Below are 137,292 nucleotides of genomic sequence, written 5' to 3'. Positions count from 1 at the left end.
TGTGACTCGTGTCCTGGGCTGGCATCCTGGCCCCCAGTCTGCTCAAGAATCAGAAGGTCAGACTGGGCTAGCCAGAGGGTCAGGGCAGGCAGGTAGGGTCCCTGACATCTCTCCTGTGGGGCCTCTGCAGCTTGGCTGAGCTGCCGGCTCCCATCTGCAGAAGGGCGGCCCAGCTCTCTGCAAGTTGGCTGGGAGACCTCAGAATGAGGAGCGCATGTTCTCCAAACATCTTGCTCACAGCAGATGGCAGCCACAACTGCCTTTCTCTCTGCAGTTCCGGTGCACTTCCCTTTCCTTTGCTCACCCCCCTGCTAACTTTGCTTTCTGCTTTTGGAGATGGGGAGGCAGCCTGCAAGCCTCCAGAGCCACTTCTGATTGTGGGTGAAGCTTGGTGCATGTAGCAGGGACAGTTTCCAAAGGAAAGGAAACCTCGTACCCACCTGCTTCCCCGGGGCAGCTCACTCTTGCCCTGCTTCCCACATGCCATCTCTGAGTCTCTTTGGCCAAATGTGCTGGCAGCATGATCTGAGAGGAGCAAGGGAGCTGGGCCGGGGGCCTTGTCTGACATTTCTTGAGCAGCTGCTAGGCACCAGGCAGGGTGCTGGGTGCCAAGGACACAGAGATGCAGAGTGTAGCCCTACCCTCCTGGAGCTCCTAGCCCAGCCGGGAGCCCGGAATGGAGGGGACACTGATTAGGTCTGCACTTGGGGGTTGGTGGGCCCTGGCAGCTTCACAGAGGAGGTTGTGTTTAGGCTGAGCTTTGGAACACTGAGGAGTTCCCAGGGGAGCAAGATTGGAAAGGCCTTTTGGGCAAGCAGAATAGACTGTGCAAGGGCACAGAGACCTGCGGACTGCCTGCAGGCTCAACTGTGGTGTGCAGCAGAGCAGAGAAAGTGGGACATGCTGTGCACCCTCGGAAAGACAGGACCTCCTCTGGCTGCCTATGGGTGGAGGCCAATCTGAAGCCGAAGCCCTGGATGGGAGACACTGGGGGTACAGCCCTTTCTCAGCTGGGGGGAATTCTGCCCTGAATTTGGGGCTAGCAGATGCAGCAGCCCCTGCTGGTAGAATAGAACTGGACCGTCCTTCCCTCCTGGCTGGCCCTGCAGCCACTGGCCAGAAGTCTGATGTTGGCCTTACTGCCGTAGGGCTAAGGCCAGGGGGTGACAGATCAGCCAGGTGAGCATGGCTTGGGAGAGTGTGTGGGCCAGAGCGCCATGGCACTGCCTCTCCTGCTGCGACCCGCCCTGGCTCTACCCCACACCCACAGGTGGCACTAAGCTGAGCACCCACGTATCCAGACCCTCTTCTGTGCCAAATCCTCTCTCAGTGGTCCCACGTGCGCCTCATCCCATTTAACCTTCACAAAGGCCATGCGCAGTGGGCATTCCTGGCCCTGAGGTCCTTTGACTTGCTCCAAGTCACCCAGCCAAGGTGTGGCCCAGCAGCGACTCCAGGCCCAGGTCCGTCTCACCCTCTGAAGACTCATGCCTTGCCTGTTCTTCCCTGCGGCTGCCTCTGTCACCTCACAGTCAGGCCCCTCCGGGGAGTACAGTGGAGGGAATGCCGAAGCACTCATCCTGGAAGACCCTCCAAATACTGTGGGCAAAGTGCTGGGGACACCAGTGGCAGCTGTGGGCAGGGCCACCCGAATGCCACCCCATAGGGCAGCGGGCCTGCAGCATGGAGGCCCTCCGTGTTTGCTTTTCCCAGCCCTGCATTTGCTGTGCTGCTCACACCTGGCTGACTGTTTGCCCAAGGATTTCTCCCCTGGAAGGTGGGTGGGGCTGGGGAGGGTGGCAGGCAGGTGGCCAGCTGCCTCTGGGCACCCAGCTTTTCTGCAGACCCACAGTGCCTGCGAATGCCACGCCACCCTGCATCCCCAAGGCTGCCCCAGCAGTGCCTGGCCTCGCCTGCGCAGAGCATGTGACTTGGCAGCACCCGGGCCTGGCATGCCTGGCGTGCCAGGGCAGCAGCAGCAGCAGCTGGACTGTCAGTAAGGAGCTGGAGAGGGCCCCAGAGCCCTCCTGTTGGGGCACTGGTCCTGGGTCGTGGGGGTGAGGGGATGCATCAATGAGACTTTTGTATGACAGGAGGCAGAGGAGCACGTGATTGAATCGAGGAGTATTTATGGACACATCTGCGCCTTTCTTTTCTGCAGCAGCCTGTCTGCAGGCCCTCACCCTTCTTCCTAGCAAGGAGAGCCTGTCTTGATTCAACCAGTCCCTGCCCTGACCTTCTCTTCACCCTCTTTCTGATGAGTCGGCCCCAGGAACTTGAACTTGGACTTCTCTAGCCTCTGGGCCGGCCCTGGAGGCAGAAACCCTGGACCTGCCTCCCCAACACCTGCCCTCCTGAGGGTGTGGCCTCCAAGCGTCCTCTCCTGTCAGACTCAGCTCATGGTCAGTGACTCCTTGAGGCTGTAGTCGTGGTCCTTAGGCCAAGGAGAACAGATTAGATAATAAGCTGCTGATGGATCTGGCATCCTAGGGAAGAGGGAGCCCTTTCTGTCCCACAACTGGGACCCCAAAGAGGGGCTTGCATTAGCTAGGCAAGGAGCCCGGTGCCTCCCTCCCTGGAGTGCTGCACAACCCCTTCCTTCTGTTGCTGCTGTGGGGATCTGCCTAGGGAGAGCTGGCCCAGTATACCCACCTGGGACACACCCAGAGAGTGCCAGCCTGAACAGCACTGCCAATAGTCCGATCCTCAGGCCTTTCACTCTGCACCTCCCTGCTCCTCCAGCAGTAATAATGAGACCCCCTGCATGTCAGTCACATGCGGCCCCAGGCCAGGCACTTGGCCTCCTCACAGTGAGCGATGCTGGGAGGCTGGTGTTCTTGCAATCCTACTGGCAGGTGAGGAAATCTGATTTGTGTCACGCTTTCTCCAACATCGCTCAGATGTTGTTCATCCCCTTTTTCCAGGAATTGGGGCTCAAAGAGGTTGTGACTTGCCCACACCTCTTGAGTGGCCGGACCCCAGTTCCAGCCTGGATTCTCTGACACCAAGCCCCATGTGTTTCCCACTGTGCCCTGCAGTAAACAGAAGTGCTAATACAGAAGCATGTTAATACATCATTAATCCCACCTCCATCCCTCGGGCCTTTCCTCTCCCAGATGCCCTGAGCACTGCCCAGATGTGATGTCATGTGTCCCACCAAGGCCCCAGAAGAGTGGAGAGGAGGCTGGGCTCCAAGGGGCCATGGGGACTAGGAGCCAGCCGCTCCGCTGGCTGGCTTGCCCTCTGCTCTGGGTAGGGAAGCTGCTGAGGCTTGGGCACGTCTCAGGTACTTGCTGTCTTCCTCTGGTCTCCTGGATTATACGAACCTGGAGGAGGAAAGAAGCCGGGCTTCGATGAGACCCCATGTGGTGGGGATGTGTGCATGCAGGAGCCCAAGGCTCTGCTTAAAGGAAAGGAGTATTGCTGAGGCTTTTTCTGGTGCTTTCCTCTAAGGAGCCCGCAGTATATCTTGTTTGTTCTCACATTCGAGGGAAGCTGGCAAAGGGCAGTTCTGTGTCACAGGGAAGGGGGCAGATGAGGACCCTGAGAACCTGCCCTTTACCAAGTCTCATCCCCGAGCCTGCTGAGGTCACACAGCAGCAGTCAGTGGGGAGTTAGGTTTTCTTGTTTTGTTTTTAGAGACAGAGTTTTGCTCTGTCACCCAGGCTTCAATGTAGTTGTGCGATCACAGCTCACTGCAGCCTGGAACTCCCCAGCTCAGATGATCCTCCTGCCTCAGCCTCTGAGTAGCTAGGACTACAGGCATGTGCCACCATGCCCAGATAGGTTTTTTTTTTTTTTAAATACAGGTTCCCTGTATGTTGCCCAAACTAGTCTCAAACTCCTGACCTCAAGTAATCCTCCTGCCTCAGCCTCCTGAGTAGCTGGGACTATAAGCATGCACCACCACATCTGGCTGAACTTAAAAAAAATTTTTTTGTGTGTTGAAATGGGTTCTTACTAGTTGCCCAGGCTGGTTTCAAACTCCTGGCCTCAGTGATCCTCTAGCCTCGGCCTTCCAAAACATTGGGATTATAGGTGTGAGTCACCATACCTAGCCCATGTTAGGTTCTCTCTCAGTCTGATAATTACAAGCTGGACATGTTAGGTTTTGAACTTAGTTCTGACAGATTTCAAAAGTGGGGATCGCCAAAGCGCTTGGGCCATGGTGTAGAAATTCCTGGCCTCTCTACCTCCCGGGCATTGTCAGGGTCCAGAAGAAAGTGGGTGAGAAAGATGATAGCACCTTAAGGCTCTGAGTCTTCTGTGGGATTATATTCCTGAGTCAGAGGCTGCAGACCCTTATAAATTGAGCATTGTGGGGTGGAGAGAAAAGTGGATCCTAGGGAAATTAGAGATCATCTGGTCAACCCCCTCATCTTCCAGATGAAGACACAGAGTCTCTTAGAAGAGAAGTTATTTCCCCAGGTCCTTCCCCTTCTCACTTACAGCCAGGCCATGGCTGAGGTGCCCTCCGGGCCCCCGGTTGGAAGAGGGCTTGAGTCTCCTGGCTGCATCCTGAGAACGTAGCTTTCTGTGCTCTTTCCTGGAGGTGCCCTCTCCCTCCCACAGGATGCTGTGCAGAGGTGGATGCAAGTCACACTTGCCCGGATGCACAGGGAGGTGGAGGGGAGCCAGGCTTGTCAACGCTGGGGAGCCCTCCAGTAGCAGGACCACTCACTGCATTACCACAGGCAAATCACCCCACAGCCCCTTCCTACCACAGTGGCCTCATCAGTAAAATGAAGATGCCACATTTCCTCCCTGCCTCGCCCACAGCGTGGTCGTTGGTAGCCAGTGAAGTCGCATATGTGGGCAGTTCAGGATAGGGCTTTGGATCCCAGGCATGGCCAGCAGATGGTGTGGAAAGAGGCCAGGGCTGGGAGTCAGGAGCCCTGGGTTCTGGGTGCAGCTCTGCCTTGGCTCCCATAATCTCCTATTTCTGTCCTTCTCAGGCCGTGCTCAGAAATGGTTTCTGTTTCAGGCAGCAGGGACGTGATGAGCTCCCCCAACCCGCCAAACCTTTACTCAGTGCAGGGAACCTGGCAAGGAAGAAAACAGGCGAGACCCCTCCCATGAGAAGCCACACTCTGGTGAAGGGAGCCAGACAGTAAACACATTAACCAGAATTTTAGATGGTGAGAAGTGCTGATAGGAAAACAGAGTCCTATGATGGGGGCGCTTGGGGTACCTGAGATTTGGCAGGCAGGTCCCAGGAGGGGATGTTTGAGCTAGGAGCTGAATGACAGGAGGGAGCCAGCCACGCAGAGCTCTGGGGGTGGGGGTGGGAGTGGGGTTCTGTCCAGGCTAGAGGAGGAGTGAGGACAAAGGCGTTCAGCACGCCTGGCCTTTTGTAAGAACAGAGAGAAGGCCAGGGTGCCTGGGAGGTGGGTGAGGGCAGGCAGAGGCCAGGCCACAGGGCTGGCAGGCCAGCGTGAGAGGTAGAGGGCTTTCTAAGCATGATGAATAGCGTAGAATGACTGGAAATGGTGGGTGGGTGGATGGAGGATGGAGGAATGGATGGATGGATGATGGATGGATGGATTGTAGGCGCAGCTATAGGGTGATCCCTTTTCTCCCCATCATGAGCGTCGTAGCCAACACTCCTATAACAAAAGACAGATTAACAAGAGGAAAGCATAACAAATGTGTTTATTCAAAGTTTTACGTGACATGGGAGCCTTCAGAATGAAGACCCAAAGATCCAGGGAAAACTCCATTTTTTTTTTCTTTTATTTATTTTTTATTATACTTTAAGTTCTAGGGTACATGTGCATAACGTGCAGGTTTGTTACATATGTATACTTGTGCCCTGTTGGTGTGCTGCACCCATCAACTCGTCAGCACCCATCAATTCGTCATTTATATCAGGTATAACTCCCAGTGCAATCCCTCCCCCCTCCCCCCTCCCCATGATAGGCCCGGATGTGTGATGTTCCCCTTCCGGAGTCCAAGTGATGTCATTGTTCAGTTCCCACCTATGAGTGAGAACATGCGGTGTTTGGTTTTCTGTTCTTGTGATGAAAACTCCATTTTTATGCTTAAGTTTGAGGCAGAATGGACAACCATGAAGAACTGTGATGGGACGAAAAGAGTAAGACAACATGGGAGCAGACTGAGTGGGGAAACCCAGCAAGGCCTGCTCTCAGATTCTTCTTGGCCTCTGTGTGCTGCATTCCTTCCTTCAGGGTATGGGGCAGGATTCTGAATGGGGGTCTTATGATCTCCTATCAAACAAAGTAGGTCAGAGAATTTCTTTTTTTTTTTTTTTTTTTGAGTTGGAGTCTCACTCTGTCACCCAGGCTAGAGTGCAGTGGTGCGATCTCAGCTCACAGCAACCTCCGCCTCCCGGGTTCAAGTGATTCTCCTGCCTCAGCCTCCCAAGTAGCTGGGATTACAGGCGCGTACCACCATGCCCAGCTAATTTTTTATATTTTTGTTAGAGACGGGGTTTCACCATGTTGGCCAGGCTGGTCTTGAACTCCTGACCTCAGGTGATCTGCCTGCCTCGGCCTCTCAAAGTGCTGGGATTACAGGCGTGAGCCACTGTGCCCAGCCGGAGAATTTCTTTATGGCCAAGTCTTACACAGAAAGGCAGGGAAAGGCTAATACTTTCAGGTTTTGTGGGTGGCTTTAGGGGAAAGGAGTTCTGGTTTCTATGAGCTGCTTTGGAAAGAGGAATTTTAGTTTCTATGGCTTGCCTCTGGGAAGAGTGAGGGGTGGGGAAGAGAATTCTAGTTTCTATGGTTTGTGTCAGGAGAGTGAGGGATAGAGACAGGAAGGCAGGAGAAGGTCAGAGGAAAGCTTTGCTTCTGAGGCTGTTTGTGAGTCCTTCACTTTGGGGTACCATTTTCTGAGCCCCAACACATGGTTGGAAGAGTGGGTGACTGGCATGCAGAGACCCTCCCTCCATTCCCCTCCTGTAGTAGGTTGAATTAGCTCTGAAAGCCCCTCTGCGGAGTCCTATTCATGGTCGGGGCCGGATGGCAGGAAGAGCGGGGAGCTGAATGTTCAGAAGAATGCCTCACATCCCCTCAAGCACATGTCTGGGGACCCTCAGCGGTGGGGGCCGAGCCCACTGACTGCCCCTGAGTGGGACTCCTGGACTGGTGTCCTGACCTGCTGTGCCCAGGCTCGCCTGAGCTCGGGTCTGGGCTGAGCTGAGACTGCAGGGAGGGAGGACACAGACTTCACCTGTGTTCACAGAGCCCAGGGCCGACTCCTGGAGCTGTTGCTCTGAGGTTGGGGTGGGCAGCCCCAGGCCTCCGTTCTCAAGGCGTTCTTCTGGGATCGGGTGCCCCCTCTGCCTGCCCAATTGCACGGGCCAGACAACTGTGCCAGTGTTACAGCGGGCAGTAAACATCCTTAGTACCCGCCCTGTCTGTCCCCATTTTGTCTGCTGAATCTCCATCTGGGCCACCCGCTTCTCTTCACCCTCGCACCCACCTTGGCTTGTTCCCAGGCTCAGAACCCAGGGCCTGGCCCTGCCAGCCTGCCGGCCTTGGCCTCCTCTCTGCTGGCCTGGCCCTGGCCTTGGCTCCATCCTCCAGGCCTCCACTGTCCTCACATCTGGGCCCTGCTGCCAAGGGTATCGTCCAGTGCATGTTCCCCGCCGCCCTCTCCTGTGGTCACTTCCCTCTTCTAGTCCTTCCCAAACAGCTCCAGCTCCGAGCTCTGCAGCCGCCTCCCCGTCTGAGCATGCATCAGAGGATTTTTCTTTGTTGTATGTGAAGGTTCGCTTGAAGTTTCTTTCCTCCTGGACTGCAGGCTCCATAAGGGCTGGCACCGTGTCGGCTTTTGTTTGTCACCATCCACCCAGTCCCTGACACGTACTAGGCACTCTGGTGATTTGTGGATGGATGGAGAATGACTGCATGCACTAATTTGACTTTAATCAGATTTCACGTGTTCACACCACCCAGGGCCCACCCCCAGAGCTGTTTCCAGCCTTTTCTACTCTGAGAGCCTGCCCCTGCCCTAAGCCAGGGAGCCTGGAACCAAACCCTGGCCATCTGTGGGTGTTGGTGTCCTCACACCTGCCAGGGCCAGTACCACCTCCTGTCCTTGCTCCTGGGCCAGCCCAGCCTGGGGTTTGAGGCCTGGGCCTGGCTGGGACCTCTAGAGGAGAGAAGGGCTCACTCAGAAGCGTGCTACCAAATGGAAGAATGAAATTGTCAAGGACTCATCCGAGCAACTGTAGAACAGTCTCACAGGGCCCCTTTCGAAGTAGAGTACACCCCAGGGAGGCTGCCAGGGTGGTGACAAGTTTGGAAACCAGGCTGAATCAAGAATCGAGGACAACCATAGGACTGAGAAGTTGGGGGCGGGGAAGGGACTTGGGATCAAATGGCTTTGGAGCCTTCACCCTTGACCTGGGCTCCAGAGGGGGGTGGGCATGGAGGAGAATGAATAGCAGCAGGTCTCAGGCTGAACCAGTGGCCCTGGGTGCCATGTCTCTTTTGGGTCTTTTGGGCTGGCCAGGGCTCTGCTCCCAGGGACCTGGTATCTGCACCCTGCCCACGAACATGTCGAGGTGTAAGTTGGAGGAAGCTCTAGGTTTGGAAGCCATCTCCCCTCCGTGTTGGGGTTTTATCTCCTGGCCGAGGGCCCTGCTTGTCGTTGGGGGTGGGCTCTAACCTACAAGGATTTTCTGGTCAGGCAGGCTCTGTCTAAAACAGGCGGGGGGTGCACCTAGGAGGCCTCAGAGCCCATGATTCTAGGTCACCTCCTGCAACATCCAGAGACAGGAGTGATATTTATAGCAGCCGGCGGCCACTGAAGGTGGAGGAGTCAGCATGAGCTGTGACGCAGGCTGACCCCGCTGAGGTCCCCTAGCTCTCGCTGACTTGCTTACCACCACCCCCATCCCAGAGTCTTCCTAGGATTGGGCCTGCTGCGGAAGCAGGCATTGTCACATTGCCTCCCCAAACCCTGGAGGAGACGAGGTGCCACTTTCTGCCTGGCAGGAGCCTTGGCCTCTGCCGATCTCACCAGGACCTTGTCTGGCTTGACAACCCCAGCTGGGCGTCCCATTAGCACTGCTGGTCTCTCTCGGATGTTGCCTTCAGCTCCTTCTTAGAAAGGTTCATCCCTTGGAGTTACAGCAGCTTCACTGACCTCCCCTGAGCCAGTAGGCATTAGCAGGAGCCTGCCTCCTCCTCACTGCGGATGGTTAAGGGGGCCAAGGGCACCAGCCCCTGGTTGACTGGGAAGAAGCCCTGCACTCCCGCCACCTCTCTGCCATGTCCTCGTTAAGTGGGAGTGGAGTGCCACTGGGGCCAGAGGGGCTGTGCCGAGCATGTGGCCCCAGCTCCCACCACACCCTGGGCAGGTCAGGAAGCAGAGGCCACAGAAGTGACAGTGTGACAAGGCTGGGGCCCCAAGCTCCTGAGGGTGAGTCCCTTGGGAAGGAAAGTGATGCCAAACTCCGGGGTTAGAGGTTGAGCAGATGGGCCCTTACCTACCCAGTACAGAGTGGGTCCATGGCCCTGCTCAGGCATGGGCAGGCAGAGGCTGGCACTTTTCAGGGGTCTGATGGGGTTGCCCTCATCGCGGAGGCCTGTGCTCCCCTCCCCTTTCGAGTCTCCTTGTTGCCCGGAGCCTCCTGGCCTACTCCCCCACAGGCCGGGAGAGAGGCAGGTGGAGGCCCAGGGTCTTCTTGGGACCTACAGTGTAACGGAGGAGGCGAGGCAGGCACAACAGAAACATGCAGGAAAGTGGGTCACGGGCTTACCTGGTCATTTGTGGGCTGGTTTGCCAGGGCTGGGGCTGAAGGCCAGCTGGGACAGACACCCAAGCAGGCCTCGGAGGCTGTGGAGGCCATGTCGGGGAGGAGTGCCCAAAGCAAACGGGGCTATCTAGAGAGGAGGAAATGCCCGGGCACGGGGTGCACTCAGTGGCTGGAAAGACAGGAGCTGAGAGTGGGCATGCCTGGCTGGCAGGGACAGAGTCAGACGAGGTGGATGGTGTGGGTGCTTACAGCACAGCTGGGCAGGGCAGGGTAGGGGTGCGGTTGGTGTAGAACTTTATAGCTAATGGTTGGGAGTTTTAATTTTATTTAAAGGGCATTTAGGAGTCATAATATGCTCTTGAGAAGGGAATTTATGTATGTATGTATTTATTTATTTTATCATTTTGAGGCTGAGTCTTGCTCTGTTGCCCAGGCTAGAGTGCAGTGATGCGATCTCTGCTCACTGCAACCTCTGCCTCCCTGGTTCAAGCGATTCTCCTGCTTTAGCCTCCCAAGTAGCTAGGACTACAGGTGCTCCCCACCATACCTGGCTAGGTTTTGTGTTTTTAGTAGAGATGCAGTTTCGCCATGTTGGCCAGGCTGGTCTCGATCTCCTGGCCTCAAGTCGTCTGCCTGCTTAGGCCTCACAAAATGTTAGGATTACAGGCATGAGCCACTGCGCCCGGCTTGGGGGTTGATTTAATTAAAGCTGTATGTCACCAATCGCCTCCTCTGAGCTGGAGCCTGCTCTCAACACTTTACAACTTTTATTTATTTATTTGTTTGTTTGTTTGTTTGTTTGTTTGAGACGGAGTCTTGCTCTGTTGCCCAGGCTCCAGTGCAGTGGTGTGATCTCGGCTCACTGCAAGCTCCGCCTCCTGGGTTTACGCCATTCTCCTGCCTCAGCATCCCGAGTAGCTGAGACTACAAGTGCCCACCACCGTGCTTGGCTAATTTTTTTTTGTATTTTTAGTAGTTGGGGTTTCACCGTATTAGCCAGGATGGTCTTGATCTCCTGACCTCATGATCCACCCACCTCGGCCTCCCAAAGTGCTGGGATTACAGGTGTGAGCCACCGCGCCTGGTGTAACACTTTACAACTTTTAACTTGCTTTGTCCTCCCAGCCACCCCAAGAGGGAGGCACTGTCATCATCCTCATCCTATTTTATAGACAAGGAGAGGGCTGCATTGTATATCAAAGGTCACAACTCTGTCGCTGTTTGAGTAAATCAAGGCACTGAGATCAAAGCTGGGTCCAGTCCTGTCCTCCACCCAGCAGCAGGGGGCCTTCTGAGCCCCTGCCCCTTACTGGAGGCCTTGTGCTTGGGTCCAGTTTTGCCCTGCCTGGGGTGATGGGAGGGAATAGGAAGGACAGAAGTGTCAGCTATAGGCCCAGGTGTCTAAGCTTCTGGGTCAGTGACTTTTTTCTGTGGCCCCTTTTGCCCTCCTGGCTTAGGCGAGGGGAGGAGATGCTGTGATCATTGTGTGAGCTCAGATACCTGTATGGAGCCCCCAGACTCTCTCCTTGGCCATTCTGCAAGTAAAACTCTAAAAGTCAAGGCTAGAATGGACCTGAGAGCACATCCTGTTCAGTGGCTTTCAAACTTTTTTTTTTTTTTTTTTTTGAGACAGAGTCTCAAAAGCTCTGAGCTACTTTGGGAGGCCAAGGTGGGCTGGAGTCCAATGGCACGATCTTCGCTCACTGCAACCTCCGCCTCCCAGGTTCAAGCAATTCTCCTGCCACAGCCTCCCAAGTAGCTGGGATTACAGGCGTGCACCACCATGCCCGGCTAATTTTTTGTAGAGAGGGGGTTTCACCATGTTGACCAGGCTGGTCTCAAACTCCTGACCTCAGGTGATCCACCCACCTTGGCCTCCCAAAGTGCTGGGATTACAGGCGTGAACCACCGTGCCTGGCCTTCAGACATTTTTAAGCACTGAAATTGTTTTGTTCAAACACAATGTTACAAGGAACGCCAATACGTATAGCCGCTGAAAGCTGCTCTGATTGACATTGCCTGCAAGCCTGCTGAAGCCTGCTGAAGCCTGCCCACTATGGCCATCTCCTCTCATCTGGGGTCCCTGAGGGCTTCCGGAAACACACTGAAGAGCTCTGAGATCCCCCTCATTGAGCACAGAAGGAGAGAAGGGTGACAGAGGGAGGGGACGGGGCCAGAGCCTGTGTGCCCTTGATGGCAGCAGATGCCACCTTCCTCTCCAGTCTTCATGGAGGCAGGGGATGTTGGCCCTTCCTGTCACATACTAGAGCTCTGCAGACTTCCTCCCCTGGGGAAAGAGCTCCTGTTACAAAGTCACTTGATCCGTGCTTGCTTCTGAGATACCCGGGGAACAGTCGAAGGGGAACCCAATAGCCAGCCTGTGCCCTAGATGGCGATGCAGCTTAGGGAGGTGACCCACGAAGCCTCCCCACCTTTGAACAGCATGCACCCACTCCAGTCAGACCCCGAGGGCCAACCCACAGCCTGAGGAAAGGAGGCAGCAGGACCAGGGCTCAGGGTAGGCTGGGCAAGGGGGCGGGGGCCCCCAGAGGGGAGGTGTCAGGCTAGGTGTGCCCACTTAGCATATCATTAACAGCTTCGTTAGGGGGCCCCCTAATGAAGTGGAAGGTGCTAATTCTTCACTGAGGCATTGCCAGCACCCAGACGGAGTCTCCTCTCAAGGAAGCTCTGAGAGGAAGCTCAGAAGCCAGACCACTGGGATTCCTGCTGGGAGCTGATGAACTGCCTGGCAGGGCGGCCATCTGGGGAGTGAGCTCCCAGCAAGTGGCTCCTAGGAGAGGGGGTGTCTCTCGGGGGAGGAGCAGAGGGTGGGGCCAGTGGAAAGCTGGAAGGGCAGATGGGCTTAAAAGGAGGGGGGACCTCTACCTCTCGGGCATCCTGTGTTTGAGCTGGGAAGGGGCCTGCAACGAGACACCCTGAAACTCAGACATGCAAGCAGATAGATGCGGGGCATCCTGGCAGGATCTCAGGCTTGGGAGTGTTCTAGAGTCTTGTGGCCTTGGGTGAGAGCTCTGTGGTTCAAGCTGGTCCAGGGGTGTTGAGTCCCCTCTCCCTGGGTGGTTATGGATTAAAGGAGGCAGTGCCAGTACAGCCGTGCTGGGCTCCTAGGAGATGGAGCCCTCCCTGCCCAAGAAGGCAGGTCAGAGGATTACGCAGGCTGGAAGGGGGAGGGCAGGTGTGGGTCAGACTGCTCACCTGTCTGTTTGGGAGGGTTGACTTAGATTGCAGAGAGTTGAGAGTTATTGCCCCTGCCATGCAAGGTGAAGAAAAGGTTCTGCGCACTTTGGGGAGAGATGGTTACTAAATCACAGTGATGGCAGCTCCCGTTTTCTAAGAGCTGAGCACTTTATGTGCATTATTTCATTGACTCCTCATGACTCAGTCCCTGTGAAGTGAGTACCTTCGTTATTCCATCTTACAGATGAGGAGACTGACGCTTAGAGAAGTGACAGTCATAGACAGCTAGAAGTGATGGAAGTAAGATTCAAATCCAGGACTGCCCCGCTCCGAGGCCAGAGGCAGCCCTTGGTCGGCTCGTTGGATGGCCACCCCCTCCGAGTCGATGCCTTTGAGAGTCACATTCCCGGGAGAGTGGGGTAAAGACGTGTTAGGACATGAGGGGACTGAGAAGACCACAGGGGCAGGTAGAAAGGACGCAAACCACAGACACCCTGCCCCACAGACAGGAGAAAACAGCCTGGTGCCACACATTGTGGGGCGGTGTTGGCCTTTGCGTGAGGGCTTGGAGAACCAGGCTGCCCGGCCGCACCCATCACAGAGGCCAGCAGGGCCTGCCTGTCTGGGCCTCTCCAGGGGGGACACGGACGTATGGGGTGTGGGCTTGTTCCGAGTTTCAGAAAAGTGAATAATCTCCAAGGAAGAATCCAGAAGCCAGACCTGGCCTGGCCAGAGCCTGGGGGACTCCTTTCACTATTGGAAAACATCGTCGGAGCCCAGGACTGAGTGGGCTCTGGTAGGAATCCCCCTGGGAGGAGAGGTCAGAGGGAGGCTGGGGGCAGGAGGAGGGCCCAGCCTGGCCACCAGGGAAGGGTCCTGCTGCCCTCCTGGCCCTCACTCCCCGCTCCCCAGCAGCCAGCCATCCTTCCAAAACAACCAGCAGGAAACGAAAGGCCCCAATTGATTCCCAGGGAGTTGGCTGGTGTCAGTAGCAGGGCTGGTGGCAGATGGCAAAATCTGCTCATTGTAGACAAGTAGAAAATAATTAGCGTGAGAATGAGTAGCTGGAGCCTTGGTAATAAATGGAGCCCTGGTGACGCCTTCTGGGGAGAGGCCTGGAGCACAGGCTCTGCAACCTCAGGCCTGGCTCTGCTGCTGAAGAGCTGAGTGGCCTTGGGCAAGTTACTTAGCCTCTCTGGGCCTCCATTTCTTCATCCATAATATAGGGCATAAGAGGTTGTTAACAGGATTACGTTAAAAGAGGTAATCTTTGTGAACTGCTTGTTAAAGTAGCCGGCATATAGTAAATGCTATATAAGAGTTGTTTTTAAATAAACACGATTGAGTAATTGTTGGAACTATTTCTGGGCCCAGCCCAGGATGGCATTGCCCCCAGGTCCTTGGGACTTCTGTTTCCATCCTCCTCCCTGAACTCTGTGTCCAGTTGCCCGACTGCTGTTTTGTAGGGAGGGGTCTCTGGCCAAGAAGCACGGGGAGGGCGCAGAGAGAACACAGCAGGTCGACCTGGCTTCAGAGCCTGACTCGGCCACTCACTCACTAGGTCTTTAAACTCTTGGAGCCTCAGTTTCCCCATCCACGACATGCGAACAGCTAGACCCACCCCTGGAGTTGTAGTGAGGATGGTTATGTGGCTGGCACATGGCGAGGGGTGGAGGAGATGCCTCCCCTGGTCCTTCCAGGCCATCCTGGAGGAGAGTGGGAAAGGCGTTTGTTAGCCTAAGACCCTGGGCGGCGGGTAGGAGGGCACAAATGTTAGTGGCCTCCCACTCCTGCCCCCGGCTGCACCAGGCACGCTGTTTTCATCCCTAGGCCTGGGCGTGTGAGGACCTATATCATGCTGAAATCTGGCCCCAGCCCTGGGCAGGCTCCGCTCTGCCTTCTGCTCCAGCACAGCTGACGTGTGAAAAGCGACAGCTTTCAGGCCCCTAACTTGGGTTGCACACACCCGGGTACAGGCTGGTGGCGCACGCGGCCCCCAGCCCACATGTGCTTTCTCTCCATCATCTCCCTTGTCACCTTCCCCCTCCTGTGCTTTCAGAGGCCAGCCACTCGGCCACTGGGAAGAAGGGGAAGATACTGCAGCCCCGGGAGCCCAGGGTGGGACCTATGGGTCCTTCTGTCTGTGTTTGTGAAAATAAGGAGTCAGACTGACAGGCAGAGAGGGTTTTTTTTTTTTTTCTTGCAAGTAATTCAAGGAGGCTGCTTGAAATCCCAGCTCTGCGATGTCCTCGTGGAGGGATCTTCAGGCAAACCATTTTGCCTCTCTGAGCCTCGGTTTCTTTATCTGTAAAGCTGGGGTAATACCCTGCGGCCTGATGAGGCTGGAGTTGGATGACACATAGTGTTTCTAGTGCCGTGCTCTCGACTCCGCAGCCTGCTCCGTGGAATTCCTCTGGGCTCGGTTTTCCTAATCTGCAGAACAGGTCCCATGCTGTCCCACATGATTGTGAGTCTGAAGCCAGATGAAGACCCAGAGAACTCCTCAGTCTATAAGACGAGGTTTAGAGCCAGCTTTTGAGTTCAGAAACAGGTGCTTAGCTGAATCCTGCTTCTCAGAAGCAGCATGCAGAGGTTAAGACCTGGGTTCTGAGCCTAGGCTGTGTGGCTGTGGGCAAGTCACTTCAGCTCATCTGTCAAATAAGGGGAAGGGTAGTGCCTACCTCACAGAGCTGTTATGAGGACTAGGTGAGTTCATGTTTGTAAAGGGCATAGACGTGCGCCAAGACCTTGTAGGCAATTCATAAATGTTAGGAGAACCGAAGCACCTGACTTATAGGTGGCTGAGATCATTCTGTCCCTGTCACCACCCAGGATCCTGGAGCCTACAGTTTCGCCAGTGCAGAGAGGTTAACTCGCTACCATAGTCCTGCAGCCGCAGAGTGAACAGCTAGGATCTCACCACCGCCAAAGCCTGTGCTAAAGAGAGCAGGACCTGTCTGCCAGCCCAGCGAGGCCAGACAGCGACCTGCTGGTGAGCCTGCCCTAGCTGGGGTAGAGCCTCTGAACACAACGCCTCTGCTGGGGGGCGGGTCACCAGTGTCCTGCGGGGGGCCACCGGGGGACCCAGCCTCACTGTGCTAAGTCCCCCAGACCAGATAAGCTCCTGCCCAACAAGGCACATTCAGAATCAGATGGACCACAAGAGCAGCAGGCATCAGTTCCTCTCAACTATTTTGGACCACCTTCCAATTTCAAAGCCCTTTTACATAGAAATCCCATTCATCATGGAAATGGGAGTCCTGGGCTCTCCCTTCAGGACACCAAGGGTCAAAAAACCCTGCAGAGCGAAAAAGAGCCCTTACAGACTTGCCAGTTTCCGCATTTACTTTGGCCACCAGGAAGTGTGCGTCCAGTGCTAGTTTTACATATAGCAACCGTGGGGGCCGTTATGTCTCACACGTGTGCAATGGACTCATCCTCCTGGCCCTCTATTTTAATTTACTGGGGCCTAGAGGGGTTGGGACTTTCTGTCCTGGGGACACTGCTCTTGGTCCAGCACTAGGCAACTCTAGGATGTGGCTGGATCTGGTCCCCATCACCAGCCCCAGGAGGCAGGAGTAAAATGGAGGCCCAAGGAAGGTGGCTCTCTGGATCTGTCTGAGAGTCTCCTCTCTGTCACCACAGCTGCTGCAGAGCAACAGGGACTCCACCGCTGGAGGCAGTCACAGGTGACTGAAGTAGGCACATGGCTGATGCTCCCTGCAGATGTATTTCCAGTGAGGGAGCGCCTGCAGAGTTTGCTGGCTTCTGGGAGGGTTAGGCATCTCCAAGAGCGTGAAAGAGGATCTCAGCCCAGGCTCCCTGGGGTGACAGGCTGTTAATGCTATTGTCAATGGGGAGTTTGAGTGGGGTATGTAGTGAGGTAGAAAGGAGCAGGCTGGCTTGGGGGCTCAGGCTGTGTGTCCAGCACCCGGCAGTGACGCTGCAGGGATGGATATCATGGGAAGAGCTGGGGCCTCTGTGTTCTTTCTGAACCTTAGGTTCCTCTCCCATTTTAAAAGGGGACAGTGGGACTGTTCTGAGACTCCTGGCTTTGGATGGCAGCAGGAATGACCTGCACCTCCTGCCTGCCTGTCCTCTTGATCCTAGGATGGTGTCGGCAGTCTCTACATCTCAATCTCATTCTTCAGTAGTAATAGTAATGGCAGTGGCAGCATTTGCTGAGCAGTTACCAGATGACAGGCGCTGTTTGAAGTGTTGACTGATTTAACCCTCCTGATAATTCGGAGGTAGGTACTCTTCTTATCCCTGGTTTAGAAGTGAGGAGACTGAAGCACAGAGAGGTTAAGTACCTTGTCCAAGGTCACACAGCCAGTAAGTGGCAGAGCCAAGACTCAGATGCAGCCTGTTTTAGAGTGCAGGGTCTTAACCACCCCTTGCACACTCTGTGGAATGAGAGCGACACTGCCACCCTGTGTTACTGCTGTGAGGACTGAAGGCAGTTAGTCTAGGACTTGGGACACAGAAGGTGCTCAGCTAATGTCAGATGGATCCCTATGGCTGGACCTGGCTGTCTTCCCCTCCTTCAGGCCCGACTTCCATCCCATCCCCAGGCCAATGACCAAAGCCACCTCTGGCCAGGTGGGAAATCTCATGGGCTGGAGGTGGCACTGGCTGGGGTTCCCAAGCTCATTATCCAGTTCCCTGTGGACACTCCAGAGGGCTGAGCCAGCACCTTCTTCCCACCCCCTACCCCCCTGGGAGCTCTTGGAGCCCCATCTGCTGGGAGCCCGGCTGCCAAGGGACTCTGCTCCCTAAAATCTGCTCCCAGAGCCAAGCCCACAGGGTGCCTTAGGACGAGGGGCTGAGGCCCAGCCTGGGGTGCTTTTACCAGCAGCACCGGAGCACTCACGGTGGGGGCAGGCTCTTCCCGCCGGGCTTCTGTTTGCTTACTCCAGCCCTTTCCGACCAGCTGGGCACCAGCTGCACCTTCCAGACCCCAGCACCCAGTCACAGGTCACATCACAGGAGGTCCCCACAAAGCCCTTCAGGTGTCTGCTAATGCAACAGCAGCCATCAGCAGATCCTTGGGGTGTGCACGGCCCGTGCAGTCCTGTAGTGACGTCATCCCAGCCCGTTCTGACCACAGCCTTGAGAGGGGTGTTGTTAGCCCCATTTTACAAGAGAAGAAACTGAGGTCCGAGAACAGCTCATCTAGCTAGAGGAGGGGGAGAGGGTTCTCCCTGAGCTGTCAGGGAAGGCACTGGGGTGGGAGCCCAGCCTGGCAGTCAGGAAGGGAGGGACATTTCCCCAGAAGGGAAGGGTGTGAGCTCAGAGGGGGAAGGAGCCACTGTCTCAGCCCTTGTGACTGGGAGGGGAGCTGTGCTGAGGAGGCCATGGGGTGGGGCTGAGGCGCTGGAGCCAGGCATTGCAGCTGGCACCCGGAGGTGTGGCGATGGATTCTGTGAGACCCTGGCCCCAGAGACTGTTTGTTGAGCTGGGGCGGGGATGGGCAGCAAGGAGTCAGCGGGTTAACGGTAACACAGTGTAACCAGGGCCGCACTGGGGGAAGGGCTCTGGGGTTCCCATAAGGGAGTAGCCATTCCTCCAGGAGGAGTGCATGGGGCCTGTCAGGGAGGGCTTCAAAGAAGAGGTGACTTCTAACTGACCTAGAGAGATGAGTTGGATTTCACCCATCAGAACTGGAGTGAGCAAAGCATGGACCGTTCCAGTGATGTGTTTCTGGGGAGCAGCACGTTTGGGGGGTGTTGAGAAAGAAGGATGTGGCAGTGTAAGAAGGTGCTGGAGAGCCTTCGCAGCCAGAAGGACTTGTCAGCTGAGGGTGGGCTCTGTGCTGGAGTCTGTCTGCACTGGGATCCCTTTCTGCTCAGGGGAGAAGGGAAGGCATGGATTCAGAGAGGGCGAGGCATGTGCCTGAGGTTGCGCTGCCTGTCAGTGGAAGGGTAACAGAAGCCTTTAGCTGTTGCCCCAAGGGCTTGGACTTTGTCCTGCAGGCCATGGGGAGCCAGGAAGGTTTTTAAAGTAGGGGCAGCATGTGCATTTTTAAAAAGAGTTTGCATTTTTAGAAAGAGGAACTCCCAGAATGGTTAATACTTAGTCCAGGGGCCTGAATCACCAGCAGGAAAATTGGGCTGTGTGGGTGGGGGAAGAACGAAGCTTCCTTGGGCTGCTTCAGTCATTCCATCCATGTGAGAGGGTTCCTGGCACCCCGTTCACACTTGCCTGCGCTGGGGGGCCAACCAGAGGCAGGAGGAGCCCCCAGCAATGCCTCTGTGGCCCCTGCTGGAAGGTATGTCGTGCCTACCCTGGAAGCCCCACTGGTGTGGGATAGAAAGGGCAGGCAGCGCCCACCGCGCCCCACTGTGGCTGCTAGAGGGGAGGACCCTGTGCCCCAGGGGAGGAGAGCCAGAAGAGGTGCTTTGTGGCAGCCCCAGACCAGGAAGTAGCCTCTGCCCTCCCCACTCCTGAGACATTTCCTCCAGATGAAATCACATCCCCAGCAGGGGAACAGGCCCTTATTGTGATGGGCTGGGGTCTCTAGAGAAAGGGCACCATTCAGGCCCTTAAAAATAGCAGCCCCAAGAGATGTATGAATTGACTTGGAGATTGGTGCGGCCCACCCCCAAGCTCCATGCAGCACAGGCCCTGCCACCCCCACCCCAGACCTTGACTTGTTGGTGACCAGCTGGAGATTCCACCAGCCCAGGCGGGAGGGGTGGCTGGTCCAGTGAGGGGTTCCCTGCACTCCCTCCGCCTTGCCTGCCCCAGCTCAGACAGTTAGGGCCTCTGCAGACCTTCTGTCATGTGATTCTTACCAGGACTTTTGGAGGTAGGGATAATCAACATTTTACAAATTGACATTTTACAGTTGAGGAAACTGAGGCACAACTAATAAGTCACACAGTGGGTATGTGGTAGAGCCCGGGTTCAAAACCAGCCAGCCTGGCTCTTGCGTCCCAGGCTCTGTGCCTCGGATTCTATGGTGGTGGGCCGGTCACAGGTGCAGACCTGTCACTGGGTACCCAGCAGTGTCGGCCCCATGAGCCCTGCCTCATGCTCTAGGTAGGCACTGGCATTGACCATGGCAATTAGCCTCAGGCTGGTCACCCTGAGGTGGGGGCAGTGGTTACCACTGGTCATATCCCTCCAGCGTCTTGACAGTCCTACAGCCACCTCTGCAGGGCCCAGTGCCAGGTTTGGCTCACTCCTTCCAGCCTGAGAGCTGAGGCGAACGGGCATGGTTCGGGCAGAGGAGAGTAGTGCAGAGTGAGTGTGAGCATGTTGGGTGGATGGTGTGTGATCTCGAGGAGTGTTAGCTGTCCTGGGCTCCATGGAGCCAAGGGTGGGAGTGAGAGGAGGGGCCTCCCAGGGTGACTGAGAGGGGCCATCCATGGGGTGGACCTGAGAAGGAGATATTCTGGGCTGCTGGCAGGGGCAAGCCTAGGGGCAGGCTGGGTAGGGCCAGACCCTAGCCCTCCAGCTAGCCCCTCTGGGACAGTACTGTCCCCTTCTCCCCCAGTCTGGCCAGATCAGAGCAGGATGCGGAGCCACAGCACCTGCAGGGGCGTGCTGCTCCCCCACCTCTAGATTCATTCCATTCCATTCCATTCCATTCCATTCCATTCATGTGAGGGGCTCCTGGCAGCCCCGACAGCCCCCTGAGGCTGACCTGGCACTGCGCCTCACCCTCTGTGAACCACCTGGAGATGGGGAGGAGGCGGCAATGCCAGCTGTTGGCAGCTCTGTTCTGCCCCAGCCCAACTGCCACCCGTGGTGCTCCGGCCCCCTCCTGTCCTATCGTGTCCAACCCTAATCTGAAGCTGGTGCTGTCAGCCACATGTCACAGGCACTGCTGAAGCCCCGGCCCCCTGCAGTCCACAGACCACCCCCCTTCCAAGCCCAGCCACCCCACCACCACGCTGCCTCACTCTCCACCCTTCTCCCCGCTTCCCAGAAGCTGAGCTCCGACTCCTCCTTGGAGAGAGAGTGGGATGATGTCACTTCCTGAGGGTGGGGGGAGGAGTAGGCACGACCCCGGCAGGCTAGCCCGCCAGCCGGAGCCAGGCCACAGCTCGCCAAGTGACTGCACCCGGGATAGGGAGGCGGGCCGGGCGGACATGCGGGCTGGCCACCCGGCCCCACGCCCTCTCGTCCACCCTGAGGGCTATGCCCACTGGCCAAGGGAGACTTGGCTGCTTTCTCCCCGAATGATGCCGGGCTCCTCGGACACACATTTTTCCCGGAGCCGCCACTGGGGAGAGGAGGATCTGCCGCCTGCCCCGGACCAGGTGCCATGTAAGCCTCTGCTGGCGTCGGGGGGGGCAGCTGCCCACTAACTTGGTCCCCAGCCCCCTGCAGCAAGGCTCCCTCTCCACAGTTTAGTGTAAGGCTACCCTGAATTCCTTTATGGGTATCTCTGGGGACCTAACTCCCTGTTGGGTCGCCTCCCACCCATGCTGCTTCCTTTCTCTTAGGGATGCTGAGGAGTGGGGGCCCTGAGTTCCTAGGCACTCTTTCCTGAGCTTGCCGAGGCTGATTTGAATTCAACTACTTCAGAGAGTTGGAAATCCAGCTGTAAAAGCTGCATGGCTCAGGGTGGGCTTGGGAGGTATGGTTGCCGGGAGGGTTGTTACCCCAAAGGGCTCACCCCATCCTTCTAGCAGTGTGGGGTGGAAGGTGTCCCAAGCCCTACTCCTGACCCTGCACCTCAACCGTGCCCTTCCCTCCCTGGAGGCATAGCTGTGGTGGGGACTTCTGTCTGATGGGTTCAAAACCAACACATAGAGCATGCTCTTGGCTTCTAGCAAAGCAGGAAACTGAAGCCCTCATTCAAGAAATACTTACTGAGCACCTGCTCTATGCCAGGCACTCCTCACCCTCCATGTTTGTCAGCCCCAGCTGCCAACCATACAGGGTCCCTTGCTCCCACCTTCCCAAGGCCTTCAGCTTTCCTCCTTCACTGCCAGGCTTTGTGCTACTGGATGGACTTGTTCTTGGTCTGGGAAGCCCTTCCCTTGACTCCAAGGGCAGTGTGCACTGGGCCAGGTCTAAAGATTATAGGGTTTGAGGGCTGGGCTGAGGGTCCCACTGATCCCATGAAGGAGGAAAAAAGGGGTCTTTAATAGAGCTGAACAGTGACTGTTGGGGTAATCCCAGGTAGAAGCCAATCCCTAGGGGCCAATGCCAGTCTCAGGGGACAGGAGAGACCACCCCCCCCCCAGGGGGAAGGCTGAAGTCTGTGTCCTGCTGCTAAGGTCCTTTATGTTGGCTCCCGCCTGGAGATGGGTCAGCACTTCCAGTGGCCAGCTCCAAAAATGCCTGTGCTTCTGGCCACACCAGGGACTGGTCCCGTGGCCCAGGAATGCAGTGGCCCTGGGTGCTTTCACCTCCTCAGGCAGCTACAAGGTCCTCTGCTTTCTTTCAGGAGGTGAGCACCAGGCCCGCTGAGCCTCTGCAGAGCCGCCAGCCATGCCCGGGATCGTGGTGTTCCGGCGGCGTTGGTCTGTGGGCAGCGATGACCTCGTCCTACCGGCCATCTTCCTTTTCCTCCTGCATACCACCTGGTGAGTCCCCAGGCCCAGGGCCACAGGCCTGGGTTTGGGGAGCAAGGCCTGGAAGGAAGCTTTCTGGCTATTTGTTCCTCCCTGCTTGGGCCCAAGTCCTGACCCTGTCATGCCCCCAGCTGCCTGGAGGAGGTGCCTGAACCATCGAGCCCCTTAGGGCAATACCCACATGGAGTTGAGACCCCTGCTACCTTTGCTGGACCTGACCTCAACACTGGGGGGAGTTGCTGCCGCTGTCTCCCCGTGGCTAACCCTGAGTCTTTTATTGGCTGCCCATGCCCTTCTAGGCATTCGATGCCAGGTGGACTATGGTCTTATGGAGGAGGCACCTGCTGCCACCCCTCCTTCCACTGAATCCGGGCTGGGGAAGGGCCTGCCTGCTAGTGGCATCTTGAGGTGCAGGGGCCGCCTGGCCTTGCTCACACGGGCATTCCTGTGACAGGTTTGTGATCCTGTCCGTGGTGCTCTTCGGCCTGGTCTATAACCCGCACGAGGCCTGCTCCCTGAACCTGGTGGACCACGGCCGCGGCTACCTGGGCATCCTGCTGAGCTGCATGATTGCTGAGATGGCCATCATCTGGCTGAGCATGCGCGGGGGCATCCTCTACACGGAGCCCCGCGACTCCATGCAGTACGTGCTCTACGTGCGCCTGGGTAAGGGCCACCCACCCTGGGGTGCTGCCCCAGACAACTCCCACCTCTCCATTCATTCAGCCAGTATTTACTGGACACTTGTTGCAAGCCGGGCCTTGTTTTAGGACTGGGGTACAGCAGTGAACTAAGGCCTTCTATGGCTTACATTCTAGACTAGGGGTCAGCAAACTGCAGCCTGAGAGCCAAATCCAGCCTGCTGTATGTGTTATTAAATAAGGTTTTAGGCCAGGTGCAGTGGCTCATGCCTGTAATCCCAGCACTTTGGGAGGCTGAGGCAGGTGGATCACAAGGTCAGGAGTTCGAGACCAGACTGGCAAACATGGGGAAACCCCGTCTCTACTAAAAATACAAAAATTAGCCAGGTGTGGTGGCACATGCCTGTAATCCCAGCTACTTGGGAGGCTGAGGCAGGAGAATCACTTGAACCTGGGAGGCAGAGGTTGCAGTGAGGCGGAGGCGGAGGCGGAGGTTGCAGCGAGCCAAGATCGTGCCACTGCACTCCAGCCTGGGTGACAGAGCAAGACTCCGTCTCAAAAAAAGAGAAAATAAGGTTTTATTGGAACATATCCTTTCAGTTAGGTATTGTCTCCAGCTGCTTTGCCCCTACAACAGCCGAGTTGAGGAGTCCCAGAGTCCAAGATGTTTACTCTCTGACCTTTTACAGAAAAAGGTGCTGACCCCATCTTAAACCATGTGCATCTCTTCAAAGCACATCTTCCTTGTGATCCTTCTCAAAACAGGCCCCCTGCTTCCTGGGAACCCCCTCAGGGGTCTGGGCCAGCTCGCCAGGGGACCAGCCTGTGTCCTCTTCTTGGGCTCAGGTTGCAGCCTCTTCTGGTCATTTCTAGTGAACACTGCTGTTGTGCTTCTGTGCACTGGGCTAAGCCCTTTTTCCTGTGTTAATTCACAGGGAGCAGGTGTTACTGGTCTCCGTTTGTAGATGAGGAAACTGGGGCCCAGTCTTAGCCCCCCTCAAGGTCACACAACTAGTAAGCATGTAAATGTCAGAGCTGGGATTTGAACCCATGCTGTCTGGCTCCAAAGTCTGGTCTCTGAGCTGCCACACTGCTGCCCATGGAGCTGGGGCTTCCCAGGCTGCCCTCCTGAGGCCAGCAGATCTCCTCAGCCACCACTCCATACCCCTCCCCTCCAGTCTCGGCCCCTGAGGGGCCTGAGCTGGATGCAGACTGGCTGCTGGACCCTTCCCTTCTCCTCCATCAGGTTCCAGAGGCCTCTTGCTGGGAAATAGTTTCCATGAAGTGAACATGCTCTCATCTAATTTTTGCACAGTCCTATGACATAGATGTTGTCACTCCCGTTTTACAGATGAGGAAATGGAGGCTCAGAGAGAATAGGTAACTTGCCTAAGATATGTCTGATTCCAGAGTTCGGACATACGATTCTGAAATCCTGAAAGAATGAGGAAATGGGCCAGGCGCGGTGGCTCACGCCTGTAATCCCAGCACTTTGGGAGGCCGAGGTGGGTGGATCACTTGAGTTCAGGAGTTCAAGACCAGCCTGGCCAACATGGCGAAACTCTGTCTCTACTGAAAATACAAAACTTAGCCAGGCCTGGTGGCAGGTGTGTGTAATCCCAGCTACCCTGGAGGCTGAAGCAGGAGAATCGCTTGAACCCAGGAGGCAGGAGTTGCAGTGAGTCAAGATCACACCATTGCACTCCAGCCTGGGCAACAAGAGCAAAACTCCATCAGGGAGGCCCTGGGGACCTGAGAGCACAGAAGCTTGGAGAGGTGGTGGGCCCATTGCAAGCGGTCGGTCAGGGGCCAGCAGGACCAAATGGTGACAGGACAGGCTTGGGCCTGGGAGGTGGGGGTGGGGGAGTGCTGCTGGCCCGCTGCCTCTGCCTTTGCTACTGAGCTGGCTGAAAGCCTCACAATAGGAAAGGCCAGGCCAGGGTTCTAGGCCCTTCCCTGGCGGGCAAGTGGCAGCCATCCTTCAGCCAGGTCTGCTCTCCTTGCAGCCATCCTGGTGATCGAGTTCATCTACGCCATCGTGGGCATCGTCTGGCTCACTCAGTACTACACCTCCTGCAATGACCTCACTGCCAAGAATGTCACCCTCGGTATGTCTGGGTGAGGCCTGCTGGAGCCTCAGCAGCCCCAGGGGCACAGGAGACAGGATCAGTTTAGAGAGGAAGAAGCTTGGGTATTGCCAGAGGGAAGTGGCTGCTGTGGGGGCACCAGCAGGTTGACTGGGCGAGGCTGCTTCCCCCACCCTTGAGGCCTGCCAACTACCCTTGGGGGACCCTTGTCTGGGGTGGGCTGCAGCAGGCACAGAGCTGCTCAGGTCAAGTCAAGGCTCCTCAGCACCTCCTTGGAAACCCACAAAGCTGCCTGGTCTGAGCCAAGAGTGGCCCTCGGGGTTGTGGGTGGGCAAGAGGGTGGCCACGTATGTGGCCAGAGACTGGAACCAGGGGCTTTGGATCCTGGCTTTTGTCCTCAGCAGCATTTGGAGTTAGGGAGGCTCCAATGTCCCTTTCTTCAGAGCGGGTGAGCCAAAGAGGTATCCCCAGCGCCTCTGCCTATTGCCTCCCACTGCTGCCCGCAGGAATGGTTGTCTGCAACTGGGTAGTCATCCTCAGCGTGTGCATCACTGTCCTGTGCGTCTTTGACCCCACGGGCCGCACCTTTGTCAAGCTGAGAGCCACCAAGAGGAGGCAGCGTAACCTGCGGACCTACAACCTGCGGTCAGTCAGAGGGCTGGGTGGGCAGTCCCAGGGTGGGCTTTGCTGACTGGTGGGCAGAGGTCTCCATTCTCCAGGAGGCGATCCCAGGCCTCCCAGACTGCATGCCAACATCTTGTGAGCCATGGGCATTAGTCAAAGGGCTTAACTGCTGCCTGCCTCAGTTTCCTTGTCTATAAAGTGGGAATAACAATTCTTGTCTCGTGATGTTGTTGTGAGATTTAACTGAGATGATACCTGCAGAGTGACTAATACAGTGCTCACACTGGGTAAGTGCTCGGTTAATAGTAACTGTTGTCATCATTGTCACTGCTGATGATAACAGTGATGATAACAGCGAAACCAAGCATTGCGTGTAGTCAGTTACAAGTCCACCAGGCAGCTGTCATCTTCCCCATCATATGGGTGCAGAAACTGACGTACAGAGAGATGATGGGACTGGCCCGAGGTTGCACAGCTCGAAAATGGTAACGCTGGGAACTAGCCCAGGCTGTCTGGCTTTAAAGTCCTTGCTTAACTAACTGTTAAATTAGGCTAGGCTGCCTGTAGGATTCAGAGATTGAGAAAGGTAAGTCAAGGAAAGCTTCCTAGAGGGCGTGAATTTTGCATGATGTTTTAAAGATGGGGAAAGTGTGCCATGGCAGACAAAATGAGAGAGGGCATCCAGGCAGTGTCACAATAATTTCTGTTTGTTGAAAGAAAAAGACAGGGGCTTCCAGGGTGGGTCCCAGTACCTCCTGTTAATGGGGCTTCTACAGTGCATTACGTAAGAAGCTCCCCATGCCGAGCCCTTCACACAATTCATCCATTTAATCCCTTTGTGAACCCCGGCATGGTTGTGAGATCCATTCCACAGATGAGGAATCCATGTCCCAGAGAGGGCAGGTCGCCTGCCCCAGGTCAAGCTGCTGAGGTGCAGAATTGGCACCACACCTGCAGCCCAGAGCAGCTGGCTCAAGCGCCCTCACCTGGGGAGCCAGCTGCCTGGACGCCCCCCCGCCCGGCAGGAATTCTCCCCATCCCACCCTCCTGCACTGCTGTGTTCGGCTCCCCGTGGACCTTCCACGTCAGCTCAGCACTGCAGCCAGAGCCACACCCATGCCTGCTCTGGCCACGTCCCAGCCCAAAATGTCAGGTCTAGGAGCCAAGGCCCCATAGCCCATTTTCCCTCCCAGCCTAGCTGGCCACCACCACCCATCCCACAGTGCTCTGGGAACCCTGCTTGGCCAGCACACTGTCCCTTCATCAAGCCCTGGAAGATGGGACATTGGTTTTGGATATACAGCTGTCCAAGTCCCTAAGAGCCAGCAGGTCCCCAGAGCAGCAATTCCCTGCACCCTTCCCTACCCACCTTCTTTAGCCCTGGAAGACCCTGTTGTTCTCCTCTTCGTGGCCATCTGCCTTATGGAGCCAGGGTTGGAGAGCAGGAAGCGGTCCTTAGACAGATGGAGGAGCCAAGAGGCTCAAAAAAGGCCTGGCCTGTCACTCCAGATGGATGTTAAGTGCCTTGGGTGCATCTGAGGGCCACCCTTGCCTTCCTCTCCTGACCACCCAGCATCAGGCTTTTTTTTTTTTTTTTTTTTTTTTTTTTTTTTTTTGAGGCGGAGTCTCGCTCTGTCGCCCGGACTGGAGTGCAGTGGCCGGATCTCAGCTCACTGCAAGCTCCGCCTCCCGGGTTCACACCATTCTCCTGCCTCAGCCTCCCGAGTAGCTGGGACTACAGGCGCCTGCCACCTCGCCCGGCTAGATTTTGTATTTTTAGTAGAGACGGGGTTTCACCGTGTTAGCCAGGATGGTCTCGATCTCCTGACCTCGTGATCCGCCCGTCTCGGCCTCCCAAAGTGCTGGGATTACAGGCTTGAGCCACCGCGCCCGGCCTAGCATCAGGCTTTTAAGGGGCCAGCACATGGCACAAAAGCAAGCCAGCCCTTTCTTGCTCGGTTTAGAGGTCTGCACTTTTAATGTTGGATCTGTTATCTTTACGCTCAAAACACACCGACTGCAGACATCCAGCCTAGGAGGAACCTCTGTGAATAACTGGCGCATTGCTCTGCCTTTGGGTACAGACTCCTGGAGACCCTGAATCTCCATCTGAGCAGCCAGACCCACTGGGGGTGGGGTTGGGGGGTGAGAATAGACAAGGGCAACCATGTGGGTGAGGGATGGAGCCCTCTCCCTACCTAGGTATCAGATCCAAGGAATTGGGAAATGCAGAACCTCATTCAGCCCCATAAATTTCCTGTAAGTAGAGCATGTACGTATGTAAGTGTCTGAAATCCTTTCTGGGGAAAAGCAGGTCTTTCTGGAAGGTCTGTTCCAGGCCTTTGAACGAGACGACAGAGAGGCCCAATACCCTGCTGACCTCTCCCAGGGTTTGAGTCTTTGGACACCTGAGCTGCAGGGTAGCTCCCACTTTGGGCTCCCAGCTCTGAAGCCCCAGAGCCTGCCTGTGTTCAGTCTTCCAAAAGCCAGGTAGTCTCTCCAGCACTCCCCACCTCCCTCTTCCACCCACCCACCTTTGGCCAACAGCACACACCATTTTAGGCTAGCAGGAGTCTGTCAGGGAGTGCCGCTGTTGGCCAGCGGCCAGGCCACGGGCCACCAGCTCTGACAGGGCCTGGGCCCTGTTACCCCCAAGAACCCCCTGTGGGAACCCTTTGGTAAGGTCCTGGGAACAGGCTGCCCTGTTTCCAGAATGTCTGGGTCCCAGCTCTTCTGGTCCAGCCCTCTGACCTCACACATACCGCCTCTCCTGCTTTGCAGGCACCGCTTAGAGGAGGGTCAAGCCACCAGCTGGTCGCGCCGGCTCAAAGTGTTCCTCTGCTGCACGCGGACGAAGGACTCCCAGTCAGTAAGTACTGGGAGGTCGCTCCCCTCTGGCTCACATCCTGTGGTCAGGTGATTAAGGGGCTGTTTGCTCCTTTGGCAAAGCAGGATGGGGCAGGGCTGGTGGGAAGGAGCTGGATTTCCAGCAGCAAGTACAGCCTGCTCACACAGGGCCTGTTATTCACTGAGCCACTTGCTCCAGCATGCAAGACTGCGTCCACTTGCTTTGTCAAGGGAACAAGAAAGCTGTGAAGACTGCATAGACTCCCTTGGAACTTATACTGTAGTTTAGGAGAAGAAATACGCAGAGTCAGGGTGACCTAAAGACAAAGAAAAGTAGCATTTCACTAGCAGCAAATTAATCAAGAAGGCCTGGCAAAGCCGATAGGCATTTAGCACAGTCTTAGATGGGGACACATAGCCTTCAGCACCTGGGAGCTCGGAGGAGTGGCCAGAGGGTCAGACTTAATGCCAGGGCACTGCAGAAGGAAGACACGGCCAGCTGGGGGTGGCCCCCAAGGGGAGGGAAGGGAAGCAGGCCCCGGGATCCTCCAGGGGCACCCCGCAGCGAGCAGGGACCTTAGAGATCATCTAGTCCCACCCCTCATTTTACAGATCAGGCAGCTGAGGCCCAGAGAGGTGGAGTGACTTGCTCAGCGTCCCACAGCTAGTTAGTAGCAGAGCCAGTGAGGTCAGGAGACCACTCCTCCCTGAGGCAGACAGCCAAGTGCCTTCCATGGAAGCCACCGGGAAGCCTCGAGTGGCTCCTGCCCACCAGCGTCCCCTGGTGAGCCGTAGAGTGAGTAATCAAGTGTAAGAAAGCCCGCGAGGTTCCCTGGTGGGCGGGGAGCACCCCCTTGGGTCTCTCTGGGGCGGTCTGAGGGGTCTGGGCTGTAGGCAGACCTTGCAGAGGGCAGAGAGCTGGCCCCTGGCGGATGGAGGCTGCTGTGTGGAGGTCACGCCAGCCCCTCCGGGTGCACGGGCAGAGCTGGGGCTGTTGTCAGAGTCTGGGGAAAAGATAGCACATCACAGCGGAGCCCCAGGGCAAAGGTCCTGATAGACACTGATGGCCTCAGGGGCCAGGTCCGGTCCCAAGCACGTTTTGATCAGCCTGTGCTGTGTTGCTTACATTTTAATTGGATGCCAGTATTTAAAAATCAGGGGTGTCTCCATAAACTTCTGTATTTCTGAATCTGGCGAAGTGGGCCCTGGAGGGCCTCTGGTCAGCTGGAGCTGGGCAGTAGCTGGCTCTGTTTGGTCCATTCAGCATTTGAATTTGTAGCCCTTGATTTATTCACTTACGAGTGCCAAACACACAGGAGCGAGACCCATTGAGACAGACTTCATGGCCATGTGGTGGTTCCCACCTCAGCTTCTCCTGACAGGTTAGGGAAGAGGCTCGGGGCTGGGGCTGCAGCGTGGGGCCAGGAAGGGAAGACTAAGAGTGCAGCAGCCAGCAGGGCTCGCCTCCTGCCCTGAGGCCCAGACATGCGCTGTCCTCAGGCCAAGGACCTGGAGAGAAGCCACAGGGGGGCCACTGGACCAGAGAGAACACCCCCCTTCTAGGGCACATTGTGGGGATCACTGAGCCAGCAGCCTGTGGGTAGCTGGGGGAGGGGACCTGAGACCTAGCAGGCTCCACAGAGGCCTTAAGAGGGACTTCCAAGGTCCCAACTGGTGGGGCGAAGGCAGCCAGGAGCTTAGTTTGGTTTCTGTGCTCGAGAGAATGGCTAGAGGAGAAACGAGCCAGAGCCACCCGGCCTTGATCCTAGCATCTGGGAAAGCAGAAAGGAGTGACTCAAGTAGGCACCTGCTTTTGGTAGACAGTGGGCACCGCGCAAATTCCAAGGAGAGGAGAGGGCTGGGAGGCTACTGCCAGGTCTAGGAGCCCAGAGCCCTGGGCAGGGCCCTCAGGGTCACAGGCGCACAGGGCCGCATGGGGTCAGGCTCAGCGGGCGCTGTGGAGGTGCCAGGGAGAACCTGTCCAGGGGATCCCCGAGCAGACACCTGCTTCTGCAGTGTCCCAGTCCTGGGGGATTTACTCCTGGCCTCTCGTCCTCTCTCCTGCTCCCCTTCCACTGCCTCCTGCCTTCCTGGACCTCATAGGATGCCTACTCAGAAATTGCCTACCTCTTTGCGGAGTTCTTCCGGGACCTTGACATTGTGCCGTCCGACATCATTGCTGGCCTGGTGCTGCTCCGGCAGCGGCAGCGGGCCAAGCGCAATGCCGTGCTGGATGAGGTGAGCACTGCCAGCCCCTCTCCAGGTCACCTCTCCACACCACCCTCCTTTCAAGCCCCTTCCCTGCGGCCCCTGCAGCAGAGGACTCAGCTCCCATGCCACTCCCCAGTGACCATGCACCCTCTTGCACCCTGGAGGTCACCTTTTCCTCTGGCTCCCCCTGCCTTCCTGAGCTTGTCCTTCGGCCAGGCTTTCCGTGACTACTATTCGAGGGACTTTCCAGGCCATGCATGGCTGCCTCTGGGGCTGGCTTTCAAAGGACTTCTAACCACAGGCTTAGTGGATGCTGTGAGCTCCCGAGTCGGTCTTCTACATGGCTGCTCTGCCCACCCCACATTCCCACCAGCACACCAACCCCAGTTAGGGTTTCTCAGTGTCTCATACAAAATACCTTCCCCCTGCTGTGGGCCAGGAATGTCCTCAGGGGCTTGATGTTTTGGGTAGAAGGGGAGCATCTGGAAATATGGGGACACCTCAGATTTTGGAAAAGTGGCTAAATCCTGGAAGAACTAGAAGCTGCATGCCCTTTGGGCTTCTCGGCCTTTGGGAAGCAGGCGGACACCAGGGCCTGGGCCCCCTTTCCCAGCCATGCAGCTGGGCCTGGGCCAGCGATTGTCCCTCTTCACCTGCCTGTCTTACAGGCAAACAACGACATCTTGGCCTTCCTGTCTGGGATGCCGGTGACCAGAAACACCAAGTACCTCGACCTCAAGAATTCGGTGAGTCAGAGATCAGCTCTTACCCCACCCCATCCCCATCCCTCGCACTCTGCCACAATGACCTAAGCAAACTCCTCCTAGCTGCCCTCGCAGTGCCAGCCACATTGCCCCTGCCCTGTCCCCCTCCTCCAGGCTCTCCGGAGAGCCTCTCTGCTCAGATCATGCCCCTCACGAGAACCACCCACCTCACACCGGTTCTACAAACAAATCCCCTGAATTCCTTTACCAAGTTCAGAAGTGTTTGGTCCTGGCCTCCTGAGATGACAGAGTGCTTCACCAGGGTGAGCTGCTAGGATTTTTGCTGCTCCTGCTGCTGTTATGAAACACAAGGGGCATAGTACTTGGGTTTCCAAGCTTTTTTGTAGTGGAACCTTTTCTCAATCGTCTTTCGTAGAAATCCAGTGTGTTATAGGGAAAGGTGGTGCCCGTACCATGGTGGGAGGGCCCCAGCCCAGGGCCCAGCACAGCCCAGGGCCTAGTGCAGCCCAGGCTGAAACCACAGCTGGCAGCCGGGAGAAACAGGCCCTGCCTTAGGAAGCAAATGATTGGAGCATGCATCTGCTCTGATGCCTGTCTCTGCGACCTCCAGCAGGCCCCTCATCCCCTCTGAGCCTGATCCTGTATCTGTGAGATGACGCTGGGCACACCTTCTACCAGAGCTGTGCTGAGAGGATGCGAGCCATTCCCATCACAGTGCCAGGAAGCCTCAGTGCCAGCCAGGATGCTAATGGAAAGGATTCCGTCTCTTAGAAGTCTCAGTCCTTTAGGCCACGTGTGCTGTCTTGCACCTGCAATCCCAGCACTTTGGGAGGCCAAAGTGGGAGGATTGCTTGAGGCCAGGAGTTTGAGACCAGCCTGGGCCACATAGTGAGACCTTGTCTCTATAAAAAATAAAAAAATAGGCCGGGCGCGGTGGCTCAAGCCTGTAATCCCAGCACTTTGGGAGGCCGAGACGGGCGGATCACGAGGTCAGGAGATCGAGACCATCCTGGCTAACACGGTGAAACCCCCATCTCTACTAAAAATACAAAAACTAGCCGAGCGAGGTGGCGGGCGCCTGTAGTCCCAGCTACTCGGGAGGCTGAGGCAGGAGAATGGCGTAAACCCGGGAGGCGGAGCTTGCAGTGAGCTGAGATCTGGCCACTGCACTCCAGTCCGGGCGACAGAGCGAGACTCCGCCTCAAAAAAAAATAAAAATAAAAATAAAAAAATAAAAATAAAAAAATAGCCAAGCATGGTGGCACATGCCTGTGACCCCAGCTACTTGGGATACTGAGGTAGGAGGATTGCTTGAGCCCAGAAGATCAGGGCTGCAGTGAGCTATGATTGCCACTGCACTCCAGCTGCACTGTCCCTTAAAAAGAAGAAAAAAAACCCCAACACTCAATCCTCTAGAAAAGCCTCAGTCCTCCCTGCCTGTCCCTACTCCCCACTAAAGCAGGCATTTGTATCCTCTCTGAAAATAGCCATATCCATAGTAGGTGCCCCAAACCAGCCCATTTCTGCTTGCCAGGCTCTGTCCTGGGTGTTCTCACCACCCTCTCCCTCCCACTCCTCACAGGGAGCGGGGAGGGCAGGCAGCTGTGACTCCCATCAAGTGACTCCCATTGAGGTGCCAGGGTCACACCTGCCACCTGGCAGAGGCTGCCAGGGCCCACCCCATCCCCAGGGCTGCAGGGAGCTCCCGACAGGGAGAGGATAATTACCTCCTTCCCACTCTCGTTCCTGAAGAGCAGCTGAGCTGGCCAGGGATGTTTCCACCCCTCCGGGCCCTGATCAAGATGCTACCTATTTCACTTCACAAGGTGACTAATCACCCTCCTTAACTTTTACAAGGTGACTAATTCCCTCTCCCAGTGCCTGGGGCACTCGGGAAAAACTGGAAGCTGGCAGACACTTTGCTGGGACACCCCTGCCTCTTCCTGCCTCCACCCCAGCAGCTAATAACCTCCTCAGTGTCCACAGTGGCCGCTGGGCCTCAGACACACTGACTTGCAAACTGGCGCCTTTCTCCGGAGAGATCCCAATCTCCCACCACCACAGCCCCTGCCCGGAGCCCTGGGAACCTGCAGCTGGCGGAGTCAAGTTGAAGGTTCCAGATATTTGCAGTCAAAGAACAGGAGGGCCAGAGATTTGGTGACTGGTCTCCTGGCCCAGTGTGGCTGCCCTGTTGCTCAAGGCCCACACACCCCGCCCAGCTAGAGGGCCGGGGCCTCTCAGGGCTACCTTTTCCCAGCACTGATTGCTGAGGTGCGGGGATTACTCCTCACGCCCCTCAACTCTTCCCTTCTCTGGAAAACAGGCAAGGAAATGGACCAAGTGATTTTCTGTCCCCAAATCATTCATTCTGAGACTGGAGCAACAGGACAGATCTCTGAGGATTCCTGTTCTGGTTGCATGGAGATAATTAGGGAAATGCAATTATCGCCTGGAGGCGTGGCCTTCCTCCAAGGCCTGGGCCCCACACCTCAGCAGGGGACCAGCAGCGCCTCCCTGCCTGGGGGTGGGTCTGCAGTCTCCCACCCTGGGGAACTGCTGGGCCCTGAGGCTGCAGGCAGGAAGGGCAGGAGGTGACTGCCCTCTGCCTCATCTCTTCTAGCAAGAGATGCTCCGCTACAAAGAGGTCTGCTACTACATGCTCTTTGCCCTGGCTGCCTATGGGTGGCCCATGTACCTGATGCGGAAGCCTGCCTGCGGCCTCTGCCAACTGGCTCGGTCTTGCTCGTGAGTACCCCTGTCCCGTCTCCCAGCGATTGCGCCTCTCCTCCCGGGTGGTATGTGAGGAAGGGCTAAGGGGCTGCGCCCGCTGCTTTGCCCTGAATGGCTTCTTTTCTGCACCTCTGTGGGCCTCAGCCTTTCTAGTTCTTTGTTATCCCTGAGCAGTGAAGTTGTGGGCTTCGGAGTCACACAGTTATGGGTTTGAATCCAGATGTTGTCACTTGCAGCCTTGGGCAAGTGAGTCTACCTCTCTGAGCCTTGGTTTCTTTATCTGCGAAGTGAAGATGTTGATACATACCTCGTGGAATTTTTTGGAGAGGGCTAGATGAGATATTGCATAACACCCATACTGCTGCCTTCCCTCCCCTTCTGGCGTTCTCTCTCTGCCCCCTCAGCCATTCCCTTCTGCCCACATCTTCCCTTCTCTCAGCTCCCCTCATGTGCTCTGCCTTTCTAGAAGAAAGGACTTTCCTGGTAGGGAGGCCCAATCCATAGAGGTCTCTGGAAAGGCACCAAGAAGGCCTGTTACTTAAAGGCTCCAACCTTCTTCGTAGGGGTCTAGGAAAGGCCTTAGTCCCAGACCTGACCTGCAGCCTGGCTCCATCCTCAGCCCACCGCTTGGGGACTGGGTGGACTCTGCTTTCCTAAGTGGGCCAGAGAAGGGCACCTGCTCCAGGAGGAACCCCTCCCTGTCCTGGGTGTCTCCGCCCTCAGCTCATGCCAGGCAGAAGGAGGACAGCTCCCTGGGCTCCCGTTCTGGAAAGACTGGCATTCTGGGCAGCAGTTTCTTTCCTTGACACCTCTGCCCTTGGGACCCGCAGCAGCCACACCTACTCTGCAGTGCCCTCCCTGTCCTCAGAAAGCTGGGTGGCTCTTGGGGCCGAATCTCACCATCCCTCCAGCAACTGATCAGAGAGGACTAGATCACCTCATGCCCACTTCCCATCTTTGTCAGCTGCACGTGCCTGGCATTCTTGCCTGCATCCCTGGGAGTCCTAGCCGTGGCAGAGAACTTCTCAAAATGAGCACCAGGCTCCATTACTCGCGGGCAGTGTGAGGACCTCTTGGAGCCTCAGTTTCCTAAATGGTAACAGGTGGTATCTGTCCTGCCTGCCCATAGGGTGCTTCAGAACCCAGGGCGTCACTGGCAGGCAGGGCTCTTTGGTGCTCTGCAGACAGGATGGATGCTGGTATCTGCATTAGGTGCCTCAGGGCTGCAGAGAGAGCAGAGTCCCTAGACTCATGAGGGCCCAGCCAGGCCCCTGCCTGGAAGAACCAGGTACTTGTGGGGCTGAGAGAGGCAGGCCTGCAGCCCAGGGTGTTGGGAGGAGGCCAGAGTCCAGTGTCCTTCTCAGTGCCCCAGCCTGTCCATAGCAGCCTGGCCAGAGGGAGAAGGGCTGCCCATCTGCCTCACGCCCAGGCCTCTCCCCTGGCAGCAGTTCTCAGCCCATGCAGAGCACAGCAAGCCAGGCCTGCTTCTGGCTTGGCCCCAGCCCTGCCCTGGATGAGCCCCAGGGCCCTGCCTTCCAGGGTGCTGGCCCTGCTCCCCTGACTGGTCCCCCTGGCCTGCAGATCACTGACTCAGAGGCAGCCCTGTCACCAGAGAAGGGAGGAGCCACCCGTTATTAAGAACTTATAATAGGCCAGACCATTTCTGCATCTTGGACCCTTGATCTCACACCAGCCTTGTGAAGTAGCTGTCAGCACCTGCTCTTACAGAAGAGGAAACTGAAGCTTAGAATGGCTGAATGACCTCCAGGCCCTTGCGGTCAGGAAGTGACAGCAAGGGTTCAAACTCAAGCTTCCAGTCTCCAAAGGCCACACTGTAACAGCGTCATGCTCAGCTGAGATTGGAGAGGGAACAGCTGCCGAGCACAGGAGCTCAGCCCCTAGACCCTGGCCCGCCACCACTTGACCTGCAGTAGGGGGGACCATGCTCTCTCATTGTACATTGGGGTTGTCCCCTCCGCAAACACCGTGGATTTCTCAGCGAAGCCTCTCCCCATTGGAAAGTGTGTAATAGTCACTCAGGTGATGTTCCAAGTGAAGACAAACCTCCCAGCATCACCAGAATCCAAGCTTCTTAATAAAATCTCAGCTGTCATCCCGTGACAGCTGGCAGGCCCAGTCACGTGGGCTCCAGCGCCTGGTGCCCTAGCCATTGGGTGCTGGCTCCCTCTGGTGGCCTGAGGCGCAGCTGCACCTAGCTGGGTGCCCAGCTCCCGGGCTGCCTCATCCTTACAGGGGAGGCTACTGTGTGCCTGGCACTGTTTGGGTGCTGGGGATACAGCCGTGGACCTCTCTGTGGTGATCACTGCCCAGCAGGGAGGTGGACAGCACATAGACAAGGCGAATAGGGCACATGGTGGAGCAGATGGGCGCTTTGGACCCACATGAAGCCAGGTGCCTGGGAGCCTGGGGAGCCCTCGCTGTTAGATGAGGTGGCAGGAGAGACCTCACTGTGACAGGATGTTTGAACAGAGGCTCAGAGGAGCAAGGGCCAGGCTGCCACGCTGTCTCAGGTGCTGCTGAACATGCCGGCAGCAGGTCAGAGAGACCAGGGCCAGGTGGGGTAGACAGGGTGTTGCTGTAGGGTCTTAAAAAGAAAATGATGTGGCTCGACTTATCTTAAAAGGGCCACTCTGTTGCTGAGCTGAGAGCAGAGGGGCAAGTGCAAGGAGGCCAGTCAAGGCCACTGTGGCAGTCCCAGGCAGAGCTGCCAGGGCAGGGGTAGGGGAGGTGAGGGAACGCCTGGAGGCCAGCTCTGAGTGTGAAGGGAAGCCGAGCACGTGTACTGACCGAGTAGCATGGCCATGGGGGTGAGTGCTGAGGAGCCACAGACAGCTGCAAGCCAGAGGCCAAGCAACCAAGGGGCTTTGGGAAGACCTCAGGAGGGTTGGGGTACACAAGCAGGGAAGGGATTTGAGAGCTGGCAGGTTGTCAGGCCTCTGAGGGAGGTGTTGGCTAGGCCATTGGATGGAAGCATCTGGGGTTTGGGGCAGGCCTGGGATGGATTCCTGAGCGTGCAGATGGTGTCTAAAACACAAGACTGCATGAGTGCATGGAGGAGCCAGTGCCCCCGGAGGGACCCCAGGACCTCCGTGTTGGGGGCATCGCTGAGTAGGCCCTGCCCAGAGGGGAGATCCCAGAGAGGAGGGGGCCCCAGCCAGGTGTGGAAAGGTAAGGGCCCACAGGGTCAGGTGCTGCCAAGAGCTCAGTTAAGAGGAAGGCTAAGAGTGGCCAGTGGATTTGGTGACGTGGGGGTCACCAGGACTTAGCAAGGGTGATTTGGGAGAGGCAGTGGGGCTGAACGCCCAACTGGAACTGGTTCCAGGGACGGTGGCAGGAGACAGTTGTTCCCTCAGGGACTCCCTGGCCCTGAACTCTCTATCACCCCACCCCAGGTGTTGCCTGTGTCCTGCGAGGCCGCGGTTCGCCCCTGGAGTCACCATCGAGGAAGACAACTGCTGTGGCTGTAACGCCATTGCCATCCGGCGCCACTTCCTGGATGAGAACATGACTGCGGTGGACATCGTCTATACCTCCTGCCACGATGCGGTGAGGCCAGGCAGGGCGGGAGCCTGGTGTCCGGAGCAGGCAGTTGAGGGTCTAGGGTGCTGAGGCTGTCCTTCCAGGCCAGCAGGAGCCCTCGCTTGGCTGGCGCTGGTGCTGGCACTGGCTGGCTGCAGCTTCCAGGCATCCCTAGCTGGGCAGACCAGAGGTGGCCCCCTCCTCCTCCCTGGACCCTGGCCTACCTGCACCACCTCTGGGGCTGGGAAATCTGACGTCAACCCCACACCCAGTGTTTGGGTGGCCGGGCCCTAGCCCTTTGGGGAAAGGAAGTGAGGGCAGAAGCAGGGAGGGGCAGACATCACCTGGACTGAGCGGCAAGTGGTGGCACTCAGGGCTGCCAGAGCCAGCAAGGAGCTGGGAGGGCAGGGCAGGCCTGTGACTGGGGTCGGGAGGAGATCCCCAGTGACCCTGGGAGCCCGTCAGCCTTCCCAGCGGCAGAGGCCCCGCGGCAGGTGGAGCCATAGTTCCTGGCCAGGAAGGATACCTGCCTAGGTCACTTTCCCCGAGTCTGGCCCCACCAGGGCCGCTCAGGCTCACGAGCTGCCCGCCTCCTAGGTCTACGAAACGCCCTTCTACGTGGCGGTGGACCATGACAAGAAGAAGGTGGTGATCAGTATCCGGGGGACCCTGTCCCCCAAGGTACGCTGCCCGTGGCTCCCAGCCCCCGGGGGTGCCTGCCTCCCTCTTCCTATCCTCTTTAGCCCACCCCTCACCTGTCTCCTCTCTCCCCAAGGATGCCCTGACTGACCTGACGGGTGACGCTGAGCGCCTCCCCGTGGAGGGGCACCACGGCACCTGGCTAGGCCACAAGGTACCCCACATCATGGACCCCAGGGCCCCTGGGCTTCTTTCCTCCCCTGCCAGCGTGCAGAGGTGTGTATTGTTGGGGGTTCCTCCCTGCCTCCTGGGCTCACTGGAAGAGATTGGTCAGAGAGGCATGGTTAGTCTGGAAGGCCCATGCGGTCCACTGCTGCGACCCCCACTGCCCTGCCCAGCCCAAAGCCTGTCCATGGAAGAACCTGAGAGGCAGCTGGGAAGTGATCATAGCAGCTTCATTAGCCACACCGCCCCTCTGAGCCTCAGTTCCCACCTGTGAAACGGAAGTGACATGGTCAGCATGTCTGCCAGCCCCCACAGCCGGCTTGTCACGAGGCCCAAAGGGAAAAATGGATGGGGCGGAGTTCCTGAGCTGCAGGTCACTGTGGGTTTGCTGGTCACTGGGAGGCCTCCCACCAACACCTGCTTCTGTTCCTGCCCACCCAGGGAATGGTCCTCTCAGCTGAGTACATCAAGAAGAAACTGGAGCAGGAGATGGTCCTCTCCCAGGCCTTTGGGCGAGACCTGGTGAGGCATTTTCCATGACACCAAGCCCTTGTCACACCTGGGTCCCCCTCCTCCAAGGCAGCAGAGAGAGGAGAGGATGGATGGGTGATGGAGCCTCGCACCTCCCACGCAAGCCAGGCTCCTGCAACCTCTTCGAGCCTGGCTCCCAACCCCTCCTCTTTTGTGCCAGGTCCCGTGGGTGTCCTGCTCCGCCCCACCTACAGTCATTGGGCACCTGATTCATGCCAGACACCAGAGGCACAGAGATGATTCAGGGCAGGCGGCTTTTAAGCTTCATAGCTGCAGAACCATTTGTCAGAAGGAAACATGGAAAGGCTCAAAATACAGAGCAGAGAGAAGGGGGGAGCTGAGGGAGGGGTGGGAACTGAGTCCTGCCCACTGGCCACGGTCAGTGCAGGTAGCTCATGAGGTGCCACCAGCTGCCCTTTCCAAAGCAAAGCAGGCTCTGGCCTCAGGAGACTTCAGTCTAGTAGTGATGGTAGAGAGATGGGGTCAGGTAACCACATGTTTATAGCAGAGTAATCACTGTAGTCATAAAAAACTCCATCCCAGGTACTGATGCAATGACTAGAGGGAGCGAGCCACTCCTGGAAAATCAGGAGAGCTTCCCCAAGGATATAACCTCTGAGCAAGGTTTGGAAGCATAAGTAAGGGTTTATTAGAACAGTCAGCCTAAGCAGTCGCTCTGTGGGGACCTAGCTTGGTTCTCTGTGCCCCAGCATTCACACAGCACAGACATGATCCCAGGACTCTGGGAAGATGGGAAGACCCTCTGCCTTCCTTGGGTTGGCTAAGACAGTCGCTTGGCAGGCAGCGGGGCAGGGCTCTCAGGCTTCTCTCGGTCTCCAGGGCCGCGGAACCAAACACTACGGCCTGATTGTGGTGGGCCACTCCCTGGGTGCGGGCACCGCTGCCATCCTCTCCTTCCTTCTGCGCCCACAGTACCCAACCCTCAAGTGCTTTGCCTACTCCCCGCCAGGGGGCCTGCTGAGGTGAGCCGTCTGGGGCCTCAGAGTGGGCTGGGGCAGTTGGGACCAGTGGAGGCTGCGGGTTGGCTGGTGCTAGGGGCCGGACTGGGAGTCTGACTTCTAGTCCCATGAAGGTCTAGGAGTGGCTTGGAGAGTGGAGGGTGGGGGCTCTGAAATGCCATGCGCTCCCCAGGATCTACCCAGCAAAGCCTTACCAGCGGGAAAGACAGAGTAGGGGGCAGGCAGCCCAGCCTGCCACCAGCCAGCTCCCCGGGAGCCAACCCAGGAGTGCAAGAACAGAGCTTGCTCGTGGCTGGCCCCCGATTCCGGAACACCACCGCCCTCCCCCTTGGCCTTAGCTTCTGCTTCGGCTTCCCTTGCAGTGAGGATGCGATGGAGTATTCCAAGGAGTTCGTGACTGCTGTGGTTCTGGGCAAAGACCTCGTCCCCAGGTGAGTCCTTCCCCCGACTCCACGGTCCCTTGCCAGGCTGTTCCTCTCTCCTCCAGGCCTCTACCCACCCCCCAGCCCGTGTGTCGCTCTCACTCTGATTCCTGTCTCTCAAGGGACTCCATGCCCCTCCCCACCGTTAGTTGCCCAGTGGCGAGAAGCCCAGGTGAACACACGTGCTGGTGCCCTCCCTGCCTGTCCTTCCACTCCTCGGCTCTGCTCTGGGGAGCTGCTCTGTGGATGCCTCTCCACCCCCTGACCCTGGCTGATGTGTCTTCTTGTTCCAGGGGCTAGGAGTGTGCCTGCTCCTCCGCCCCTCATCCCGTACCTCTCATAGCCCCTGACCAGGCCTGGCTGACGGCCCTGTCTCGCTCCCTCCCCAGGATTGGCCTCTCCCAGCTGGAAGGCTTCCGCAGACAGCTCCTGGACGTCCTGCAGCGAAGCACCAAGCCCAAAGTGAGCCCCCGCCTGGGCACCCTGCCTCTGTGCAGCCTCATCTGTCCCTGCCCTTGACCCCCACTGGTTTCTTGGGACAAAGCACAAAAGGCCCTGCCATGGGAGGCCAGCGCAGGGTGTTGCTGGTGTCATGGGAACTTTAGGATGTCAGACCCTCAGCATTCCCTAGGCTCAACCCATACAACACCTGTCATTGTGCAGATAGGGAAACTGAGACCCAGAGTGGGAGGGACTTGCATTTACTCGGATAACAAGTTAGAACAGAATCCGGATGGGAACCGAGAGGCTTCCATCACACAGAACTGGGAGCTGCCCACAGTCAGGAGAAAGCGATCTGGAGACTTTGAGCGGTGAGGAAAGGCCTCTGCCGAAGCCTCTGAGACTCCCCAGGCTCAGAGAGGGCTGGGAATGACCTGTGGAGGGGATTTGGGTACAGTTTGTTCTCATTTTCTGCTGTGGCCGAGAGGAGGGGGTCAGCCCTTCCTAATCCGCATCAGGTCTCTGGAGGACATTGGCGGGCGGGTTGGCCAGGTGGGGGTGGGGACGTGGTGGCCAGGCACACTGAAGCAGGCCAGGCGCAGGAGGAGAGGGTCCTCTGTGTGGTCACCCCTCCTTGGCCCCCGCCCCCCACCCCCTGCCCCGGGCGAGCCCTCCGCCCATTCACCGTCTCAGCCCTGTCTGGACCGTTCCCAGCTTTGGTGCCCTAGACCCTGTGGCAGGCAGGGCCCTGGGCCAGGTACCAGGTGCCAGGCGGTGAGCAGGGCAGCAAAGCTTTGTGGGACTGTGCCTGCCTGGAGGAGCCTGGTTCTGGGGAGGTGGAACTGCTCCCACCAGATTAGTCCTGGGCTTTCGTCAGGCCAGGCCTGGCAGGTCCAGCTGGACTCAACTCCAGGGTGTGTTTTGTCTTGGACTTGCGGAGTGACCCAGAATAAGTCCCTTCCCCTCACTGGGCCTGTCTCCCCATCTACTAGATTAGGGGTTGGCTGGGCTTCCAGCCCCTTGCCAGCCCTGAAATTCAACAATTCCATGTCATCTGTCCTTGGCACCTTATTGGCCGTCTGGCCACCGTGCACCTCAGCCACTGCCTCTTCAGGTGGGCACCGACCTTTAATGCTCCGGCCACTGCCCTTCCCCTGCCCCTTTTGCCATCTCACCACCCACCTCTCACCTCCTGAGCCCTCCTTCTCAGTCCCCCTGCCCCTGCCCCCCAACCAGTGCCACTTAGCTCTGTCCCCATGTCTCCCACTCCACCCCACACAGTGGCGGATCATCGTGGGGGCCACCAAATGCATCCCCAAGTCAGAACTGCCCGAGGAGGTAGAGGTGACCACTCTGGCCAGCACGCGGCTCTGGACCCACCCCAGCGATCTCACTATCGCCCTCTCAGCCAGCACTCCACTCTACCCGCCTGGCCGCATCATCCACGTGGTCCACAACCACCCTGCGGAGCAGTGCTGGTAGGTTCTGCCAGGGTCTGCTGCTGCAGGGGGTAGCGGCCGTGGAGGGCAGGGCCGGCCTTGGCTTAGTCACCACTCGGGGCTGGGGCTGGAGACTGGGAGAAGATGGCCCAGGGCTTCCATGGAGGGATTTCCCCAGCATCGGGCTCTGGAAATGGAACAAAAGGCCAGCCCTGAGCAGGACTCCAGGCATCTCTCTCCATAGTTTGGCTTCGCCCCCAGCATCAGCCCTTCCCTGGTGTCCCCCAGGGCAACTCTCCCCACTCATGGTCCATTTAAAAGTAGGTGCCCTGGGGGGCTCACCCCTCAGGCCCTGGCCAGCTTACACCTCAGTTGTCACTTGGCTTCATCAAGGGGATTCCTCGAAGACAGCTGTGAGCAAGGTGGGGGCCGCGCCAGGAAAGAGAACAGGAGCAGGCAAGTGGGCAGACCTTTCCCACCGCGCTCCTTCAGACAGCTGGGCGCTGGCTCCTCCCTCCAGGGCCAGCTTCCTCGCCTGACACAAAGCTGGTGAGCTGGGCCCTGCAGCAGGTGGAACGGGTGTGACCCAGGCCAAAAGCTGGTCAAAGGCTGTGGAGGGACCATGGCTGAGGCTCAAGGTCAGCCTTTCCCAGGCTGAGGGCAGGGCAGGAGCCAGGCCAGGGAACAGAGCCCTGCTGCCAGGCAGGCCAGGGGCCTCCAAACCATGCCAGCCCTGCTGAGCAGGGCAGAGAGCAGAGCCAGGAGCTGAGGGCCAGGCCACCACCCTATCCTTAACTACCCTCTGCCCACGTCCCTCTCAGCTGCTGTGAGCAGGAGGAGCCCACGTACTTCGCCATCTGGGGCGACAACAAGGCCTTCAATGAGGTGATCATCTCACCAGCCATGCTGCACGAGCACCTGCCCTATGTGGTCATGGAGGGGCTCAACAAGGTGAGGCAGTTCCTGGCAGGGTATCACCAGGGAACAAGGCACTGTCACCCCATCAGAACCCCATAAGCACCGTCGGATCACTGCCCCATTTTACAGACGTGGGTGCTGGGGCTCAGAGAAGTAGGTAGCTGGGCCAGAAAGCCCCACTCAAATACTTCAACCTCACAACCCTGGCTCTCTCCACATCATCACGTTGCCCCATGGTGGGGAGGAGATAAGGAGACTTCCAGGGGCCTGTCCCTTAGGCAGGCTCAGCTCAGAGGCCCTGAAGGCCACCTGGCACTTAACAGATGCATGGGCAAGCAGCGACAGCCACAGCCACTCCCTGTCTGCGGACAGGCTGAAGGCAGGCAGGGCAGGAACACTCGCCGGGCTGTGGGGCAAGCTGTGACCAGATGGGCAAGTCTCAGGCCTTGGGGAGTGGTGCCCTCAGGAAGAGGAGAGTGGGACCCAGGTGACTCCATGAGGCTCTGCTTGGCCTGAGAGGCCTGGGCCCTGGCTCCACATTGGCCCCAGAATGGGGCCTGCTGTCCCTCCACCACCCCCAGCCTCCTCTGTCCTGTCCTCAGGTGCTGGAGAACTACAATAAGGGGAAGACCGCTCTGCTCTCTGCTGCCAAGGTCATGGTGAGCCCTACCGAGGTGGACCTAACTCCTGAGCTCATCTTCCAGCAGCAGCCACTCCCCACGGGGCCACCCATGCCCGCTGGCCTCGCCCTGGAGCTGCCAACTGCAGACCACCGCAACAGCAGCGTCAGGTGAGCCTTGGCTACTCCCAGCCCCATCCCAGGGTGAGTGTGGTTCAGAGCACATAAACTTGTGTGCATGTGCATTTTGTGCATGTACTGGGCTCAGCTCTGCACACGTGCACAGGAGGGGTCAAACCCCCGCTCTGTGCTCCAGCTATCCCCCAGCCTGCTGTCCCTGAATCCCACGTGGGCCAGGGGAGGCACACAGACCCACAAACACTGGGCCACAGAAGCACAGATTCACTCTTTTTTCTTTTTTCTTTTTTTTTTTTTTGAGATGAAGTCTCGCTCTTCTCCCCCAGGCTGGAGTGCAGTGGCGCAATCTTGGCTCACTGCCACCTCTGCTTCCCGGGTTCAAGCGATTCTCCTGCCTCAGCCTCCCACATAGCTGGGATTACAGGCACCTGCCACCATGCCCAGCTAATTTTTGTATTTTTAGTAGAGATGGGGTTTCACCGTGTTGGCCAGGCTGGTCTCAAACTCCTGACCTCAGGTGATCCGCCTGCCTCAGCCTCCCAAAGTGCTGGGATTACGGGTGAACCACCGTGCCTGGCCTGCACAGATTCACTCTTTCACACTTAGACCCAAACAGATGGACACCCAATTACTTCCATATTTGTATCGAAGCTTACACACATACATTATTAGTTATAATTACACGTCACCCCCTGTAGACATGCACATGTACAAGACACACACCAGGACAAAGGTGGAGACACATGTACAAGGACACACGTGGACAGGCAGCCGCTCATGGAAATGCATGAATACACCCGTGCGCAGACCCAGACACACAGGCCAGCTGACATACACAGACATCTGGTCTACACACTCATACACATGAACAGAGGCGTGCACACATACAGGAGTGTGCACACGTGCTCACAGGGGCGTGCACACATACAGGAGTGTGCACACGTGCTCACAGGGGCGTGCACACATACAGGAGTGTGCACACGTGCTCACAGGGGCGTGCACACATACAGGAGTGTGCACATGTGCTCACAGGTGCATGCACACATGCTTACAGAGGTGTGCACAGATGCTCACAGGCGTGCACACACGTGCTCATGGGTGCGTGCACACGTGCTCAGGGGCGTGCACACATGCAGGAGTGTGCACACGTGCTCACAGGGGCGTGCACACATGCTTACAGAGGTGTGCACAGATGCTCACAGGTGTGCACACACGTGCTCTTGGGTGCGTGCACACGTGCTCACAGGGGCGTGCACACATGCAGGAGTGTGCACACGTGCTCACAGGGGCGTGCACACATGCAGGGGCACGCGCATATGCTCACAGGGGCACGCACATGCGGGCCACAGCACCCTTCCTATTCACACACTCTTTGAGGGTTGCAAGGCTCTTAAGTGGTAGTCCTTCCAGGGGAGGATTGTCCTGCCTTTCTAGGACCTTCCCACATAGGCCCTGTGTGCTTGGTCACAGATCTGGTCAAGAGGCTGCTTCCTGGCCCTTGGTAGGGACACCTGGACGTCTCTCCATGCCATTTGTGCATTTCCTGTGGCAGCTGCACAACCAGATGAAGAAGGCAGTGTCCATTTCCGGCTGCAGTGACTGCTGCAAGCCACCCACTTCCTGCCTCATCACCCACTCCCTGCAGGCTGGTCTGCGGAGCCCCAGGCTCCCCACCCAGCAGAGGGCTGCAGCCCATGGGAGAGACCAGGAGGAGACCCGGATGAGAAGGGAAGTGATGAGATCCCTGGGAGTGGCACCCAGGGGTGCTGGCTCTGAGATTGATGTGGAACCAGTCGGGCAGCTCTGGGCAGGGCTCTCTTCCCTTCCCTGTCTCCTCCCTGCTGCCCTCTGTCCTTCCTTCCCTCCTTTCCTCCCTCCCACTGTCTCTCTCATTCCACTGTGGCCTCATGAGTGACCTGGAGCAGCCAGTCTCTTGGAGCCTCATTCTCGCATCGGTACAATGACAGGGGTTCTGGTGCAGAGAACCCCAGTGGCACTCCTGAAGTCCTAGTGCTGCCAGCGGGGCCTTAGCCCCTTAGGGACCCCCCACCATGGCTCAACCCAGCATCAACTATTTTGTCTTCTATCTTGGATTCTTGTGAGTTGTTTTTAAAAAATAATCATTCCGGCCGGGTGCGGTGGCTCACACTTGTAATCCCAGCACTTTGGGAGGCCGAAGCGGGTGGATCACAAGGTCAGGAGATCGAGACCACGGTGAAACCCCGTCTCTACTAAAAATACAAAAAATTAGCCGGGCGCTGTGGCGGGCTCCTGTAGTCCCAGCTACTCGGGAGGCTGAGGCAGGAGAATGGCGTGAACCCAGGAGGCAGAGCTTGCAGTGAGCCAAGATCGCGCCAATGCACTCCAGCCTGGGGGACAGAGCAAGACTTCGTCTCAAAAAAAAAAAAATCATTCCTGGCCAGGTGCGGTGGCTCACGCCTATAATCCCAGCACTTTGGGAGGCCAAGGTGGGTGGATCGCCTGAGGTCAGGAGTTCGAGACCAGCCTAACCAATGTGGTGAAACTCCCATCTCTACTAAAAATATAAAAATTAGCCAGATGTGGTGGCATATGCCTGTGATCCCATCTACTCAGGAGGCTGAGACAGGAGAATCGCTTGAACCTGCCTAGGAGGCGGAGGTTGCAGTGAGCCGAGATTGCACCATTACACTCCAGCCTGAGCGACAGCGAGACTCCGTCTCAAAAATAAAAATAAAAATAAAAATATAAGCATTCCCTGCCCTAAACCATCAACAACTGCTAAATTAACTGTACCCTTTATTCCCTGCAAATTCTTTTTAGCCAGGGAGCTGGGATTCAGTCCCCTCTCCCTTCTGAGTCTCATACCCCCTGCTCTCCCCTCCCTCTGCAGGAGCAAGTCCCAGTCTGAGATGAGCCTGGAGGGCTTCTCGGAGGGACGGCTGCTGTCGCCGGTGGTTGCGGCAGTGGCAGCCCGCCAGGACCCGGTGGAGCTGCTGCTGCTGTCCACCCAGGAGCGGCTGGCAGCAGAGCTCCAGGCCCGGCGGGCACCACTGGCCACCATGGAGAGCCTCTCGGACACTGAGTCCCTGTACAGCTTCGACTCGCGCCGCTCCTCGGGCTTCCGCAGCATCCGCGGCTCGCCCAGCCTCCACGCCGTGCTGGAGCGTGACGAAGGCCACCTGTTCTACATTGACCCTGCCATCCCAGAGGAAAACCCATCCCTGAGCTCGCGCACTGAGCTGCTGGCGGCTGACAGCCTGTCCAAGCACTCGCAGGACACGCAGCCCCTGGAGGCAGCCCTGGGCAGCGGGGGCGTCACTCCTGAGCGGCCCCCCAGTGCCTCAGCCAATGACGAGGAGGAAGAGGTTGGGGGTGGGGGTGGTGTGCTGGCCTCCCGCGGGGAGCTGGCGCTGCACAATGGGCGCCTGGGGGACTCGCCCAGTCCTCAGGTGCTGGAATTCGCCGAGTTTATCGACAGCCTCTTCAACCTGGACAGCAAGAGCAGCTCCTTCCAGGACCTCTACTGCATGGTGGTGCCTGAGAGTCCCACCAGCGACTATGCCGAGGGCCCCAAGTCGCCCAGCCAGCAAGAGATCCTGCTCCGTGCCCAGTTTGAGCCCAACTTGGTGCCCAAGCCCCCACGGCTCTTTGCCGGCTCAGCCGACCCCTCCTCGGGCATCTCGCTCTCGCCCTCCTTCCCGCTCAGCTCCTCGGGCGAGCTCATGGACCTGACGCCCACGGGCCTCAGTAGCCAGGAGTGCCTGGCAGCTGACAAGATCCGGACTTCCACCCCCACTGGCCACGGAGCCAGCTCCGCCAAGCAAGATGAGCTGGTCATCTCAGCACGCTAGCACCCTTGTTGTGTGGCCAGCCGGGCCCAGGCAGGGGCAGGTGGCCCCGTGGGCACCTGGTGCCTGTCCCCTGCCGGGCAGCTTTGAGGACAGACCCCCCAGGGGCAGTTTAGCTTCAGGCACAGGCATTGCTGCTGAGCTGGGGGTCCGTATCCCTACCTCAGCTTAGGACCCCCAGAGCCAAGGTGGCTGGGATCTGGCCCTGCAGATGGGGAAAGATGGGGAAGGATGTGGAGTGGGGAGGAGCCTGGGCAGCCTGCTGGGTGGGCCACACTCAGCCTGACTGGCCTCCATGGGAGCATTCTGGCACCCCCTGCTCCAGGACAGGCCATGGGCAAGCTGCCTCCCATCACTGCCTGATGGCTGCTCTCCCAGGGGCCAGGGGCCGGGGGCCAGGGGGAGAGCAGTGTCCCGCGCACATGTATTCTCATCTGTGGTCCAGGCTGGCATCTGCCCTGGCCACCCCCCAGATCTGGTGCCTGCTGGCCAGCCCCCTGGGGTGCCCCTGCCAAGGTGGCCTGCAGTGCTGTACATGTTTACAGAAGCTGCTGGGCTTGGCCCAGGATGTGTTGTGGGCTTGCAAGCCCCCTGCCCACTCGTGTTCAGTAGCCCTCCTCTGCGCAGGGCCCAAGGCAGCCAGGGGCCTGGAGGGGCCAGAGGAGGGTGGGGTCAGGGCCGCCCCTTCTCTGCCTTGTGCCTCTCATGCTGCCTCCTCTGCTCATGGGCCCTGGGCACCCACGCCTGCCCTGCCTGCTGGCTACTTCCTGGCTTACCTTCTACCCCCAAGGATCCTGGCCACCCAAAGGGTGGTGGGCACTGCTGTGACCACCCCAGCTGCAGCGTCAGTGCCCTGGGCAGAAGGAAGGCACCGAGAGCTCCCTTCCTCTGAGGGCGCCACCTGACCCCTTGGTGTCACCCCCACCATGCCTAGGCAGCTCTGGGCTGGGGATCTAGTCCCCTTCAGCTTTCCCTCCTCGCTGGCCTGGGCACCCTCCTGGGAGCAGGCCTTCCTTCCTCCCACCCTCAATGTCATGTTGTTAGGAGGTGGGGCCAAGAGTGGGGTATGGTGGGCGTTGGCTGGAGACCTCTGTCTACTGCCCAGGGAGGGCCTAGGGCTGGGAGCAGTCCTGGTTTAGCCTGAGGTCCCCATAGGGGTTCCTTCCCTGCTGGGTTTGGGAAGCAGTTAGGGAGGTAGCGACCCGGTGTTTCCCCAGAAGCGGGGTGGGAGGGTGTGCATGCTAGTGTCAGCGCGTGTGCATGTGCATGAGTGTGCACCGTTCCTGAGGAGGGGGCTGCTGGGGCCGCCCACCCTACCTGCCCTGCCTGCCTGCTGTCCCTCCCAGCCTGCCAAGGAAACGGTCAGGGAGCATGATGGGGCCTTCGAGGCAGGGCTACAGGGACAAGCTCAGCTTTAGACACCATCTGTTCCTATCGCGCCTGCTGCTCTGACCCCTGGTTTGGAAGACTGGTGTGTACCGAGGCGCTGACTGCACGGCTGACCGCCTGCTCGCGCCTTCATTCTGCGGTGGCATGGTCCCTCCCACTCTGGCCCCGCCCACAGCCTCCCTGAGTGGCCTAGGCTCCCCTGACGAAGAGCCCCCAATCTCATGATCACTGGTACCTGGGGGCCTGAATCCTGGCCCCCAGCTCCCCACACAGCTGGGACTGGCCCCGATGGCTGTCCTGGGAACCCCTGCCCACCCTGACAGAGGGAGCTGGGTCTCCCCTCATCCTGTGTAACTCCTACCTTCACCAGACTCGAGGACACCCTGGCCCTGCTGAGGCATAGCTTCAGCCCAGCACAGAAACAAGACAAAATCAGTGGCTCTTGAGAGTTTAGCAAACAAGATAGACTCTCAGAGGAAAGATCTGACAAGTACCCCGGCCAGTCACAGGGAGAGACTTGATGTCTGGTCTTTTAATTCCTCCTCTGCCAGGGTGGGTCCTGGGACCTCTAATGTGGGCATGTCGCCCACCCCAGGACTGAGCCATCAGGGACAGACCCCCCACCCCCAAGGCTGCAGCCACAGCATGTTGCAGGCTTGGGGCTGGGGCAGGCTTGGGCTTAGTCCTGGGCACCCAGGGGCAGCCCACCCCTAATCTGCCTCCTACCCACCTTGCCCCTGAAGGATGGGCCTGCTGCACGTCTCCCTCCTCCACCCCATACCACACTGGGGGATCTGAGCCACCCCCCTCAGCCCGGTTCGGCTCAGACCGACCCCCACTCCATCCCCAGACCTGCAGCACAAGTGTGCGGGCCTGTCCACCCAGGGGCCTAGGCGACTCCATATGCAATCAGTAGCGAGCAGCCAGGCCCCACAGACCCTCACGCACTTTACGTGCCATTCTCCCCAGACTTTTTTTGTACTTAATGTATGAAAGATCCAAACTAATATTGCTGTAAAAAGAAGAGAAATTAATATAGCTTATTCTATAAATATATCTGTATATAAAGGTTTCTGTATATTGTATAGAGCTGTGTATAAACCGGATGTAGAAGCACGCTGGCTGCCTCGAATGTCTTTGCTTCAGGTGGGGACTGTGTAGAAACCTGATGTCGAGGTTGCAGCAGAGCAGGGAGTGGGCATGGGGCCGGGGGCCAGGAGGGCCTCTGCCACTGTTCCCTGGATGGAACAGAAAGCCTAAGGGGGAAACAGATTCCTTGGGACCAGAGCCCGTTTCATCCCAAGACGGAAGGTGTGTTTGGGTGGTTCAGGTTCAGCCTTTTGTCTGTACTGGGTAAGAGCTTTGCTTCTCAGTGTTCACGGTGCTCATGACTCACTGGGGCGCTTGCTAAATGCAGGTGCAGGTTCAGTGGTCCGGGGTGGGGCAGGTATAGATTTCTAACCTGCTCCTGCTCAGCCAGTGCCCTGGCCCAGGGCCACACTTTGAGTTGCAGAGAGGGAGTAGAAGACCCTCGAAGCCCGCTGTGAATGAGGGCAGCCACTTGCGGGGTCCTGCCTGTGTGAGAGATGTGCCAGCGGGTGCACGTTCATGCTGCAGCCTGGAAAGATGCAGCTTGCTGGCCACCCCTTCCTCCCTGAGGGGTCTGAGGCTCAGAGAGGATAAGCTGCCCAAGACTGCTGAGCCAGCAATTGGGGGACCAGGCTGGTCTGACCATGCCCACCTCCCTCCTCAACAGTGCGGACAGCTAGGGCAGGCAGGGGTGGAAGATCCCAGTGGGACAGCACTGAAATGCAGGGCCCACCAGACGTCTTTGCTGAGGGCTTTCCTAAGAGGGCACAAAATACCTGGCCAGGGCCAGTGCAGCCCAGGAACCCCAACCCAGCCTGGCTTCGGGGCAGTGAGTGAGGCCTGGGGAGTGGCTGGAAGGCCCAGGTGGTGGGGCCTGCCCCCTCCACACAGCAGGTGGCGCTGTTCATCCAGTCAGTCCTGCCTTGGCCGCAGAGTCAAGTCACAGGCACTGACCAGCCAAGCTGACCGGACCTTTCCCTTCCCCCTACCCTGCCCCCATCTCAGCCCCCAGTGTCCTGTGACCCTACTTGGTGAGGGGCTGGGGAGGGTGATAGAAGAATGCCCTCAGCCTTAGAGCCTGTCTTCACCCACAGCCACTGAACAGAAGAAGAAACGGGCCAAACAAGGGTGAAGACCTGCCCAAGGTCGCCTGGGAGGTGGGGACAGACTGGGGACCAGAATCAGGGCCTCCCCGCCTAGGACTCCGGCCTCCACCACACCTGATGATTTTCAGAGGTTCTTTGCCCTCAGTGGTCTCATTGGTCTGCAAATTATCCTGTCCAGTGAGCACAGCACAGGCAGAAGAAACTGAAGGCCAGGGAGGCTCTGTGGCTTGCCCGGGGCCGCAGCCAGGGTGTGGCATGGGGCGGGTCTTGAGAGGTCAGTGCTGGGAAGGGCTAGAGAGGCACTCTGCCTCGAGCTCCACTCAGTACCTGCGGCAGCCCCCTCCTGTCCTGGTGCCCCTGCAGTCAGGAAGGGGATCTACCCTGCAGGCCCCCACACTCAGGTGCACCCTTGGGCCCTAGTCCAGGGAAGCTGGACCCCCAGCCTCATGGCTTGCTGGATTGACACTCACCCCACTTTCAGCCCTCCTCTTCCTCTGTGAAATGGCCTGATGCCAGTGCTGTGTGAGTCCACGGGAGGGCAGGAGAGTCCCGGGGTGGGGAGGACAGGGCTCTACCTTCTCCTGGGCTGGCCTCTACACCCATTACCCATTAACCCTCAGGTCCCAGCATCCCTCTCCCCAGTGCTGCCTTCTGTCTGCCACCTCCTCCTGGCCCTGCTCCCACTCAAGGCCCAGTGATGGGTGCTGGGAGCTGATTGGAACTGGAGAGGGCACCATTTACTGATCACTGACCTGGCACTTTACCTCCACTGTGAGGCAGGGATACTGAGCATCCTTTATAGATGAGGCCTCTGAGGACAGAGGGCATGCCTTGGGGACTAGGTGGAGCTGGCCACAGGGGACAGCCATGTCTTCTGGGCTAGGGCTGAAACCTCAGCCCCTCACTCACTGTGGCATGGTAGGGAAGCCAGGGGCACAGATGGGGACTCATCTCCATTGATGGGCCCCCTAGGTTCTGGTATGCAAGTCCCCTGGGCCCCTTTCACCGGCCTAGCCACCTTCCTGCCCCAGCGGTACTTGGGCCCCAACTTCATTATGGAGTTGGCAGATGGCAGCCTCGACTCTTGGCTGAGCCCTTGAGTCTGGGACATTTCAGTCACCTCTTTCCTCCAGTCCAGAGATGAAAATCCCTCAGGACAGTTGCTCCTTTGCTCAGTGACCTAGTTGAACAGGGGAGATGGCAGGGCCTGAGCTCCCTTGGCCGGATCAGCTCCTATGGGGTTAACAGAAGGCTCCATTCCACCCCTTCCAACTTCAAGGCTACCCCAGAAAATGAATAATCTATAATCTTAATTGATTATAATTCAATGGAGTTGGAGCGTTAGGGACAAAGTACGAGTCTTCCCTTCTACCTCCAGCCCTTGCTGACCAGGACAGGGACAATGTGTAGCTCAACGGATGGTGGTGAGAACTTAGATGATGGTCAGTTATGTAGCACGTGGGATATGGAGGAAAGATCCATGGGTACGTGGAGGCTTATAGAGAAGCTGGTTCTGTGGCTGGTCCCAGGCAATTCATAATGTAAATCCGTTTTTAAGAATCGCATGGTGTAGGCGGGTGTCTACTTTGTCTGCAGGCAGGCCTGACCCCGGGTGGAGGAGGGGCAGGGTGGAGAATAACAATTGTCTTAAGGGAGTCTGCGGAGGGAGAAAAACCTCTGGGTGTATCAGCTGGAAAAGAATAGGAGTCTCAGTGTGGCCCCTCTCCCCCCTCTCAGCCCAGCCCCTGCGCAGGCGATGGGGGAGCTGCGGTCAGCACACACAGCTGGGGCCTCCAGCAAAATCTCATTCTATATATCTAAGAGCAACAGCTCCGAGAGCGGCCCCCAGAGGGACAAAACCTCATTGTGAGGCACCCGCCGGCCTCAGCACCCCCTCCCCCAACCCCAGAACTGTCGTGGCATTGACCCCCCTCGGCGGGCCACCACGGGCCTGCTGACTGGGCCACATCTGGGACTCAGGCACTGGCTGCCCCTCCCCCACGGCTGGCCACTGAGGACCGACAGGGAGGCTGGGGTGGCAGCGGCTTCCAGGCCTCTCACCCCATCCCCACGGGGTGGCCCAGCTTGTGCCCCGCCCTCCCCAGGGATGCTGCAAGGCAGAGGTGAGAGTCCGAGGCGGGCTGGGTTGGCATCTTGATCTGCCAGGAGTCCCCCACACCTCTGGCCTCTGTTTAGTGGCTTGTCAAGCAGTGATTGGGTGAGGTAGGTTTTTCCAGCTTTTACACGCTGCCTTGAAGGGTCCTAAGAGGCTTCAAGTTGAGCCACTCTGAAGTGGGATGATTCTCTAGGTTGGGGATTCCAGAATTATCTGCTCCCAAGGTTTCAGAGGCCTGGGATTCTGTAGATTTTTGTTTGTTTGTTTGTGTTTGGAGACAGGATTTTGCTCTGTCGCCCAGGCTGGAGTGCAGTGCTGCAAACATGGCTCACTGCAGCCTCAACCTCCTGGGCTCAAGTGATCCTCCTGCCTCAGCCTCCCGAGTAGCTGGATCACAGGCATGTGCCACCATGCCTAGTTAATTTTTAAATTTTTTTTAGAGACAGGATCTTGCCATGTTGCCCAGGCTGGTCTTGAACACCTGAGCTCAAGCGATCCTCCTGCCTCAACCTCCCAAAGTGCTGGGATTACAGGTGTGAGCCACTGGAGCCTGACTGGATTCGGTAGTTTGAAGATGCTACCATCCATTCATTCAACACATTTATTGAGCACCTACTGCTTGCCAGGTCATGTTCTTGGTGTTGAAGTTATAGCAGTGACCGATACAGAAAAATATCTTGCCCTCATAGGGCTTTCGTTCTAGAGCAAGAAGGATAATAACAGAAACTAAATAGGAATCATTTACATGGTGAACAAGAAAGGCCTAGGTAGGGAGAACTGCTTTAGGTAGGGTGGTTGGGGACATGACATTTGAGCTGAGACCAACTGCTACAAAGAACTAGCCATGTGGAGACAAGCATTGTAAACAAATGGAATAGCATGTGCCAAGGCCCTGTGGCAGGTGTGGACCTCGCATGTTTGAGCAATGGCAAGGAGGCCTTAGTAGCTGTTATTCAGTGAGCAATGTAGAGAAGGGAAGAGCTGAGGTCAGTGGTAGAGGTGGGGCCTGAGAAACCAGAGCAAGACATTCAGATGTTGTTTTGAGTGCAAAGGGAAACTTAGTTTTGCAAAGGAATGACATGATTGGATATATGTTTCAGAAAGGGTGATTTGGGAGGACTGAAGGGGAAATCATTGAGACAAGAGGCTGTGCAAGTTGGGCGGGACAGAGATGCGGAGGCAGTCAGTCATAAGGGTGAAGGCAGGGGCACAAGGACAATGGCTTTATCCTGGACTTATATCGAGTTAGAACCTCCAGGTTTCATTATACCAGACAGGGCCATGGTAAAGGAGAGCTTGGATTCCCAGGGCAGCCAGGATTTGACTCTGAACTTTAATGACCTTGAAACTCTTGGCCAGGGCCAGGAGCCGTGGCTCATGCCTGTAATCCCAGCACTTTGGAAGGCCAAGGTGGGCGGATCACCTGAGGTCAGGAGTTCAAGACCAGCCTGGCCAACATGAGGAAACCCCGTCTCTACTAAAAATACAAAAATTAGCCAGGCATGGTGGCAGGTGCCTGTAATCCCAGATACTCAGGAGGCTGAGGCAGGAGAATCGCTTGAACCCAGGAGGCGAAGGTTGCAGTGAGCTGAGATCGAGCCATTGCACTCCAGCCTGGGCGACTGAGAGCAGAACTCCATCTCAAAGAAAAAGAAGCTTTTAGACCTGCATTGTCCAATACCACAGCCACACGTAACTGTTTAATTACAATTAAACAAAATGAAAAAATCAGTTCTTCAGTCTCAATAGGCACATTTCCAGTACTCACTTGTAGCCAGTGACTACCATACTGGACAACACAGGGAACATTTTCGTCATCACAGCCACAGGACAGGACTTCCTGGCAGTCCTTAATGCATTGAGCCTCAGTTTCCCCATCTGTAAAATGCAGGTAACAACAACGTCTCCTTGATAGGGTGCCTGTGAGGACTACATGAGATAACGCCTGTGTGGCCTGGCATATAACACACGTTCCCTAAATGCAGGTTGTTATTGTTGCTGAGCTGGGTGGGTGGCTAATGAGAGGGATGGGGGCTGTCTCTGAGGTTTGGATTCGGAATCGTGACATCTTGTCCTGTGCAAGACGAAGGCGAGGACGGCAAGTGCACACCCTTCCAGTCCCGACCCCACAGAAGCCAGGTGGCCCTTTGCCCCCATCCCGACCTGGGAAGGCCCAACGCCCTGCGAACCTGGGATGACCCCGCTCCCCCGACGCGAGACGGCCTTGCGCCCCGCAAACCTGGGACTGCCCCGCGCCACCCGGATCCGGGAAGGCCCCTAGACCCGCAAGTCTGGGACGGCCCCGCGCCCCCCGACCGGGGACGGTCCCGCGCTGGGACGGCCCCAGGCCCCGCAGGCCTGGGACGGCCCAGCGCTGAGCGCCGCCTGCAGGGGTCGGGAGCGTGGTGCCCGCCACCGGGCTGGGCGCGGCGCGGGCCGGCAGGGGGCGCTGGGCGCGGCGGGCGGGGCGCGTGGGGCGGGCAGGGGCCGGGCCAGGGCTGCGCGGGGGGCGAGCGCGGCTGCGGACCGGGCGGGACCGCAGCCGGAGCCTAGCCGGGACTGTCGCGCGGGCCGCGCCGGCGATGCCGCGCCCCCGGGCCGGGCTGTAGCGGGGCCGCGGCTGGAGTGCGCGCCGGGCAGGCGGGACATGGAGGTGGTGGACGAGACGGAGGCGCTGCAGCGCTTCTTCGAAGGTGAGAGACCGCTGGCTGGCAGCGGCGACCCTCTGGCTCTGGGAACCCCCGGCTGATCTCCCCGGGGGCTGGGGCCCCCCGCTGTGCTTCCGCCTCCTCTGGCTGGGACCCTCCTTCAGGCTGGCACCCGCCCGCCAAGACAGGCTGCCGGGGCTGGAAGTCCCCTGGCCGTTAACACCCACCGCCGCTGAAGTTGGGCTCCCCCTCCCCGCTCTTCAACTCGCAGCTTCCTTGGGACTGTATCCCCTTCCAGGTCCGGACCTCCTTTGAGCCTTCCGGGACCCGGAACTTTCCCTAAATGGTGACACTCCCGCCCCCAGCAAACTTCCCGAGTCTGGGGACCCTCCACTGTTCTTCCCCAGAACCCTAAGCGGGCTAGAACCCCCTTCAAGGCCCAGACCCCCAGCGTGCCTTCTAGGACCTTCCATACCTCTTGAGGCTGGACCCCAGCCTGCTTCCCAGAATCTGTGACCCCCGCCTAGAGACCAAGACCCCCTGTGTGCCCTTCAGGTTGGCGCCATCACCCTTGACTTCTAGGAGAAGCTGGGACCTCCCCACTGTGCTTCCATGAGGGTAGGACCACTTTAGAGACTGGGACCCCTTGGAGACTGCCACCTGCTTTCCACAAGGCTGCCTCTAGGGACTCCTCTGCTGTTTGAGGCTGGGACCCCCCTCCCTAGCATGCTCTCCTAGGGCTGGAACCTTCTTGAAGCTGACGTCCCTGCCACCAGTTACCCCTGCTCTCTGAGACCCTTCTGGTGCTGTGAACTTCATCCCACCAGCCCTCTGAGGCTCCTCAGCACTCTGTCCCCCCAACCGTGGAGCTGTGCCTCTCTGACCTCACCCCCTCAAAGAGTGACCTCACCCCCCCTTGACCCTGAAAGGAGCCCTCTGGGGTGGAATTGACATACACTCCATAATATCTTCTTCTGTCCCCACCCCTACATTGGTTTTGGAGGTCTGCTCCTACATCTAACCAACTCCCTGTCTTTTCCTGGACGGCCCCTGCCCCTCCTGCAGGGCCGCCACTCCTCCTGGTGGTGGGTTCTGGAGGGATGGGACAGCCGTGGGAGGGGGAGGGGAAGTGCAAGCTGACGCCTCCCAGTTCACTGGACTTCTCAGAACCTCCCTGGAACATCTAGCCAGACCCTCTGGCCCCCCTTTTGTGCCCCCGTCTACCAATGTAGCGAGCCCAGCCCCTGCCCCGAGCTCCCCCTAGTCCCTAAGGCCACATCCTGCTCCTTGGTGCACTGAGAACATTCCCTTCATGTGTGAACCTATCAGGGCTACAGGGCAGGGAACCAGGGCCCAAGTTTCAAGCCCCAGATTCCTGTGGAGTCCTGTGGAAGAGAGAAGCAGGTCTTCCAGTGCCTCAGTTTCTCTCCCTCTGTGACTTGGGAGGCGGGAACCCTTATTCACGCCTACTGGCTGAGCAGCCCAGGCAGGGGCACCCCCAAGCCTCAGTCATCCCACTTCAGGATTCTGAACACCCCACAGACCCAGACCCCAGGAATTCAGGCTTGGACTAGATTGAACGGTTGACTCTGTGCCCGCTGGGCCATCTGAGGGTCTTACGCAGCCCCCATCTGTCCCGGGGCTTGGGCTCTCCCCAGACACTGTTGATCCATAGGAGCTCTCAAGGGCCTGACGCGGTTTGAGGCCTTCAGGGAAGAGGGGACCAGACATTCGTGCCTGCTTGGGTTACTGTTTGGGGTGCCTTAGGCCTGCTGGGTACGCAGAGGACCTGTAGGCCAGGCTCCCTTGACTTCCACACTGCCTTCCCCAGGACCCTGGACCTGGACAGAGAGCAGAGGGGTGGGCCTGGCTGGCCTGGACTCCCTGGCTCTCTCCTGACCATGGGTTGGGGGGTGGGGGCTGACGCCACGGCTTAGCCATGCAGCGGCCTGGCAGCCTGGTGGGGGGAGGCTGCGCTGCTCCCTCCAGAGAGATAAGAGGAGACTCAAGAATGTCTGTGGGGAGCAGGGGAGGGGTGTGAGGCTGCCCGCCTAGGAGGGCTGGGCTGGAAACAGCTCCCAGCCTCTGCGATGGGGGAAGGTGTGGGTGGGCCCTGAGGGCTAGGGTCTCTGGGCCACTTGGGAGGGGAAGGCCCATGTGGAGGACCCACTGTAGGTGTGAGAGCGGGCCTGGGAGCGGCAGGGCCTGGTGTGCTTGTGAGTGTGAGTGTAAAGTGCGAGGGAGCGGGAAGTTGTGCTTTTGAGCCGTGGCTGCATCACTCTTGAGTGCTCTCACACTCGGGACTGGGGCTGGGGACACCTGAGCTCTCATCCTGGTCCCCACTTGGCCTTGGTCATCCCTCTGGACAGTTGATAGCGGACCCTGTGCTCCCGGCTCTGGGCTGGGAGACTGGGAAAGGGTTTTACTGAAGGGTCTGCAGCACAGCGCGCCCCCTCACCTGATGTGGTGCCCCTCCCTGGGCACACCAAGCATAGGTGCTGGGTCCTGCCCTGTGCCGGTGGTGGGCTGGGGGCTAAGGCGCTTTGGACCTCGGGTGGGAGGCCGGGACAGGGCGGCCCCCTCGAGGCTGGTACAGCCGGGCCCCCGTGACCGCCCGGCTAATCCTCTAGAGAGAGGCAGGGCAGCCCAGATAGGCGGGCACGGGGCCTGCAGAGAGGGGACCCACCGGGCAGGATGCACTGGCTCCCAGCAGGTAACCGGGCCACAGTGGAAGGGGGCCTTGGACCCCAGAGCCAGGGCAGGCATGGGACAGGGAAGCGTCTGAGAATCTGGCCAGGACCTCAGAGTTCTGGTGCAGACTGCACCACTGAGAGCAGGGTGACCGTCTGTGCCTGGCAGGGAACCCCCAAAGAGCTCTTGCCCTCTCTAGGCCCTTTTTCCTCACCTGCAAGACAGGAGGGGGTGGCAGAGAAGAACCTCAGCTCTGAAGAAGCTCACCACCCAGCCCTGGGGAGGAGGGACATGTTAGAGTATGAATGGCCGACCCTGGAAGGGGTGGCTGCTGGCCCCAGATTGTAGGGGCACATGAGGCTGGAGTGAGCAGCCCAGTGCCCCCCAGAAAGCAGGTGGGTGTGCAGGGAGCCTTGGAGGATGGAGGGAAGTCGCCTTCCAGCAGGTGCTGGAGAGACCACTTGGAGTTTAGTGGGGCCTCTGCCTGGCCTCTGGAGCCTTACTAAGGCTAGAGGAGGGAGGCCTGGGATTTCGCCCCTTCTGAAGCTGATGGGTGGCCTGGACTAGTGACTTTCTTCTCTAGCCTCATTCCCCTCCCAGGGTAAGTAAGTGGGTTGGACCAGAGCAGGGGCTTCCAATGTGATTTTTTAACCATCAAACAAACTCATAGTCTTCTGATAGGGCAGATACAGTGGATAAGGGGGGCTGGGCTCCCCACAGCCCCTGGAGCACCAGGATACTGGTTCAAAAGCCACCCTTCCCAGCTGTGGGATGGGTGAGGGGAGGGGAATGGCGCTGGCTGAGTCTCAGAGAGAAGGGAGTTGGCCAGAGTTAGCCAGAGTGGACACCTAGCCCCCAGCTCCCTACCCTGCCACCAGTACCTTGGTGTGGGGGCCTACCTGTCAGGTACCAACATCTCTGCCTCTGGAGGGCAGGAAGAGGTCCCAGGTAGAGACTACCTGACGATTTGGAAGAGAGGATCCCCACCTGGACAGGAATCCGGGGCTGAGCTGGGCTGTGTGATAGAGGTGGCACTGTGGCCCGTGTCAGCCTGTCTGTCTCTGTCTGTCCCTGGTGTACCCAGGGAGTAAGTAGATGGGAGGGGTGGCCAGGCACAGGGTTTCCTGACCCCTGACTCCCAGGGAGAGGACCTGCCTCCTGGGTCCATCCAGAGCCCCGCTGAGGACTCCGGTCCTAGCCCCAGTGCATGGAGCTGATTGCCAGACCCGCCCCAGGCCCTGAGCCTGGCAGGGGAGGAAATGGTAGTGGGGGGTCTGACTCATCCCTGTGTCCCCAGCACCCAGTGCAGGGCAGGGGTGGGGAGTGGACAGGAAGCGTTCTCAGGGTCAATGGAGGCAACAATGGGTATGTGAACAGAGGCGGTGGCGGTGGGGGACGCACCCCAGAAAGCACCTCTCTGGAGGGCTTGGGGTCAGTGCAGGGGTAAGAAGCAGGCAGTTACCAACCCTTTGGCCTCAGGGACTCTCCTGAGACTGGAAAGCTGGACGGAGTGCTCCTTGGGGTCTTAGGTAGAGCCAAGGAGGGCATTTGAGGGCAGAAAGGCCTTTTCCCTGGGGGCCTGGCTCCCCACTTACAAACTCCCAAGGGGTTACAGACTGGCGGGCCCTGGCAGCAGAGGCTGCTGGGTAACAGCCCAGCGGGGCTGCTGATTGGCTGTCACCCTTGGACTTTGCCCTCCCTGATAAGGAGCAGGGAGCAGAAATCATTAACTGAATCATTAACCGGGTGGCCCCGCCCTGCCCAGGCAGCCTGCCTTACCTTCCCACCTTCCTCCTCACGGACCTAGCACATTCCTGGGCCTCAGTTTCTCTCATTGCCTTGGGTGCTGGAGTATGTGGGGGCCTCCTCTCCTATTTCCAGGCCTTCAGCCCCTGCTGCCACAGGGTGTGGGTACCTCTTGGTTGGGTCTTGGGGTGGGATGATGTAATGGTTCTGTGCATTTGCCAGCGGGAGCAGCTGGGGTCTGTTCGTAGCTCTGCTGCTTACCCACAGTCCTTCTCTTGGCCGTATCAGGGCACCGCTGTGCCTCCGCTTTCTCATCTGTAAAATGGGAATGCAGTTGTAATGGCAGGGCCTCCATCCCAGGGTTTCTGGGGTGATTAGGTAAGATAGTGCCTGGCCTAGTGAACACTCCATTGGCCCATGGCTGGTGTTCTACGTCCTACCTTGAAGATTACTGGTCCCCAGGATAGGTCAGTGCCCCTAAGCTTAGGGGGCTTGTTGAGCATGTTCTGAGGTTCTGTGCACAGGGCCTGCACCATGACAGCTTTGGCCCAGCGTGACCTGGTCCTGGTCCCTGGCACATCCAGTAGGCCCACCCCACCTCCGCCTCTGAGATTTGGGTCCTGTTCTTGCTGCCAGCAAGGGGGAGGGGCTTGACTATATTGTGGCTTCGTCTGCCGCACCCAGGCTCTTTGCATGTTGTCTTCCTGGAGTCCTGGGGTGCAGTGGAAGGGTGGGTGATGTCCTCCCATTTCTGAGGCGTGCTGTGAGGCAGGAGAGGAAGGCGATGATGTATCAGGCTCCCTTAAGGTGGCCACAGCAGAGCTGGGACTGGAGCCTGGGTCCCAGCTGGGTACCAGCCTGAGGTGGGCAGGGAAGGGGCCTCTCCTCCTGACATGCTGAGGAGTGGCTCCAGCATGGGTGGCCACACCAGATGACGTCCCTGCAGCCTCCTTGACCTCTCTAGACCTCAGAGCCCTCACTCACATGGGCAAGGTTGCATGACGTGAGCAGTTAGACCCCATGAGTGCCAGGGCCTGGAGTGCAGGGGGAGGGGCAAAGCTCCTGGGTGGGGAGTACAGTTGGGTCTGGAGCCCCCTGCCGGCCTAGATTATGGAGGGGGTTCCCGGGCATTCTGTCCTCCCTGTGCCCCAGGTCACATCAGTGAGGGAAGTTCTCCCTCCAGCTGACCCGGGTCCCTGCAGCCCCCGGAGGGCACACCCACAGCATCTGTCTCTCCTTTGTGGAGTTTGAGGATCCTATCTCCCTCGGGCCTCCCTCACTTCCCCTCTCTTCTCCCTCCATGGCTGGGGGAAGGGGATCCCCATCCCCTGCCCTGCTAGCTTGGAGGCAGGGGGCTGCCTTTAGGGAGTGGAGTTGCGCCTGTGACACTGAGTTCACTGAGTGGGGCCTAGCTTCAGCCGGAGCTGCTTAGGGAGGGTCTGACAGCAGGTCGGGAGGGGGCTTGGAGGGAAGAAGAGGAGGCGGGAGCTCTTCCTGGGTGGCTACTAATCTAAGCCACACATGGGATGCTGTGCCTGTGGGCCTGGGCCTGCCGTCGGGTCAGTGAGCACTTGTGTACATGCATGTCCTGGCATACACGCCTGTGAAGTCTGATGAGGTGTGAACATGCACAGGCATGCTCGTACCTCAGGGCTTTTGCACCGGCTGTCCCTACCATCTGGAACCTTCTAGAATGGTAGACATTTTACTGCTCTCGTCGTATGACTCTGCTCCCTAGAATGTCAGCTCCATGTGGGCAAGGCTTTTGTCCCTTTTGCTCACTGCTGTAGCTCCAAAGCTGGGCACTATGCTTGCCTGACACACAACAGGTGCTCAGTAAATAACTGCCAAATGGGCCGGGCGCGGTGGCTCACGCCTGTAATCCCAACACTTTGGGAGGCTGAGACGGGCGGATCACGAGGTCAGGAGATTGAGACCATCCTGGCTAACACGGTGAAACCCCGTCTCTACTAAAAATACAAAAAACTAGCTGGGCGAGGTGGCGGGCGCCTGTAGTCCCAGCTGCTCGGGAGGCTGAGGCAGGAGAATGGCGTGAACCCGGGAGGTGGAGCTTGCAGTGAGCTGAGATCCGGCCACTGCACTCCAGTCCGGGCGACAGAGCGAGACACCGCCTCAAAAAAAAAAAAAAAAATAACTGCCAAATGAATGAAGGCACACAGATGAACGTGGGTGTGCGCATGCGTGTGGGTATGTGAGTGGGGCATGCCGCTGTGTGTGTCAGTACTGTGTATGCGTGAGTAGGGGGCATGTGGTACGTGATCATGTGCATGTCAGTGGATACCTGACTGCAGGGTATCCTCTTATGTACACGTGTGTGTGTTGCAGTGTGCCTGCCTGGGGCCATACCGGTGCGTAGGCACAGATGGGCACAGGTGACCCTGGTGGAGACCTGTGTCCACCCCAAGCTGCAGGGTCTCTACCTGGCACCTGGTGGCCTGCCTCCTCTGGTCCCTGTGGGAGATAGTAGGAACAGGTCCTAGCCGCTGGCCTTGGTGCTGTTGGACCTGGCTTTGGAGCATGTTGGGGCTGTGAGTTCAGCCTTGTGTTGACCTGAGGACAGGCTGGCAGCTTCGTGGGGACTTGGAGTGGATGTAGCCATAGCCCAAGGGTGGCTAAAGATTTCTGGGTCTCGGGCTGGGTGCGGTGGCTCACGCCTGTAGTCCCAGTACTTTAGGAGGCCGAGGTGGGTGGATCACAAGGTCAGAAGATTGAGACCATCCTGGCTAGCATGGTGAAACCCCATCTCTACTAAAAATACAAAAAATTAGCCGGGCGTGGTGGTGGGCGCCTGCATTCCCAGCTACTCAGGAGGCTGAGGCAGGAGAATGGCGTGAACCCGGGAGGCAGAGCTTGCAGTGAGCCGAGACTGAGCCACTGCACTCCAGCCTGGAGATGAGACTCTGTCTCAAAAAAAAAAAAAAAAAAAAAAAAGATTCTGGGTCTCCTAGAAGAGAAGGTTCTCCGGCTGGGCCGGTGGCTCATGCCTGTAATCCCAGCACTTTGGGAGACTGAGGCAGGTGGATCTCGAACACCTGTCAGGAGTTGGAGACCAGCCTGGCCAACATAATGAAATCCCGTCTCTACAAAAAATGCAACAATTAGCCAGGCATGGTGGCACGCACCTGTAATCCCAGCTCCTTGCAAGGCTGAGGTGGGAGAATCACTTGAACTCGGGAGGCGGAGGTTGCAGTGTGCCGAGATCGCGCCACTGCACTCCAGCCTGGGCAATAGAGTGAAACTTTGTCTCAAAAAAAAAAAAAAAAAAAGTGAAAAAAGAGAGGGGTCTCTGCAGGCAGCCTGTGGGGGCTCTTCTGCATTTTTGGTAAGAAGTTGGGAGAGAACAAAGACTACTGTGACTCAGATTGAAGAACCTGATAGAAAAATGGCTCAAGAGCCCCATCTTTGTGAGGTGTGGCTCCTGGGCCCAAGCTCACTGAGGATTTGATTTGGAGAGGCAAAGGGTTGCTTGCACAAGCGAACATTTGACCTGAAGGCATTTTGACTAAGAAGGCTCTGGTCACAATTTGAAGGCTAAAGCAGGGCAGCTAGCAGTTATAGATCTTTTTTTTTTCTTTTTTTTGAGACAGAGTCTCGCTCTGTCACCCAGGCTGGAGTGCAGTGGCACAATCTCGGCTCACTGCAACCTCTGCCTCCCGGGTTCAAATGATTCTTCTGCCTCAGCCTCCTGAGTAGCTGGGATTACAGGCATGCACCACCACACCTGTCTAATTTTTGTATTTTTAGTAGAGACGGGGTTTCACCATGTTGATCAAGCTGGTCTCGAACCCCTGACCTCGTGATCTGCCCACCTTGGCCTCCCAAGTGCTGGGATTACAGGTGTGAGCCACTGTGCCTGGCTATAGATCATATTAATAAAAAGAGAAAGTCCAAACCAAAGGAGGTGAGGCCTACTGTGCCTTGCCCCCATGTAAACTGGTTGGGAGATGAACCACAACACTAGGGGCTTTCTGTGATTGGGAGGACGGGAGGGGCTGCCTGGGCAGGCAGGGAGGCAGTTGCAGAAGGCTGACCACTGGAAGGGATGACTGGGGCCGAGGTCGACAGGCTGGATTGTGCTGTGCGTGCGTAAGAATAGCAGCAGAGTGCTGGCCATGCCTCAGAGGGACTTAGGAGAAGGCACGGAGGCCCCTCGGAGGCTCCGGAGCAGGTGTGCAGCAAGGTGGAGGGGCGTGGGAGAGAGGGGACAGCCTGGGTGGAGGCGTGAGGGCAGGAAAGGAGATGGGAGTCCCAAGAGAGATGGAAAGAGGGCGGTTCACCCTGACTGCGGAATGGCCTCCTGAGGGTCACCTCGTTTAAGGCTCACTCCATGGCAGGGATTCGTGCTCCATCTGATGGAGAAGGAAGCCAGGTCTCAGGTCACTTGCTGAGGGTCACAGCCATGAAGTGGGGAGTCCACATTCAAAACTAGGCCTCTTTGACTCTGGGGATCTCTCTGGGCATCGCAGTTATGCCCAGATGGGCTGTCCCCTGACCGCTACCACCCTGGCCCTCAGCTGCTGCCTGAAGCTAGGGCACCCCTCAGGTTCAGATGCCCCGAGTGGACGCTCAGAGCAACTGGGGTCTTTAGGAATACGCCTGGGCCCTGGTGCCCCCTGCACCCCAGGTTCAGATCGACCAGGCCTGGCCAGCATCCTCGGGACCCAGCCCACCCTACCCACAGCCACGTGGCTGACGGGATTTCCGCCATGTTTGGGGCATGAATTGACAAGTGCCCCATTGACGGGGCAGGGGAGGGGGTGGGCAGGGCACAAGCCTCCCACTGTGCCGTGCCCCCACCCTCCCCCGTTCCCTGGGACAATGGCCGAGACTCAGCCAGCGGCCACAGCTGGTGGGGGGCGGGGGGGGCACATGAGCACAAGGAGGGGTGGAAGGGAGGGGTCCTGGGTGGAGGGACCACCTGGGCCCCTGCCTGCTCTCATCCTGCACCTGGCTTGGGTGCGCTCCATTCCTTTCCTGGCCAGCTGGGTGGCCTTAAGGAGAAGAGGAGAGAAGAAGAGAGGGGAGAGGAGGGGGTGCCTTCCCATAGTCTGGATCACAGCCTGCCTGGGAAGGGGCAGTGTCTGGCTCCTGTTCCAGGCAGGTAATAAAGGGCCTAATTAATGAGGAGCAGTTGAGGCGCATAGCTCAGCAGGGCAGGGTCAGGACCTGGAGGGGCCCCGGGTAGCCCCAGCCCTGACCACAGCATGGCCTGGCCGAGGTCCCTCACTGGCCACTTGGCTCATCCACTCCGTGAACATTTCCTAGGTGCCTGTTGTGTGCTGGCATACTGTATCCCAGAGAGACAGAACAGGGCAGCGCTCAGAGCCCAGCACCTGCCCCTGTAAGCTATGGACACATGCCTATCCTTTCTGAGCCTCAGTTTCCTCATCTGTAAAATGAAGAAAAAGAAAATCACCTGCCTTGTAGGGTTGGGATGAGAATTCAATATGAGCCATGTAAAGTGCATAGCACAGGGCTGGGCACAGAGGAGCCACTGGGCGAGTGAGCTGTGGGTGGTGGGTGGGTGGTGGACAGACACCCATCCTGCCCAACGGGGTGTGTGTAGGCGGGAGGGTAAAGAGCTGATGAGGAATTACAATGCCCCTGCCCATCCCTTGCTAAAGAGAATGGGTGAGTCAGAGATGGCCTCTTGGGGGAATTTACATTTAAGACAAAACCTAAAGCCTGAATAGGAACACCATGGAACGGCACGTGTGAAGGCCTTGATGTGGGATGGAGGATGGAAAGGAGGCAGGGGCCCACCACGGAGAGGAGGGGAGGGAGGGGACCTGGGGAAGGAAAAAAGGTGGTCGGGGGCAGGCAGGGGACTGTGTCAGGCCTTGGACTGCCAGAGGGCTCCAGATTTCTCCCAAGCAGTGGGAAGCTGTTGTGTTGAAGGGTTTGAGAAGTGAAGGACAGAGATGCTGGTTTGTGAGCTCATGGTGCTGTTTTCAGGTTATTGGGCCCTGGGCGGCATCTGGCAGGCCCGGCTTCCCTTCTCTCAGAGAGGTCTTGAGGATCAGAGTGAGCCATGTGGTCCATGTTCCACGTTCTGCCTGGCAGGTACCCCTGGTTGGGCTCCACTAATGTTCTGGGGCTCTTTTGGGAGCAGTGGGGAGAGGCGCTCCCAAGAGGGTGCCCATGGGACCCTGCCCCCGTCCTGGGTTCTTGGGGGCTGTATCCCAGCCTCAGCAATCCCTGGGCTTTGGCAAGCCCCCACCCTCGTCTTGTCCACCCGGAATGTCTGTTAGAAATCTCCAGTGTGGTTCACGGGCGGCCTGGGGGCCGAGCGTCGTGGGGAAGAGACGATGTGGCCTCCAGGGCTTCCAGGAGAAGGTGTGGGGTCAGCGTTCCTCAGGAGGCCCTCCGAGCCCCCAACCCTCAAACTTCTTCCCCACCCACTGGCCTCCCCTCAACGCTGCCCCATCAGTTCCCTCCTCCCACCTCCTTCCTCCGTCCTCCGTCCGCCCGGACCCTGGCACGGGAGGGTCCCTCCTCCCCCAAAGCACATCTGGTTCTCGTTAGGGTCTCCCAGGATGCCTCTGCCTGAGGCCCCCCTATCCCGAGGGAGGTGGGCAGGAGGATTAGGGGCGATTAGGAGTGCTCCTGGCCAGGAGAGGAGGGGGCTGGGTCTGTTATAAATAGCAACACTATGGCTGCATCAGCCCATCATTCACTGTAGATTCCAAGTTCAGGCTCAAAAACTTGCAGCTTCAGCGGCCAGGGTGGGGGTGATGCTCCAGGTGGGGTGGGGAAGGCACAGCAACCGCTAGCCACACCCTCCCCCTTAGAGTCAGGCCCCTGCACCTGGCTGGAATCCTCCTTGCTGTGTTGCCTTGGGTAAGAAATTTGACCTCTCTGAACCGTGGGGATGGTGATCATGTACCTATTTGAACATTCCCACTGTTTAGAGAGGGAAAATGCATAAAGCACTTAGAATCGTGCCGGGCCTGGTAGGCAGTCAGTGTGAGCTGCAGTCACTGTCACTACCACTGTCTTTGTCATCATCACCATGATGAGTTGAGAAGCACCGGGAGATATTCACTGTGAGCCACTGTCAAGTCACTGTCTCTGTCACTATCAAGTCACTGTCTCTGTCATGGTCACCATTCTGGGCTGGGAGGATTGAGTAACATGCTGCAAGTGAAGAGCCTGCAGGATGCCTTGCGCGTAAGAAACTCCTGTGATTAGGCTGGGGACGGTGGCTCATGCCTGTAATCCCAGCATTTTGGGAGGCTGAGGCGGGCAGATCACCTGAGGTCAGGAGTTCCAGACCAGCTTGGCCAACATGGTGAAACCCCATCTCTGCTAAAAATACAAAAAATTAGCCATGTGTGGTGGCGGGCGCCTGTAATCCCAGCTACTCGGGAGGCTGAGGTGGGAGAATTGCTGGAACCTGGGAGGCGGAGGTTGCAGTGAACCGAGATTGCGCCACTGCACTCCAGCCTGGGAGACTGAGCAAGACTCCGTCTCAAGAAAAACAAAAAGGTAAAGAAAAGAAACTCCTGTGATTATTAATGTATTTGACTCACAAAGTGCCTGGCACACAGTAGGCACTCAATAAATGGGACCTGTGGTTACGGCAGGGTGGGGCCTGAGTGGAGGCGGGGTCCTGGAACCCAGGCACGCAGAGTGGCCACGCCCAGCTGGAGAAGCTGCTCTTGCCCCGGGCCACACCGCCCTGGACGGCCATTGGTGGTGTGTGGTGGGTGTCCCTTGTTCCTAGCTGGGCGAGCTGGGGGTGGGGGTCAGCAGGAGGGCCCTGGCCTGTCGCAGGCAGCGCGTGACTCCTAGGAGGGCTTAGCCGCTCATTAATCACCTAAGCGGGGCTCAGCATTCTTGAAATGCCGGCTGGGGCCAGGGAGGGGCCTGGGCGGGGGGCTCCCAGGGACCCCAGGGCTCTGGGCCTGGGAAGTGAGGACGGCTATTCTGACCGCTGAGCACCCACTAAGTGGCCAGCACTTCACACACCTCATCTCGTTTCATACTCAAAACAGCCCCATGAAGCCCTAGCTGTACGTGTCCCCATTGCACGAATGAGGAGACTGAGGCTCAGAGAGTGCGTGTGACCTGCCCAAAGTCACTCAGCAGGGAGTGGCTGAGCCAGGATTTGTTCCTGGACCTGTCTGAGCTCAACAGAAGAGGGCAGACCCCAGACTCAGGCTTCAGAGGCCTGTGGGAGGGGCCCTCCTGCCTCAGTGGGGCTGGCCAGCCCGGGTCAACTGTGTGGGTGGGGCTGTCCTCCATTATCGGGGTTGACGCATCTCCCACGTCAGCCCCCTTATCACCCCGCCCTCTGGCTCCCCCCACAAGGTGACCCTGGGAGGGGAAAGGCCAGCACCTCCCCCGTCCTCCCTCATGATGCCCAAGAGCCCTGGCTGCCTTTCCTCTAGGGGCCCCTCCCCTTGGTGGGGCCGGGGCCAGCACAGAGGGCCCAGGAGAGGGCAGCAGGCAGAGGAGTGGAGCTCTGGCGGCCATCATTCCCTGCTGGGAGACCGGGGCAAGCCCTTCCCTCTCTAGGCTTCTGCCTTCTCTGGAAAAAGGGGGCTAAGTTCCCCAGCCCATGCCCCAGAGGGTGATGGGCATATCCAGTGAGGGTGCAGGGAGCTCTCCTGATTCTGATCCCCACTCCCCGCTGCAGCCGGGACCTGGGTGCAGGAGGCTCCCACAGCCCTGTGGGCCCCCAGGATATACGGTCCCACTCAGGCCTCGTGCTCCTGCGTGCCTGGAGCTAGGCCATCTGGAACTGACCCCTGGAGGACAGGGCAGGACAGTGCCTGTTGGGTTCGAGCCATCCCATCGAGGGCAGTGGGCACCCATGGGGCTCTCAACTCAGTAAGCACCTCATTTGTGCCTCACAGCACCCCATAAGACAAAGGGACAGTGACCCCATTTGACAGATGAGCGGAAAGGACTTGCTCCCTGTCACACAGCTAGAAAGGGGCGTGGCAGGATCGGCCTCTCTGTACCCAGATCCATGCCCTGGGCCCCTCTCCTCTGAGACTCAAGGGGGCCTTGTGCTGGGGCGGGAGTCATTATCAGCGCTTCCTGGAGGGGTGCCAGGCAGTGGAGGTGAGAGCTGGCCCCCACATGGATACTTGGGTGGAAAGGAGCAGGGGCATCTGTTTTGGATGGCCAGCCTGGGCAGGGATGGAGGGCTGGTCCTGGATGCCCAGGGTCTGCAGGGAGCTGGGCCCCTTCCCTAGCCCACCTCTCCTGCCCTGCAGGCCACGACATCAACGGTGCCCTGGAGCCCTCCAACATAGACACCAGCATCCTGGAGGAGTACATCAGCAAGGAGGATGCCTCCGACCTGTAAGTGGCCCCCTTGCCTGCCCTGCACCTGCCCAGCCCCCAGCCCTTTGTCTCTCTTCTGTCACCAGGGAGGTCTGAGGGCCGGACCTGGGGTCTCCCGTGGTCCCACCTGTGGTCCCACCTCTGAAAGCTGCTCCTCGTCCTTTCCCAGCCACTGACTCCTCCGAAATCTCCAGAGTTCCCTGCAGGGAGGGGGCGGCTACTTCCCTGCTGGGGCCGGGGTCCTGGCTGGAGCTGAGCCACTCCCCTTCCCTGCAGCTGCTTCCCTGACATCTCTGCTCCAGCCAGCTCAGCCTCCTACTCTCACGGGCAGCCTGCGATGCCCGGCTCCAGCGGGGTTCACCACCTGAGCCCCCCTGGGGGTGGACCCTCCCCGGGACGCCATGGTCCCCTCCCACCCCCGAGCTACGGCCCCCCACTGAACTGCAACAACAACAACGGCATGGGCGCTGCCCCCAAGCCCTTCCCCGGGGGCGCCGGGCCCCCCATCAAGGCCGAGCCCAAGGCTCCCTATGCCCCAGGGTGAGTGAGGGCAGGGAGTAGGGGGATACAGAGGCATAGGTGCAGGCAGGGAGCAGGGCTGTGGCCATGGCCTGGGAGGTCCTGGACACTGGCCTGGCATGGGATGGGTTGGGTGACCGGCTGTGTGTGGGCAGGTGAGGGAAGGGAGGTTGGGTCCAGGCCGAGGGGGGACTTCTGGGCTTTGTTCTGAGGCAGTGGGCAGCCACGAAACTTCTAAGCAGGGGAGTGATGAGAGCTGACGTAAGTGCTAGAAAAATCTCGGTGCTGTGTGGAGAGTGGACAGGAGGTGGCGGGACTGGAGGCTGCGACTGCTTGCCTTCATGGTAACACCTGCATACCCGCGCACACATGCCGGGCCCACTCATTCACTCATGCGTCCAGCTGACGTGTACTATGGCCACAGGAGTTGGACCATGGCTCAGATGTGGCACCTTAGTTCCCCCTACCAAAGCAAGCCTCATGGAGCCCAGAACCCAGGCCCTACCCCCCATCTTTCTGAGGAGTCCACACCAGGGGTCTGACCCAGGGCTGAACCTTGCGACTGGCTTTGACCAAAGGTTCCAGGCAGCCACCCGCCCAGCCAGACGCCAGGGCAGCCCCCGGGGCACATGTTCACAGTGGGAGGCTGGGAGCGTGGGTCTGCAGGGGAGCTCAGGGCAAACATGGGCGCCCCTGTCTCTGGGTAGAAAAGCATGAAAACACTAGGTGCATGAACACTGTGTTCAGACAGCCTGGCTCCAACTTCAGCTTTCCCACGTACCAGCCATCTGCATCACTAACCCATGGCCTCAGTTTCTTCTGCAAAGTGAGTCCTCAAATGCTTACCCCTCAAGATGATCGTGGGAAGCAAGCAAGGGCACAGAGGAAGCCCTGGGTGCATGGTGACCATGGACACGTGGCCGGCCGCACTTCCTGAGCTCCTTGGCTTCTGTGGGGAAGGGAGTGGAGGCCAGGCTTGGGGTGCCAGGGGTGAACCTTTGCTGCAGAAGGCAAACTGTTTGCTTGAGACGGTGAGGCTGTAGGGGGCAGAGGGAGAAGAACTAACATTTGGTGAGCGCCTGCTGGTACCCACTGCTGTATCACGTGCCTATGGTTGTGTGAGCTCATCAGCCTTCCCGGGTATCCAGTTCCTGGGAGACGCCACAAGGAGCCCTGACTGCTGCTCCTGTCAGGATTTTAATGGCACACTGAGGCTCAGAGAGGGAAAGCGGCTTGTCCAGAGCCACACAGGGACTCTGTGGCCAGGGCCACTCTAGGGAGTGACCCAGGGCCAGGCCTGGGTCTAGGTGATAAACAAGAGAGACATGAGGCTGGGCGTGGTGGCACACACCTGTAATCCCAGCACTTTGGAAGGCCAAGGTAGGCAGATTGCTTGAGCCCAGGAGTTCAAGACCAGCCTGCAACATGATGAAACCCCATCTCTACAAAAATTACAAAAATTATCTGGGTGTGGTGGCATCTGCCTGTAGTCCCAGTTACTCCTGAGACTGAGGTGAGAGAATAGTTTGAGCCAGTGAGGTCGAGGCTACAGTGAGCTGTGATCTCGCCACTGCTGGGGACAGAGTAAGACCCTGTCTCAAAAAAAAAAAAAAAAAAAGGCTGAGCACAGTGGCTCATGCCTATAATCCCAGCACTTTGGGAGGCCGAGGCAGGCGGATCACCTGAGGTCAAGAGTTCGAGACCAGCCTCAACATGGAGAAACCCCGCCTCTACTAAAAATACAAAATGAGATCCAGGTGTGGTGATGCGTGCCCGTAATCCCAGCTACTTCAGAGGCTAAGGCAGGAGAATTGCTTGAACCTGGGAGGCGGAGGTTGCAATGAGCCGAGATGGCACCATTGCACTCTAGCCTGGGCAAAAAGAGCGAAAGTCCGTCTCAAAAAAAAAAAAAAAAAAAAAAGCTGGGCACGGTGGCTCACGCATTCCAGCACTTGGGAGGCTGAGGTGGGCAGATCACTTGAGGCCTGGAGTTCGAGACGGGCCTGGGCAACATGGCGAAACACAGTCTGTGTTAAAAATACAAAAATTAGCCGAGTGTGGTGGTGCATGCCTGTAATCCCAGCTACTTGGGAGGCTGAGGCACAAGGATTGCTTGAACCCGGGAGGTGGAAGTTGCAGTGAGCAGTGATTGCATCACTGGACTCCAGCCTGGGCGACAGAGCGAGACTCTGTCTCAAAAAAAAAAAAAAAAAAAAAAAATACAGACACACGGCTCTGCAGTGGATCCTGAAGCCTACCTGGGTATTCACCAATACATCCCCAAGTAGAGTAATAATCAGATGCCAGAGGAACTTAAGAAGAGAGACACAAGGTGCTGTGGACTTGGGGCATGGGACTGCAGGGAGTGCAGGGTGTGAAAGCCCTTCACACATTACAGAAGGCCTGGGCATTGTCAGGGAAGTGCAGGATGGAGTGGCAGCGCAGGGCGCCTGAGGCTGTGGCAGGGAGTATGGGTTTGAGTCCCATCCATGTTTTTGTATCATTCACACAAAACCTGCAGAGTCTGTCTTCTTGAATAGTTGTATAGGTCTCTACACGAGGCCCCGAAGGTGGGTGGGTGGCTGGCACAGGGTGCAGGGGGACTCTGGAACCAGTCCTGGGGCTGTGTCCACAACAGGGCCATAGCCTCTGGCAGTTCCCTGGGCATGGGAATGGGGAGTTGCTCCAGATGTGGGGATCAGGGATGGCCAAAGAGCTGGATCCCATATGGCCACAGCCTCCCACTTGCTGGGCGAGCTCAGGGTTCACACAGGACGTGTTGACCTCTTAGGCTGAGTTTGTTCTTTTTCCTGAACACTGATAAAGTGAAACCTGAAAGAAAAAAATAAACCCAGGCCCGGTGGTGCTGGCTCTCTCCCAGTTCACACCTGCCTCTGGTGGGGCAGCCCCCCGAGACCTGCTGAGTGCCCCAAGGCCCAGCCCCCTAGGGCCCTGCGTTTCCAGGAAGCTGTGGGGCTTCAGTGGGTGCAGGAAGAGAGAAGAAGGCCTGGCCTTCGGTCTGGGGCGGGAGTCTTTGAGTCCCGGTGCCATCATCAAGGACACTAGTAACTGCCCCCCAAGTGCCTTGTAGGTCTAAGGGGATCCTGGGCAGCCCCCTACCCACAATTTGGCCCCAGGCCCTGCCAGGCACCCCTATGTGGGTGATGCAGAGAAATGTCCCTAAGGGTGGATGTGAGGAAACCTCAGTGTCCCCAGCTTCTGGGGGGCTCTGGGACCCTACCATGCAGAGGAGCTGCCCAGCTGGAAGGCGGGGGCTCAGCTGCTCACCCCCTGGCCCCTTCCCCTGGCTCTCACAGCACACTACCGGACTCTCCCCCAGACTCGGGCTCCGAGGCCTACTCCCCCCAGCAGGTGAATGGTGAGTCCAGCGGGCACCGCCCTCCTGCTCCAGGGTTTGGGCAAGTGGTTGGGGCGGCCTTATCAGGGAGGTAGGGGAGGAGGGAGGGGGCCAGCGGCTGCACAACGGGCCGAGATTATCGCTGGTCAAATACTCCCTGGCGCTTGGCTATTGTTTCCCCACGGGCGGTGGGGAGCCTGGCCCTGCCTCTGAGCAAGTATCCCCGCGGTGATGCCACCCGCCTGGCCGCCTGCGCCATCATGGACGCACCCTTCAGCGGTAAGTGGGTGGCTGGGGAAGGCCGTGGCCGCGGGTGCAGCCTGGGCGCAGGCTTCCCAGGCCGGGCCCACCTCACCTTAGAGGGTGCTCAGGGGTGCCCCGGCCCCCAGGTGGCCAAGAGCAGAACCACCACGGGAGCAGGCTCCCCGCAGTCCGGATTGGGGTCAAGAGTTCTGTTTATCTTACCAAAAACATCCCTGGAATGCCTCCTGGGGAACAAAGGGAGCTGGGGCCTCCCCGCTCAGGCCGGGGGGCTGGCCCCTGAGAGCCCAGAAGAGGGGCTGCCTGCCGGAGGGAGGAGCACCGGGTAAGCCTGGGCTGGGGGTCTCTGGAGACTCCTTCCTGAGGCCCAGAGAAGGAGCAGGCCTCAGAGGAAATGGGGACGGAGGGGGACCTTTAGATTGGACTTGGATCCTCCTGGCCCAGCCTGGGGGCAGGAGGTGGCTAGGATGGGGTGAAGGGCTGCCTTTCCTTGGGCAGGGTTGTGCCTCCCTGCTCAGGCCTCTAGTAGGTGACTGACCAATGGCCCTTCCACCTAGGGTGGGTGGGGGACAGTCCCCGGGCTTGGCTCAGGACGGAGTGGAAGCAGGAGACTCTGCCTTGGGGAGGACGGTGCAGTTGGTCTCAGATGTCTGCTCCCCCATCTCTCCTGCAGAACCCCATCTCCTGCGCACGATAACCCCTGAGACGTTGTGCCACGTGGGAGTGCCCTCCCGCCTGGAGCATCCGCCCCCACCTCCAGCCCACTTGCCAGGCCCCCCGCCACCCCCCCCACCTCCACCTCACTACCCTGTCCTGCAGCGGGACCTGTACATGAAGGCCGAGCCCCCGGTTCCCCCCTACGCTGCCATGGGGCAGGGGCTGGTGCCCACTGATCTCCACCACACCCAGCAGTCCCAGATGCTGCACCAGCTCCTGCAGCAGCATGGAGCTGAGTAAGACGTGGGCGGCTGGCTCCCTGGGGTGGGAAGGTGGGGTGCAGGAACCAGGGTGGGCAGGGCGGCGGGCAGGCCAGAGAGGGAGGTAGGGACCGGGATGTGCCCAGGGAGGGCAGAAGGCTCTGCAGGGCAGATGGGGGTCAACATATTTACACACGTTTGCCCAGCAATACCTTGAGGAGTTTACAGCCATGGCTAATTGCTCACAACTACCTTATCTGGTAGGCACAGGTAGGTAAACTGAGGTTCTGATGGGGGAAACATCCCGCCCAGATCATAAACCAGGACTGGGCCGGGGGCTGTGCTCTTACCCACACCCCAGTGATTTTGCAGCTGTCTCATGGAACCCTCAGGTTTCTGAGGAGTCTTCTTCCTAGACCCAAGCCCAAGCCCCGCACTCTGACTCAACCTGCACGGTTGTCTTTCATCTGTTTTACACATGGAGATTCCATGAAAGGTTTAGTTCAAAGGAAGATTCTGCTGTCAAAGCATTTTGTAAACCAGAAGAGGAAGGAGTGCTGTGCAGTCCCCTTTAGATTCCCTGCCCCAGGAAGCTCCCCTTCCCTGGCTTTTGTCGCCCAGGCCCTCTGTGGCTTGTTTCTGATCACGGGGTCTGCTCTCCGTAGAGCCCCTACTATAAAGGGTGACCTTGAGTGTGACACTGCAGGCAGAGACAAACCCATTCATTCCTCAAGCGATTGCTGTGATTCTGTGAGCCAGCCCAGTTGCTGGGCATGATGGAGACACCAAGTCAGGTGTGGCTCCTGTCCACAGTCTGGGGGAAGCAAAGAGTGATGGAAGCAGAAAATGACAGTACAGAGCAATGGGGAGTAGGAGGAGGCAAAGCCTGAGGGCTTCCTGCAGGAGGTGTCCTCTGGGAGGGGCATATCCTGGCCCAAACAGGCTAGAGAGGGGAGAGAGGTGGATACTACCCAGTGGGAGGGGCTCAGGGAAAGCCAGCCCCCATGGTGCACACTTCTGTCCCCCCAGGCTCCCCACACACCCCTCCAAGAAGAGGAAGCACTCCGAATCCCCCCCCAGCACCCTCAATGCCCAGATGCTGAATGGAATGATCAAACAGGAGCCCGGGACGGTGACAGCCCTGCCTCTGCACCCCACTCGAGCCCCATCCCCACCCTGGCCTCCCCAGGGTCCGCTCTCCCCGGGCCCTGGTTCTTTGCCTCTCAGCATTGCCCGTGTCCAGACACCGCCTTGGCACCCGCCAGGTGCCCCCTCCCCAGGTACATGGCTGGCCAGCCCTTCAAGGTGGGGTGTGGGGCCCAATGTGCAGGGCCCACATGGCCATTCCCTCCCTCCAGGCCTCCTGCAGGACAGTGACAGCCTCAGTGGCTCCTACCTGGACCCCAACTACCAGTCCATCAAGTGGCAGCCCCATCAGCAGAACAAGTGGGCGACCCTGTACGACGCTAACTACAAGGAGCTGTGAGTGCCTCGCGATATTCCCCACTCCTCCAGCCCACCCCATCTTGGGACGCCCCAGCCCAGGACCCCATCAAGGTCCTAGAGCAGGGCCTGGGAGCACTCATTTCACAGAAGAGCAAACAGGCTCAGGGAAGAGCCAGGACTGGCACTCAGGGCTCCTGACTCCTAGGCCAGCCCCAGGCCTCCCTGAGAAGGTGATGACTGCAAGGGAGGAGCAGCTGGGAACCAAGTCAGGGAGAAGTGGGCAGATGGGTGCTTTTTCCCGACTCCTCCTTCCCCGCCTCCTCCCCCTGCATTCCAGGAAGGTAGCCGGAAGCTGAGCCCCAGCGGGACCCTCCCGGCAGCCCTTCCCTAGAGGGAGGGAGGAGGGGCTGGGGAGGATCAGGTCAGAGGCTGCCCGAGCATTCCTAGTGCCCCCTCAACACCAGAGGGCTCCATCTTTCCAGGCCCCAGGCCGGGAGCCCTGTGGGGACCACTCCCGTGGCTCCCCCAGAAGGCCAGTGGGCCCGTGACAGGGTAACTGTGGATATGGCCAGGCCTGGGCCAGCAGATTAGAACAGCTGCATGGAGTTGGGTGCTCCAGGCTTTGGGGGAATTCTTAGCCAGCAGCCCCAGGGCTGGGGGCGTCTGGCTGCTGGGTGGCTGGAGGGTCCCGTGAAGTCCTGCCAGGTGGGGGTGCAGTCGTATGGCACTCCAGCCACTCTGGCATGGGGAGGAAGCCCCCTACTCTTACCCCCATACTCTTTGGGCTACCCTTGCCACCCCAGGCCCTAAGGCCAGGAAGCTTGGCAGCTGCAGCCCGGAAGTGGCCCAGGCACTTCCTGGGTGCTTTGCTGGGTCAGGCAGGTGAGTGGAGCTCCAGGAGGGAAGAGGTGGTGAGCCCAGGACTTTGGCAACACTGGGCAGGCCCAGAGGCCTCTTCCCACAAGTTTGGAAGCATTCTCCCTGCCCAGCTTCCTCCGGGCTGGCACTGGGCATTCCTGTGACCACTCTTGTGCCTGGGGACCTGAGTGAGGGTGCGCTAAGCCACAGGCCAACAGTTGCTTTTTTTTTTTTGAGATGGGGTCTTGCTCTGTTGCCCAGGCTGGAGTGCAGTGGCGTGATCTCGGCTTATTGCAACCTCCGCCTCCTGGGCTCAAGAGATTTTCCTGCCTCAGCCTCCCGAGTAGCTGGGATTACAGGCGGCTAATTTTTGTATTTTTAGTAGAGGCGGGGGTTTCACCATGTTGGCCAGGCTGGTCTCGAACTCCTGACCTAGTGATCTGCCTGCTTCGGCCTCCCAAAGTGCTGGGATTATAGGCGTGAGCCACCGAGCCTGGCCCAGTTGCTCTTTTTACTGTCAACTAGAGGCGTCCCAAAGGGGCCAAACGTGGGACACTAAACCCAACAACAGATGGGCAAACTGAGGCTGAGTCTGAGGGAGAGTCCAGGAGTGCCCCTTCCCTCCCCGGGCAGATGGAGGGAGTAGGAATGAGGAGGGAGTGGGAATGAGGGTGTCTGGGGACTTGAGCAAGCCGGTGGGCAGGGGCTGGGTCTGCAGCAGAGCAGGCGCCTGGTTCCACCGTTTCCAGGGCAACTAGCTGTCAGGCTCCGTGAGGCTCTGCAGACACAGTCCCTCTCGGGTGAGTGAGGGGGCTTCAGGCAGCCTTCTGGGAAGGAGCCAAGTGTGGAGAGGGCAGTTAAGCCCTCCCTGGCTCAGGAGTTCCCTCCCATCTGGTGGGCCTCAGGGTCTGGCCCTGCTTCCCCCATCACCAGGACAGGGCAGTGGCCTGAGGCATGGGGTAGAGGAGAGAATGTTGTCTAAGGAGTTTGCAACCCTGTACTAGAATCCTTTCCGGGACTCAGTTTCCATTTCTCAGGAGTGGGGGCAGCTGCCATGGTGGTTTGAGGATGCAGGGGTGTGAGGTGGGAAGTGGTGTTGCAACCTAGCAGGTGGGAGGAACCGATGTTCCAGGCCCGGCTCTGGGGCCTCAGGGGAGTGCCCTTACCTGTTCCCAGACCCATGCTCACCTACCGTGTGGACGCGGACAAGGGCTTCAACTTTTCGGTGGGCGATGATGCCTTTGTGTGCCAGAAGAAGAACCACTTCCAGGTGACGGTGTACATCGGCATGCTGGGCGAGCCCAAGTACGTCAAGACGCCTGAGGGCCTCAAGCCCCTCGACTGCTTCTATCTGAAGCTGCATGGAGTGAAGGCAAGTTTGGGGCTCGGCAAGGAAGGGAGGGCAGGAGGGCCCTTTGGGGGGCACTGAAAGACCCCAGAAAAAGCAAGGGTTGGCTGGGTGCTGTGGCTCGCGCCTGTAATCCCAGCACTTTGGGAGGCGGGCAGATCACTTGAGGTCAGGAGTTCAAGACCAGCCTGGCCAACATGGTGAAACCCTATCTCTGCTAAAAATATAAAAATTAGCCGGGCGTGGTGGTGCGGGCCTGTAATCTCAGCTACTCGGGAGGCTGAGGCAGGCAGGAAAATCGTTTGAACCCGGGAGGCGGAGGTTGTAGGGTGCTGAGATCGTGCCACTGCACTCCAGCCTGGCAACAGAGTGAGACTTCATCTCAAAAAAAGAAAAAAAGCGGCCGGGCGCGGTGGCTCAAGCCTGTAATCCCAGCACTTTGGGAGGCCGAGACGGGCGGATCACGAGGTCAGGAGATCGAGACCATCCTGGCTAACACGGTGAAACCCCGTCTCTACTAAAAATACAAAAAAACTAGCCGGGCGAGGTGGCGGGCGCCTGTAGTCCCAGCTACTCGGGAGGCTGAGGCAGGAGAATAGTGTGAACCCGGGAGGCGGAGCTTGCAGTGAGCTGAGATCCGGCCACTGCACTCCAGCCTGGGCGACAGAGCGAGACTCCGACTCAAAAAAAAGAAAAAAAAAAAGAAAAAAAGCAAGCATGTGTGCGAATGTGTGTGTGTGTATGTGTGTGTAAACTAGATCCTGCCCTGCCACCGCCGCCCCACCCTCCCACCTTTTCTCCCTGTGCCTGCCCCTCAGCCTGCCTCCCTCTCGCCCTGCGCCTGCCTCTTAAACACTGGGTTCCTGAGCCTGCCTCCCTCTTGTTGGGCTCCTCAACCTGCCTTCCTGCCTCCCTGCCTCCCTTTCGCCCTGTGCCTGCCCCTTAAACGTTAGGCGTCTCAGCCTGCTTCCCTCTCGTTGGGCTCCTTAGCCTGCCTCCCTGCCTCCCTCTCACCCCGTTTCCTGCTCCAGCCTGTGATTCCCAAGTCTGCAACCCCAGTCAAGACCCATCTCCTGAGCCCTCTACCAGGTGCCTCAGCTCCAGGTCCCAAACTAAACTCCCTGCACACTTGCCTCCCACCCTGGGCTCCCCTCTCAGGGAATGGGGCGCAGGGCCTTGGTTACCCAAGCCACAAATCTGGGTCAGGGCCCTCTTTCCCCTCTCATCATGCATCTGGCCCTGCTATTGCCCTGGAAGATCCCTGTACCTGGTCCGGTCCTTGCCTCTTTCCTGTCCATCCCCTGGTCTGGGTTACCTCCCTTCCTTGTCAGAATGTCCATGGCAGCTGGGACCCCCAACTCCTGGCCCACTTGAGACTCAGGCGGCCACAGCACTCCCTATCCTTCCAAGGCCCCCGGTGTCTTCCTGTCAAAGCCCCGGCTTCCAAGCTGCACCACGGGGGCCTTGGGGGCCCTGCCCTCCAATCCAGCTCTGCCATGTGTGGTACCCCAAACCTCTCGTGACCATCACAGCCCCTGCCCTCCACCCCGCAGCTCCCTTTGCCTTGGATGTCCTTCCCAACACGCATCCCTCCTCTCCGGGCAGACTCCATGCTGGTCCTCTCCCCAGGGCCCCTCCTCTGAGGCCTATTGGGAGCCACCACAGCACAACCCCAGTAGTGGCTGATTTTGAGTCTATGAGCTCCCTGGGGACATGGCTGGGTCTGTCGACTTCGGTGTCATAAGTGAGCCAGGCATGGCACCTTGGCATGGCTCTGCCAGTGCACGTGGAGGAGTAGAGGAGTCATGGGTATGGAGAGGATCTGGGCAGTGAGTGGGCCTGGGTGCAAGTGGATGGGCTTGGAGGCTGCTGTGAGGTGTGTGGGTATGGACGCGAGGGAGGGTGGGGCTGTGAGTGTGTGTGTGTGTGTGCGTGCACACATGCAGAGGTGGGGGAGTGTGTGTGTGTGGAATGGGGGTGTGGGTGTTTGGGGAGTGACTGCACATGCGCAGCTGTGCAGAAGTTGGGGGAGTGCTATGCTGTGAGGGGTGAGGAGGGTGTGGGTGTGAAGTAGGGTGTGAGGGGATGTGACCATGCAGAAGGCATCTGAGCTTGTGGGAAACACGGCTGAGGGCTGGGTGCTGCCCTGTTTCCTGGTGAGCTCTAGCTGGGCCAGGCCTGGCTGAGAGGGGCAGCAGGGCAGGACCACCTGGGTAACCCCATCCTGAGATGCCACTGGCTTCACTCCCCACAGCTGGAGGCCCTGAACCAGTCCATTAACATCGAGCAGTCCCAGTCAGACCGGAGCAAGCGGCCCTTCAACCCGGTCACGTGAGTGTTTGACCCTATTGGGGTGGTACCTAGGAGGACCCACACTAAAGCTAGCTTGGGAATGGAGGAGCCAGGGAGGCACCCAGGGTGTCCTCCTTGCCTACATTGCTGGCCTGGGTGCCCCTGAGCGGCGTGGCTCTTGCAGCCTCCCTCCCTGCCCCCTGAGCACCCTGCCTCTCCTCTGCAGGGTCAATCTGCCCCCTGAGCACCCTGCCTCTCCTCTGCAGGGTCAATCTGCCCCCTGAGCACCCTGCCTCTCCTCTGCAGGGTCAATCTGCCCCCTGAGCACCCTGCCTCTCCTCTGCAGGGTCAATCTGCCCCCTGAGCAGGTCACGAAGGTGACTGTGGGGCGGCTGCACTTCAGCGAGACCACCGCTAACAACATGCGTAAGAAGGGCAAGCCCAACCCTGACCAGAGGTGAGCAGGTGGGAGCCTGCCCCTGAGCCCCTCCATTTCTGAGGCAGGAAGACACCGCCCTGTGTGGCACGCCAGTCACACAGTCCTACGGGCTGAGCCATTGCACAGATGAGAGACCTGAGATTTAGAGCCCTTCATTGACTTAAGGGTGGGAAGAGCAGAAGCCTGGCTTCTGTGTTGAGAAACAGCCCTGGCTTCGTGCTGTGGGCCCTGGGGAATTTCTGCCCCCTGGCGGAGGCTCGGGTTCCTCCTCTGTAGGATGCGGTGAGATGAACATGCATCTGGCCAGGGAAAGGGTGGCCCTGGGGAGGGGGCAGGCCCTGAGTACTTCTGAGACCCCTGTGTGTCCCAGGTACTTCATGCTGGTGGTGGCCCTTCAGGCCCACGCACAGAACCAGAACTACACGCTGGCTGCCCAGATCTCAGAGCGCATCATCGTGCGGGTGAGGGCCACCTCCTCCCAGGGCGTAGACAGCCCTTCCTAGGGCTGGGAGAAACAGCAAGCAGAAGTACCCGAGTCCTGAGAGTCAAGAGTGGGCATGCTCATCCTGCTAGGCACTGGCTGTGTGCCCTTGGGCAAGGCTCCCACCCTCTCTGGGCTGCAGGGTCTTCACAGTAAAGCAGGGAGGTGGACAAAGACCTGGTAGCTTCTGGGATCCCACAAGTGACAAAAAGTTGTCACAATGGGAGGGACAGTTCAAGTTGGGCTTGGTGCAGTGAGAAGCCCTGGCTGGAAGGGGAGGGGCTGCTGTGGAGTTTCCCCTGCTCCCAGGGCCCTGCAGGTCCCCTCCCTATCCCCCAGGACTGATCCAGCCCCAACTCGCGGTAGGCCTCCAATCCAGGCCAGTTCGAGAGCGACAGCGATGTGTTGTGGCAGCGGGCACAGGTGCCCGACACCGTCTTCCACCACGGCCGCGTGGGCATCAACACAGACCGGCCAGACGAGGCGCTGGTTGTGCACGGGAATGTCAAGGTCATGGGCTCGCTTATGCACCCCTCCGACCTGCGAGCCAAAGAACACGTGCAGGAGGTGGGGCGGGGCTGTGGGGGTCGGGCGGGGCTAGAGGCTGCGGCGGGTCGCGGGGGCGGGGCTCCTGGGGAGGGGGCGTGACCACGCGGAAAGGCGGGGCTGCCGGGAAAGGAAGGGAGGGAGGCTGGCCTCGAATCCCGATCTAACGACTCCAGTAGTGGGATCTCCTCTCCACACTGCAGCCTCCAGGTTGCCGCCCTCCTGGGCTCCGGGGTCTGCTCCAGGACCGCCTCAGGAGGGGAGGGGTTCATTCCCGGGCCTGGCTCCCCGCAGGTGGACACCACCGAGCAATTGAAGAGGATCTCGCGCATGCGGCTGGTGCACTACAGATACAAGCCCGAGTTCGCCGTCAGCGCGGGCATCGAGGCCACTGTGCCAGAGACAGGTAGGGACCGGGCTGGCGCGGACTGGGGTCCGGGAACCCAGAAACCTCGGGTCTCAGTGACCTCGCCCCCTGTCACCTGGAAATCCTACTCCCAGAAACCCCTCCTCTTGACTCCTGGAACTGCACCCCTGGGAATCATGCCTTCTAGAAAGTCCCGCCCCTCAGACCTTGGAAAATCGCACCTCTCCAGGTCCCCGGAACCTCCCCCCATTGTCAGTGGAAATCTGAGAATCCCGGCCTAGCGACCCTCGCCCTTCCCTAGATGAATCCTACCTTTAACCTGCCGGAATACTACCCACTTCCCCTGGGCTCCTTATCCCTAGGAATCCGCCCCACCCCAGCCCGGGAACCTTACACCTGAGCCCTGGAATTGCAATCCTGTGAACACTTGTTCGGCGATCCCCCTGCTCCAGGGCTCCTTGGAATCCAAATCTCTGGGTTCCAGAACGTTACCCTCTCCAATCCTGCCCTTTCCCACCCCACCCCCACCCATCTTTGGCATGTTCCCCACCTCCAGGTGTCATCGCTCAGGAGGTGAAGGAGATCTTGCCTGAGGCTGTGAAAGACACCGGAGACATGGTCTTTGCCAATGGGAAAACCATAGAGAACTTCCTGGTGGTGAACAAGGTCTGTGGGTGGGGCAATGGGAAGGAGCCCAGAGGCAAGGGGGGAGCCAGCTGGGGGACACTTATCACCTCCATAGATACTGGGGAGGGGGCACTGCAGGAGCAACCTCAGCTCTCATGCTGCTTCCAGAGTGCCCTCTGCACCCCACAGGGAAGGGGTGAGTGTTCAAGGAGATGACTGGGTAGGGATTTGGCCCCTGGAGCCTGTGTGATCAACTGCAAGAGAAACCCTGTGGAGGGCCATCGCCTTCCACCCCCAGTAAAATGAGGGCAGTAATAGAACTGCAAAGACATCCTCGTATGGTTACCTGCACGCTGAACTAAGTGATTTATTGTGAGGATGACTTTTGTCACCTGTCCTGAGTCTGGGCACCAAGGAGGCATGTAATGGGTCTCCACCCAAGGTGAATAGTGAAATGCTGACATCTGAGACAGCAGTCATCAGAGGGGGCAGATCTCGGGGCTGCAGCCTTCAGGCTTAGGGGAGGAGAGCTCTGGCAGGGAGTGGGGAGGGCCATTCAGGCAGGTGGGACAGCCCAGGTGAAGGTGCAGAGGTGAGCGTGTTGCTTGAGACAGGCACAGGAGCTGTGGGAGCCAAGGCTGGACTGGAGGGGCCCGCCCAGGTAGGGAGGTTTTGAGGGCCTCCCGGTGGCCAGGGACAGTGGCCGCCCCTCCTGCCCCCTGAGGTCTGGCAGTCTGGGGCTCCCGGGCCTGACTGGGCCCTCTGTGTTGGCCTATGGCCCATGGCAGGAGCGCATCTTCATGGAGAACGTGGGGGCTGTGAAGGAGTTATGCAAGCTGACGGACAACCTGGAGACACGCATTGATGAGCTGGAGCGCTGGAGCCACAAGCTGGCCAAGCTGCGGCGGCTCGACAGCCTCAAATCCACCGGCAGCTCAGGCGCCTTCAGGTAGGGGTGTGGGGTGGGGGAAGGTGAGACCCTTCTTCCCAGGGACACCCCTGATCCTGGCCCTCTTGCTGCAGCCATGCAGGGAGCCAGTTCAGCCGGGCAGGCAGCGTCCCCCACAAGAAGAGGCCCCCTAAGGTGGCCAGCAAGGTAAGGGTGAGCAGGGATGGCAGGTGGGTGGGATGGGGAGTTCCCCATCCCTGTGGCCTCCCTTTCCGAGTTGCAGTTCTCCAGCCTCACTGCCTCTGGCGCTTCCCTCTCCTTGTGACTCTGTAGCCCTGCCAGCCCCCAGTTTCTCTTTCTTCTCCCTTTGCCCCCTGGGGGAATGGGGCACCCACTTAGCCACCCACTCCCCCGCCCGACCTCCAGCAGAGCCCACTGCAGGCAGCCTCAACCTGGCCCTCTTTGCATTTGCACTTTTCCTCTTGGTCCTCAGTCGTCATCCGTGGTTCCGGACCAGGCCTGCATCAGCCAGCGCTTCCTGCAGGGAACCATCATTGCCCTGGTGGTGGTCATGGCCTTCAGGTGACTTGTCCCCTGGGCTCTCAGGGTGGCTGACTAGGGGAGTGGAGCTGCCCAGTGGAGTCAGCTGCCCATGGGCTCAGGCCTAGGGGAAGAGGAGGATGTAGCTCGGGAGATCAGGCAGCTGAGGTCTCAGTGAGGTGGGCCTTTCTGCCTCCTCCCCTGTGGGGTGACCCATTTTGCAGGCATCACCTGGGAGCCCAGCTTCAGGAGCAAGGACCACAGCCTTGTCCTAGAGAGAGGGCACTGGCTGGTGGCTCCAGCTCTAACGGTCACCCTTTTCTGTGGCTCCAGCGTGGTGTCCATGTCCACACTGTACGTGCTGAGCCTGCGCACAGAGGAGGACCTGGTAGACACTGACGGGTAGGTTCCTGGATGCCACGTCAAGCCTCCAGGTCAGGTGGGGCTTTGGTGGGCAGGCCCAGGTCAGAGAGCCATGAGACTGTCTTCTCTAAAGGAGTTCATCCTTAGCCTCTCAGCCTGCTGGGGTGCTGTGGGGGTCCAGGGAGAGCCTCCTTGGAGGGTAGGCAGCCTTTGCCAGTCCCTGCTGACACCGATGTTTGTGTCTGGCCTGTTTAGTGCCCCTCCAGGTAGCCGGGCCTGCCAGTCAGGGCTGTCTGAGGGGCTGGGGTTGGAACATGGGGTAGGCGGAAGGAGGGCCAGGGCAGGGCCTTGGGCTCTGTGAGCCCACTGTCACCCCCAGCTCCTGGGGCCACCTCTGACTGTGTCTTCTCTTCTCTCTTCCCCTTTGCCTGTCTCACCCTTTGCCTCTTTGCTGCCCCTTAGCTCTTTTGCCGTGTCCACTTCCTGTCTCCTGGCCCTGCTCCGGCCCCAGCCCCCCGGGGGGAGTGAGGCCTTGTGCCCATGGTACGTGCTGACCGGCACCCCTCTCCTCTGGCTCCTGCTGCTCCTCTTCCTGCCTCCCTCCCCTCCCTCTCTGCCTTCTCCTGCCCTCCTGCCTCTCCAGGACTGCCAGGCCCTCTCCCCTCAGGCTCTCCCAGCCCCTCTGAGCTCAGCCCATCCTTCCCCAGCAGGTCCAGCCAGAGCTTTGGGACCACACAGCTCCGACAGTCCCCCATAACCACTGGGCTACCAGGCATACAGCCCACTTTGCTTCTGGGTGCGTGTCTGGGCAGGTCTGGGGTGGGACGGGGAGGTTGCTATGTTCTCTCTTGGGGGCTCTTCCGGCTCACACAGCCTCTGGCCTCCTCAGTGACCACCAGCCTCACCAGCTCGGCCCCAGGTTCTGCCATCCGCACCCTGGACCTGTGTTCCAGCCACCCCTGCCCTGTCGTCTGCTGTTCCTCACCCACCACCAACCCTACCACTGGTCCTAGTCTTGGACCCAGCTTTAACCCTGGCCATGTTCTCAGCCCAAATCCCAGCCCCAGCACCAACCGTTCAGGTAAGGCTTTCTCTGGGCTGGGGCTTGGGGCGAGGGCTACCTGAGTAGAGAGAAAGGCCCAAATACTCATTGGTGGGAGGGTCTCCTGGAGCCCAGAAAGAGGCTCTGGACAATGACTGGGAAGTTCCCCTGAGAGGACCAAGAGACACATGGGGTTCACTCAGTCTTATGGAGCCCTAGAGACAGCTGGACAGGAAGCAGCCAGCTCCCTGCTTCTCAGCCTGTCCCTGGTTCTATCCACAGGCCCCAGCCAGATGGCCCTTCTGCCAGTCACCAACATCAGAGCCAAGTCCTGGGGTCTTTCAGCCAATGGCATTGGCCACTCCAAGCATCACAAGAGCCTGGAGCCTCTGGCCAGCCCTGCAGTCCCCTTCCCTGGGGGGCAGGGCAAAGCCAAGAACAGTCCCAGCCTTGGTTTCCATGGCCGGGCCCGCCGAGGGGCCCCCCAGTCCAGCGTGGGCCCTGCTCAGCCCACCTGGGCCCAGGGCCAGTCAGGTACTTGCTGCACCCCTGATAATACCCAGCCCAGCCTGGCAAGGCTCACTGGCCAGGGCCCACCTCAGCCCAGTCATGTGACTGTCTGGGTTCAGACTCGTCAGTCAATAGACGTTTGCTGAGCATAAAGTAAGGGTCAGGGATCAGGCCCGCAGCCTTACATAGATCATCTCATTTAGTCCTCACAGCACTGCTGCAAGAAAGGAATTGTTCCTATTGTTGAGCTGAAGAAATGGGATGGAGACTAAGGTGAAGTGACCTGCCCAGGGTTATACAGCCCCTCTGAGGCAGGGCTTATATTTGATCCCGAGCCTGATGCCTCCTTCACCATGCCAGCACCAGGAGGGTGCTATACCGGGTCTCGCCTATTATTTCCCAAACCTCGTATCTTTGGTTTTCACAAAGCTACAGAACCTTTTATTCAGTTTTCAAACTGGGTTCCTCTGAGGCACCCTGGGGGCTGCCCTGGGGGTTGAAGGGGAGGGTGGGAGGCTTCCTGGCTTCAACCAGGCAGCTCTGCTCTCACTAACTTTCATTTGATGGGCTTTGTGGCTTCAAGAAAAAGAAACCCTGGAAAATGTGGCTTACAGAGATGGAAATTCAAAGTGATGGGGGAACCCCATGGGGGAGATGTTTACGACACCCATTTACTGAGCTGCCTGCCACTCTGTGGCCGGCTCTGTACGGGGGACTGGGGGTGATGAAGACGGATACGCTCCTGTCCCCAAAGACCTCACAGAGATGAAAACACAGCAGTGTGATGAGGCTCTGAGGGGACATGCCGGTAGCTTTGGGACTGGGGAGGACACTTGATCTGGACACAGGTGGGGAGGATCAGGGAAAACTTCTCTGGAGTTGGTGACATTTGAGCTGACTCTTTAAAGGATCTTTGGAATTTGCCCAGAAGGGATGTGGGACGGGCACCTTCCATCTCGTCTGTATCTGATACCTGTCCTGGCCACACAGGGTGTCCTGGATCCTGTTGGGGTCCTTGGGTCCCTGGGTCATGCCTCAGAGCTGAAAACATACCAGGTCCAGCAAATGTTGAGTGGCCCCAGCTTCCCCGTTCCTGGGTGGATAGTCAGGCAGCAGCAAGACTGTACGTGAACTAGATGAGCAAGAAGGCCTGTCCCCCCATCTGGCTTGTCACACTTCAGTCCCACCTCTACCCAGCCAGCCAGCCTGCAGTGGGTCTGTTCAGGGAGGCTGCGAGGAGCAGCGTGCTGGTAGCAGTGTAATCATCGGCCTCGGGGCGGGGGGAGCCTGATTTGTGTGATGCTGTCACCACCGCTGATTTCAAGCTACCAGTGTAACTGATGTTTCTGAATCCAGAACTGGAAGAGATACCTGCAGTCAGGAATGGAGGCCTTGAGCGGGCTCCTGCACACCTGGCAAGGGATGTGAAGACCCATCCCTCCTTCTGGGTGTTCCAGTTCTTTTGAGGCGGCAGATGTCAGGCTCATGGGAACTGGGTAGTCCTAGGGATGCTGAGGGAATGGTGGAGTGTGATTCTGGCCATTGTGGAGGTCTGGGAAAGAATAACTTGGAACTTATTCATACTAAGGTGTGAGTGACTGATCCAAGTCTGGCAAGGAAAGACTTACCTGCTTCTCACTTGTGTCCTACCTTGTCACCTTACTCCTGCCCTAACAGCCTCTCTCCTTGCAGAGCCAGTGCCCTCCCTGACCTCCATCCTGGTGCTGGAGAATTCAATGCCCATCACCTCCCAGTACTGTGCTCCAGGGGATGCCTGCAGGTGGGCTGGGCTCCCTCCCTTCACCCAGGGAGGGCCCTTCAGGTGACATGAGCCCAGGTGGTACACATTGCCCAGAACTTGCCCCCTCAGTGAGAAGCCTGTCCCATAAGGCAGGGCAGCCCCTTTCCAGGCCTCTGCAGGGCTCCAGTACAGATTGGGGGCTGAGGAGTCCATGGGGGGTGGTGGCAGGGTGCCCTCAGGCTAAGGTGCCAGTTTTGCCCCTGCAGGCCTGGGAACTTCACCTACCACATCCCTGTCAGCAGCGGCACCCCACTGCACCTCAGCCTGACTCTGCAGATGAAGTGAGTGCCAACGTGGGGAAGCGGGAGGCAGGAGGGGAGCCAGGGAGAATCTCCCGCAGAGCCTCAGAACAGCCAAGTCTGAGGATAGCTGGAGAGTTTCTGGTATTTCCTACATGGTGGGATGAGTGCTGACTTCATTGCCTGCTTCGTGGTTAACTGGCTAAATGACCTGATCTCCTGGCCTGAGGACCACGTGGGATGGTCGATGGGAAAGGTTTTGTTCGAGGGCCCTGGTTATTATGCAGTGCTTCAGGCTGGGTGGAGATTCAGAGGCAGGCTGGCTGGAAGGGGGCTGAGGTTGAGGGACTCCAAAACCTCATTTCTCTGCTATCTGGGCCTGTCTCCAGTTCCTCCTCCCCCGTGTCTGTGATGCTGTGCAGCCTGAGGTCAAAGGAGGAGCCATGCGAGGAAGGGAGCCTTCCACAGAGTCTCCACACCCACCAGGACACCCAGGTAGGTGGGACTAGGAAGCTGTGGGCTGGCCAGGCCCGAGCTGCTTCTCTCTTGGCACAACTGGACCCCAAATGGGCAAGGAGCAGGAGCTGGGAGTTATAGAGTGAAGCCATCTCCACAAGGGACACTCTGGGGCCTGGGCCTCTGTGTCCCGGGGAGGGGCATGCATGCCCGTGTTTGTTCCTTCCACTCTGCTGAGCATCTCCTGGCCCTGCCGTGCTGGAGAGCTGGGGAAGAAAGCAGATCACAGGGGTTAATGTGGATGAGTGCAATGATGGAAACAGGCGGGTGTCTGGGAGCCCATGGCAGGGAGGGCTGTGGCTCACTGGAGGTGTCTGCAGAAGCAGGAAGGAGCTGACCTCATGCTCAGGTTGGGGAAGTGGCACAGCTAGATGTGCAGCATTACAGGACCCCTCAGGCTCCATGTTTGGCCACCTCTTCTGGGAGAACTGGATGGCCAGCTCCTCCCTGGCCAAGTAACCGGAAGTTATAGCTGTCCCTGGGGCCGATGGACCCCCAGTTTCTCATTGGGCCTAAGAGGCCATGGGAGAAGACTCTCAGGCCAAATTAAGGGAAGTAGTGATTATTTTTTCTCGCCCATTCATGTGTTTACTCAGAAAATATTGATTGGGGCCCCATCTGTCCCAGGCCCTGTGCTGGGTGGGCCCAGCTGCAGGGGAGAGAGGTGGAATAGACACAGGTTTTGATTTCTAAGAACATACTCTATAGTGAGGGAGAAAAGACGTGCAGGAAGCACCTGCAACAAAGGAGGGGGTGCTTCTGAGGGAGGCCCGAGCCCTGTGGCCCTGCAGAAGAGACAGTGTCTGAGAGAAACGGAGAACCCAGCTAGACATGCAGCAGACATGGTGCTTGGGCCTGAAACCACATCACAGACGTGGAGCCAAAGCCTCAGGTAGATGGGCAAGCTGCCTGCGGCCAGGCTGCATGCCACCCTGAGGGAGACAGCCAGACAGACCTGGGTTTGAATCCCAGCTGTGTGATTTTGCCACACTGTGATTTTTAGGCAAGTGGTTCAGTTTCCTCATCCAGAAGATGGGGCTAGTAGCAGCACTGTGTCATTGGATTGTCCTGAGGATGGGGCTAATGAAATACTTTCTTTTTTTTTTTTTTTTTTGAGACGGAGTCTGGCTCTGTAGCCCGGGCTGGAGTGCAGTGGCCAGATCTCAGCTCACTGCAAGCTCTGCCTCCCGGGTTTACGCCATTCTCCTGCCTCAGCCTCCCGAGTAACTGGGACTACAAGCGCCTGCCACATCGCCTGGCTAGTTTTTTTGTATTTTTTTAGTAGAGACGGGGTTTCACCGTGTTAGCCAGGATGGTCTCGATCTCCTGACCTCGGGATCCACCCGTCTCGGCCTCCCAAAGTGCTGGGATTACAGGCTTGAGCCACCGCGCCCGGCCTAATGAAATACTTTCATGTGCCCAGAGCATAACGGGTGAGGGAACCCAGCACAACAGGACTGGGAAGGAGGCAGGGGCCAGGCGGAGGTGGCTGTGGACCTGCCAGTCCCGGGCACAGTCTGCATGGAGTAGCTGCCATTGCTCCTTCTGCCAAAGCAGAACATGCTCCTTCCCATTTCTTCGAAGTTCTCTGCTTTTTTCCTTCATAAAACTCCCCACAGACCCCAGAACTGCAACAGCTGCGGTGAGAGATGCTGGTTGGGATAAGGGCAGCAGTTTGTCCTGACCCCTCTCTCTCTTCTCTCCAGGGCACCTCTCACCAGTGGCCAATAACCATCCTGTCCTTCCGCGAATTCACCTACCACTTCCGGGTGGCACTGCTGGTGAGCAGGGGCATCCCACCTACCCCGGAGGTCTGGGTACCCCTGTCTGCGACGTGGGGCTTGAGGAATGGGGGGTTTGCACAGTATGTGGTAGCACTGGGGGTACAGTGTTAAGCAACGTCAGCAGGGAGTGCCGTCTGCTTCGCACCCCCAGAGCTGCCTCACCTTCCCACTGCCCTTCCACCCAGGGTCAGGCCAACTGCAGTTCGGAGGCTCTCGTCCAGCCAGCCACAGACTACTACTTCCACTTCTACCGCCTGTGTAACTGAGCTGCCCTCCTGAGGCAGCACTGCACCAGGGACCGGGGTGCCCAGGCACCCCCCAATACTGGCTGCAATGGTGTTACACTGGAGCCTGCTGCAGGCCAGCTCTGCTGTTCACTGGCCGTACCCAAGACTGGTGAAACTGGAAGTCTTCACACTGGAGTTACTGTTCCAGCTGGTCGCCTCACAGCACAGAGGGAACCTGAGAGCCAGAGACTTCCTGGGCTTTCCTGCCTGCCACCCGCTAGGGGCCAGGACAGGACCAGTTTACCTCTTTCCAGATATGGTGGTTGGAGGGCTGGTTCAGGTACCCTGGAGGGAACGGGAAGCCTGTGGCCCTGATTAGTTCAGAGCCCACTCTCCCCTGCCTCCCCTTTTGAGACTGGAGCCAACCCTCTTGGAGAGAGGACCTGCCCATCTTTGAGATCAGCAGGGGACTTGGATCCAGCCCTAAGAGACTTGGGTGGACTCTCGTGAGTCAATGGAGGGCAGACGGCTCTCCCGCTTAAAGCTGTTCCCTGGGGGATGGCTTGGTAGTGGACTTTCTGGGGTTTGCCTGTTACGCCAGACTCGGATTTCTAAGCTTTAAGTGTGGCCCAGGAGGTTTCTTCTCCCCGGGAGAGCTTGGCTCCCAAGAAGTCCCAGGGCAGCCGAGGCCAGCCCTGGATGGGTTGGAGAAAATGACTTTGTGCCTTAAGTCTACTCAGTGCCTGGTGAAGCCACCCTCAGCCCTTCACAGGCCTGAACCAGTAGGGGCCAGTGGGCCAGGTAAGCCCTAGAGCCTTGAACCAGGAATATCCGGGAAGAGGAAATTCCCTTTTGAGCGCCCAGATGGTGTTGCAGCTTCATTGCCTGCGTTCCTGGGAGCGTCCAGAGCTCACAGTGATCAGTGACCACATCATTCTCTCTGAGCAGAGGAGCAGGAATCCCTCAAGCAGCAGCCTGGTCTTGGCTGGTGGGCAGATGCAAATAGCTTTTGCTGTTATTAATGAAGTAATTACTAAATGCACTTAAACCAGGGCAGGAAGGAGTGGAAGGATGCAGCTAGAAAGCTCCAAGTGGGCCAGAACAGGGGTGTGACACTTGCAAAGACAGGGCTCTGACTCTGATCCCTCCCAGGGAGCCTCAGACACCCATCCCACTCCCGACCACCAAGACCCTGGGTTAGGGAAGAAGTTGTATCTTAAGTGCCAACTTCAAGCTTCTTAGTGGTGCCTGGTACATTCTGAGGCTACATCCAGGCTCATGGAAGGAGTGTGGTATTCATGTAGTCATGTCTGCCATGGGTCCAGAAATGGGAAAGGGAATTGCTGTCCTTGCCCTGTGGTATGCTGCCACCTCTTTGGGAAGCAGGCCTTGCCCCTGTCCCACCACTCATTCTCAGCTTTGAATGGGAGGCCTTTCTATAGTGGAGCTGAGTCCTTGAAGCCTATGAACTGCAGGCCCCCTTTTGCCACTGATCTCAAAGCACTTGTCCTCAGGATAGGGAACAGCAGGGGGATGCAGGAACAGCAGGGGGATGCAGGGACAGCAGGGATAGCTTCCTCCCAGCCCCCTTCCCAATTTGGTTCCGCTGACATAGGAATTTTATGATTCCCATACCATGCATGGCCGAGCCTTCCTTAGGATGACTTTGTTCTCCTTCCCACTGGGGGAATCCTCCCTATGCCTTAAAACTGCCGAGCCCCACTCCATGTAATAGGATTCCTGGGCTTCCTCAATGGGACTGCGGCCCCTCAGTCCTTAACTGGAAAGTGACCGTCCACTGCCCCCTGGAGCCCATCTGGACACAGCACAGTCCCAAACCCATTAGCAGCTGGCTCTGTTTCCATGCCTGGGAAGGGGTTCCTCAGTGCAGGAGTTGGGGCCAGGCTGGGTCTCCGAGCTGCTTGAGGGGGTCAACCTTGGACCAAAGTTGCCTTAAGCCTGTGGTAAAAGGGCTTCAGGGAAGGTCAGTGGGCCACCTGCTAGAAGCTGCCAGCTGCCTGGCTAGCAATGGTGTGTCTTGGCCCCATCCCTGCCCTGGGGTCCAGCAGGTCATCCCTCCCTTCTCTCTCCTTTGGCGTTTGTTCCTGTAGCCACTGGGCTAATCTCCCCCTAGCTTCAAGCTGTACATAGGGCCTCCCAGTGCAAATCCTCCTGCCCATTCTGTGCCCCCTTAGAAGCCTGCGTGTGCATAGAGCGCCCCCTACCTCCCAGTTAACTCCCAGTTCTCCCTGAGCTTGGTATTTATCGTGTGCCAACTCTGACTCTGAGGTGGGCAGTGAGGGAAGCAGCCCCGGGCCTGCTTGCTTCCTGTCCCCGAAATGTTCTTTTCTTCTGAAGTAAATATACATATATAAATAAATGTATAAATACTGCTTTGTATCTGAGCTTGCCTCCTTGTCTCTTCTTGGGATTGGTCTGGTGGGAGAGGAGTCACCTATGAGGCTAGGGCCAATTGGAATTCAAAGTTCTTCCTGAGAAGCCTGGAATCTCTGAGCTCCTGAGCCAGAGGGCCAAATGGATGCTTCATACCCCTTATCCTCTTAGCTTCATACTGGAGTTAGGAGTAGATTCAGCAGCCCCTCCCGTGGCCACACCTTTCCCTCCCATGCACCCGCTGCTGCCCACCTGCGTTAAAAGTAGCCACCGAGGGGAAAAGCCTTCTTAGGGGGACAAGCCGAGCCTGATGAGGATGCCCCAGCACAGAGAAGGGTGGCTATGTTTATGGCAGGGACTGGCCTAGGGCAGAAAGGACTGCTGCGGGTTCCTAGAGAAGTTTGTCCTAGAAACAATAGAAAAGGGTAGGCCCAGACCCTTCCTATCCTCAGGTGAGCCTTAAATTCCAATGACAAAACACCTGTGCCACACAAATCTCATCCCCCTGAAGTAGATCAGCAGCAGGAACTGCGAAAGGCAGATGAAAAACGGGAAAGGGAAGAGATTGGGGAAGGAATGTAGGTCTCAGCACCCCGCCACCCCCGCAGAATGGACCCCAGACAGGACTGCCATACATCTGCCTTTATTATAAGCAGCAGGCGGGACACTTCCAGCAACAGTAAAAAAAAGTAATTTACAAAAGCAGGGGTTCAGTGAAGCCATCTGGTTGTTACCTAAAAGAGGAGAGGGGTATCAAAATGAGACCAATGGCCCTTCTTTCTACCTTCTCTCCCTGCACCCCTGTGCTCCTGGGGCAAAGGCTGTCGAGCACACGTCTTTGAGGATGAGCCACCAGAGCTGATTCCCAGTGGCCTGTTTGATGGATTGTCTGCAGCAAGTTTTAAGCCCCGGATCTTGACCCCCTTTCAGCCAGCCAACTTCCCAGCAGCCTCTCCAAGTCACTGGGGTCTGACTTCTAAGAACATAAATGTACAACCATGGGAAGCCTGTGTTCACACTCCTACGTGGTATATCCCAAAGGCAGATCGAGGCCTTGGGCTATGTGAGCTCAGAATTGACAAAGTCACATTTGGCTCAAGTCTGTATGAGGGGCAGGGAAAGAGGCACAAATGTCTAGTGTCCCTACCCATTCAACTGAGTCTGTCTCCATCAACCAAGGGGTCATGCTGGTAAGAGCTTTAAGGACCCTGCTGACCTGACTATGGGGAGGCTTCCCTGGCTCATCATTCATCCCATTGCAGCTCTTACCCTTGGGCGCTCAGACGTAGATGCCAACCCAGAGCAGCAGGAAAAGGACTCCAAAGCCCATGAAGAGTGAGGCCACCAAAGAGATGAGGAGCTCTTTATAGATATCACGAGTGTACTTGGTAGAGGTGACCTCGTAACTGGGCACAGCAGTTAAGGCAAAGTGAAGGGATGGACTGTGGAGTGCAGAGAGCTCAGCCAGTGGCACTCTGAGGAGAAAGGTATTGGCTCAATGCCTTCTGGGAGGCCTATCCAGCCCAGAGCAGCCAGGCAGAGGGGCCTAAGAGATGCCTGGGACTCTGGTGCTCCACTGCCATGAAGAAAGTAAGACCCAGAGGAGTTAGGTCACTTGCCCCAGGTCACATAGTTCATGAGGGTCGGAGCTGGGACTATCCCTCAGACCTCCCAACACCTGAGTGCACTCTTCCTTATACCACCTTTCCAACTGTAGCACCCCTATTCCCCACCTCCACTCCAGCCAGACCACCTCCCTGCTCACTGTCCTGAAAATCCAAAGGACAAACTGAGTTCACCTGAACTTGGGAAATAAGGCCATAACCTGCTCCTGGGCATAACCAGCCCTCCTCCCCTCCTTACCTTCTCCCAGCCCCAATCCAATGTACAAAACCGGCGAGGTCCATGTACTTGGCATGGTTTCTCCTCAGCCTCCCAAACCACTAATCACTGGTCCTCTGGCTGCTCAATGAAAGGATACACGAAGAACCAGGCGGTGAAGAACATGCCGATGGCCAAAAGCACCACGGTCAGATGGGGGAAGACAGCCGGGTTCACTGGGCTGGTGTATCTGCTCATGGCCTCGAGCTCCTAGGGGAGGGCAAGAGATCAGAGCTATCAAAGAATTCCATGATTTCAGCCTGGAGAGAACATGGGGTTATCAAGGAGCCTGGTACTGCTGTGAAACAGAGGCTGATTTTGGCCTGGAAATGTAGCTGCAGATCAATGGTCCTTATCATTTTCTGAGGCCAATGATCTGACCACTATGAAAATGTGACTAAAGGTACGAACTCTCTGCCTGAGAAAAACCACATACAAGAAAAAGTTTGCCTACAATTTCCGGAGCTTTGCGGACCAGTGTCTATAGACACCAAGCTGAGAACGCCTGCTGTAAGTCACTGACTGGTGGTACCCAGATCTCAATTTTTTATTTTTTTTTTTTGACGGAGTCTCACTGTCACCCAGGCTGGAGGGCAGGGGCACGATCTCGGCTTATTGTAACCTCTGCCTCCTGGGTTCTAGAGATTCTCATACCTCAGCCTCTTGAGTAGCTGGGACTACAGGATTACAGGTGCGCGCCATCACACCTGGCTAATTTTTGTATTTTTAGTAGAGATGCGTTTTGCTATGCTGGCCAGGATGGTCTTGAACTCCTGACCTCAGGTGATCTGCCTGCCTCAGTCTCCTAAAGTAGTGAGATTACAGGTGTGAGCTGCCGCGCACAGCCTCAATTTCTTTCTTTCTTTTTTTTTTGAGACAGAGTCTTGCTCTATCGCCCAGGCTGAAGTGGCTGAAGTGCCTGGAGTGCCGTGGTGCAAACTCGGCTCACTGCAAGCTCCACCTTGTGGGTTCAAGTGATTCTCCTGCCTTAGCCTCCGGAGCAGCTGGGATTACAGGCGTGAACCACCATGCCCGGCTAATTTTTTGTATTTTTGGTAGACACGAGGTTCCACCATGCTGGCCAGGCTGGTCTCGAACTTCTGACCTCATGATCCGCCCGCCTCAGGTTCCCAAAGTGCTGGCATTACAGGCGTGAGCCACCGAGCCTGGCCCTTAATCTCTAATTCAGTATTTTCCTCACTACATATACTATTATGGAATCTTGTGAGCTACAGGGAAGGCATTCAAGTTCTGGTTCTACTGAGCAATCTGAGTCTGAGTAAAGTGACTGTATTATCTATTTCACAGGACTGATGTATAAGAAAGATGATGAATCAAAACTCTAGTGCCTGGCAGGGAGTATTTTGCTCAACAGGTATTTGCTTCCTTCCGAAGGCTGTAGGGAACATGATGACATAATGCCTATGAAAGAGGGCTGTAAACGTAAAGATCTGTACAAATGTTAACTTCATTGTCACCCGTCAGCCAACGCTTCTAAAATCCAGAACATAACAACTCTAGAGAAGTAAACTGCCCCCATTGTTTTGAGACACTGGAATTCAATTCAGTAAACAATCACGGCTCCCTTCCCCCAAAATGATAAAGACAATCACTGCCATTTATTGAGCTTCCAATTACAGCCCCTCTGTTTGGCACTGGGAACACAAAGATGAATAGACATCATCCCAGAGCTAGATGCGCGTCAGACGGTGGTCACTAGGAGGCGCGGCCGCAAACAAAGGAGTCCATGGAACGTGTACAGAGGCTGTGGGCGCTCCTAGGAGAGTCTGGCCAAGTGCCTCAGAGTTGGAAGTGCCTCACCAAGAAACAACATTTGCCCAGGGCATTGTAGGATGGGCACGAGATCGGCAGAAGAACTTTCCAGATAAAGATAACACACCACAGATAACAGATATACAAACTGGAAGGTATTCAAAATACGCCCCACGCCTCTCATCCTTAGAAATCGCGAGCTCAGAAACCTAAGGAGTTCATGGCAAGGGGCTTCCCCCTTTCCCACCCTTCAGCCCAAGCCAGAGTTTCCAGGAGCGTCTAGCCCTCTGCATCTCTGGCGTCTGACGAGAGAAGCGCGGCGTGTATCAGACCCCCGAGGGGTCCTCGCTTCTCCGTCGGGAACTCCCCTTAACCCTCTCACCATTTTGCCCCGCGCAGGCTAATCCGCCGCTCCGCCACCGGAAGCACACGTCGGCAGGAGCAGGCGCCTAGCACAACCGGAAAAGGAAGTGCCTCCGGCGCAAGTGGCATTGGGGGACTTGTAGTTCTGCGATTTCGGGTGTAGCGGGAGCAGGGGCCTGCGGGGACCTGGTGTGGGTGGAGTAGGGACAAGCGGTGGAGAAGGGTACGCCACGGTCGCTGAGAGACTCTGTTCTCCCTGGAGGGACTGGTTGCCATGAGAGCAGCCGTCTGAGGGGAAGCAGCTTGCACTACACTCCCCAAGAGGCTGTGCGTGGCGGGCAGGTCACGTGATGGGAGCGCGGGCTTTGGAAGGCGGCTGAGCGTAAGGCGACCCGCCGCTAAGCTGAGGAGGGAGAGCAGGCTTAGGAACCGCCTGCCCGGGGCAACCCCGAACCAAGCTTTAGCCGCCGAGGCCTCTTGTCTCAAAGGCCAGGTGAGACCCTATGGGAAGCGCCTCCGGGAGCGACGGGGTCCGCTTGGCGCTGGGGCCGTGGGGAGCCGGGGTCTGGAGTGCGCGTGATATGCAGTCAAGCGGTCCCGCCACTTTTCCCCCTGTGAGCCGTGGGCCAGTCGCGTAAGCTCCGAGCCTCTCTTTCCTCCGTTGTAGAAAGGCGGTAATAAGTTCCACCTTATGGGGTCGTGTTGTATTTTTCCTCAGACCTTGGACGAGAAAGAGTTCTGACACTTGAGTTGTTTAGCCGCTTTCCTGCCTGCCTGCCTGCCTGTCCGTGGGACGCCGCGAAGGGATCAAGGGCTACACGGCCTGGTCCTCAGTCCACACTCCAGCAGCGCCGCCGGCTTGAGGCAAGAGCCGACGGGTTGAGCAGGCCTGGAGAGGGGACGTTAGGGGTTTCCGTCTGTTGTCTGAGTTAACCCTGGTAGCAACCCTGAGAGACAATCATGGTAATCGTTCTTCATAAACCTCAGTGGCTTGGTAATGTCACACGGATGGGAAATGCCGCGCCTGGATTCAAGGCCAGAGCTTTCGCCGTTGCAATTCACAGGGGAATTATTCACATTAATCAAATGAATAATTCATTATCAATTAATTATTAATGGATTAATAATCCAGGGATGGACCTGGAAGGACGCGTGAAAGGATGGCGAGAGGAGGGCACAGCTAAGGAAAAGTGGGAAAAGGCGGGCCTTATTCCAGCTTTCTGTTGAGATCCCAGAATGTAAGGTTAGGTTGCGAACCAGAACATGAAAGATCGTGATGCCATGCTGAAGTGTTTGGACTGAATTGGAAGAATTGAACAGTCATTGATGCTCTAGAAAGAACCCTGTGAAGGAAGAATGGGAACAATGAAAAGTCCTGGTGGAGTCTTCCGTTTCTTCTTTCTCTTTTGTTTTGTCTTTTCTTCTTTTCTTGACAGGGTCTTGCTCTGTTGCCCAGGGTGGAGTGTGGTGGCACAATCATAGCTCACTGCAGCTTGGAACTTCTGGGCTTATGTGATTCTCCCACCACGGCCTCCCGAAGTGCTGGGATTACTGGCCAGCGCCTCTGTGCCTGGCCCTGGTAGAATATTTCTTGGAGTATTGGACACATACCGCCAGTGGGTACAGGATGAGTTTTTATTTTTTGAGACGGAGTCTCACTATGTCGCTAGGCTGGAGTGCAGTGGCATGATCTCGGTTCACTGCAGTCTCTGCCTCCTGGGTTCAAGCGATTCTCCTGCCTCCGCCTCCCGAGTAGCTGGGATTACAGGTGTGCGCCACAACACCCAGCTAATTTTGTGTGTATGTGTGTGTGTGTGTGTGTATTTTTAGTAGAGATGGGGTTTCACCGTGTTGGCCAGGATGGCAAGATGATTTTAAATTGCACCTCCTAAAAATCCTTTTTAATAGCTATACATTTAACACATATTAAAATATAACTAATAGAACCCAAATATTATTGCTTATGAGTTTTCCAGTTTAGTTTTTTAAAAAAATACTAAGTGAATGAAAGTACAGGTTTTAGCTGGAAGTGGCAAAAATCATGAGGGTGATTTGGGAAACACTGCTATCTGGGAAACACTGAACTCTGAAGTGCAATACTCTTTTGAGCCCAGTGACTACAGCATGCCAGACCCCTAAATCAGGACCTGGGGAGGAGCCATGGAGTTAACATTTCAGACTGAGTGGTGGAGAGAAAACGCAAACGGAAAGACTTGAAACTCTAGCAACATCATAATAAAAGTAGAAACTCTTATGTGCTGAGGCGATGATGAAGAGAGTTTAGAGAAGCTTGTGAGAAAGCCACATCACCTCCATTCAGATATGTTTGCAGTCCTTTTTCAAGACTGCCTTATCAGTCAGGGTTCTGCAGAGACTCAAAACAAGTCAGATCTATTTGTTTAGCTGGCATTTGCCTGTCTTTCAGGTCTGCCATTATGGTCCCTGGACTCCTCAAGCTGGGCCGGGCACCCTGGCCTTCTGTGGTCATTGATAGAGACCCATGTTGTAGGGTTTTTTTGTATAATAAATAATGCTGCTACCTTAGAATATCAACAATATCTTATTTCTCTAAGCACCTGGTTCTATTTCTGGTACTCATTAAGCCTTACTATTAAGTAAATTATCCTGCTAGACTGAGTTTTTTGAGAATGGGGACTTTGTCTTGTTCGTCTTTAGCAGTGCTGACTTGGTGTCCTTTTTGTTGTGTGGAATTTAGTTGAAGGCATGAAGTTGGTGAGATAACACCAATTATAACCCTTCTTTCCTCCATCTCTGACTTGCCTTTCTTTTTTAGTCATTCCTCTTCTGTGTTGCCATGGGAATTCAAGGCCTGGCCAAACTAATTGCTGATGTGGCCCCCAGTGCCATCCGGGAGAATGACATCAAGAGCTACTTTGGCCGTAAGGTGGCCATTGATGCCTCTATGAGCATTTATCAGTTCCTGATTGCTGTTCGCCAGGGTGGGGATGTGCTGCAGAACGAGGAGGGTGAGACCACCAGCCACCTGATGGGCATGTTCTACCGCACCATCCGCATGATGGAGAATGGCATCAAGCCTGTGTATGTCTTTGATGGCAAGCCACCACAGCTCAAGTCAGGCGAGCTGGCCAAACGCAGTGAGCGGCGGGCTGAGGCAGAGAAGCAGCTGCAGCAGGCTCAGGCTGCTGGGGCTGAGCAGGAGGTGGAAAAATTCACTAAGCGACTGGTGAAGGTCACTAAGCAGCACAACGATGAGTGCAAACATCTGCTGAGCCTCATGGGCATCCCTTATCTTGATGCACCCAGCGAGGCAGAGGCCAGCTGTGCTGCCCTGGTGAAGGCTGGCAAAGTCTATGCTGCGGCTACCGAAGACATGGACTGCCTCACCTTTGGCAGCCCTGTGCTAATGCGACACCTGACTGCCAGTGAAGCCAAAAAGCTGCCAATCCAGGAATTCCACCTGAGCCGGATTCTTCAGGAGCTGGGCCTGAACCAGGAACAGTTTGTGGATCTCTGCATCCTGCTAGGCAGTGACTACTGTGAGAGTATCCGGGGTATTGGGCCCAAGCGGGCTGTGGACCTCATCCAGAAGCACAAGAGCATCGAGGAGATTGTGCGGCGACTTGACCCCAACAAGTACCCTGTGCCAGAAAATTGGCTCCACAAGGAGGCTCACCAGCTCTTCTTGAAACCTGAGGTGCTGGACCCAGAGTCTGTGGAGCTGAAGTGGAGCGAGCCAAATGAAGAAGAGCTGGTCAAGTTCATGTGTGGTGAAAAGCAGTTCTCTGAGGAGCGAATCCGCAGTGGGGTCAAGAGGCTGAGTAAGAGCCGCCAAGGCAGCACCCAGGGCCGCCTGGATGATTTCTTCAAGGTGACCGGCTCACTCTCTTCAGCTAAGCGCAAGGAGCCAGAACCCAAGGGATCCACTAAGAAGAAGGCAAAGACTGGGGCAGCAGGGAAGTTTAAAAGGGGAAAATAAATGTGTTTCCCCATTATACCTTCTTGACCCCAGAATACCCTTAAGAGCTACAACTAGAGAAACCTTCACAGGGGTGGAGAGAGGATTCTAAGGCTTTTCTAGTGTGACCCTTTTCAGTAGTGCTAGTCCCTTTTTTACTTGATCTTAATGGCAAGAAGGCCACAGAGGTACTTTTCCTTTTTTAGCTCAGGAAAATGTATCAGGCTCAAACCAGTTCTCAGGCAGTTTAATGGACACTAAGTCCATTGTTACATGAAAGTGATAGTTAGCAACAAGTTTTGGAGAAGAGAGAAGGAGATAAAAGGGGGAGACAAAAGATGTACAGAAATGATTTCCTGGCTGGCCAACTGGTGGCCAGTGGGAGGTGATGGTGGACCTAGACTGTGCTTTTCTGTCTTGTTCAGCCTTGACTCACCTTGAGAGAAAGCCATCAGGAAGGTGCTTCTTAGCAGATGGGAGGAACTGCTGAGAGAAGATAGGCAGAGAGCTGGAGCCCCTGGAGTTGACTGTGTCTGTGTTTATGACTGATTATTGGCTATGTCTTGGGTGGGCAGAAACTCGAACTTGCTATGTAATTTGTGTCTGGTTATTCAGAGGAGTAAGATAGTGATGTTCATCTGGCAATCAGCTGAGTTCAGACTGGGATAAGACACTGGTTTTCATGCGCTGTTTTTGTTTTAAAGTTATGAAGAAAAAAGATCAATAAAATTATAAAAGTGACCAAAATGTCATGTTCTTTGAGAACATTTGAAAATGTCCTAAGTGACCATGACTCCAAATAGTTTTCCTTTTCACTCAACATGCTGTGTAATTGCACCCGATTAACAATGGGTGGTTTGAGAGTGTCCACAGGATGGCACCATGCTCCATAAAATGGTCATAGCAGATGGAACTTCAGCCATTAGGAGGAGGATGCTTTATTTTATCTTGCTGGGAGAGGAGTTTTAATACCTTGAATAGATTTCTAGATCTCTCATGTGAGATCAAAGGAGTGCCTTTAAGAAAGTCTCCCAAGTTAGATCATCTACCTCATAACATCCAAGCATTTACTTTGCCACTACTTGTAAACTGAAAACTGCCATTCAGAAACCATTTTCTTGTTCCTTTTGTAAACTGAAATCCAAGGTATTATTTCTCATAGAGATCGCATGTTTTTGAACTTTGAAAGTTTTATAATCCTGAGAAAGCTTGGTAGGGAACTGGCCCATTTGAATGTCCGATGTTTTAGCATTCCTGTCAGGGCCATTTGAAGTTAACATGGACACTTATGTAACTGTCCGAAATTTAAGCTGGCAATGTCTTGACAGATTAAACAGGTAGGGAGCCTGAAGACTAGTAGTTTTCAAGTTTTTTAATGGAGAAACCTATTCTTCAAGTGTAATCTTATGTGAAATTTCAGTATATACAAGTGCCTCTGGTTGAAGCTGGAATGGGATAAAGTTTACCCAGCAATGGCCTCATAACTAGGGTACTTTTTGAAAACTCTGGTGTTGACAAAAAGTTCTATCCCAAGGGCAGGTAACTTTTGAAACTGATTTTCCCAGATTATACCAAGCCACAAAACTTATTTGAGCTCTATTTTCTGATTCAGGTAGACTGCTTCTAAATCTGCAGTAGTAGTGATGGGAACTAAAGATGTAAAGATGGTAAGATTTCTTTTTGAGATGGAGTCTCACTCTGTCGCCGAGGCTGGAGTGCAGTGGGGCGATCTCCGCTCACTGCAAGCTCCGCCTCCTGGGTTAAAGCGGTTCTCCTGCTTCAGCCTACCAAGTGGCTGGGACTACAGGCGCCTGCCACCACACCTGGCTAATTTTTTTGTATTAGTAGAGACAGGGTTTCACTGTGTTAGCCAGGATGGTCTCGAGCTCCTGACCTCATGATCCACTCGCCTTGGCCTTCCAAAATGCTGGGATTACAGGCGTGAACCACCATGCCTGGCCCCTTTTTTTTTTTTTTTTTTGAGACAGAGTCTCTCACTCTGTCACCCAGGCTGGAGTTCAGTAGTGTGATCTTGGCCTTAACCTCCTGGGCTCAAGCGATTCTCCCACCTCAGCCTCCCAAGCAGCTGTGATTACAGTCTCAGGCCACAATGCCTGGATAATTTTTCAATTTTTTGTAGAGATGGGATCTCACTGTTGCCCAGGCTGGTCTTGAACTCCTGGGCTCAAGCAGTCCTCCTGCCTCGGCCTCCTAAAGGCTAGGATTGCGTGTGCCATCCTCTCCCAGTGCTGGAATTACAGGATGAGCCACCTTGCCTGGCGGAATGTTAAGATTTCTTAGGAATTATTGCCTCAGTGCAGTAACTCTTGATAATTAAGGGCTTTTTTTTTTTTCTTTGAGGAGGAGGAGTCTCGCTCTGTCGCCCAGGCTGGAGTGCAGTGGCGTGATCTCAGCTCACTGCAAGCTTCGCCTCCTGGGTTCCCGCCATTCTCCCGCCTCAGCCTCCGAGTAGCTGGGACTACAGGCACCCGCCACCTCGCCCGGCTAGTTTTTTGTATTTTTAGTAGAGACGGGGTTTCACCACGTTAGCCAGGAGGGTCTCGATCTCCTGACCTCGTGATCCACCCGCCTCGGCCTCCCAAAGTGCTGGGATTACAGGCTTGAGCCACCGCGCCCGGCCTGATAATTAAGGGCTTATACCCTGTGGTGGTCAAGATTGTAGTGGTTTTCTTTTGTCTTTTGAAGGTAAGTCTGTCTCCTATAGAATTTTGTTAATCTAACTTTCTGTGTGCACACTGCAGGGAAGATTAATGATGCCTACAAATGTTTTTGCTCAGAAGAGCTGTCTTAGTTGGATGGTTAAGAGGCATTGCTCTGCAGTCCAGCTCTGAGGGATCACACTTGCAGAGAAAGAATTTAGGCAGACAGGTCTTAGGGAGACTATTTGGAAACTAGAAATGAGTTTAAAAGTAAAGAGAGGCCAGGCGCAGTGGCTCACGCCTGTAATCCCAGCACTTTGGGAGGCCGAGGCAGGTGGATCACCTGAGGTCAGGAGTTCAAGACCAGCCTGGCCACCATGGTGAAACCCTGTCTCTACCAAAAATAAATTAGCTGGGCATGGTGGCGCATGCTTGTAATCCCAACTACCCGGGAGGCTGAAGCAGAATTGCTTGGACCCAGGAGGCGGAGGTTGCAGTCAGCTGAGATCACGCCACTGCACTCCAGCCTGGGCAACAAGAGTGAACTCTGGTCTCAAAAACAAAACAAAACAAAACAAAAAAACAATTAGCCTGAGGTAAGAAGATGACTTGAGGCTGGGAGGCAGAGATTGCAGTGAACTGAGATGGCGGCACCACTGCACTCCAGCCTGGGTCATAGAGCCAGACCTTGTCTCAAAACAAGTAAGTAAAAATAAAGAGAAAATAATTCAGAATGGAAAGCTGAAGGACAAAAGGGCAAGGGCATTGCCTCATGAATAGGAGGAAGTGATACATGTGAAACTTGGTGAGATTACTGACAATCTCACATTTGAACACGGGAGTCATCAGAAGGACTTTGCCTTCCTCTTCCTTGCCATACTCCACCCTTGCCTTGGTGTTTTCTGGAGGGTCCTGATGTGCCTTCCTCTGCCCAAGGAGCTTATACAAAGGGGAGTCTAGTGATTAAAGAGCACAGAGAGGTGAACAGTACCTCGTAGCAGAGGCACTCAGGAATCCTGCGCACACAGAGGAACATCATGGGTTACAAATGAAGTCTTTTGGTCAAAATTAACTTTATTTTTCAACTTCACAGGCATGTGATAATAAAATTGGCACACACAAAAAGGATACTGATATTGGGCTTGATTAAAAAAATGCCTCTGGCCAGGTTGTAAAAAAAATGAACAAAGATAAACATAGAAGTTGGAGTTGTAAAAAAGTGAGTTGGAATTTGTTCTGCCATGATCTGTTTGACCAGAGGCAGCTTTTCCTCTCTAAGCCTATTTTACATCTGTCAGTAGATTTGAGATCACTCATTTTACCACTAACATTCTGAGCCTTTTGTCACTGTGTCCCTTTGTGGCCATGTGAGAGACCACTGTGCTGTAGGCTGAGAAGGCCACAGTGGTTTAGGTGCTTTGAGGACCTGGTCTTGGCTCAATAGAGCCTCACTGGTGTTTGCTCAGATTGGGCAGCCTAGGCCCAAAGCCATTTGGCTAAACAGGCTGGTGACACCACACACAAACCTTAGGCGGCAAATAGGAAGGATCAGCACCTATTTTGGAGTCAGGAAGCCAATGAGGTATAGCTCCTCAATTCTGCTTCTATTTTTAATTTTTTTTCTTTTCTTTTTTTTGAGACAGGGTCTTGTTCTATCACCCTAGTCTGTAGTGCAGTGGAGATCTCAGCTCACTGCAGGCTTGACCTCCTGGGCCCAAGCGATGCTCCTGCCTGGACCTCCCAAAAGTGTTGGGATTACAGGCATGAGCCACTGCACCCAGCTTGCTTCTAATTTTCCTACCCAGGCTGTTTTAAACCAAGTTATCCTGCTAAGTTAAATGTGCCCAAATGGAAAACATCTAAATCTTCTGCAGCCCATTCGTCCCGTGTCTTTGTGTTGACAAACCTCTAACCTTCCATGTCTTTGTGTTGACAAACCTCTCCATGGGTGGTGCCTCTGACCCTATCCCAGCATGCCTTAGGACGCTCATCTCCTTGCTGTCTGCCATCCCCTCCCAAAACTAAATGTAGGCTCTGTCTTCCTAGTTTGAGGTTCTCTTCTCCCAGTGTCCAAAGTGATCAGTATGCCTAGAGTAGATGCTGCTGAAGAGGCAAAGAAGTAATCCCCCCACCTGGAAGCAAAGACTGTGGGTTGGAGGGGGAAATGGGTATGAGGGCTGATGATAAACCCTAGGAGTAAAGGCTCCTGAGGCATATTCCTATGTTTGCTCTCTGGAGAGATGGGCTAAACTGTGTTTATCTTTTAAAAACCAGATGATTAAAAAGTTATAGTTTAGTATTACACTGATAGGAATTTAGGATAATCTCTTCTAAAGCCGATTTGGTCTCCAGAAGAGTTAGATACCTAGCTATAGCAACGGCAGTCACAAACTGTTCTGTGGTTTTAATCTTCCTATTTCTGATTTAGAAGTATGAAGTGATCATATTTAATCTTTCTGCTCCTGCTAAAAAATACTAATGCTATAACATCATTTAGGTTATAGAAAGTTTGTGCTTATAGCCCTTACATTCTTTATGACTGAAGTGTGTATCTTTTCTCATGACTGATAATTATCTTCCAATTTGGTCACTTATGCTAACTGCTATTTTATTGAACTTGAAATTTTAGGTTGGGAAGCAAAGGGAAACCACCAGACATCCCCTTTGTTTCTAGGGAGAAAAGACTAACCTGTCCCATCTGCTCACTTGCTTATGGAGCTAAAAGTAAGACTCCCAGTTCTAGGAATGTTCTGTTCCTGTGGGGTGGTTAAGAAGTGAAAAGAAGTGAATTAAAAGATGAAAGGGCTTTTAAATAGCCAGCAACTCTCTACCATCTGTTTTGGTAAGAGCTAGCACCTCTTGTTCTCTTTAGACCCTAGAGGGAATAAACCAAAATCAGTGGTTCCAGGATCCTTCAGAGCCAAAAGACTCCCAATTACCACAGTCTTGACCTTTGCCGTGCCTGCTTCTGAAACTGGAGAATGGCTTCTCCCAGCAGCCTAAGGCAGACATAGGTCATACCTATCCCTGGGCAGTGAGCTGAGCTCCTAGAGACTGAGTTGTGCTGGACCTCAGAATTCTAAACATTAATGATTCCTTGCTGTTATAATTCTTGCTCATCAGGTTCAACTGCTTTATCCCTCTGAGGTTTGCAAATGAGGATGGAGAAGGCACTGAGAAGTGGACCAGTGAGCTGAGCTCACCCTTTATATGAGTGGATTTTTGTGGTTTTTTTTTTTGAGATGGAGTCTTGCTCTGTCGCCCAGGCTGGGGTACAATGGCGTGATCTCAGCTCACTGCAACCTCCACCTCGGTTCAAGAGATTATCCTGCCTCAGCCTCCTGGGTAGCTGGGATTACAGGCGTGCACCACCACACCCGGCTAATTTTTCTCTTTTTAGTAGGGATGGGGTTTCACTATGTTGGTCAGGCTGGTCTCGAACTCCTGACCTCGTGATCTGCCTGCCTCGGCCTCCCAAAGTGCTGGGATTACAGGTGTGAGCCGCCACGCCCAGCATGAGTGAAACTTTAGTGTTAAATCTCTTCCTGACTCTGGGTTCAGTAGGTCCCTCCTCTTCTGTTACCCTCCTGGTTCTCTCTGCTCACCAACCACCTGCGTGTGCCAAACTAGAAAAAGGAAATAATTTACACCCCTGCCCCAACAGCTCCTTCCCTCCTTCTGGGGGCTTCTGTGTCCACCAAACTTTGGGTCTTAGAACTGTGGCTAGAAGATAAAAGGGAGGAGTTTGAGTCAGAGCCTTTATGTCCCCAAACCCACCCCCCTCTGAGTATTAAACTATAGTGGCATTGTCCCTCAAGCTCCCCTCTGCTTTGGCTCCAGAGTCTTCCTCCTCTTCTAGACTGGACAGGGTGGCTGTTGTTATTGGTGAAGATAGGCATCTAGCCAGAGCTGCCCTGACTCCTTTAGTGAGCTGCAGGAACAAAATGGGGGCAGACAGTGAGGGAGACAAGCGGAGCTGAACCCACCAGAGATGCAGCAGTGAGGTTAAGGCCTTCTTCCAGCTGGAGGCTTTCCTCCCCTCTACTTTAGAGAAAGCTAGCTTGGGCCATGGTACTGAGGGGAAGCCCAGTGAGGGCAAAGGCCTGACCTGGCCACAGGACCAATAAAGAATCCTGCCTTTGCCATGGTGAACTCCATCCCACACGACTGGGAACACCTTCTGTTCACTCCCCACCCTACATGTCATCATTTCCATTGCCCTGCCCTCTTCCCTCCCTACCAGCCATCTTCTTGGGCTCAGATACTCACCGGACGATGTCGGCGAAGGCTGATAGCAGGGGCTTGGACTGGTACTCTATGCCATGCTTGGCACACAAGGACTGCACCAGGGGAGCCACTTTGTGGTAATTGTGTCGAGGCATTGTGGGAAAAAGGCTTCAGGGAGAACGAACAGCAGGGAGTCAGTTCCTGCTTCTCTGCTCCCACCTGTACCCTACACTTATACCCTCCCCAGGACTCTGCTTCCCCAGGCTCCCTACTCACTGGTGCTCAATCTGGAAGTTGAGGTGTCCACTGAACCAGTCATTGAAGGCAGACTTGTGGACATTGCATGTGGCCTGGAGCTGGAGGAAAAGGTCAGGGGAGAGCATGTTGAGTATCAGATGGAAAGGCCAGCCCAGCATTCTCCAGGTAAAGCTGGGTGAGGCAGGGACGTGAGACTGTCTTGGTCACTCCCTTCACATGGTAGCAGACAAGAGCCTCAGGCTAATGAGAAAATGCTGTTTGGGGACTTTTTGTTTTTGCTGTTTTCACCTACCCACCCTTTTCAATAGTTACGTTATGCTCCAGTCTTCTGAGTGAGTGTCCCTTACCTGGGTGGAAACCCAGTCCATGTTCCGGTCATGATCAATGTGCATGGGGATATGGTTCATCTGTGAAACCCACACAAACCAGTTGCTTTCCAGGAACCTGTTGGATGTTATACAGACAAAAACAGTATACACAGAGCCCAGAATTCTGATTTCCCCCTCAGATAACTGCTCCAGCCTATCTACTTTCCCAGGCCAACTCCTGAAACACCCACTGTTACCCAAAGCCCCAGCACGGCCCCTAGACCAGACTGGTCACTCCCCAACATTTCCTTCACCAGTCCCTACCCGCCCCCACCAAATACTACCTGACTATGAAGAAAAGGCCCAGGAAGGCTTTCAGTCCCAATAGTGGCACATAAGTGAGGAATAAGCGGATGTAGAAGGTGATCATCCAGGCCAAGTCCTATAGTGAGGAAAGCAGTGAGCATAATAGTCACGAACAGCTCTTCCTCTTCCTGTCACCAGCTCTTTCTTTGTATGGTGCAGCCATTCTCCTGGGTATCCAGACTCAGTCATCTTCAGCTTCTCAGGGGTCCAATCCTGCAATATCTAGTGCCACTGCTCCATTCTTCCATTCCCATTGGCACCCCCCAGCTCTTCTTGCCTGTCCCCTTCAAAAGTACCAAGGCCTACAAGATCTCCTTGCCTCTAGCTCTTCCCAGCCAATCCAAATCCTTCAGCGTGCCGCCAAATGAATCTTCCAGGACCATGGCTCAGTCCATGCCAGTGCCCTGATCAAATCTCTCATTGCTTTTCTGTACACTGAACCAAGCACCATATTCTTCCCCTGACACTAGTCCTCCACAGTACGTCTGGTGGTCAAACTTACCCCCCATTTCCAGCTTTTCTGCTTGGAGTTCATCCCCACTGCCCCACCTCTGCCTGTCAGAAACCCCGCCCAGCCTCAAGGCCAGCTAGAAAAGTGACTTTACAAAGTCAGGTGCAGTCAGTCCCCTTTTGGAGTCCCCAGAACCTATTGCCTATACCCCTTTTCTGATTTAACAACCACATTCTGCTTCATCAGAAGTTTCCTTGAAGGTAGGTATTATCATTCATCTTGCCCATTCCCAACTCAGCCCCCTGGCATTATGCCCAGTACAAGAACCTCTGGAGACACTGGCTGCATGAAATTGCACATTGGGAATCAGGCTGCCTGCTAAGCTCAAATCATTTTGTCCCACTTAGAGAAGGTGAGGATCTGTGTCTGGTTCTATTAGTTTGCTCTAAATTAGGCCTGGAGTCAGCCTTAGTTTCCCCTGGGGAATCCCTATCCCCTACTCTGGGTGCTGGAGACAAGGACACGGGCTTCTTGGGTCATGGATACTCACCACCCACTTCTTTCGCTGGATAACAAAATAGAAAACATACCACTGGAAGTAGAGAGGCATCAAGGCTGGGGGCCCAACTGGGGAGGAAACCAAGAGAAAGAGGAGGCATGAGCACAAGACGGTCATGAAAGGGCCAATTGATGCTGGAGAGATGGCCTCTAGTAGGGGACTGCCTCTTCCAATCATCCCTTCTGTCTCCCCTCTAGCTGCTTGAGTGCTCTGCAATCTACTGGAACCAGCAGGCACCGAAGGTGGGCATAAATCCATGTATGGGGAGGGCAAAAACTCCCAAGAGGATGCCAGGGAAGGTGAGGGGCGTGAGTGGCACTCTTCAGTGACAGGCAGCCTGGGAACTCAGGCCCCATGCATGGGACTTGCTCTGCTCCCACACCTTTATTATTTTTCATTTTTCTTCACTTTTCTACATACACACTGCATGGATCCCACACCTTTAAAAGGGTGCCAATACTCTCTTACTTACCTTGGCCACAGCCCTGTCCCTACAGTCATCTGCTCTTTGTTCCTGGCAGCTCCACCATGCAGGTGAAGGGGCAGGAGCAGGAAAGTGTGTGTGTGTTGGGAGGGACGCTGTGGATCCTTCACAGGCTGTGAAGCTCACTTCCTTAGACTAGGGAGATGGGCTTGTGCCACCCCAATCTGAAGCCCTGGAGGTCAGTCGTGGGAAGGAACAGAGGGGTCTCTCTTGAAAGAAAACTGGGAGTTGAAGAAGTGTTGCATTCTACATGCTGCCTCATTTCCTTTTCTGTAGCCCTTCTCTGTGGCACCTGATGCTACCTATAACTCCTAGCATGACAATGACCACCCACGGCTCCTCCATCTTGATGTGCCATGGATTCTAAAATCATTTCTTCCAGAGGTCTCTGGTCTACCCTTCTGCCCCATCCACCTTTCTCTATTAGTGATAGTTGGTGATAGGCAGTTAGGATGAATTCCTTCAAACTAAAATAAGATCAGTGGACTCCTTCCCTTCCTTCTTTAAAAAATTTGAAAATTTAAAGGCGTTTGAAGCTCATTTTAGGCCTTACGGAGCAGAGTTGTTGTTGTTTTAAGAAACAGGATCTCACTCCATTGCCCAGGCTGGAGTGCAGTGGCACAATCAGAGCTTACTGCAGCCTCAAACTCCTGGGCTCAAAGGATGCTCCCACCTCAGTTTCCCTAGTAGCTGGGACAGACTTTTAAAGCTGGGAATATATGGAGTTATCAGAAAGATCTTCTCAGTTCTAACAGCAATTCCTGTCTCCTCAGGACCCATCCTTCCGGAACTATCTGTACCTTTGTTCCTTTGGGGGTTGGACTGGGCTCTACCAGGTTACCTTGGCCCATCTTGACAAAGTTTAAGATAAGGTTGAGGGTAAAGCAAGAGGCCTCTCTATACTCCAAACACCCAGCTTCCTAGTGGAAACTGGGGTTGGATGGGAGGAACTAGTTTGCCCCCAACCAAATAACCTTCAGCCAATCATCAGCCTAACTTCCCTCAGTTGAAATGGCAAACTGCTGTCATGCAGGGAGTAACTGGGGGTGAGGGTGGGGTACTTCCTGTAGCCCCTTTCCTTGAAATACCATAATCCCTTGGAGAGCCACATCCTCCTCATTCCCTCAGCATTCCCTCCTGAGGCAGCTCCCCTGTGTTGGATGGGGACACTCACTCAGGAAGAAGTATTTGTGCTGGTGGTTGTACGGCATATATTTTTTCTTCTGTTTCCCAAGCTGTGAAGAAAAGCAAACACATGAGCATTCAGAGACCAGTGATTCCTCCCTCTGTGACCTTGACCTTTCCCTGCTTGGAAGTTTAGGCCTCCTCCAGGGCTGACAGCTTGTTGGTGCTATTGGAAAGCTCCAAGAGGCCCAGCCTTACCTCCAGCACATGGAACATGAAGCCCTAGGCTGTAATCTGCAGAGCGTGTCACACCATGGCTGCAGCTGGATGGCCCATGCTTACATGAGGGATGTGCCCAGCACAGAGTCTACAGTACCACAGGCCCTCTTGTGTTCATTCTCTTTGTCATAAGGTTTCCAGGCCCCACTGCCCTCTCCCCTTTCTCCCATTGTGCTTATTTATTTATTTATTTTTTAGACGGAGTCTCTTGTTGCCCAGGCTGGAGAGCATGGCATGATCTCGGCTCACCACAACTTCCGCCTCCCTGGGTTCAAGTGATTCTCCTGCCTCAGCCTCCCGAGTAGCTAGGATTACAGGCATGTGCCACCACACCCAGTTAATTTTGTATTTTTAGTAGAGATGGGGTTTCTCCATGTTGTTCAGGCTGGTCTCGAACTCCTGACCTCAGGTGATCCACCCACCTCGGCCTCCCAAAGTGCTGGGATTACAGGCGTGAGCCACTGTGCCCAGCCGCCATCGTACTTTTTGACATCAGAATGTCCATGGACAACCATATCTGCCCCTATACAGGTTAAGTATTCCCTCTATATCCAGCCCCTAATCCTCCCCATCAAAATCTTTTGGTCTCTTGACTTCAACATGGTCTCTTGCCTTCAGGGGATTTTATCAAATCCCCTGAAGGCTAGTTTGGCAAATATTTCTGGAAAAGACACCAAGAACAATTTGGCAATCTGAAGGTTCCAGCAGTTTTCCCTAGTAGGTGGTGGTTATTTTTTATATTTTTATAAGCTGAGCTGCTGAAGAGACAGGCTGGGGCCACCATGTCAACCAGCCAGCCTAGAACCCCTGGTGTGGGCTCACAAACAAGACAGCAAAGTTCTGCTATCTCACTCCATGACTGTCTGTATCGCACTCCAGTTAGTTCAGGTAACCAGACTAACCACAAGGGCACAAGAGGAGCACTCAACCCCTGAGCAGAGCTCTAGCTCACCCTTCCATGTGTCCACAGTTCATTTATTGAGAGCTTATTCTGTGCAAGGCACTTCAGCTAGACGAAGCATGCTTTCTACATTAACAGATTCAAGTACTTGAGCACCTACTGTGTGCCAGGCTATGTTCTACATGCTCAGGATACAGAGGTGAACAATACAGACTTCCCACCCTCTTGGAGCTTATAACCTTAGGGGATGAAGCTAGTGATAAATTTGTAAATAGAGACTGGGTGCAGTGGCTCACGCCTGTAATCCCAGCACTTTGGGAGGCTGAGGTGGGTGGACTGCATGAGCCCAGGAGTTCGAGACCAGCCTGGGCAACATGGCAAAACCACATCTCTACTAAAAACACAAAAATTAGCCAGGCTTGGTGGCACGCACCTGTAGTCCCAGCTAGTCAGGAGACTGAGGCAGGAGACGCTCTTGAACTCGGGAGGTGGAGGTTGTAGTGAGCTGAGACCGCACCATTGCACTCCAACCTGGGTGACAGAGCGAGACTCTGTCTCAAAAAAAAAAAAAAAAAAAAAGGTTTGGGACCCAAAATAGCCTTTCTTCACCCCTGCCAGCTATGAGGCTAAGGATGGGCTGCCTGTTAGTGAATGCCTGGGCAATAGGCTGCTTGGTTCCATCCCTCTGGGGATGTTGATGCCTGTGCTGACCCTATGACATCCACATCAGTGCCTCTCAAAATTCCTGGAGGACAAGGAAGGGCAGGGGACAGTGACTGAAATAGAACCCTTCTGACCACCAAGGATCTAAACATAATGGGGCAAGTTATAGGGGTCATAAAGGCATTTGCCATTCAAGGAGGAAGCAATGGATGGGGCTCCTTTCCATAACAGTTCCACAATAGGAGGCCACCCTGGTGGGGTGGGGCTCTGCCCCACTCATCCCACCAAACAAGGGTGCCCCTCTTTCAGTTTTCCCTCAGTTGTTCAAGATGGGGTGATTTTCACCACCACATCCAGGTCCTCAGCAAGCCTTGTTTACACTGCCCCCAAAACATATCCCAAATCCATTGGCTTCACCTGCTCCTCCCTGGTCTGGTCTGGACCTGCTCCATCCTCCTCTCTGAGGTTACATCTGTGAATATACCTGCCCTCTATAATTCATCCTCTCCACCTCCAGCCAGAGCAAGCCTTTTAAAGTGCAAAGCAGATTGCTGTACCCACCAGAAACCCTCCAGTGACTTCCCATTGCTATTGGAATAAAATCCAAACTTCTTACCACACCATTACCATGGCTTTCTAAGGCCCTATATGATCTGGCCCCTCCCTAGTTTTCTGATCTTCTCATTCTCTCATTGCTTACTGTCCCTGAACATCCAGGAGCCTTTGTACTTGACTGTTCTCTCTGTTCCAAATGTTCCTTCCCTGAATTTTTGCAGTGCTGGCCCTTTTCATCATTCAGGTCTCAGTTCAGATGTCAGCACCTGAAGGAGGCCATATCTGATCATGACTACCTCTCAGTTTCTGTCATATTTTACTTTTTTTAATCTGTAAGTCACCTTGAGCTCTGTTTACAATATTTTTTGGTTTTAATCTTTTTAAAAAATTATTATTATTTTTACACACAGGGTCACACTGTTATCCAGGCTGGAGTGCAGTGGCGTGATCATACTCACTGCAGCCTTCACCTCCTGGGCTCAAGCGATGCTTCTACCTCAGCCTCCCAAGTAGCTGGGACCACTGGCACATGCTAATTGCATCCCTTCATTCTCTATTTTTGATGTCTGCTGATAGGAATTTCCTGAAAACCCAAGTACCAGGAAGCAGTAAAGGTGGTGGTGTGAGATGGTTCCCTTCCACTTAACCTGCCCTTGTCTTTTTTTAAACCCTCTGTAGTGATAGTAGAAATGCACAAGCCCCATGCTACTGCCCAGCAAATAACCACACTGCCCTTGAAGCAGCCACGGGAGTCAGACAGCGGGCAGGGCTGCTTCATCATCCACACAGTACTGACCGTAATGGTATCGGACATGTAACAAGCCCAAGTCCATGCTCATGAGATGGGAAAATAAGAGCATTATGGACAGGTGGGGCATGAGCCTCAAGCTATGAGCTCCTCATGCCAGGCCAGCCAGTGCTGCCAAAGCCCTTTCAAAGTTCTCACGGCCAGAGGCGAGAGGAGAGCCAGGCTACCTTGGACTCATGCCTAGAACTGAAATGTGTTTTAACGACAAATTAATTCCTGGCGAACTGAAACGTCATAAAATGGAGGAGGGGACCTGGAAGAACTCTGCAGCCTAGAGGCTTGGGACAAAGGGCTTTAAATTAACTTTCCAAAGATCGCTGCTGGCCTTTCAGAACCTTCCATTGCCTAATGCTCACTAAAAGTTCACCAGATCTCTACCCCCAGGCATTATTCCTTCAGCAGCTACATTATTTCTGCTTACAATCTCAGATGACAACTCAGACCCAACGCTGACCACCCAGGAAGTCAGGCTGGGGATCAGCAGGGTGGGAAGAAGTACTCAGTGAATGAATGTTCCAGATAACTGGACATCAAAGAAGAGTAAGACAGTCCAACCCTGGACAGAGAAGACTGTGACAAGAAGGCTACCTAAGTGTGGGAGAGAAATACAAAGTGCAAGGGGAATGCTTGCCTGGGACAAGAGTGTCAAAAAATCACCTCCAGGAGGTGTCATCAGCACCTTCAAGGATAGGCCATCTCATCCTTTGGATGCTTCTGGTCATCCTCTGGATCCTTTGCAAAATGAGGTGCCTTTTATGCAGAAACGGTTTGCTGACTGAACGGTCTAGGGAGGATGGTGATTCCCTCCTGGGCAGCCCCCATTTATTGCCTGTTGCCTTCTAGAACTTCCAAAATGGCAAAAGCCCCAGCTAGCCCAGCTCTAGTGTCTTGCCCACATTGACAACATTGTGGGCACCTTCCCCAACCCCCCTATGTTGGCTGCCTCCTATTCCCCAAGACCTTTCCACTGATACCTCCACTCACCTCCACAGACAGGATCTTCCCCAAGGCAAAGAAGAAGGGATGCATGTTGATGTCTGGGTCTTTGCGGAAGCAGTTGGGCTTGGCATGGTGCTGGAAGTGCAAGTGGTTCCACCAACTGGCAGGGGCCCCCTACAGAAAAGCAGGGACACGAGTATGAAAACCTTCCCCCAAGGCAGCCCTTCATTGCCTGGAGTTTCAGAGAGCCCCTCCCCATCCCACTGACCTTCAGGTGGCCAATCACAAAATGATGTAGCAGATGGTTCCACTTTGAGGTGCTGAAGACCGACAGGTGCCCAAAGTCATGCTGTAGCCAGCCAGCCTGGACCTAGGTGAGAAGAGTCAATGCTGAGAGCAGCCCACCAGCCCCAGTGTCCCCTTCACTGACCTCTGTGCCTCCTTCAGCCTCTCCCACTTCCTTCATCTGCTAAGGCCTATGATGCACCTCAGGAGTCAGGAAACATGGGTCCTAGTTCTGCCTCTGCCACTGACTCACACGTGAGTTGGGGCAAATCACCATCCCTTCTCTGTTCTTCAGTTTCACCAGCTCCAAAGCTCATGACTATTTTTTTTTTGAGACAGTTTTGTTCTTGTTGCCCAGGCCGGAGTGCAATGGAGCGGTTTCAGATCACCGCAGCCTCCACCTCTTGGGTTCAAGTAATTCTCCTGCCTCAGCCTCCCAAGTAGCTGGGATTACAGGTGCCCACCACCATGCCTGGCTAATTTTTTTGTATTTTTAGTAGAGTTGGGTGTTTCACCATGTTCCCCAGGCTGGTCTCGAACTCCCAACCTCTGCCCACCTCGGCCTCCTAAACTGCTGGGATAACAGGCGTGAGCCACCACACCTGGCCTGTTTTGAGAGCGAGTCTTGCTCTGTTGCCCAGGCTGGAGTACAATGGTGCCATCTCGGCTCACTGCAACCTCTGCTTCCCAGGTTCAAGCAATTCTCCTGCCTTGGCTTCCCGTGTAGCTGGGATTACAGGCACCCGCCACCACTCCCAGCCACTTGTTGTATTTTAATAGAGATGGGGTTTCACCATGTTGGCCAGGTGGTCTCTAACTCCTCACCGCAAATGATCTGCCCGCCTTGGCCTCCCAAGGTACTGGTATTACAGGCGTGAGCCACCGTGCCTTTTTGTGTGTTTAGTAGAGGTGGAGTTTCACCACGTTGGCCAGGCTGGTCTTGAACTGGTCTCAAGTGATCCAACCACCTTGGCCTCCAAAAGTGCTGGGATTACAGGCATAAACCACCACGCCCGGCCTGAAGCCCATGACTTATGATGGACTACATCCAGAATACAGAAAGGACTCAAACGAGCAGAAGGTTTGCCAAATGGGTCCTGACGGTCAAGAATTAGCGCTCAATCATTATTAACATGTTGGGCAATGTCAGTGGTCGGGAGGGAGCCAGGCTTTGCTAAAAAACCAGAAATTTGGTTCTTGGCACAGGTGGGCTGTGGCAGAGGACAAACCATGTAGAAAGAAGGGAACCCTCGGAGAAGCAGCTAAAAAGGCAGTGAGAGAAATGAAGATGCCCATGTGGCTAAACAGCAGACAGGCCAAGACAGTGGAATGCATGTTCCTGCACTCTCCCGCATACCTTCAGATCTGCCCTACTTGGAGGGCAGGAATTCTTGGCCTTCCTCAAACACCGAAGGAGCTTTCCCCAGGGATACTGAGCATTGATGTGTACTTGACAAGCCAAAGGCTCTCACCTGAACTGCACTGAGCAGCACCGCACAGAGGAGGAAGGGCAAAAAGGACGTCCCAAAGATCCAAAGGGTGAGCCAGGCTGCACCATCCAGCAGCAAGATGTGCAGCAGGTACAGCAGGAAGAACACATGGTTGGCCTTCATGAGCCCCATCTGCTCCACTGTGGCCCGCAGCTCCCGGAACTCATCAGTCAGCTCTTTCTGCAGAAGAGGAGGAGCTGTTATTCTTCTCATCTGCACCCCAACACTACTGGAGACAAGGGCCCTCTCAGGCTCAAGGACCTCCCACTGAGGTAGCTGTAGGACGTCCACAGTCCTAGGCAACGATACCACGACAATGAGGATGACAGGAGGAGGTGCTATGGGATAGTGCCTACGAGTTCAGAGGACTTAAGTCCTTGCTCTGCCATTTACTAACTGTGTGATCCTTGGCTGTGTTGCTTAACCTCCCTGAGCCTGTTATCTCATCTGTAAATGTGTGAGAGTTATGAGTTTATGCTTGGCGCATAGTAAGTGCTCATATTGATGATGATAACAATGATGGAAGCCATGGTAGTGGCAGCCTTGGGAGAGCCATAGGTTGCAAAGTTACGCTCTCTTGGGCCTGTGACCTCAGGACTATGCAAAAGAAGCAGGGAACTCAAGACTCCCCAGAGCTACTACTGACTGACTACTATGACTGTGATCCCATCTAGACTGTCCTTCTATCTCCTCTCTGTCCCCCTCAACAACCAAGAGTTGCCACATAGCAAACACCGGGTCTCACATTCTTGGTGGGCTCAAAGCTGGGCTGCTCCGGAGACAGTTCTCCAATCAGGAGAGAGTTCATATACTTCTTCACAAGGCCCTTGTTGATGTGGAAGGCCACAAAGGGATCCTGCAAGTGCGGGGAGAAGATGAAAGGTGAGGGAGCCAGCCCCCTGGACTCTGGCAGTGTTCACACCAAAGGCCATCCTCCTGCCTGCCAGAAGGCTTTACCCAAGTTGAAGTGAGAGGTGAAGCCAGATAGATTTCCTGGGTTGAGTGGGGACTTGGAGAACTTTTCTGTAGCTAGAGTTTTATAAAATGCGCCAATCAGTGATCTGTAAAAACACACCAATCTACACTCTGTAGCTAGCTAGAGGTTTAGTAAAATGGACCAATCAGTAGGACATGGGCGGGGACAAATAAGGGAATAAAAGCTGCTCCCACCCCACGCCCCCCCCCCCCCCGCCCACAGCAGCCACAACCTATGGTCCCCTTCCACCTGTGGAATCTTTGTTCTTTGCTCTTCACAGTAAATCTTGCTGCTGCTCACTCTTTGGGTGCCACCTGTAAGAGCTGTAACACCACAAAGGTCTGTGGCTTCATTCTTGAAGTCAGCCAGACCACGAACCCCCCCCCCCCCCCCCCCCCCCCCGAAGGAACCAACTCCCGACACAGAAGCACAGGCCATCTCCCTTGGCCCAGCTGCCTTTTGAGGGTGCTCATACCCTTCCCAGGTGTCCACAGTTTAAGATCACCCAGCATCTGCTCTAGTTAGAAGGGTCCATCAAGGAATGGGAAGCACTGGCTGAGGGGGACCACCAAGGAACACCTGCCTGGGCTGGCCTTTCTCCTGGGTGTGTCCACAGAGAGCTTTTGCCCAATAATTTCGGTATAGGTGAGAAACAGGAGGGATGGGTGGGGCTGTGTCAGCAGTTGGTTCCTTCAGGTGGGTTCGTGTCACTGGCCAAGAATGAAGCTGTGGACCTTCGTGGTGAGTGTTACAGCTCTTAAAGGTGGCACAGACCCAAAGAGTGAGCAGCAGCAAAATTTAGTGTTAAGAACAAAAGAACAAAGCTTCCACAGTGCTGAAGAGGACCCAGCGGGTTGCCGCGGCTGACTGGGGTGGCCAGCTTTTATTCTTAGTTGCCCCTGCCCATGTCCTGCTGATTGGCCCATTTTACAAACCTCTAGCTAGCTACAGAGCGTCGATTGGTGCGATTTTACAGAGCACTGATTGGTGCATTTTACAAACCCCTAGCTAGCTACAGAAAAGTTCTCTAGGTCCCTACTAGACCCAGGAAGTTCAGCTGGTTTCACCTCTCAGGGCTATGAGACTTCCATCTCTTCTTGCCGGTCTTTTAATAAGTCCCTTTCCTCTCTTAGCTGGAGTTCTCCAAAAACCACAAAGAGAAAGACTGCCCTATGTCCGAACTGGGGCACTTGCATTTCTTCCTTTTCCCTCCACCGTTGTTCTGGGTAGGGCTCCACATTTCCCTTAGCACTGTGGCCACCTCCTGCCCCAAGGCAGCTAATTTGGGTTGTGCAAGGTAAGGTCCATAGCGGTAAGATTCACGTCCACCGGTCAAGCAGCCCCGGACCCTGTAAGCGATGCGGCGTGTGGGGCGGGGGGCGGGGAACGGGGGCTGGGGCGGAGCCGGCGGCCAGTGGCACCACACATCCGGACCAATGGCCGTCCCCGCCGCGGCATCCCGCGCCCCAAATCACACTGCGGGAAGCCCCAGCGTTGGTGCCTGTTTCGTCTGCGCATGCGCCGGCCCACGCCTGCGCCCTCGGCCGCCGTCAGGGCTCCCGAGTGGTCGCTCTGGTTGACCCGCGCAAGCTCTGGCCTCGCCTTCTAGGCTGGTCGCCTGAGGGTGGGGCGGGTCTTCGCCCCGCAGCGTCTAAGCTCTGCTGCGACGTTATGGGAACCCTGGTGACCTGCGGCGCACTCTGGGACGCCAGGGTAGTGGATAGGGACAGTGGAGGGCGTCACGCTGCAGGGCACGAGATCAGAAAGGGATGCAAGAGGAGGGGACGCCATTCTGGCCGCCAAGGGGGAAACGCGGTAAAGCGAACGCCCGGACTTTCGAGTTCCCAGGGCTGAGTCCCCAGCACTCCAACCCAGCAGAGGCGCCGGGGCCTTAACTCTGAGGGTTGTGGTCTAGAAAGACAAGCAGCAGGCCCGGGGCTGGGACGCGCGCCGACCCCACAGTGAGACCAAGGGAAGAAGGGACGGGACCCCGCGAAGGGGTAAACAGCGCCCCAGAGCGTAAACAGCGGCCCGCTCCGCGGAATAGCTGAGGACCTCGCTGGCCTGCGGCTCAGTGGCCTCCCCGGCGAATCGAGGACAGCTCTGGGGGTCCTTGCTAAGTGTATGCCATTCCCAATCCCTTCTGTGCGCCAGCCGACGCTTGCCCTCCCCGAACAGTACTGTCCCTTTCGCGTCCTCCAGTCTTCACACGATGCAGGGGTCCCCAAGGCAGCGGTCTCCCCAAGCTTCCCGTTTCAGCCCCATCCTCGAGAATGGGCTCCTTTCCTGCTCCCTTTCCGCTCCTGCTGGCGAGTGGAGACCAGCACCTAGGTCCAGACGCGGCTGCGCTGCCCCTCCTAGCCATTGAGACAGGGTGTGACTCCCTCCCCTGGCCACTGACCCCCTCCCTCCCCAGGCGGCCTGCATCCTTGCTCTCCTTCCTCCTAGCGCACCCAGCCCGGGGTCCTGTCCTCGCCCGGAGACCTGAGGCTCGGGGCTGCAGACGGAATGCACGACTGGGCGGCGGGGCCCTTTGTTTGTGTGAGCGTGTTGCTGGCCTCCATCCCCACTCCCCAGACTCCACTTCTCAGGGCCTCTCTCTCGCCTTTGCATCCCGCATCAGCAGGACACCCAATCACCGGGCAACAGGTATGCGCTCAGGCGTCCGGGCTTTCCTCCGAATTAGTCGGTGTTTGGCTCGGGGTGCGTAACTCTGTCTCGCCTGCACTCTGCCTCCGGTCCCGCCCTCTCCTGTGCCCCCGCCTGGCTGCGCTCACCGTGGCATCCTGCCCGGCGTAGTGGCTGATGACCCGGGAGCCCCCTGGATGCCGGCGGGTGAACTCGCTGATGTTGTACACCTTACGGTCGATCACTAGCCACCGCTCTTCGCACCCCGAGCGCTGCGCCACCTCGTCCCAGGTGAAGTAGCGCGGGGTAGGCCCCTGAACCGGGGTCTCGGAGGCCACCGGGTCGGGGGCCATGGCTAGCCTGGCGACGTCGGGCGCCGCTTCAGCAGGGGCTGTCAAGCGCGTGCTCTGGGTCCGCGGGCTGCAGGAGTGGGTTTGCTGGCGCGCGCCCAGAGCCTGCCGCTTGCGCGCGGGGTTTTCAGCACCGCGGTGCGGACCTCCGGCCCTCGCAGCGCGCGTTCCCATTGGCCGAGCCTCGTGGCGCGGGGAGCGAGACCCCGCCCCCCGGCGGGTCTTGGGCAACTCACAGCGGGGCGGCCAACACGCGCCCCCTCGCGGGCTCCCTAAAGGCGTCGCCGCCGGATTCCACTTCCTGACGTCAGGCGGGCGTCACGGCGTTGGCTCCCAGGGGGCGCCGCGGTGGGAATAGCGGTTCCCGTGCAGGCCTCGGGTGCCTGGCCTGGCCGGATCGGGTCTGGCGGGGCCGCGTTCCAGGAGTGGATGGACGGAGGGTCCAGGGCTGCGGGGTGGCCGCAGGAAGGGTGGTCGGCGCCGGGGCCGAGGCTTTTCTTGCACGAGGCTGCCCGGGCGGTTGCGGACATCATCTTTAGGCTTTGGATGCCTTCGCCGGGGTCTCCAGACGATGACCTTCCAGGGATGGAAACTATTGCCTACTCGCCACGTCGTCCCGCCAATTGTGCTGCCCGAAGTAGAAGCCTGAGAGCCCTTGAAAGTTGCAGTTATCTTGTGAACAACATATTTAGGGTTTCTTGGGCTTGGTGGTGGTTGGGGGAGGGCTGTTAATGCTTTAATTTGTTCAATGAAACATTTAAAATGCCCCACAATTTTTATAACCCTGTGTGCCTTTTTTTTAAAAATATATATATATTTTGAAAAAAACACTGGGATCCTTGAGTGATGATCCTAGCATCTCCTGACCCTTAGGTGTTTCACCTGAAAAACCTGGGTCTTCAAGCTGAGGCATTTCTGTTCGAGCCTGGAGGCGCCTGGGAGCCCTGGGAGACTTTTTAAGCAAAGAGATTTGGCATTTAGATATCTGCGTTTTAGAAAGAGGAGTGGGAACGCACCCAAAAGTGGGGATGCCAGTTAGGAAGCTGTTGCAGTTCTAAAGAGACCCAGAGTTTAGGTCCAAAATTTTATTTATTCAACAAACACTATAAAGCACTTACTGCATTTTGCAAACCTTAACTCAATTTAATTCTCCTAACAACCCTATGAGGTAGGAACTATTAACCTCGTTTACAGTGAAGAAACTGAGCTGGGGAGAGGTTATTTTGTCACACAGCTTGTAAGTGGAGGGCTGAGATTTGACCCTGGCCTGTGCTCTGAACTCCCAGGCTCTGCCATCTTTCTGATTACACTGGTATTTGGGCACTTGAAAGGAAAAGGAAACATAACCGTCCCAAGCACTGAGCTAGATTCTGAGCCCGTAGAGTCAGGAGAGAGTGATACAGAACAGACTAGGTGAAATATGGCTAGGTTTCTGGTAGAAAAGGATTTAATTCATTCCATCCAAATTATTCATTTTATAGACAAGAAAATTGAGGTTCGAAATGGGGAAGGGACTTCCCAAGTTCCCATAGGGAAGTTTAGATGTCCTGACTTCCAGGTAAGATGCCAGGCTATTGGACCCTGCTCAAGAATGATGGTGCACACAGCTGCACCTCTGTACAGCCAGTACTCCTTTTTTAAAAACCTTGCCCAACAACTTGGCAATGTCTAATGAGAGCTACAAAACATTTTCTATTCTTTGATCAAGCAGTTTCACTCTTGATAAAGTTGGGGAGACTGTGCAAAGTTGCAGAAATAGCCAATTTAATAGCAAAAACTGGAAACAACCCCGAGTTCTGACAATAAGAAAATCACCAAGCTTATTGGGATCTGTTAGCACAATGAAGAATTAAAGAATGATTTTAAATGGCCAGAATGCGAACTATATTGATAGATACAGAATCCTTCCCTGTGAAATAAGCAGAACCCAAAGTAGTATGGGTTCACTGATGACAACTATATAAGAAATTCAGGGCCGGGCGCGGTGGTTCAAGCCTGTAATCCCAGCACTTTGGGAGGCCGAGATGGGCGGATCACGAGGTCAGGAGTTCAAGACCATCCTGGCTAACACGGTGAAACCCCGTCTCTACTACAAAATACAAAAAGCTAGCCGGGCAAGGTGGCTGGCGCCTGTAGTCCCAGCTACTCGGGAGGCTGAGGCAGGAGAATGGCGTAAACCCGGGAGGCGGAGCTTGCAGTGAGCTGAGATCCGGCCACTGCACTCCAGCCTGGGCGACAGAGCGTGACTCCGTCTCAAAAAAAAAAAAAAAAAAAAAAGGAAATTCAGGGGTATTAAATAACAGAAGAGAGGTCCTTTACGTAAACCATTTTTCCTATAGTGATGGTGCAGTGGGATAAAAGCTGTCATACTGCTGTTAGAAGTGTAAGTTGGTTAATCTGGAAAAAAATAGTTTGACAACTTTATATCGAAATTTTAAGGTTTTTGTTTTTGGTTTTGGTTTTTTGAGATGGAGTCTCACTCTGTCGCCTAGTCTGGAGTGCAGTGGCGCGATCTCAGCTCCCTGCAAGCTCCGCCTCCCAGGTAGCTGAGACTACAGGCGCCGGACACCCCAACCGGCGAATTTTGTTTTTGTATTTGTAGTAGAGACGGGGTTTCACCGTGTTAGCCAGGATGGTCTCAATCTCCTGACCTCGTGATCTGCCCGCCTCGGCCTCCCAAAGTGCTGGGATTACAGGCGTGAGCCACCGTGTCCGGCCTGAATTTAGGAATGTTTTGAATACTGAAGAGATGAAAAAAATTAGGAAAAAAGAAAATATTCCCAATAATTCCGTGTTTAGGAATATAGCCTAAGGAAATGTTCTTTTTTTTTTTTTTGAGGCGGAGTCTCGCTCTGTCGCCCAGGCTGGAGTGCAGTAGCCGGATCTCAGCTCACTGCAAGCTCCGCCTCCCGGGTTTACGCCATTCTCCTGCCTCAGCCTTCCGAGTAGCTGGGACTACAGGCGCCAGCCACCTCGCCCGGCTAGTTTTTGTATTTTTAGTAGAGACGGGGTTTCACTGTGTTAGCCAGGATGGTCTCGATCTCCTGACCTCGTGATCCGCCCGTCTCGGCCTCCCAAAGTGCTGGGATTACAGGCTTGAGCCACCGCGCCCGGCCGGAAATGTTCTTAGAAAAATATTTATAGATCAGGTGGGGTGCCTCAGGATTGCCTGAGCTCAGGAGTTCAAGACTAGCCTGAACAAAATAAATTAGCCAGGTGTGGCGGTGTGCGCCTGTAGTCACAGCTACTCGGGAGGCTGAGGCAGGAGGATTGCTTGAACCCGGGAGGCAGGGGTTGCAGTGAGCTGAGATTGTGCCACTGCACTGCAGCCTGGGTGACAGAGCAAGATTCCGTCTCTACAAAAAAAAAAGAAAAAACTATAAACAAATATTCATTAAAGCAGTATCTATGATAGCAGGAAATGGAAACACTGTAAATGCTCATCAGTGAAATATTTTGCAGACATTAAAAATAGTATCTTTAGTAGAGACGGGGTTTCACCGTGTTAGCCAGGATGGTCTCGATTTCCTGACCTCGTGATCCGCCCGTCTCGGCCTCCTTACAAAAAACTAGCCGAGCGAGGTGGTGGGCGCCTGTAGTCCCAGCTGCTCGGGAGACTGAGGGAGGAGAATGGCGTGAACCCGAAAGGCGGAGCTTGCAGTGAGCTGAGATCCGGCCACTGCACTCCAGCCTGGGCGACAGAGCGAGACTCCATCTCAAAAAAAAAAAAAAAATAGTATCTTTAATACAGAATCAAGGAAAATTAAATAAAATAGTGTGATGTAAGTTTGACTGCAGAGATAACTGTTCCATTAAAAAAGACTAGGTTGGGTGCAGTGGCTCACACTTGTAATCCCAGAACTTTGGGAGGCAGAGGCAGGTGGACCACCTGAGGCCAGGAGCTCAAGACCCACCTGGCCAACGTGGTGAAATCCTGTCTCTACTGAAATACAAAAATTAATGCCTGTAATCCCAGCTACTTGGGAGGCGGAGGCAGGAGAATCGCCTGGGCAACATGGTGAGACCACATCTCAGAAAAACCCAAAAAACCCATACCAGTTGTAGGATAATTCCTTGATTAACCCCACCTACCTAGAACCATTCATTAAGTGTTTTATTCAGCATTTGTGGGATGTCTTATCTTTGTATTCCCAGCAGCTACTTTGGTAAGGTGCTGGGAATCCAAAGTTCAGTACCATATGGGTCATGCCTAGCCATGTCTGCGGGAGGAGAGAGACAAGAGAATCACGGATTATAGGTCAGTAGCAAATTAAATGCATCTTGCTCAGGATTTGAATAGCTTATATGACATGAATTTGCATTCATGTTTCTTGGCTATTCATGTTCTTAGGTCAGTGTCATGTATTTTGCCACCTCCCTAATGAGGTTATAATCCAGGATAGGACTGTGGATTCTGTTTATACTACCGATACATGTTCAGAGCACCTTGGTTTGGAGTTCTAGGTGGAATCCCACATGAATTTATGGAGTTGGCCAGGTGTGGTAGCTCATGCCTGTAATCCCAGCACTTTGGGAGGCCGAGGAGGGGAGATCACCTGAGGTCAGGAGCTCTAGACCCACCTGGCCAACATGGTGAAACCCTCTCTCTACTAAAATACAAAAATGAGCCAGGCGTGGTGGGGGGTGCCTGTAATCTCAGCTACTTGGGAGGCTGAGGCAGGAGAATTGCTTGGACCCAGGAGGCAGAGGTTGCAGTGAGCCGAGATTGAGCCACTGCTCTCCCACCTGGGCGACAGAGCCAGATTCTGTCTCAAAATTGAATGAATGAATGAATGAATGAATAATTTGCTGAATTAACTGATTATTTCAACCTGAAAAAATATAGCTGAGTAAGCATACAGGCCACTAGGCAGATGTTGTGTTGCCCTGTCATTTCCTTATCCACCTACACATGTGGTCATGTAGACTACAATAAACCCGTATCCAGGCCAACTAGAGGAAACGTTTGCCTTGTGGGCCCTGTTGATCCTAAGAGAACTTTCCTTATCCTGGATATGAATCACATGCTTAATTTTAGGTTGCCACTTATGAATACTAATTGTTCTAGCCAAATTAATCCTCAAGGAAGAGAACAAAATGAGCTTAAGACCCTAATGCCAGGTCAGGCACAATGACTCATGCCTATAATCTCAGTGCTTTGGGAGGCTGAGGTGGGAGGATTACTTGAGCCCAGGAGTTGAAGACCAGCCTAGATAACATAGTGAGACCCCTTCCCCACTGCCCCACCATTTTCTTTCTAAAGAAGAAGAAAAAAAAGACCTTAATGCCAATTGTAGTGAAGCCATAATTAAATAACCTAACTACCAGTGGCTGTTGGAATAACCTGAGTTGTGAGTTCAAATTTTGATCCATTTTAACAAAAGATCCTAAACATAATAGTTGGCCAATAGCCTGGATCCTTTACAAAGTCAACACGTATAGGAGGAGCAATAATGGTTGTGCTCTGCCTCTGCTGCAGCCTCCCCTCAGTTGCAGTCCCTCAGGCCATTAAAGACCAAAACCATTTTTGAAAAATCTGGATTTCTGTGAAATTGGATAACTTATGGGGGTGTAGTGACTACAACAGAGTAGGCACACAGTAGGCACTAATAAAGTTAACCGAACCAGTCTTTGTTTTAAGAAAAGTCATCTGTAATAATTCTGCAGATTAATGTCAAGTAATATATTATTACAAATAATTTATGACATATAGTGCTTAAACTAAAGGGAGAATCCCAGTCATACCTCTATTAGAGGCAGAGCGAAAGCTAGAAACAGGACTCTTCCATTTTGCTGCATTCTAAGAATGTGGGAGATTGGGATGGGGCGGAGGTAGGCTCATAGAGGAATTCATGGGATTTCCTTAATGCAGTCTTGCTCTGTGGCCCAGGCTGGAGTGCAGTGGTGCGGTCTCAGCTCACTGCAAGCTCCGCCTTCTGGGTTCACGCCATTCTCCTGCCTCAGCCTCCCGAGTAGCTGGGACTACAGGTGCCTGCCACAACGCCCGGCTAAGTTTTTGTATTTTTAGTAGAGATGGGGTTTCACCGTGTTAGCCAGGATGGTCTCGATCTCCTGACCTCGTGATCCACCCACCTCAGACTCCCAAAGTGCTGGGATTACAGGCATGAGCCACCACGCCCGGCCCAGTCTTCTTATGATTGTATATAGATGCCTTAGGGACAGATACATTAAACCCACTGTTTTATAGATAAGGTGACAGGTCCAAAGAGCTGGAGCCACACATGACATTTAGTATATTTGGGACTGGAATTTACCTCAGAACTTATTTACAACTTTTAGTTCCTCTCTACAGGAGTTCCTTAGCAGTGAGTTCAAGAAATGTTTTGGTATAAGGCCACCCTGGTTCAAAGAGGAGGAGGCTGTTGTCCTTGCTTCTCTGCGGTACCTTCTTCCTCCCAGGCCCTTAGACCTGTGTCTATTAAGTGGGAGAAGGGAGGCCTGGGCAGGTAGGTCCCAGATCTTCAGATTGCCTGGAGAATGGGTCTGGAGTCCTCTAGGCATTGTTGTAAGCATTTTGATGGGCCTTTAATGCAACTTTCCAGTACAAATGATCTCTCTTTAAAACAAAACAAAAAAGCTAAGCTTAGAATTTTATAATGAGAGTATTTACTTCACTATAGTAAGTCATCATATATCTATAAACACACCTATATATATATTCCCAATATATTTAACTTTTTCCCTATTATTGGACATTTTTCTAGAAGTTTCGCTTGTATAAATGTTGCAATGAATATTTTTGTATATAGATATTGGTTTCTATTTCTGAACATCTTCTTAGGATAAATTCTACATGTGTAATTAGTGGATCAAGTAATAACAACATTTTTAGACTCTTGTCATTTGTTGCCAAATTGCCAATTTGCTGCCAAATTATTTTTGTTTCATTTTTTTTTTTTTTTTTGGAGACGGAGTCTCGCTCTGTCACCCAGGCTGGAGTGCAGTGGCCAGAGCTCAGCTCACTGCAAGCTCCGCCTCCCAGGTTTACGCCATTCTCCTGCCTCAGCCTCCCGAGTAGCTGGGACTACAGGCGCCTGCCACCTCGCCTGGCTAGTTTTTTTTTTTTTTGTATTTTTTTAGTGGAGACAGGGTTTCACCATGTTAGCCAGGATGATCTCGATCTCCTGACCTTGTGATCCGCCCGTCTCGGCCTCCCAAAGTGCTAGGATTACACGCTTGAGCCACTGCGCCCGGCCTGCTGCCAAATTATTTCGCAGGTATTCCTCGAGCACTTAGTATGCATTCCTTAGTTTTACTGCACTTCTTGTCACCAGAACAGGAAAGGAATTGTGTCCTACAGCTCCTTGACCAAGTACCTCTCCACTAATACTGTGCACACTAAAGATGCAGGAACAAAGCATTAGACTCTGGGATATGAAGATCTCAAATTCTATTCTCTGTGCACTTCAGAGCTGGAGAAGGATCCATCAAGTTTCAGTAGAATGTACCAAGGAAGGGAGGCAATGTGGTAGAATAGAAAGAATGAGGATTGTAGTTGAGACACCTGCAACCTGGACCTGCTAGTCCACCTACTGCTGTGTAATCTTGGACAATTATGTCCACCTCTATGGGGTTTGGATCCTTTATCTGTAAAGTGAAGAGATTGGCCAGATGCTTTCCAGCACTAGCAATCTGTGCTTTAAATTAAAGTTTTACCTAACATACCATACCTTTTATCAATGTCCACCTAGAGATAACAACCCAGCTTATTTTATTTGAGTTTTGAGACAGGGTCTTGCTCTGTCTTGCATTCCAGGCTAGAGTGCAGTGGCACAATCATGGATCACTGAAGTCTCCACCTCTGAGGTTCAAGCGTTCCTCCCACCTCAGCCTCCCAAGTAGCTGGGACTATAGGCATGCACCATTGTATCCAGCTAATTTTTTATTTTTTGTAGAGACAGGGTCTCACTGTGTTGCCCAGGCTGGTCTCAAATTCCTAGGCTCAAGTGATCCTCCCACCTTGGCTTCCCAAAGTGTTGGGATTACAGGCGTGAGCCACCATGCCTGGCCTAACCCAGTTTCTTAGATAGGTTCCCCAGCCTGTCATTTAAGTCATCTAAATTTAATGCAGTTACTAAGTTGATGCCATTTTTGTTGTAGACAATTATTTATTTAAAAAAATAGTTATGATTTTCACCACATATTAATAAATCATTATCTAGTGAGCTTGGTTAAAGTTTGACCTCACCAATATTGCTAGCTAAGAAAATACATGTATGGCACTTTCACATACCTGGTGTCCTTTAAGCCTCGTTATTAAAATAGATGAGATAGGTTAGAAATCACTATTTCTGCCGGGTGCAGTGGCTCATGCCTGTAATCCCAGCACTTTCGGAGGCCGAGGTGGGCAGATCACCTGAGGTCGGGAGTTCGAGACCAACCTGACCAACATGGAGAAACCCTGTCTCTACTAAAAATACAAAATTAGCCGGGCATGATGGTGCATGCCATGTAATCCCAGCTACTCAGGAGGCTGAGGCAGAAGAATCGCTTGAACCTGGGAGGCAGAGGCTGCGGTAAGCCAAGATTGCACCACTGCACTCCAGCCTGGGGGACAGAGTGAGACTCCGTCTCGTGAAAGAGAAAGAAAGAAAGAGAGAGAGAAAGAGAGGGAGGGAGGGAGGGGAGGAAGGAAAAGAAGTCACTATCTCCTTTTTATCATGAGGAAACTGAAGGTCAGAGACAGAGGTCTAACATCACGTGGTAGGTATGGAAAAGGAATACTGTAGAGGTCTGTGATTGCTTTTGGTTTGTGACTTCCTACAAAAAGGAACAGACCCTGTTTCCCAAAGCCCAGGTCTGCTGCCTGGCTTATGACTTACACCAAATACAGTAACTCAACCCTCTGATAACAATGGCCCAATGATTAGCAGCTGCCGCAGAGCCCATTAAACTGGAATTAATCCTTGGGAGCAGGGAATGGGGGAGAGTTATTTCTGCTAATGTTGCTTAGCAAATACAGTCATTTTTTTTTGTCACATGGAGGAGACCCTTCTGCAGTAAGAGAGAATCAGGCCTTGGCCGGGTGCGGTGGCTCATGCCTGTAATCCCAGCACTTTGGGAGGCCAAGGTGGGCGAATCATGAGGTCAGGAGATCGAAACCATTCTGGCCAACATGGTGAAACCCTGTCTCTACTAAAGATACAAAAATTATCTGGGCATGGTGCCGTCCACCATGGCCTCCTAAAGTGCTGGGATTATAAGCATGAGCCACTGCTCCCAGCTGAGGTGTTTCAAACTTAACATTAAAATAGAATTTTTAATTTTTCACCCCTGTACTCACTCTGTTCCCTCATGTTGGTAAATGGTCCCGTTATCTATTTATTTGCTCAACTCAAATGCTAGAATCAGATTTATTTCTCTTATTCATCTCTACCATCACCCCTGCCCCTGTACCTCCAACTAATGAGGTCTTTATTCTACCTCTAAAGGATATTCTAGGCTGGGCACGGTGGCTCACGCCTGTAATCCCAGCACTCTGGGAGGCAGAGGTGGGCAGATCACCTGAGGTGAGGAGTTCGAGACCAGCCTGGCCAACATGGCGAAACACTATCTCTACTAAAAATATAAAAATTAGCTGGGCATGGTGGCGGGCGCTTGTAATCCCAGCTACTCAGGAGGCTGAGGCAGGAGAATTGCTTGAACACAGGAGGTGGAAGTTGTGATGAGCCGAGACTGCGCCATTGCACTACAGCCTGGGCGACAAGAGCGAAACTCTGTCAGAAGGAAGGAAGGAAGGAAGGAAAGAAGGGAGGGAGGGAGGGAGGGAGGGGAAAGAGAGAGAGAGAAAGAAAGGAAAGAAAGAAAAAAGAAAGAAGAAGGAAGGAAGGAAGGGAAAGAAAGGAAAGAAAGAAGAAACAAAAAAGGAAAGAAAGAAAAAGAGAAAAGAAAGAAAGGGAAAGAAAGAGAAAGAAAGAAAATAAGGAAGGAAGGAAAGAAAGAAAAAGAAGGAAAGAAAGAAAAAAAGAAAGGGAAGAAAGAAAAGGAAAGAAAGAAAAGACATTCTAAAAGTATCTGCTTCTCTCAATCTCCATCACTTTTGCCACTGCTTGAAGCGACATCTGTCTTTGCCTGGACTGCTACAATAGTCGCCTAACTGGGCTCTGTGTTTTCCTTCTTTCCCCTTTACAACTGATTCTTTACAAATAAACTAAAGTAATCTTTTAAAAAATATGTCAGATAATTTCTTTCCCTTGCTCAGAACTTACAGGAGTTCTCAGTGTACTTAAAAATAGCTTACTAAGACCTTCAAGATCTCTGGTGATCTGGCCACTACTTCCCTCTCAAACCACAAACTTCATTTCTACTGGTGCCCCCTCAGGCACTACATACTTTAGCCACACCACCTCTCATTCTGTGCTTTGAACATGCCAAATTCACACTCTCTTGTTCTGCCTTCTTGTAGTACTTTTCCTTCAGGTCTTTGTTAGCCTGGCTCCTCAGTTAGTTTTTGTTTTTGAGACAGAGTCTTACTGTGTTGCCCACACTGGAATGCAGTGGCACCATCATGACTCACTGCAGCCTTGACCTCCTGGGCTCAAGTGATCCTTCCACCTCAGCCTCCTGAGTAGCTTGAACTACAGGCATGCACCACCAGGTCTGGCTAATTTTTTTAGTAGAGATGCGGTCTCGCCATAATGCCCAGATTGGTCTAGAACTTCTGGCCTCAAGCCATCCTCCTGCCTCAGCCTCCCAAAGTGCTGGGATTACAGGAGTGAGCCACTGCACCTGGCTCATTCAGTTCTTAGCTTCAATAAATATCCTTCTCTCAGAGAGGCCTTTCTTGCCTTCCTGCAGTGTCAGATTAGGTTAGAGATTGGCAAGAAGAGAACACGCATACAAAAACACAGAGACACGCACTCCTACTCTAAGTTCCGACTTTACGTAGCCTATGGTACCAGACTTGCAGGAAGAGAGATGGCTATGAGCAAGGCTACACATCTGTCTCTGCTTTTCCCTTGCTCCTAATCCTTTTGCACAAGAAAGCTCCTGCCAGAACTGAGAAGGAAACCAGATTCTTGCCACGTTACTGCTTTTTAAAACTCAGGCTTGCATCACTAAGGGGGAAGACTACACTAACAATCTGTATACTTCCATTTAAGGGCAGCTTTTATAAATACTGGGATCTGCTAGTCCTTAACTGTACTCAGCACTGACAAGACTCCATCTTCATCTAGGAGACGAACCACGTCTTTCCTTCTAGCTCTTCAATATTCCCCATAACCTGTCTCCCTGTGGTGCCCCATCTCTTCCGGCCCTCTATCAGTTTCTATCTATTATCTTATTTTTGTTTCCTCCCAGCACACTGACGACTCTTGGAAATTATTTGGTGGTTAGCTGTCTCCCTGACTAAAATACGAGTAGCGTGGGAGCAAATGCTTGCACACAGCTGTACTTCCATTTCTTAGAACAGTGCTTGGCATAGGGTAGATATTCCACAAATATTTGTTGAATGAATGAGTAGATTACCTCCTACCTCCATTCTTGCCACCCTCTACTTTCCTCTCCATCTGTAGCCAGTCAATCTCCTGGCTTCTCCCTAACCTGAAGATAAAGTCCAGCTCCTCAGTGTGTCCTGCCAGGCCCTTTCAGTCTGAGCCTGCCTGCCCCTCCAGCCTTGTCTCTCAATTTTCCTCTTGCCTGAAACCCTCCCTTCCACTTCCCCATCCCTTGGCCACTTCTGTGTTCCAGACCTACTGAACTTCTTTCAGATGCTCAAAACTGGAGTCAGGGCTGGGTGTGGTGGCTCACGCCTGTAATCCCAGCACTTTGGGAGGCTGAAGCGGGTGGATCACCAGGTCAGGAGTTTGAGACTAGCCTCACCAACATGGTGAAACCCCATCTCTACTAAAAATACAAAAATTAATCAGGCGTGGTGGCGCGAGCCTGTAGTCCCAGCTACTCATGAGGCTGAGGTGGGAGAATCGCTTGAATCCAGGAGGTGGAGGTTGCAGTGATCCAAGATCTTGCCACTGTACTCCAGCCTGGGCTACACAGTGAGACTCCATCTCAAAAAAAAAATAATAATAATAATGAAAGAGACTTTAAAGATAGAAAACCACCTGTTCTTGCAGATGTAATCCCACCTTGAGTCAAAATGCTGGGTGATCTTTGTAGTAGCCACTTGCTAACTCTAGGACTTTGAGCAAGTCATGTAACTAATCTAGGGCTTGATTTTTTTTTTTTTTTTTTTTTTTTTTCTACTTGAGGACTTGGGCTAGATCAGTGGTTCTTGTACTTTTGGGTTTCTCATAAAGAAGTAAAAATAGAAATCAATGTAGGATTGCCAACTTTTCATTTTGCCATATAAACATTTTTTAAAACTCACCAACAGTCATCATTTCATTATAAAAACATTCTGATACAAAACATTTTAAAAATTATCCAGGCGTGGTGGTATGTGCCTGTAGTCCCAGCTTCTCAGGGAGCTGAAGTGGGAAGATTGCTTGAGCCTAGGAGGTCGAGGCTTCAGTGAGCTGTGTTTGTGCCACTGTACTCTAACCTGGGCGACAGAGCAAGATCCTATCTCAAAAAACAAACAAAAAATCCCCACAAAAACACATAACACACAAAAAACAAAAACCATTTTAGTACCAAAAAATTAGGACATAATTTTTTCATAAAAGGCAAACATTTAAATGGAATACCCTTAATTTTATGGAATACTCTACATTCTTTTTTATTTTTCTAGTGTTTTCATTAGCTGTTGAAAACTCTGTCATATCTCGGACCAGTTTGTGGACCAGCTCTTGGGGATGACTGAATGATATCTCAGGTCTCTTCCAACCTAATATTCTGAGACTTTATTCACAAGTAGTTTCCGTGTTGCAGAAGGGTCCCCAGTAGGTCTACTCAGTACTAGGGCTGAGCAGACACAGTGAAGAGTTTTTACCTGTGCGGACGCCCGTACTATGTGCACCGGGCATGCTATTGTCAACACCTAAGGCAATCCTATGGGGTAGGTATTACTGATGGCAAAACTGAGACTTGGAAAGATTAAACTACCCAAAGTCACACTGTAGTGGAGTGGCCACCATCACAGTGTGACTTTGGGTAGCTTACTTAATCTTGACTCCAAAGCCCATAGTTTTCTACATCCAGATTCTGGTATTATGTCTAGCACTTACTTTTCTTCTGGAAGCAGCCACCTCTTCTGAAAATGGCTTCTTCTACTCCAGCATGTGGACTGAGCTCAAGGGAGGTTGATTTCCAGGCCATGGTTGATCCATCCAGTCACGGGAACTTGACCCAAGGAGGGAGTGCCAGTCAGAGATCTTCCTCGGGTGTCTGACCTTATACCTCCAGAGATTAGAAGGCGTTACGTTCTAATGCAGCAAGCCATAAATACTGACTGAGTTGTTTTCAGCAGTCCCTCTGCCAGAAACTGTCTTCAGGAAGAGGGAATGAGGCCACCTCAAGGAGAAACAGGAGAGAGAACCTGGCAGCTTTCTTTTTTTTTTTTTTTTTTGAGACAGTCTCGCTCTATCGCCCAGGCTGGATGCAGTGGCCAGATCTCAGCTCACTGCAAGCTCCGCCTCCCGGGTTTACGCCATTCTCCTGCCTCAGCCTCCCGAGTAGCCAGGACTACAGGCCCCTGCCACCTCGCCCAGCTAGTTTTTTTGTATTTTTTAGTAGAGACGGAGTTTCACCATGTTAGCCAGGATGGTCTCGATTTCCTGACCTCGTGATCGGCCCGTCTCGGCCTCCCAAAGTGCTGGGATTACAGGCGTGAGCCACCGCGCCCGGCCTTGCATATATCACTTTATGAGTATTTTTAAATTATATGTACTCAAAACTGGTACTTCTTTGAACATACTTATAGGCATATCTTTGCTAATTTCTATAGAATAAGTTCCTAGAAGTGGACTTACTCATTCAAAGGGTATACACATTTCATTGATGCTCCCCTGTGCAGGGTTTTTTGTTTCCTTGCAACTTACAGCTCGCCCAACATTGTATATTATCATCCTTTTATATCTCTGTTCATCTCTTAGATGAAAAATTGTGTCCTGCTTAATATATATTTCTTTAATTACTAATGAAATCAAGCATATTTTTGGCTATTTGACTTACATTCCTTAGTCATTGTTCCATTGTATCATTCATCTTTCTCTGTTTTTTTTTTTTTTTTTTAAGATAGAAGCTGGTATTCAGCTCCTATTATGTGGACTCCAAAGCCCATGTCCTGTGTCTATTGCCTTATGGTGAAGGCTTGTGTCCTTAATCATGGAATCAGTGAAGCAGGGATTAATGAGTGTCTCCATCAGCTGTTAAGGCCCCAAAGCCAGTTGGGGTTGGTTGGGGAGATGTGTTTTTTTGTGGGCAGGTTTATGCAAGCCTACCCCCAAAAGTCTGAGGGAGCTGAGAGGCCAGAGAAAGAGGCTAACAGATCCAGTTTCTTAGAAAGATTTAATAGGCCCTTAGGAACAGAAGCCATGTTTGTGTCTCTGGCGGCAGCAAGACAATATGGTGGATCCTGTGCCATTACTCCCAGATCCAGGGCTTATATACCATAGGGGAAGAGTATGTGTGATTCAGAAGGAATGTGTAAGATAATCAAAGTACAATAACATTAAGGTTTAGACCTAAGGTCAGGATTCATAGAAAGTATGTGCTCTTACACAAGGAACTGGAAATCTTAGAGGCCTTCCCAGAGATGGGGCTAATCAGAAGTCAACATGGCAAATCAGCATCCACCACAGAGTAGCTTCCTCCTCCACAAGGCATTGTAAGGGGTCTGGATCCAGCGCTCCAGCCTCACCTGGCTCCTTTGCCTTCGCTTTGCCTCTCCAGGTAAATGTGAGCCCTGGGTGTAGGTTGGCGAGTTTAGAAAGAGCTCCTCTAAGCATGTTCCCTGATGTTAATTCATGCCATTCAACTTAGCAAGTGTTTACCTGTGTAGACAAGTGTCTACTGTGAGTCAGACACCAAGAAAAGCCTTTGGGGACACAGAAATGAGTAAGATTGACCCCTCACTCCATTTGCATAGTGGGAGACAGATGCAAGTAGAGTATAATTTCCATAACAAAGGCCCAAAGTGTTTTGGGAGAATTCATGGGAATGGGAGAGATTTCACAGGCAGGGTGTGTC

General features: G+C 55.3%; 5 protein-coding genes across 20 annotated transcripts in view; 3 read left to right on the top strand and 2 right to left on the bottom strand.

The window, feature by feature from the left end:
- The window catches only part of DAGLA (diacylglycerol lipase alpha), a 68,236-nt gene extending 17,683 nt beyond the window's left edge, over positions 1–50,553 (top strand). For 2 of the 8 annotated variants that reach the window (XM_033204853.1, XM_033204855.1), the window contains exons 2-19: positions 22,335–22,473; positions 25,109–25,210; positions 25,696–25,834; positions 28,595–28,682; positions 30,764–30,898; positions 31,540–31,617; positions 34,217–34,341; positions 37,740–37,893; positions 38,464–38,547; positions 38,642–38,719; positions 39,172–39,252; positions 40,102–40,244; positions 40,604–40,672; positions 41,053–41,125; positions 42,386–42,582; positions 43,365–43,494; positions 44,064–44,251; positions 47,091–50,552. In XM_033204853.1, coding sequence (XP_033060744.1) covers positions 22,425–22,473; positions 25,109–25,210; positions 25,696–25,834; positions 28,595–28,682; positions 30,764–30,898; positions 31,540–31,617; positions 34,217–34,341; positions 37,740–37,893; positions 38,464–38,547; positions 38,642–38,719; positions 39,172–39,252; positions 40,102–40,244; positions 40,604–40,672; positions 41,053–41,125; positions 42,386–42,582; positions 43,365–43,494; positions 44,064–44,251; positions 47,091–48,051 — 2,874 coding nt within the window. In that variant the 5' untranslated portion in view covers positions 22,335–22,424 and the 3' untranslated portion in view covers positions 48,052–50,552. Of the gene's footprint in view, positions 1–20,717; positions 21,206–22,334; positions 22,474–22,915; positions 23,128–25,108; positions 25,211–25,695; positions 25,835–28,594; positions 28,683–29,272; positions 29,457–30,763; positions 30,899–31,539; positions 31,618–34,216; positions 34,342–37,739; positions 37,894–38,463; positions 38,548–38,641; positions 38,720–39,171; positions 39,253–40,101; positions 40,245–40,603; positions 40,673–41,052; positions 41,126–42,385; positions 42,583–43,364; positions 43,495–44,063; positions 44,252–45,688; positions 46,422–47,090 lie in introns of those variants that run through there. The other 6 variants (XM_033204851.1, XM_033204850.1, XM_033204852.1 and 3 more) reach the window with 6 other exon arrangements.
- A 5,708-nt stretch (positions 50,554–56,261) lies between these two features.
- On the top strand, positions 56,262–93,926 carry MYRF (myelin regulatory factor). 8 transcript variants are annotated; one of them, XM_033205130.1, is made up of 27 exons: positions 56,262–56,441; positions 70,082–70,169; positions 70,428–70,691; positions 73,988–74,049; positions 74,963–75,242; positions 76,236–76,486; positions 76,565–76,688; positions 78,687–78,882; positions 81,113–81,189; positions 81,497–81,607; positions 81,960–82,050; positions 82,437–82,637; positions 82,911–83,022; positions 83,540–83,649; positions 84,399–84,559; positions 84,634–84,706; positions 84,993–85,081; positions 85,373–85,441; positions 85,865–85,945; positions 86,113–86,198; positions 86,292–86,483; positions 86,727–86,978; positions 88,647–88,734; positions 88,962–89,036; positions 89,384–89,489; positions 91,217–91,291; positions 91,480–93,926. In XM_033205130.1, exons 1-27 carry the CDS (start codon positions 56,396–56,398, stop codon positions 91,558–91,560), a joined length of 3,441 nt encoding a protein of 1,146 aa, XP_033061021.1. In that variant the 5' UTR covers positions 56,262–56,395; the 3' UTR covers positions 91,561–93,926. The 8 variants fall into 8 exon arrangements, with proteins under 8 accessions (XP_033061021.1, XP_033061019.1, XP_033061020.1 ...); XM_033205128.1 differs by having other exon boundaries at positions 88,632–88,734; XM_033205129.1 differs by having other exon boundaries at positions 86,110–86,198.
- Positions 93,927–94,542: 616 nt separating this feature from the next.
- Positions 94,543–98,060, bottom strand: TMEM258 (transmembrane protein 258). Its single transcript, XM_033205139.1, has 4 exons — positions 97,952–98,060; positions 95,897–96,006; positions 95,185–95,321; positions 94,543–94,649 (listed from the first exon to the last, which is right to left on the bottom strand). The coding sequence occupies exons 1-3, from the start codon at positions 97,952–97,954 to the stop codon at positions 95,195–95,197; spliced, it is 240 nt and encodes a 79-aa protein (XP_033061030.1). The 5' UTR covers positions 97,955–98,060; the 3' UTR covers positions 94,543–94,649; positions 95,185–95,194.
- Positions 98,033–102,610, top strand: FEN1 (flap structure-specific endonuclease 1). The gene is made up of 2 exons (XM_033205138.1): positions 98,033–98,425; positions 100,727–102,610. The coding sequence occupies exon 2, from the start codon at positions 100,748–100,750 to the stop codon at positions 101,888–101,890; it is 1,143 nt and encodes a 380-aa protein (XP_033061029.1). The 5' UTR covers positions 98,033–98,425; positions 100,727–100,747; the 3' UTR covers positions 101,891–102,610.
- Positions 102,611–108,269: 5,659 nt separating this feature from the next.
- On the bottom strand, positions 108,270–122,504 carry FADS1 (fatty acid desaturase 1). Of its 2 annotated transcripts, XM_033205135.1 has the most exons (12): positions 121,981–122,504; positions 118,973–119,083; positions 118,210–118,407; positions 116,721–116,822; positions 116,498–116,626; positions 112,357–112,417; positions 110,690–110,766; positions 109,667–109,764; positions 109,362–109,458; positions 109,033–109,112; positions 108,799–108,924; positions 108,270–108,460 (listed from the first exon to the last, which is right to left on the bottom strand). In XM_033205135.1, the coding sequence occupies exons 1-12, from the start codon at positions 122,353–122,355 to the stop codon at positions 108,409–108,411; spliced, it is 1,506 nt and encodes a 501-aa protein (XP_033061026.1). In that variant the 5' UTR covers positions 122,356–122,504; the 3' UTR covers positions 108,270–108,408. The 2 variants fall into 2 exon arrangements, with proteins under 2 accessions (XP_033061026.1, XP_033061027.1); XM_033205136.1 differs by lacking the exon at positions 118,973–119,083 and having other exon boundaries at positions 121,981–122,454.
- Between the last annotated feature and the right edge of the window lie 14,788 nt (positions 122,505–137,292).

Source organism: Trachypithecus francoisi, unplaced genomic scaffold (genome assembly GCF_009764315.1).
Source record: "Trachypithecus francoisi isolate TF-2019V2 unplaced genomic scaffold, Tfra_2.0 Lachesis_group8, whole genome shotgun sequence".
Lineage (NCBI taxonomy): Eukaryota > Metazoa > Chordata > Mammalia > Primates > Cercopithecidae > Trachypithecus > Trachypithecus francoisi.
The sequence above is the reverse complement of the archived record's forward strand: the minus strand, read 5'-3'. Positions and strand labels throughout refer to the sequence as shown.

What these genes read in the sequence shown, in the direction of transcription:
- MYRF (XM_033205127.1), top strand. Translation starts at nt 56,396, where the DNA reads ATGGAGGTGGTGGACGAGACGGAGGCGCTGCAGCGCTTCTTCGAAG. An exon ending in CGGCCCTTCAACCCGGTCAC is followed by an intron (nt 81,190 to 81,496) that starts GTGAGTGTTTGA and finishes TCTCCTCTGCAG; the next exon opens with GGTCAATCTGCCCCCTGAGC. An exon ending in ACACCCACCAGGACACCCAG is followed by an intron (nt 89,490 to 91,216) that starts GTAGGTGGGACT and finishes TCTTCTCTCCAG; the next exon opens with GGCACCTCTCACCAGTGGCC.
- TMEM258 (XM_033205139.1), bottom strand. An exon ending in TTCACCGCCTGGTTCTTCGT is followed by an intron (nt 95,322 to 95,896) that starts GTATCCTTTCAT and finishes TGCTGTGCCCAG; the next exon opens with TTACGAGGTCACCTCTACCA.
- FEN1 (XM_033205138.1), top strand. Translation starts at nt 100,748, where the DNA reads ATGGGAATTCAAGGCCTGGCCAAACTAATTGCTGATGTGGCCCCCAGT.
- FADS1 (XM_033205135.1), bottom strand. Translation starts at nt 122,355, where the DNA reads ATGGGAACGCGCGCTGCGAGGGCCGGAGGTCCGCACCGCGGTGCTGAA. An exon ending in GGCCTTTTCTTCATAGTCAG is followed by an intron (nt 109,459 to 109,666) that starts GTAGTATTTGGT and finishes AACATCCAACAG; the next exon opens with GTTCCTGGAAAGCAACTGGT. An exon ending in AACTTCCAGATTGAGCACCA is followed by an intron (nt 108,925 to 109,032) that starts GTGAGTAGGGAG and finishes TTCTCCCTGAAG; the next exon opens with CCTTTTTCCCACAATGCCTC.